At 36.6% G+C, this 121,896-nt stretch overlaps 16 protein-coding genes and 1 pseudogene across 36 annotated transcripts; 11 read left to right on the top strand and 6 right to left on the bottom strand.

Moving 5' to 3' along the window:
• The first annotated feature begins 793 nt into the window (after positions 1–793).
• LOC147551800 (squalene monooxygenase SE1-like) lies at positions 794–5,735 on the top strand. Its single transcript, XM_086670260.1, has 8 exons — positions 794–1,263; positions 2,632–2,743; positions 2,840–3,014; positions 3,398–3,566; positions 3,770–3,988; positions 4,095–4,370; positions 4,590–4,868; positions 5,307–5,735. The coding sequence occupies exons 1-8, from the start codon at positions 1,018–1,020 to the stop codon at positions 5,409–5,411; spliced, it is 1,581 nt and encodes a 526-aa protein (XP_086526386.1). The 5' UTR covers positions 794–1,017; the 3' UTR covers positions 5,412–5,735.
• A 580-nt stretch (positions 5,736–6,315) lies between these two features.
• GA2 (Terpenoid cyclases/Protein prenyltransferases superfamily protein) lies at positions 6,316–15,349 on the bottom strand. 4 transcript variants are annotated; one of them, XR_015237993.1, is made up of 16 exons: positions 14,745–15,302; positions 13,555–13,610; positions 13,160–13,445; positions 12,900–13,080; positions 12,052–12,269; positions 11,843–11,963; positions 11,659–11,756; positions 11,353–11,576; positions 9,975–10,087; positions 9,786–9,884; positions 9,470–9,685; positions 9,039–9,180; positions 8,707–8,952; positions 7,596–7,965; positions 6,975–7,098; positions 6,316–6,851 (listed from the first exon to the last, which is right to left on the bottom strand). XR_015237993.1 is itself a non-coding variant. In XM_086670261.1 (14 exons), the coding sequence occupies exons 1-14, from the start codon at positions 14,836–14,838 to the stop codon at positions 7,651–7,653; spliced, it is 2,409 nt and encodes an 802-aa protein (XP_086526387.1). In that variant the 5' UTR covers positions 14,839–15,349; the 3' UTR covers positions 7,382–7,650. The 4 variants fall into 4 exon arrangements, 2 of the variants coding, with proteins under 2 accessions (XP_086526387.1, XP_086526388.1); XR_015237994.1 differs by having other exon boundaries at positions 13,270–13,445; positions 14,745–14,964; XM_086670261.1 differs by lacking the exons at positions 6,316–6,851; positions 6,975–7,098 and having other exon boundaries at positions 7,382–7,965; positions 14,745–15,349.
• Positions 15,350–18,051: 2,702 nt separating this feature from the next.
• On the bottom strand, positions 18,052–25,310 carry LOC147551802 (uncharacterized). 2 transcript variants are annotated; one of them, XM_086670263.1, is made up of 9 exons: positions 24,826–25,310; positions 24,371–24,524; positions 24,162–24,274; positions 23,667–23,745; positions 23,487–23,515; positions 21,082–21,175; positions 20,030–20,119; positions 19,755–19,932; positions 18,052–19,186 (listed from the first exon to the last, which is right to left on the bottom strand). In XM_086670263.1, the coding sequence occupies exons 2-9, from the start codon at positions 24,512–24,514 to the stop codon at positions 18,750–18,752; spliced, it is 1,164 nt and encodes a 387-aa protein (XP_086526389.1). In that variant the 5' UTR covers positions 24,515–24,524; positions 24,826–25,310; the 3' UTR covers positions 18,052–18,749. The 2 variants fall into 2 exon arrangements, with proteins under 2 accessions (XP_086526389.1, XP_086526390.1); XM_086670264.1 differs by having other exon boundaries at positions 24,627–24,828.
• Positions 25,311–28,121: 2,811 nt separating this feature from the next.
• On the top strand, positions 28,122–30,127 carry LOC147551803 (uncharacterized). Of its 3 annotated transcripts, none has more exons than XM_086670266.1 (5): positions 28,122–28,337; positions 28,403–28,456; positions 28,533–28,584; positions 29,700–29,946; positions 29,988–30,127. In XM_086670266.1, the coding sequence occupies exons 1-4, from the start codon at positions 28,189–28,191 to the stop codon at positions 29,922–29,924; spliced, it is 480 nt and encodes a 159-aa protein (XP_086526392.1). In that variant the 5' UTR covers positions 28,122–28,188; the 3' UTR covers positions 29,925–29,946; positions 29,988–30,127. The 3 variants fall into 3 exon arrangements, 2 of the variants coding, with proteins under 2 accessions (XP_086526392.1, XP_086526391.1); XR_015237995.1 differs by having other exon boundaries at positions 28,149–28,337; positions 29,700–29,974; positions 30,079–30,127; XM_086670265.1 differs by having other exon boundaries at positions 29,700–30,127.
• Positions 30,128–30,638: 511 nt separating this feature from the next.
• Positions 30,639–36,248, top strand: LOC147551804 (uncharacterized). 6 transcript variants are annotated; one of them, XM_086670270.1, is made up of 8 exons: positions 30,639–31,717; positions 32,598–32,650; positions 32,968–33,060; positions 33,165–33,388; positions 34,179–34,245; positions 34,770–34,880; positions 35,173–35,211; positions 36,056–36,248. In XM_086670270.1, the coding sequence occupies exons 1-7, from the start codon at positions 31,267–31,269 to the stop codon at positions 35,194–35,196; spliced, it is 1,023 nt and encodes a 340-aa protein (XP_086526396.1). In that variant the 5' UTR covers positions 30,639–31,266; the 3' UTR covers positions 35,197–35,211; positions 36,056–36,248. The 6 variants fall into 6 exon arrangements, 3 of the variants coding, with proteins under 3 accessions (XP_086526396.1, XP_086526395.1, XP_086526394.1); XM_086670269.1 differs by lacking the exon at positions 36,056–36,248 and adding an exon at positions 35,558–35,782; XM_086670268.1 differs by lacking the exon at positions 36,056–36,248 and having other exon boundaries at positions 35,173–35,366.
• Positions 36,249–37,503: 1,255 nt separating this feature from the next.
• LOC147551805 (KH domain-containing protein) lies at positions 37,504–44,787 on the top strand. 2 transcript variants are annotated; one of them, XM_086670271.1, is made up of 7 exons: positions 37,504–38,200; positions 38,456–38,847; positions 39,338–39,523; positions 39,647–39,748; positions 39,960–40,034; positions 40,148–40,264; positions 43,203–44,787. In XM_086670271.1, the coding sequence occupies exons 1-7, from the start codon at positions 37,942–37,944 to the stop codon at positions 44,514–44,516; spliced, it is 2,445 nt and encodes an 814-aa protein (XP_086526397.1). In that variant the 5' UTR covers positions 37,504–37,941; the 3' UTR covers positions 44,517–44,787. The 2 variants fall into 2 exon arrangements, with proteins under 2 accessions (XP_086526397.1, XP_086526398.1); XM_086670272.1 differs by having other exon boundaries at positions 37,566–38,200; positions 39,960–40,031.
• Positions 44,788–46,257: 1,470 nt separating this feature from the next.
• On the bottom strand, positions 46,258–58,667 carry PFI (tubulin folding cofactor E / Pfifferling (PFI)). Its single transcript, XM_086670273.1, has 16 exons — positions 57,817–58,667; positions 56,401–56,571; positions 56,180–56,226; positions 51,774–51,920; positions 51,621–51,695; positions 51,152–51,261; positions 50,929–51,071; positions 50,729–50,790; positions 49,878–49,985; positions 49,744–49,778; positions 47,979–48,044; positions 47,685–47,776; positions 47,501–47,577; positions 47,318–47,395; positions 46,938–47,042; positions 46,258–46,551 (listed from the first exon to the last, which is right to left on the bottom strand). The coding sequence occupies exons 1-15, from the start codon at positions 58,181–58,183 to the stop codon at positions 46,941–46,943; spliced, it is 1,680 nt and encodes a 559-aa protein (XP_086526399.1). The 5' UTR covers positions 58,184–58,667; the 3' UTR covers positions 46,258–46,551; positions 46,938–46,940.
• Positions 58,668–58,995: 328 nt separating this feature from the next.
• Positions 58,996–64,970, top strand: LOC147551807 (esterase/lipase/thioesterase family protein). Its single transcript, XM_086670275.1, has 13 exons — positions 58,996–59,318; positions 60,023–60,107; positions 60,192–60,262; positions 60,405–60,519; positions 61,488–61,567; positions 61,883–61,967; positions 62,061–62,141; positions 62,696–62,790; positions 63,281–63,331; positions 63,573–63,653; positions 64,205–64,277; positions 64,350–64,427; positions 64,506–64,970. Exons 1-13 carry the CDS (start codon positions 59,194–59,196, stop codon positions 64,533–64,535), a joined length of 1,050 nt encoding a protein of 349 aa, XP_086526401.1. The 5' UTR covers positions 58,996–59,193; the 3' UTR covers positions 64,536–64,970.
• Positions 64,971–65,613: 643 nt separating this feature from the next.
• Positions 65,614–67,157, bottom strand: LOC147551808 (uncharacterized). Its single transcript, XM_086670274.1, has one exon. It carries the CDS (start codon positions 67,009–67,011, stop codon positions 65,791–65,793), a length of 1,221 nt encoding a protein of 406 aa, XP_086526400.1. The 5' UTR covers positions 67,012–67,157; the 3' UTR covers positions 65,614–65,790.
• A 3,904-nt stretch (positions 67,158–71,061) lies between these two features.
• LOC147551809 (alpha/beta-Hydrolases superfamily protein) lies at positions 71,062–77,320 on the top strand. Its single transcript, XM_086670279.1, has 13 exons — positions 71,062–71,583; positions 72,632–72,775; positions 72,919–72,945; positions 73,374–73,464; positions 73,735–73,778; positions 74,295–74,393; positions 74,880–74,937; positions 75,066–75,118; positions 75,251–75,352; positions 75,726–75,791; positions 76,176–76,288; positions 76,429–76,600; positions 77,089–77,320. Exons 1-13 carry the CDS (start codon positions 71,410–71,412, stop codon positions 77,143–77,145), a joined length of 1,200 nt encoding a protein of 399 aa, XP_086526405.1. The 5' UTR covers positions 71,062–71,409; the 3' UTR covers positions 77,146–77,320.
• Positions 77,321–77,374: 54 nt separating this feature from the next.
• LOC147551810 (glucuronoxylan 4-O-methyltransferase 1-like) lies at positions 77,375–78,574 on the bottom strand. The gene has a single exon (XM_086670280.1). It carries the CDS (start codon positions 78,444–78,446, stop codon positions 77,583–77,585), a length of 864 nt encoding a protein of 287 aa, XP_086526406.1. The 5' UTR covers positions 78,447–78,574; the 3' UTR covers positions 77,375–77,582.
• A 2,595-nt stretch (positions 78,575–81,169) lies between these two features.
• LOC147551811 (uncharacterized) lies at positions 81,170–89,794 on the top strand. Of its 2 annotated transcripts, none has more exons than XM_086670277.1 (17): positions 81,170–81,864; positions 81,958–82,001; positions 82,761–82,987; positions 83,226–83,349; positions 84,603–84,676; positions 84,751–84,889; positions 85,037–85,122; positions 85,230–85,383; positions 85,468–85,670; positions 86,368–86,579; positions 86,682–86,777; positions 87,053–87,174; positions 87,274–87,375; positions 87,638–87,747; positions 87,875–87,962; positions 88,353–88,549; positions 89,280–89,794. In XM_086670277.1, exons 4-17 carry the CDS (start codon positions 83,245–83,247, stop codon positions 89,494–89,496), a joined length of 1,905 nt encoding a protein of 634 aa, XP_086526403.1. In that variant the 5' UTR covers positions 81,170–81,864; positions 81,958–82,001; positions 82,761–82,987; positions 83,226–83,244; the 3' UTR covers positions 89,497–89,794. The 2 variants fall into 2 exon arrangements, with proteins under 2 accessions (XP_086526403.1, XP_086526402.1); XM_086670276.1 differs by having other exon boundaries at positions 81,200–81,864; positions 83,207–83,349.
• Positions 89,795–91,225: 1,431 nt separating this feature from the next.
• LOC147551812 (elongation factor 1-gamma 2-like) lies at positions 91,226–100,595 on the top strand (annotated as a pseudogene). Its single transcript, XR_015238000.1, has 8 exons — positions 91,226–91,281; positions 91,511–91,554; positions 98,358–98,507; positions 98,595–98,655; positions 98,733–98,785; positions 98,950–99,048; positions 99,151–99,659; positions 100,088–100,595. The product of XR_015238000.1 is annotated as an elongation factor 1-gamma 2-like (transcript).
• On the top strand, positions 91,508–100,595 carry LOC147551813 (uncharacterized). 4 transcript variants are annotated; one of them, XR_015238002.1, is made up of 10 exons: positions 91,508–91,554; positions 93,872–94,155; positions 95,061–95,179; positions 96,707–96,924; positions 98,358–98,507; positions 98,595–98,655; positions 98,733–98,785; positions 98,950–99,048; positions 99,151–99,659; positions 100,088–100,595. XR_015238002.1 is itself a non-coding variant. In XM_086670281.1 (4 exons), the coding sequence occupies exons 2-4, from the start codon at positions 94,068–94,070 to the stop codon at positions 96,818–96,820; spliced, it is 321 nt and encodes a 106-aa protein (XP_086526407.1). In that variant the 5' UTR covers positions 91,508–91,554; positions 93,872–94,067; the 3' UTR covers positions 96,821–97,370. The 4 variants fall into 4 exon arrangements, 2 of the variants coding, with proteins under 2 accessions (XP_086526407.1, XP_086526408.1); XR_015238003.1 differs by lacking the exon at positions 91,508–91,554 and adding an exon at positions 93,264–93,367; XM_086670281.1 differs by lacking the exons at positions 98,358–98,507; positions 98,595–98,655; positions 98,733–98,785; ... (1 more) ...; positions 99,151–99,659; positions 100,088–100,595 and having other exon boundaries at positions 96,707–97,370.
• Positions 100,596–101,311: 716 nt separating this feature from the next.
• Positions 101,312–105,645, top strand: LOC147551814 (elongation factor 1-gamma 2-like). The gene is made up of 8 exons (XM_086670278.1): positions 101,312–102,024; positions 102,135–102,178; positions 103,267–103,416; positions 103,504–103,564; positions 103,641–103,693; positions 103,857–103,958; positions 104,074–104,584; positions 105,009–105,645. The coding sequence occupies exons 2-8, from the start codon at positions 102,170–102,172 to the stop codon at positions 105,386–105,388; spliced, it is 1,266 nt and encodes a 421-aa protein (XP_086526404.1). The 5' UTR covers positions 101,312–102,024; positions 102,135–102,169; the 3' UTR covers positions 105,389–105,645.
• Positions 105,646–107,341: 1,696 nt separating this feature from the next.
• On the top strand, positions 107,342–109,414 carry LOC147551815 (uncharacterized). Its single transcript, XM_086670289.1, has 2 exons — positions 107,342–107,550; positions 109,037–109,414. The coding sequence occupies exons 1-2, from the start codon at positions 107,472–107,474 to the stop codon at positions 109,276–109,278; spliced, it is 321 nt and encodes a 106-aa protein (XP_086526415.1). The 5' UTR covers positions 107,342–107,471; the 3' UTR covers positions 109,279–109,414.
• A 1,508-nt stretch (positions 109,415–110,922) lies between these two features.
• LOC147551816 (regulator of nonsense transcripts UPF3-like) lies at positions 110,923–121,367 on the bottom strand. Of its 4 annotated transcripts, none has more exons than XR_015238004.1 (13): positions 120,597–121,182; positions 120,079–120,185; positions 118,411–118,506; positions 118,207–118,305; positions 117,986–118,065; positions 116,500–116,613; positions 115,240–115,387; positions 114,091–114,164; positions 113,277–113,994; positions 113,041–113,165; positions 112,886–112,938; positions 111,560–111,650; positions 110,923–111,360 (listed from the first exon to the last, which is right to left on the bottom strand). XR_015238004.1 is itself a non-coding variant. In XM_086670283.1 (12 exons), exons 1-11 carry the CDS (start codon positions 120,734–120,736, stop codon positions 112,900–112,902), a joined length of 1,740 nt encoding a protein of 579 aa, XP_086526409.1. In that variant the 5' UTR covers positions 120,737–121,367; the 3' UTR covers positions 110,923–111,650; positions 112,886–112,899. The 4 variants fall into 4 exon arrangements, 2 of the variants coding, with proteins under 2 accessions (XP_086526409.1, XP_086526410.1); XR_015238005.1 differs by having other exon boundaries at positions 116,500–116,610; positions 120,597–121,144; XM_086670283.1 differs by having other exon boundaries at positions 110,923–111,650; positions 120,597–121,367.
• Between the last annotated feature and the right edge of the window lie 529 nt (positions 121,368–121,896).

Below are 121,896 nucleotides of genomic sequence, written 5' to 3' on the forward strand. Positions count from 1 at the left end.
ACAACCTCTAACTACGGATTTAGTCGGATCTTTGAGATCTATGCTATTACAAGACAAAAATGGTAACAATACATGGTTGGAAGCTACTTATCTTCTTTGGAATTGGTGGAAGATGAGGAACGATTTGATATTTAATCACTCCTCCTTAGACATAACTGGATGTTGGCGAAGAACGAAGGAGTCTCTAAGGTTTGTGATCCCTAACTTATCTCTTAAAGAATCTAATAATCTCTTGCAGGAACAATAATGGTTACCACCTCCTGAGGGCATAATAAAAAATTAATTGTGATGGATCTTTTAGATCAATCATGGTTGGTTCTTGTGCTGCGGTAGCAAGGAACAGCTCAGGCGAGGTAATCGGACAAGAATCTAAACTAACTTCTCCGGCGACTGCTCTTGAAAGCGAACTGTTTGGAATAGAATTAGGTTTAAATTTGGCTAATCGGCTGGAGGAGGAAGAATTTATATTGGAAACCGATTCTAGGGTTTTGGTGGAGCTGCTTACAACCGTGGATCCTTCAATCCCGTGGAGATTATGGACGGCTGTAAACGACCTACGTGTTGCGATCTCAAACCGGCGAGTGGCAATTCTATTCTGTCCACGTGAGAGAAATCAACTTGCACACAACTTAGCCGCTTCTTGGTTTAGTCCTTTGTATAGTCCTTGATGACTGTTTGACCCATAGTAGATAATGTGTTACTAAGTAGTCCTGCTTTTATTTTTTTGAATTCTCGTGGACAACTTTGTAATATTTTTAGTTTATGGTATTTCCGTTCAAAAAAAAAAAAAAAAAATTCGGGTCGAATCAGATTGACTCAAAGTCTTCACACCCCAACAAAAACTGGAGGCCCCAAAGCACCCACCTTCTCTAACCACCACCTCAATTTCGTTTCTAGTATTTCAAAGATAAGAAGGAAAAACCAGAGAAAACAAACAGGGAGGAGGGACAAATTTTAGAGAGAGAGAGAAAGTTGACAATTTTATCGTTGTCGATTCAAATTTTCTCTCTCTAAAAGATGATCCAATACATCTTAGGAGGAACCCTTGCTTCTTTGCTAGGGTTTTTCTTTCTACTTAATGTTGTTGTATATAGAAAGAAGAAGGAAAGAAAGAATGAATCAATTGAGATCTTAGATGGATGTGTAAAAAGATCTATTAATAATGATGATGATTTACGATCTGAGAAGAACGAAAATGATTTTGATGTTATAATTGTTGGAGCTGGTGTTGCTGGTGCTGCTTTAGCTCATACACTTGGGAAGGTTCGAAATGTTCTTTCTTTTCCAGATTCTTTGATTTTGAGAATAGTACATAATTTGATTTTTGCTGTTCTTGCAATTTTCTAGGTTAGAAATTATTTGAGTTAATGTCGTTTTTTGAGTTGTGATGATGAAAGTTTATGAGGGAAGAATCCATTTGAATGATGAAATTGGGGTTTGAACCAGTAATTTGACATAATTGTGGTTAAATTGATGATGATTCTGAGGATCATAAGAATCATTTATCTTTACGATTTTTTTTTAAGTTAGATCTCCCAAACCTTAGCAGTTACCAATATTGTCTCCGCTTTAGACACCCAGCCCGGAGGCAAAAGGCTCCACGAGGTTTTGTTTCTGGCGAAAGGCTCCACGAGCCCACCCAAAAAGCCTCACCTATAGCCCAAGCTCCAGACTCTCTTGTGACGTGGGACCATCAGATATATAGATAAGCATCTTGAAGGTGTTGCTGAAATTTCTTATATTTCTTGCTTAAGAAGAGAATATCCTAATGTTGCTTGTGCTTATAGGAATGTGCAACCATCTCATTTGATTCACATGAGTTAACTTGCAGAAGTTTACTCTTTTCTTACTATTGTCTAGATTTTATTTTATTGGGAATATTAGTTCTGAGAACCTGATTACTTATAGGGATGTATAAGAGAGTAAATCTTTCTTATGGTCTTCACTAATCAATTGCTTAAAAGTAAAAAAAATGTGTTAGTTGGAGAGTTGTGAAGGAATCTAAACCTTGGGAATAATCTTGTGACACAAGTTCTTCATCGTTATGAGTTTGAGGGTTGGGCAAGTTAAGTGCCTCTCCTTTTGCACCATTGCATTTGAGACTAATATTGTGTTATACTGAGATCTAGAGCTCCTTCTATATCTTAAATTATCACCCAGAATCTGTCCATCTCATAATAATTTCTGCAACTTCTTATAAATGTGAAACAATAACAAGAAAGAAGTTTAGTTCAAGAAGTTTGCGTAATATTTGGTTGCTAGTTTCTTGGAGACGTAGTTCTAATATCCTCTATCTGGTTGCGTTGTTCTCATTTCAAATCTAAAATCTATTTTTTTTAACATTTGAATTAATCTTTAAAGAACGAGGGAAAGAATACAAGGTAATTGAAGAGAGATTGTTACGAACAAAGCTACATCATGATCTCCTTCCAATTCAAGATAAAATCCAAAAAAGTAAGCCTACTAGCCCAAGGTAAGTTCCTGGACCAGTGATACAGAAGCCCTAGGACATCCTCAAGAAGTCATTTCTTTCCATCTGTATATGTTATCTTTATGTTTGTATTTCGTAACTCGTTGAATACTAGTTTTAAAGCAAATGGAATCAACTCTTATGTTCTGCAACCAATGCAGGATGGACGAAGAGTCCGTGTTATCGAGAGAGATCTGACAGAGCCTGACAGGATTGTGGGAGAACTGTTACAGCCAGGAGGCTACCTGAAATTGATTGAACTGGGTCTTGAAGGTATGTGTGATAGTCTCAATTGCTTACTACTTGCTTTCTTTTAGTTTCAGTTTGACAAATTTGTTATTAGATAAAGTAAATCTTTTTCTGGTGCAGATTGTGTTGAGAAAATTGATTCCCAAAAAGTGTTAGGATATGCTCTTTTTAAGGATGGGAAAGATACTAGACTGGCTTATCCCTTGGAAAAGTTTCATTCAGATGTGTCAGGGAGGAGCTTTCATAATGGGCGTTTTATTCAACGGATGAGGGAGAAAGCTGCGTCCCTTCCAAAGTATGTAGTTTTTCCCTCAGTAGGACTGGCGTATCTAATTTTCTAATCCCAAAATTATATGTTGTTTGATGTCTCATACACACCAGAGAGTTTATAATATATTCTAACATCGCACGAGGACAAGGATGATACTTCCTCTCTGTTTTTCTCATAACTTCTTGCATATTAGATTGTTGGTGAGAACTCGGTCTAACCTTCTGAAGCTTACTTTTGTGCGTAACTTGGGCAGTACGGTTGTCTTCGCTAACTTCTTGCATATCTTATCTTGTGCTTGCAACATACTTATGAATGTGTCAGATGTTTGCTTCTCTTACAATGGGCAGTACGGTTGTCTCAGATGTATTTCTAATTTGAGCTCCTATAATCTTATTTACCTTATTTAGTGTACGGTTGGAGCAAGGAACTGTTACAACTTTATTAGAAGAAAATGGCGTAATTAGAGGAGTATTGTACAAGAACAAGGCTGGGGAAGAAATAAATGCATATGCTCCTCTTACAATAGTATGTGATGGTTGCTTTTCAAACTTGCGCCGCTCTCTCTGCAGCCCAAAGGTGAAATATTTGCTCAACCTTGTTGATAGAAAATTCTATCTTACATCTAAATTATACGGTTGGTAAAACATCTTTTTTTGGGGAAATTATTGTATACATACTTCCATGTTATTCCAGAAATGAATATTATACACAATAGTACTCCATCATTCCAAAATTTTATGTCCTTACATAACTTTATTGTGCCACTTCATATTCTGCAGGTTGATGTTCCCTCTTGTTTTGTCGGTTTGGTCCTGGAGAACTGTCAACTTCCATACCCAAACCACGGGCATGTTGTTCTTGCAGACCCTTCACCCATATTGTTTTATCCTATCAGTAGTTCTGAGGTTCGCTGTTTGGTTGACGTTCCTGGGGAAAAGGTACCATCTATTGCTAATGGCGATATGGCCAAATATTTGAAGACTGTAGTGGCACCCCAGGTACTTTAGTACTTATACATATGTGTATTAGTTCCTTTCTTTTTCGCAACTTAAAACCTGAACTTAAACCTGGGCTGGTTTAATTTTTTTTCTTCGTTTTCTGCAGATCCCACATCAGATATATGATTCCTTTATTGCTGCAATCGATAAAGGAAGCATTAGAACAATGCCAAACAGAAGCATGCCTGCTGCTCCCCATCCAACTCCAGGAGCTCTATTAATGGGGGATGCATTTAATATGCGTCATCCTTTAACCGGTGGAGGGATGACTGTTGCATTGTCTGATATAGTTGTTCTAAACAATCTTCTTAAGCCTTTGCGCAATCTTAATGATGCATCTGCTTTGTGCAAATATCTCGAATCCTTTTACACATTGCGTAAGGTAATAATATCTTTTCTTATACATGTATTTTGTTCTTTGATGTAAAAAGTAGTCATAGTATTCGGTAAAGATGTAAAAGGCGATGGGATGGCAATGAAGGACTCTAGTTTAGAGCACTTCTGAGTAACCCATAGTAACTATGGTGCTTGCCAATAGTTGTACATTATTTGTTTTCCCTTGTCGATGATTTGCTAATGTATAAAATGGTCGTCTTTGCAGCCTGTGGCATCTACAATAAATACTTTGGCTGGTGCCCTATACAAAGTCTTCAGCGCTTCACCAGATCAAGCAAGGAAAGAGATGCGGCAAGCATGTTTCGATTATTTAAGTCTTGGAGGAATTTGTTCAGCAGGTCCAGTGGCTTTACTATCTGGTCTTAACCCACGTCCGTTAAGCTTAGTTAGCCATTTCTTTGCTGTTGCCATATACGGTGTAGGTCGTTTATTACTCCCATTTCCTTCACCCAAGCGTATCTGGATCGGGTTTAGATTGATATGGGTAAGCCTGCATTTTCTCATTTTAAACTACAGTTACAAACTAGAATCTAATATCTTAAATTGCAATACGGTTAATTAATTTATTGTCTGATCTGATTAAGAAATCAAAGAATGGGATGAAATTTCTTGTGTTTGTTCAGCTACTCAAAAGGAACCCACAACCTAACAGATCTTAGGAAGGAGATGAGACTTAAGAACAAAGGATTACTAGGAAACATAATTCCATCCTAAACCATAAGGGATCTCGACTGACAGACAGACCCAAAGAAAATAGTTTCCTGAAAAGTTTGTTGTTTTCACATTTAGTTACGACATGTTTTCCTTTGTCCAGCCAGATTGTCAACTTAGACGAAATTGTGTTGCAAAATCGAATTAAACGCTATTAAAACATGTCATTATGTGATTTTAATCTTACAAGTTTCTCTTTTTTTTTTTGCAGAGTGCATCAGGTATTATTTTTCCTATTATAAAGGCAGAAGGACTTCGACAGATGTTTTTTCCTGCAACTGTTCCTGCATATTATAGGTCTCCTCCAGTAAAATGAAACAATACAACCAATTCGGAAAGGAATCGAAAACAACAAAATCGCTCTACTGAAAATGATCTTTTGAAGCAAGGTAGTTTGTAACACTAGTAGTCCATTCCTGTGAAGATCAAGCTCAAACCCATGGAAGTTCAGGTCACTGCAGAATATAAGTTTTCAACTGGGTTTCTTTCAATATGTATAAACTGGAATTTTTGTATCTGAATTTCCTGTAATCATGTTTACATCCTAGTTGAAAACTCATTCTTTTTTATGTTTGATTGGTTTGTATTTATGATGACAACAACTGATTTTGGAATCAAAATAATGTTTTCATTTTTCGAATTAGAATCTAACGAGATAAATTTATACATTGAAAATAATGGTTTGTAAGTACTAACCAGTTGGGATTGGCAGATCCATGGGGGGGGGGGGGGGGGGGGGGGGGTCGGTTGGCTCGCGTTTAGGGATAACTCAAGTTGATCCTAAGAAACAGAAACTAATGGGAATCATTTGAAGCCAGCAGAACTCGTGCTTATCGCCAAAATATAAACCTTTTCCTAATGTGGAATTTTTAAGTATCAAAAGATACATTTAAATGCTGTAAAGAGTATGTCGGAGAATGCATAATATGGACACACTTGGTTAGCAGAATATCTGATGTCTGGTCGAGCGAGAGACAAGTAATGTAGACCTCCAACTAATGAACGATACAGTGTATCATTGTCAAAAGGCTTGCCCTCTTGAATTGGCATTTTATTGCAAATTGTACTCGGACTACTTTTGCCGTTTTGCGCTTATGAAACCAACTTACTTAATACTTCAAGTGTTTATCTAGTTTGAGTTCAGGTCAGACAGGATTGAGAGCGACTAATTTCATCCTAAGAAAGTGACGTAGTTAGCCTAAATTAGTCATAGAAAATTGCTCATGAAGACGATCAATCGAATCTGAAATGATATCCTAATCCGAGCCAGTAACATGTACATCACCAACATATAACAAGATTACCGTAATAGAGGTAGTGATTCGATGGATAAATGATATGACTTCAAAGCAACGAAGCCAATCTTACGATGTAAATCTATGAAACCATACCCTAGGCACCTGTTTTAGACCATACAACACCTTATCTAAGTTACAACAATAATAATTAAGATAAACCACATCAGTTAAACCCGACGGCTGAGTCATATAATTGGGTGATCTTCCGACCTGAGGTAGCCATAAGACTGATGACGCTTCGAATTGTCACAGGCTTAGCAACATGCAAAAAAGTTTTGTTGTCATCGGCACCATCTTACTAATTGAAACCTTTCGCTACAAGTCGAGCCTTGAACAATCAATAGTACAATCACTTTGGGTTTGCTTTGAAAATCCAATTGGAACCAATCAGATTCATAGATGGTTGTGTAATGTTCAAGTCTGATTGCGAATTAAAGCATTGAATTCTTCCGCCATTGCTTCACAACATTTCGGGTAAGATTTAGTCAGACTGCAACAACTAGGTTCAACAAGGAATGGAGGTAAAGAAGTATATAATGCATAACCAACTAGATGTTTGCTTGCCATCTAGACTTACATACCTTTGGTTTGATGATTCCATCCTCTGAATGTGTTACAATTGGGTGTAACGAGCCGACCGGTTGCAATCTTCAATGGGCAAAGCCATTGGTGAGTCCATATCGACACTCTGTTCAGCTGACTCAACTGTTTAATGGTGAAACAATAGTATTACCTACTGGATTTGAACATGTAAAAATTGTCAATTTCAAGTCCTCTCATAATTGGTAAGTGATATCTAAGAATATCCAATTTGGAGCATCTTTCATCATTACTTCATTGTTACCTTTTTGAAACTCAAGAAGTGCAAACGGGAAAAGTGTCGCATAAAAATAACATCGCGGGACATGTAAATTCAAGACGTTTTTGGTTCCTAACACTTGTATCCCTTATGGAACTCATGAGTATCCAATACAAACGCAAGGCAGGCTTTTATAATCAAGTTTTCTTTTCATAAAGTAATACTATTCTAGTTATTAAACTAGTCGAACATTACATATATAATTTATCCATGTATCTTAGATAGTAAATATAAACCATAAACCTTAAGAATACAATATATAAAAATATAAATACGACTTACGATTTGACAACATTTCTAAGGAGTACTGAATCAGTATAAAATTTGAAGTTGCGACAGAAACCTGATAATAGAAGGCTTCATGTATCCTTTCTGCAAGTCTTAATACATGAGATCTCTCATTTACTTGAATTGACAAAGGGAGAGCTTATGGGTTCCTCGATGACTGCATTAACAGCATTTACCATCTCTTGCACAGATGTAAACCCATCGCTTTTCATGTAAAATAGGTGAACTACTTTGCTCATCTTCCAAAACAAATCTTTGCAACATCTTGGTATCACACTGTCCTTTAATACTAATCTTAGCAATTCTCTCCTACAGTCGTCGATGATTTCTCTTATCTTTGCCGTGGCCTCTTCTTCAGTATCAACAAAGTTGTCGTGAATCATTAGCAGCGATACAGCATTAAGTTTCCCTTCCTTTCTTTCCCTCTGCAATAGACATGTAAAGATAATGTAAATTATACATGTTCCCAAACTTCAAATTACATAATTACATTATGTATAGTGTATCCTTTTATGTATGACGTGTATTTGAGTATTTCATCTAATGCTCCATTTGCTACTTCATATTCATGAATCGGAAATTTAATTTTCTAATACTTTTGGGAGTAGACTTGGGCACCGAGACATATATCGCGATACTTCATCATTTAGCTCTAACAGCTAATGATACTACAAAATGGCCTCTTTCTGAACGTATAAGAATATTCCATTCTTCGTTGCTGTATCATTTTGGTTTCTATACGGAATTGGGTTTTAAACCTCGACGATGAGCTCATTTTCACAAAACTTCTGAAATTGCTCCCTTTATGGTTTTCTAAAATAATTCACATATATAATAATAAACTTCCAAACCTATCCTTGGTTGAAATTCCTCACAAGTAAAATGAATCGGGCAAGCAGTAAACTCTCCTCCCACCAAAGGGTATACTTTATATTTGACTTGTCCAGGCATTAAAAAGCTCAACCTCTAATTTTAATAGGATTCTATAAGCAACAACTTTCTACTTAAATTTTGCTCCAACTTTTGAGCACCACAAAAATAAATTTATCTTGTAAATTATAACATTATTTGCGTATTAGACTTCCTCGTAGAACTGTCTGTGCATATTAAAATGGAGGAAGTGTACTTGATAAATATGGGAGGAAAATCACTAGAGGACTATGTACCTTGAAACCCTGCATATCATTAAGAAGCCGCCCACATGTGCTCATAAGCTTATAAAGATTATCGTACTCTGGATCTCGAATGGCCTCCTCTGACAGATTAGGACCAACAAAATAAAGAGCTGGGAGAACAATAGGCCCTAAGGCCATTGATACATATGCATTTGTAATATATTCATCCATTGTGGGAACCGATTTGTTAAGCACCCACTCTGCCTCTCTCATCATGGATTTTAGCAAGCTAAGCCACTGTCAAATAAAAGAATGGCTAAATTCAACATATATCAAAAGAGAGATATATAACTGAGGGGGAATTGAAATGTGTTTAAACTCACTATCTCAATTATGTGGTTTGTCACTTGGCGTCCTTGATGTGCAAATGCCTTTTCACCAATCTCGTCTATTGTGTTTTGAAGTGCACGGAATATGATTTCGACATGGTCAGAGCAAAAATCAGCAGTTGAAATTCCATTCCACCTATAAGTCATGAAAGTTTAAAATTGTTAATGTTCCAAATAAATTGCCTAGTCAAAGAATGTGATTTTGCTGATTGATTTATTATGTAGGTCAAAGAAACCGCACAATGTGAGTGGTGGGGATCTGAAGGATCAAACACACCAGTGTATTGATCAATATAGTCCCAACTGCTAGTATGTGGGATTTCTTGACCAAATTGGGGGTGGGTAAACATAATCTAATACCCACAAAGTGAGTTAAAGAAAAAATCCTGAACTGATAAGAATGACAATAAAGAAATGCTGATTACTTCTCAAATAATTCGATAAGATTTACTAGTTCTTCTCTAGAACCTCCAACATCAAAAAAGTCATCGACCACTGTGGTTAGCACGCCATTTTTGGCCCACGTCATGCGAGCCTCAGATAATTCAGGAGAGAAAAGGGTTGCCGCAGCAGAGAAGTAACAATATGTTAGCTTCTGCCTTGCAAATTTTAGCTTGTCTAATCTGTTGTCTTTGACCCACCTGCTCATATGAAAATAGATCATACTTTGTAAATGAAGAAACTGATACTCTAGATTTTTCATTTTCTGGAAAGAAAATATCAATTAATAAAGATAAAGACCTCTCAAGTTGTTGCAGCTCTTTTCTGTGAATCGTTTGACAGAGATCGAAGTCTTCAATAGCCAATTCTAGGAAATCTCTATTGTCAATGTTTAAGGCTCTAAAAACAAAGAAAGAGACGCTAGGATCAAGATATGTATAATTGTGTAAATACTTATATTTTGACACTACTGTCAGTATAGTGGTATACCTATATGAAGTTTTGAGAACCCTTGTGTTATCTACATTGAAGTGTTCCACATGTCTCTTGTTCTCTAAGCGTTCCAAATTACTATAGAAGGGAAACTTAAGGGCGTAATCCACCTGAAAAAATAGAAGTTGTAATGCTTAATAACCATCTGGAAAGAAAGTCTTCGGATGTTTGAAGAAGACCTAACGAAATATAGCATCAAGGAGGAAAAAACAACAATGCCAAAACTTACTAATTATCACGCAAAAGGATTATCAGAAACAAAAACTCATGTAAACTTGCCAAATGCTAAAATATGTAAATGTATTAATTGGAGAGACTCTAAATCTACACAACAAATATCTAATTTCAGTTTTTGTGTAAGACCATATCCGTGAGAAGGTGTGGTTAGCTTCGAACCAAAAAAAAAATAATGATTACTGTTAGTTAGCAACCAAAATGGCTTTACTCATATCAATTAGAACATAATATATGTCACGTCCGATAGTTGATCCTTCAATTATATTAAAGAAATAGACATACAGAGAAGTGGAAGTGCAGCAACCTCAGCTAAATATGAAAACATATTCTCAGACTGAAAAGTATAAGCTTCTACACTCTAGTCCTTATCTAAATCTGAAGACAACTTTGAATTCAGGTCAGGGCAGTGAAATTGTAGGAAACCTGGTAATATAATAATTGATATTTAGTAGTTTAAGCTCAGGAGATAGTGAAGTCCTAAAGAAGAACTGTGAAAAGTTAATGTATGATCTGTGTCTTCTTAGCAGTCCATCTTCAACGTCCAACTTGAGAAGCAGGAAGCTGCTCAATCTTGATTTTTATAGTGAGTATTATCTGTTTGTAGGCGACAAAGAGCAAACGACCAAGATAGTAAGTCATATCAAGATGGAGCATGTGCAGCTAGGTTTAGTATAGGTGCATTTAGGTGCACATGTTTTGGTACAATTTACAAAATTTGTGTTATTTGAATAAATTTGGCCAACTGAATATACAGTAGGAACTAAAAAGTTTGCCTCCTTCTAGGACGAGACATTTAAATGAGAGCAATCCACAACAAGAGGTGCGGTCTACAAATGCAATTGCCCTTCAATTGTGAAAGAGGTTGAGATCGAAGCAACTAGCTAGCCTCATTTGGTACTTCAAAGGTACTAACTTTTTTACTTCAGTGTAAATCGACTTCATAATTATCATAAACCCAATCCATTTATCAGAAAGGAAATGGGTACTGAAAATAATGTTATAGATGTAACAGGGTCGACATGAAAATGTTCTTCACTTTATAAAACGTAAAATATAGATTCATGTGTGCTATCCAAGTAGTAGAACTAGCTAGATTGGATAAAAAACTTGAATTTGCTAACATATTCCAAACAATTACCTCTTTGATGATATCTTCATATTGAGTATCTCGATGTCCCAAACATTTCAATATACCCTGTTTCAGAAAACGACTCGTCCAGAAATGTTGCCTCTTGAGAAATGACTCATGAGGTGATATCGCTACTTCTGAACTGCGGTACAACTCCAAAGTACTACGTAAATTTGGTAAAACACCCCCAGGAGTATCGACCAAATGATCTTCACCAAACTGAGCTAGAGCATCTACAGCATATCCACAATCATATTAATCTGATTGGCGACAAAAGCTTAAACCAAAATGTTCTTGAGACTCCAAAATCTGTACCTGCAGATACGTTGTATCCATGCATACGTAAAATCCGAAATGCTGACGAGCACGTGCTGATGTCTAAAAAGATTTCCTCATCCTTATCTAACCAGCATCTGTTCATTAGCCAATATTATACTTTGTAAAGATTCCACTTATTAACTAGGTAAATATTACAAATTTAAAGTACTTTCCCTTTTACCTGTACATTTTGTCCAATACACTTCTTATTTCATTCCTAAAATGTCGATCAATCCCCAGTCTCTCAAGAGTGTCAACCATATGAAGTTGAATAGATATATCTAGAGGATAAGCTGTTGGAACTGAAAAAAAGCCAACAAGAGAGATATACTTTTAAAAAATAATGTAGATAATGAAATCATCTTAGGCAAAGAAGAGAGAATCAATCACCTGCATTTCCAAACCTTTGTACGAGTGAATGCAGGTAATTAAGGCAGTTAGTGTCTTGAAGCTGAACAAAAGCAGCTGCAGTGGTGGATGGTGAATTAAACAACGACCCGTTCTTCCTCTGATATTTCATGATGCTTTTCCAATCATCAGATGTTCCCCATCCCTCAGCAGTATATGCTAGATAAAGTTTACTCCCTTCACTATTACTTTCAGATACTCTAAAGGAACGTACATGAAAATAAAACAAGACAAGTTAGTCATAGTTAGATGATGAAAATGTAAGGCTTAAGCTGTCACTATGATCAAGAATATATCTAAAAGTTAAATTCATAGATTTAGACTATAAATCTCCGAGGTTTACAATAAGCTGTCACTATGATCAAGAATATATCTAAAAGTTAAATTCATAAATTTAGAATATAAATCTCCGAGGTTTACAATAAGCTGTCACTATGATCAAGAATATATCTAAAAGTTAAATTCATAGATTTAGACTATAAATCTCCGAGGTTTACAACTTAACTTGTGTGTGTGTGTGTTTGCGCGCGCGCGCTATGTTCTTGTGTAATGTAATTGGGCGAACTTGAAGCAAGGTTTACAATAAAATAAAGAAATAAAGCTCAAATTTAATTCTCCTCTATTTCTCAAAGAAAACCAAAAACCGTGAGTCCTCTAAATTTATAGTTCTACAACTGAAGCAATATGTTATAAATTGACTGTGATAAATTAAATAGGGGTTGGCTGTTGCATGTAAACGTATATATTTAGGAGAAGACATCTTGCTTCTCTGTTTAGACTTCTATTCACTAAGGCCAATAAAGTTGTGAAAGAAAGAAAAAAACATAAACCTTTTGAACTCCAAATCTCTTTTTAGAAGCAAAGCATCTATAGCTTCAGGGCTCAAAGGAAGACTTAAGCCCAAACGCGTAGCGTCTTCAATCATACCAGGAAATATGATATCAAACCCTATTGGAGTATGCTGATCCTTATCATCACTCAAAGAAAAGTTAGACCTGATAAACTGAAGGCCTGCAAATATAGAATTTATAGAGAAATGAGGAACAAAACTTGGGATGACAAGCAAATGGCGCAAGAACAGTAGAGTTACCTCTACTAACATGTTCTTCACCAACATTCCATTTTTTTAGCGCAATGATGCATGCTAAGGTGGATGATAGAGCATCTTTTATTATTAAGTTATTGCAATGAGGAAAATACCATGAACCATCAGAAAGTTGATTCTCCAATAACCAAGTAACACACTCGGGGAAACAGGGGAGCTGTGGGGATGTTGGAGAAGGGACCATTGCTACCCAAGCGGTGTCATAGAAAGAGACAGTAAGTTCATTCTTCTCAAACATGTCGCCAATTCTTTCCTTTGGCCCGTTCAGGCACTGTGAATGCAAACAAATCATTCATGCATCTTGTATCTTAGGTATAATAATGAAGCTAAGAACATAAGAGAAAAATACAAATACAAATACAAATAGGGGCTTAAAATACCTGAACACCATGTCTACCTCTTTTTGAGATCTTAAACCGAGGATCCATCGAAATAGCTTAACAAATTAATGAGCAACAAACAAAAACAGTATCAACAAACTAAACACTCAACATAAAGAACAAGACCAGAATGTCTAGTAATAGAAAGATGAAGCATGGAACGAAAAATAAAATAAAGTATATTTTGAGGAGCATGCGAGCCTATTTTCTGAAGCCCATTGTTTTAGAAACCCGTAAAGTTCTCACAGGGAGCCCATGTTACTGCTCCATACGTATTTCTTGAGTGCCTGGTACCATTCCAAGATTTTTACTTGGTGACTTAATATGTATACCTTGATGATTCATGTTCGACGACAACACATTAAAACATAGGGTTATGTACATTTTGTGTGTCTAGTAATTGGTGCAAAAGAATTTCAAATTTGATTGGTGGGGTTGGTCACAGTAGTTTCCCGTGTAAAATTGTTGTGTATCACTCTTCTTAGTTAATTTCTTATCTTCCATATTACTTTTTTCACGACGACAACTCAAGGACATGAGATTTCTAATCAAAGAATCCGGACAAAAGCAAAGAATTTTTCATGCTATCTTCCAAACACTAAAACACAATAATTATTCAGAGAGAACGAAATGAAACTCAGAACTTAGCTAAAGTAAGTCAAATGACCCTTCTTGAATCTAGAAAAGTTACAAATGAACTAAGAAACAAAACTTGATCAGTTTTTTCCAAGTAAATAATGATTATCTTAATCCAATTATGCTCCCCTAAAAATTTATTTTTGCAACTCAATTCTTAACCAAATCATTTCAAAATTTCAACAAAACAAATTGAGGCACAACCTATATTAGCATCAAAAGCGCCCATTAATGCGAAGAAACAAAAACCCAGCATTTTTTTTTCTTCTATTTCAAAATTGATTGATCAACATCTTGAGGGTATTGGGTAGTCATAAATCAGTAAATAAACGACATTTAGAAACCATTTCACGAATAAACTCCTATCTACCCACCAAAATTCTGACTACTAGGCGTCAGCTGGGAGAGAGAGAGAGATCATTCATAAAATTAAGCTAGATGGACGAATAACGGAGAAACCCTTAATCGAAATGGGAAGAAAAGGAATGGGGATTAACAAGATGATTGATAAATAATTAGGAAATGAATAGAAGAGAGAGAAAGGTGAATTGGACCTTGGAGAGACGGAGGAGGAGTCCACCAGAAGCACCATTTGTATTGTTGGAAGGGGAGAATGGAGTGGGGAAGAAGAGAGAGAAACGTTTCCATTAGAATACTACTGTACTACAATTTGATACCAACAGGCACTAGTAGTAGTACTAGCAGCAGCAGAGTGAGGGAGAGTGAAGACGAGAACTAGAAATAGACGTAGTAGTTAGTAGTCATGCATCTGACAGGGAGAGACACAACCAAGGCTGTCTTTATCAATGATTTAAGGGAAGTTACGATTTTATTTTTGGACATGGACTACAATACTCATTACAATGATACATCAAGGTGAGGATGGGTCGACGTTCTGGGAAACAAGAAAACTTTCTGGAAAAGAAGGTGAAAAACCAAAAAATTTCAAACCTGCCGACAGGGACTTCATCATCTTCTATCTCTCTTCGCCGGAATCATAGAAGAGTAGAAAAGAGGGAGAAGAGAGAGAGGAGAAGAGTTAATGGTCGCCAGAATTGGTTTTGGTGGTGTTGCCGGAGTTAATGCTCGTCCGAGTTTATAGCCCAAAAAACGGGTCCTAATAGGAGATATAGTCCTCTATAATCCTATAAAGGGGTTCAAAACCAAAATAATAATATAAATGGATATCTAGTCCATTTGGTCAAATCCCTAGAATACCAAATAAATCATAATTCCTAATCTAACCTTCCTCATATATTATAACTGATTTATCTTCAAAATCCATAAAGATCTTCCATTTTTATCTCCCACATTCTCTCTTCACGTTTCTAAACAAAAAAATATGTATTATAACTGATTTGTCTTCAAAATCCATAAAGATCTTCTTCCATTTTTATCTCCCACATTCCCTCTCCAATCACAAAGAAACGTGATTCATTATTTTCAGTAACCGAAACCTCTTTATTCTCTCTCTCTAAATCTGATTCACATAACAAAACCTCCATTAAACTCAGAAATCTTGTTTCATCTTCATTAGATTGTTTTTCAAAAATTCGTCTTCTAATCCAATACACAAGCTCAGAACTCTATTTCCATTTATATCTCTTCATATCAAGTTTATTTTCAAGATCTACAGTTTCATCTTATTATAAGGTAAGAAACCATCTTTCAAATTTATATTTTCGCTTAACATCTTCTAACATTTATATGATTTTGTTTAGAAATGGTTGTAATCACTTTATCATTGAATCATCATATCATATTTCATTAGATTTAGTTTTCCTATTGATAATAAATCGTTTTAATTATTTTGTTTACAAACCAGATTTTGATCTCTTTCTAAAACCGAAACATCTTTCATTCTTTTTTTCATACAGAAGATTTCAGATTTGTACTTTAGATTTTTGATTTTCTGATATTAGGTTTTTGATTTTCTGACATTTCTTCACATCAGAACTTTGCATCCGTACAATTTTTTATCAAGATATTATTCCGTACGGTTTTTCTTAACAGAATGTACATTATAAGTAATTCGTATTAAATTTTTCATACTTTAAAGTACATTACGCCAATTTCGGCCGTACTACAACTGTATAACAGAATGTAAAATATATGTAATCTGTTAACAGTTATACATACTTTAGCATCCTTATTTAAAAAGAATGTTTAATTACTCATAAAGTACGTATAATTGAGTAATATCTGAAACTGTACATGTAATTTATAGAAAATTACACATATTTGTGTTATATTACAGTGTCAATGTGATTCAAACTAAAATACTATTTATCTCCAACACATGTTGAAGTTTATCAAACATTATGGATAATTTATTCATTGTTTAATGTCGTTTATGATAAATTATAAGTTTTTCTAACTAATGTACATGTTTTTTTTCTTGTAGTAAACCAGCACTGATGGAATTTCCTACAGAATCATCACATAAACTATAGAAGTATAAATTACGATGAAGAAGATTGTTTCTATGATCCTGTTTGGATAACGGAGTCTTATGTGAAGACTTACAAGGAACATATAAGTCCTGCCCCTAACTTTGATGAACCATGTACATTTAATGAAGAGTCAAAAACACTACCATGTTTGATTCGCCGTAGACCTAGAAGACCAAAGATAGTGAGGATCGAGAGCTCGGGCAACATTCCAACGGAGTTTGTTTTTAAGTTACCTAGTCTACTATGTAATTTTCATTTACAATAAAACACAGATTATTGTTCAATAAAATTTCATTTCAGTTGTACAAAGGTTGTGTTATTTACTATACAGTATACATAATTTATGATAAATCACATACTTTGTAACAAAAAACATGATTTCAGATTTACATTTCCTAACATGTTGCCATAATTTATGGTACATAATGGACATGTACGCGTAAAAAACAAGTAATTTATGTCAGAAAATAATCTAAGTATTCAATGGTACATAATGGGCATGTCACACATACATATGATAAATTACGTTGTATACATGAAAAATGATGGTTTCCTCGTCATAAATAACACATAATTTACGAACTTGTTTCATAATTTGTATTCGATGTGTGTTTATGTACGAGTAAAAACGAAAGTTAAGTGAGAGAAAGTTGATATATATGTTTTGAATATTAACTCCCAAATCACGCTAATTGATCTCAGAAAATATTCTCTTTCCACATCTGAAAGTTAAGTGAGAGAAAGTGACATATAGATTTGGTTTCCAAATCTGAAAGGATGAGAGAAAAAATCTGTTTTGGAAAATATCCATTTTCCAAATCTGTTTTGGAAACCCCCAAATCACGTCCAAATCTTGCCTTTCCAGATTCTTTCTGCCCTCAAATTAAAAACCCGTGAAATATGAAGGTGGGACATTGACGGGACTATGTCTTAGAAAGTGAGGGTTTTTATGTCTATATGGTAAAAAGACTGAAAATCCATTTTTTGGGAAGATTGGATCCTAAACCCTTTTTGAACATTATTTCGGACTATATACCCATGGGCTCCGAACTTTTGAGCTTATAGCCCAGAAAACGGACCCTAATATGACATTTAGTCCTCTCTAATCCTATAAAGGGTTTCAAAACTAAAATATTAATGTAAATGGATATCTAAACAAAAATAATTTAATATGACATTAAATTATTGACCTAAACCTAACTAAACTACTCGCTTAAAACTCGACTTATTTCTTTATTTATACCCAAATTCAATAAATCTTGTTTTATAAAGTCTTATAAACACTAGACTTATTTCTTTATCTTCTTTTCTAGTTTCTAACTCTAGAGACCTTTCAACCAAACAAAAGAACTCTTTAGAGAGACAAAGTGTGAGAATAACATTGTCAAGAAAGGCAAAATCAAGCATGTTAAAAAAAGGCAAAATCAAGCATATTAAAAAACAAGAAGTCGTGTTTTGCAATAGCATTACATCCTCCTAGTTCTGATAAATAGAAGTTCAGAAACATAGGAACTGGTTCTGGTGTATACAGTGAACTGGAAGCGGCGTAAAAAAAAATGTAACCAAATGGTATTCGATATTGAAGGTTTTATATTATTTCCTTCTTTACCTTATTCGTCATTCCAAGTCCGAAGGCATAATCACTTTTGTATTGTTTTATTGCATTTCCTAATCTCAGCACTTGACATCCCCACATTGGTTCTTGAGCCTGTACCAAGGTTGTTACATCTTTAGAAGTAGAAGGCAAAAATAGTTCCCAAATAAATCGAAGAAATTGGGAAACCCTGATCTTCATGGGTCATCTGTTAACGTTAATAAACCTCAGTCACAGAAGTTAATGTGCCAAAATACTTCAAAAATGTTGTTGCAGACTACTTGTAGGCGAGAAAGACATTCCGGGATTCATGAAAGAAATACATGATTATAACCTTCTCTGACTTCTCAGGAAAAAGAAGCTATGGAAAGCCAAAATGGTTTTGTGGTTTAAACCTGAACTGGCATATTGTTTTTGAGGAGCCAACACTTGATAATAATTGGTAAGGAAAATAACTGAAACTGGATCACCCTCAGACACCCAAACAACAACAGGCCGAGAAATCCATTAAATTAGAAGAGACTATCCTTTAGGTTACCACCAGTGAGTAGATCGAAGAATGGATCTTTCTCGGAAGTTCTTGTCGCAAGTGAATCAGTAGCTGTCAAGTTATTGAATAATTTGCTGTTATCTGTTGGTGTTGGTGTTAGTGTTGGTTTTCTTATTGAAATAAATGCAACCCTCTTCTTTGATTCTATTTGTAGTTGTTGAGATTTTGAACTTGGCAAGGGGCTTGGTCTAGTGATATTGCTACCACCTGTTCCAGAATTCTTATCAGGTGATGAATGTTCAATGTCTACATCAGCTCTACCCTCTTCATTCTCTGTACTCTTACTGATTTCGATGGGTTTATCAGCAGATGCATCATCACTTTTGTATCCCTTGATAGTGTTTGGTCGTTCTTCGATGGAGTCATCCACTTCCATCTTCTTAGAATCGAACTCGTCAACTACACAAACAACAATTAACCATAACTTGTCAAATTTTATGGAACGAATATATCATACCCAAGTATACTGAAATGCCATATATATGTAAGGTAACAAGATATCAACCACAGTAAGAATGAATATCGACCTGCAAGTATGGCCAAATTTAACTGATAGGAGAAAACTAAGAATCTGGGACATGCAACTAATAGTTTGTTTCAGCTGCCGAATGTAGGAGATGCTTCCACAATAATTGGATAAAAAAATATAAACCAAAACTAAAAGAAGAATATAAAGACGAAAAAGGGTGATATTATATTTCATGGTTATTGTCATCTTGGTCTCCCATAACAGCAAATAAGAGGTTTAACTATCAGTCAGGTAATGGACGAACAAACCTCTACAAACTACAAAAGAGGGGAACCACTGGAAGAACACGACGACCATGGGTATAGCAATGACATGGTGATGTGATTCTTCCTCTTCGATGAAGCGTGTACTGACATACATATAGAATTCAATGTTTATTTAAACAACATACGGGTACATGTATCAGAAAGGTTTGCTGCAAAACCAATTAATCCTCACCTCCAAGGAATGCTTCAATACTTCGATATTCTATCTTTGATGGTCTCAGAGGAAGTTCCTCAACTCCACAATCCCTATCCACAGGCTTGGACTTCTCGAGTAATATAAACTTATCTTTCTCCCAGACACACTCCAAGGTTATAAACTCCTCCTTTGAGGGATAGTATTCCCTAAAGACCTGCACCAGTTCAAAATAAATATCAAAACATGGTTCAAATTCAAACAATGAAGACTAATCGAGGAGAAGGTTCACTTTTAAGACATAGAGTTTGGACCTCAATTCCTCCTCGGCTGAGTTTTACAGAGTGCTCCTTTTGAGAGATTGATGAAACCATGTTGAATACCGAAACAACGTCAAGGAGTATCTGTTAAATATCGAAGTAAAAGTCAAATCTAAGTAAGAAAATAAATACAAAGAAGATGCAAGTATCTTTTAGAGTAACCATGTTGACCAAGCCAGCTAGATATATGTAAAAGATATTGAAATATTGTGTAATGCTTTAGATAAGTCTCATGAGGAAGATAACTGAAGCTGGATCGTGGTCAGACACCCTAATAACCGTAGGCCGAGAAATCCATTAAATTAGAAGAGACTATCTTTTAGGTTACCACCAGTGAGTAGATCGAAGAATGGATCTTTTTCAGAAGTCCTTGTTTTTTTGAAAAGTTTGAATTAATATTATGGGGAAAAGAATGTACAAAAGAATTGGTTGTATCACACGTGAAGATGTTACTTCATGATAGCCTCCCAATTAGAGATAAAGTCTAAGTATGACAGACACTTCGCCCAACTCATGTTTCTACTCCAATGGAAGAGAAGACCAAGGACGTCCTCCACTTCGACCACTAGACTCCTAGGAGAATCATTGAAAATGCCTAAGTTCCTAGCCAGCCAAATGGACCAACATATTGCTACTGGGATCATCACCCACATCTCCCTCCAGAAGTCCTCGTTGCAAGTGAATCAGTGGCTGTCAAGTTCTTGAGTTGTTAGTGTTGGTTTTCTTATTGAAATAAATGCAACCCTCTTCTTCGATTCTATTTGTAGTTGTTGAAATTTTGAACTTGGCAAGGGCCAAAACACATTTATGAAATGGACATATATCAGACATGAATGGGCCAAGATGGAGCTTATATTTGCCATGTCGATCTAGAGTTCGGCTACTGCCACAAGCGTACAACTTGACCACTAAATCCTTTATATATTAAGACAATTTTGATGTTGTGTAAATGAGCAAAATGTCCTTTTATCACTGAAAAAAATGTGAATTAGAAGAGTCATCGTGGCCGTAGAGGCGTAGAAAAAGAACTGTAGAACTACACTTACTTGCTGGACCAAAACTCGAAGACGCGCAAGCAACGCTAAGATTGTAAGAGAAAATCCCATGAAAAATGATCGAGCCAGCAAGGTAGATATCTCACTATAGAATAGTCAAGGACTCAAGAACATCAACAAACTGAATATGCAATATAGACTACAGTCCATGTCAAGATTCTTAGCTAACTGAAAGATTGAAACTATGATTGAAAAGAAGTTAAGATTATTGAGATATTATTCTTTGAAGGTTAATAATACAGTCAGCATAGAAACCCACCAACACCTGTCAAGGTAAACAAAGAAAAACTCAACCTTATGTAGTTGTAACTTGTATGTTTATGACAATTCACCTTTCTATTAACCTTTTCCGCTCACTATATCTGTTACTTCCCAATGTCGTATAGGGATACTCGTATTGTTTCAAATTTACTGAGTAATTATCAGACATTTTCGAATAATTAGTATTTCATCAACCGAAACATCATACACCTAGTGAGTGAAAAAGGAAATTGATATAGATTTGCCAGGCGAGGGCACCGCCTGTCTGCTGCTAAGCCCGCAATGGCGCCAGTCGAGGGCATCGCTATGCCCCGCTGCTCTGCTGCGGCCGGCCCCCGGTCTATGCAAAAGAATCGAGGCCGAACTTAACAGACATCTTTTCCATTTTCGTAGATGGAAGATCCAGTGAATCAATTAAATAAGATGTGGTGCTTGTCCCTCGAAGCGAAGGTCAAGACCAAGATAGTGGGGATTCTGAGTCTGACCGCACTTCCCTCAGGTCGAACCGTTATTGATCTTGGGCTGATGAGAAAAGGGTTGAATTCATGCTTATAGATCGTGGGGGAGAAAGGAGGATGGTTTCAAAGTACATCTAGAAATCGCTATGGCTTCAGTGCTTGGAAAGGGATTCAGGTTAGATACCCAATCTTTGAGTCTATCTCTAGATGGAAACAAGGAAATGGTAATGTAATCAGCTTCTGGCAAGATATCTGGTGCCATAATACTTCTCTAAGGAATGGATTCCCGGCGGTATCCTTCCTCTCTATCAAGGAGGCAAAGGTATCCAAGATGTTCAACTTTGGCAATGACTCTGGGAGAAATCATTTTAAAGAGAAACTTAAACGACTGGGAACATCCAATTCTAACACACCTATTGGATACAACAGAGAGTTTTAAGCCTAGACGGAAGAAGAAGATAGTAGAGTATTGAAAGATGATGATAAAGAGAAACTTTCTCTGTCAAGCAGTGCTACAATAGGATGAAGAGCTCGGATCAACCACAACACGAGACAGTCCAGAAATACATTTGGAACTCAACCATCCCAACCAGAGTCAGCTTCTTAGTCTGGGCAGCTAATTTAAACAAAATTCCAAGAGTGGATATGCTTAAAGGGCGAGGGATGTCTATGCCAAATAGGTGCATTAGGTATTTAGGTGTAAGAAGGAAGAGGAATCAGCATAACATCTTTTCCTTCATTGTGAGGAGGCAAGAGGCTTTTGGAAGATTGGGACTTCTTTATACCTAAGACAAAGATTCAATGGTGTAAGCCTAGAAAGATATCTCATGCTATTACACAACGGCAGAAAAGCAAGAAAGGGTCTCTGGACTATAATCCCATCAGCAATCATAAGGATGATCTTGAAGGACGGAAACGACAATTTTTTTAAGGATTCTAACCCGAACCTGCTTGAAGTGGAGGACATCCTGGCACCATTGTTTCACTGGAGCAGAAACATAATATGGGCAAAGGACAAAACGTACCTAGATTTTGTTTCTAACTGGGAGAATATTATGATGTAACATATAATCAAGTAGTATTGAACACCCTTGTACTCAGTTTTTGTTTCTTGATCCACCTCATTTTGTACAAATCACCAATTTTAATATTAATCCAAAGTTTCAAAATAAAAATCGTGGGGGAGGGGGAATTGGAGAGAAAGGTGGAGCTTCACCAGGCCTTTAGTGCTTCACCAACTCTTGTATTATCATATCAAGAGTTCCGTACCGGACCGTCTCTAGGGTGGTCCAGACGAATAAGGGAACGGGAGGCCAACCACATCATTCATGAAAGCTATGTGACCCATAAGAGAGAGATTTTGTTTTTTCGAATTCTTAAAAAATCATTGAGTTGAGGTCGTAGTAAACTATGTCAAGTAGCTGAGATTGCTCTCAACTTAACACTGCATGGAGCTTGGGTTACAGGGTAAGTATTATCTCATGATTACTGCAGCAAAATCCACTGGGCACATAAGAAGCAGTTGCCCACGGCTTGGCTGGGCCTCAATCTGTTCTATATGAGCACATTCTGAATTTCAGATGCATATAAAGAAGCTTTGAGCGAAACAAGTTTTTAAAGATGCCATTAACTATACATCAAGCATTATAGACATTTCAATCAGAAAACAAAGGATACGTAGCTGCCTTCACCATGGGTTCAACCATCTGCAGATAGTTAAGAGACGATGTTGAGATGAACAAACTCACATAAATATCTATTCTAAATTAAAAGCAGTATCATTTAGCCGTAACTCCATAGATGATTAGGCCAAGTAACCAAGATCCCGAAATGCACAAGGAAATAACAAGAGTCCACCTGTGATAGAAGGCGTGCAACTCCCAAAAGTCGTTCCTGAAAATTATGCTTCTCACCGTTACATTTTCTCCTCTTTAAGCTGAAAGGCAATAAGAAGTGAATAAATACGTTATGCAAATACAAATAGATAAAAACAAGATTTAATTTGGGAACAAGAGAAGATATATAAGTCAAAATGAAGATAAACAGACGTATGCATGTACTGTTAAATTTTATCATTTCGGAGGACAAACACTTACAACAACGATCCAATTTTGAATTCTCTTGCTTTTTTTTTCTCCAAATTTCAGTCGAAATCATTTTTAACGGGTTTGAAAGAAAACTGTAACTGGAATTTTGTGTTGGTTGCATACGAAAAGGAATATTATGGCCATTTTGTTAGAAATAAGTTGACATTCATACCATGTGACCCATGCCTTTTCTTCAGTTTTCCATTAGGGCAAAGGAGATACCATATTTGAGAATAAACAGAAAGATGAAGATAAGTTCAATTACCTTTCCAGAAGATACACTTTTTTATTAGGTGTTTTGCTATCAATAACTTGAAAAAGAAAACTCAAAATCTCCTTTAAGCGAGCAGATACTAGAAGTTTTACATCCCTTCTCACCTGAAAAATCGAAAGAGTTCCAACACAACTAGGTAAACATAACAAGAATTATCGAAATAAATTAAGTATATAGTAAATAACTTAATAAATGATAACCTTCATGAGATATTGAAAGTACGAACATCTCCGATGCTGGTTCTTTCCCTTATAAACAATCCTATCAAGAATTCCTGACTCTGCTTGAATTTGAAGTAGAAGGGATGATAACCGTTCTTCCAAATCCACAATATCTGAACCCATGAAATTAAATCTGCATAATAGAATTTGGCATATAAAATATAAAGTAAAAAAAGGTTTTTTAATAACCCTAAAATGCCTAAGCTTCAACGAGTTGTGTAATTTGTTAAATTACCCAAATCTAGTAACTCTCTTTCACTTGAACAACTTCACAAACACATTGTGTGCACACACGAACAAGCAAACAGAAAACTGAATTCTATGAAAAAAAATTCATAACGATGACAACAGGACGATAAGAGGAATAATACCTAGCAACTATATCAATCATATAAAGTGAAAGTAAACTAAATCCAGCAATGATTTTCACCAACCTTACAGCAAAATCCCTCTAACTTCTTGTTGATTTGTTAGGGATGATAAAGATATCCTGAAAACAATGAGAGGATAAATTGTCGATAGTAGACGGTTAAGAAGATAGAGTTTTCTAAGCCCTAAACTGGTTGATAATGGCGGGAAGACCTGAAGATTTTTCGAGCTAAGAAAATTAGGGTGAAAGTAAGGGCAAGTCCAACGTGGGGGCTCGGGCTCCCAATTTCGAGAGCCCCAGATATTTTCTCAACTCCAACGTCAGGCTCCGAACAAGGCTCCCAAATTCGAATTTTGTGCATGTTAAAGTGCACGTGGGTGGGATTTTGATTTCAATTTTGAACTATAAAACATTAATTCTGAATACAAAATTTAAATTTGATCTTACTCAGTTGAGAAAGAATTTAAAAATGATAAACAAAAACAGTTAGATAAAAGTATTTAGAAACAAATATTTAAAACAAGAAAAAAATCAATTTAAAAAAAAAATAAAATGAAATGAATTAGGGGATTCACCCCAGATATGACCGTTGGGACAGCCCAATGGGCATATTTAGGGTTGGGAGTCTGGGACTACATTGGATTCTCCCTAAAGAGGGCGAAGGCCGAAAGAAGGCCGGTGAAAACCGAACCAGACCAGACCACAAAAAAACCAGACCAAGGAAACGATATCTATAATAGTTGATCTCTTTCTATTGAACTAGTCTTTAGGTCTGGCTCGGTCATTTTTCTGACAAGCCTGTGGGCCTCAAATCGGACCGGATAAAATGCTAGTATATATTATCCATACAATTAATAGGTAACTAAGTGGTACTCTATATTTTATAATGGAATTATTTTTTTATCATTCTTGTTTCGATACACTATTGAGTGAAAGAAAATTAGTTAAATTGTCGCCATTGTTGGATTGTATTCATTCGACCTCTTATGCACATTATTAGCCTCATAATATTTTGATTGTTAATATTTGGTTAAATAAAGTTTAAATTAGGTTTAATCCGAAAAACCGGACCGATTTCTTTTTCAAAGTTTTAATGGCGCCTCCTGATATTGTTACTGGGTGCCTTCTCATCATTGTCTCCCATGTATTCGAGTAACGGTAAAAAGTACCTTTCAAAATAGGCACCCTTTTTTTCGACTTCAAATCGATAGACTCGACTCAAGTCCACCGATTCCAAATTCGATTGGTTCAAACGATTTTCTTTATGTTTCTTCATCTGATCTAACTTTTCCTGCACTCTGAGAAGAGTTGTTTTCATAATTGATAAAGCATCTGCATCATGTTTCTTTTCTTTCTTATCGAAACACTTTTTGCTGCTAAATCTCCTTTCCCAGACATGGTGATCTCAGATTCGAGTGATCGAATATACTGTGATTGAATTCGTTAAACGAAATACTTAAAATTGTTGAAATTAAATTTTATGAATGTTTGGGGACGTTGAAGTGACAACCTCTTCCTCTAGAGCAAAAATGAAGATTTCGGAAAGTAAGTTTTCAGATATCTCCTAGAAAATTGATCATGTAACTCTCTTGAATCTCCTTCTTGTACTAACAATGATTAGAGATGAATTGAAAACCTGCAAAAAATAGAGTGTGAGAGAATTGTGCCACTTTAGGGCAAATTTGATAACCTTGTATATGTATGGCTAGCGGTGGTGAAGCATCGAATGAGATTATGCGGTATCAAAACACCGGCTTAGTAAGAGCCACATGTTATGGGCGTTATGATATAAATATTTAATCGAGTGCATATCTTCTGACACTGTTAGTTCTTCTGACAATAACATTTGTGTATGGAAAGCGAATCTTGAGCTTTGTCTCTCTTAACAAAGCAAGGGTCAATGGCAGAGTTGATTTAGGTTCACCTCTCAGTTTTTCTCGAAGCAGAGCAGATCTCAAGGTGTCGCGCTGACTTTTGCAGCCCCCCTACTTTGTTTTAAGACTCAAGCAGGGCTTATGGGCATAGATGACTCGGATCCACCTCTATTTTTCCTTTGCTAGTGCAGGTTCAAGGTGTCGAAAGACTTATGTCGAACCCCCAACAAGCTTTTTCGATATAGTTGGGCTTAGGTGGTGGAACTCTATTAAAATCACCATCCTGATGGTTTTACCGAGGTTGATCGTGTGAGTGTGGGCACTGGTTAGTGTCCTTGGTCAATCTTTGAGTTGGCTGGTTAATGTTGTTCAATATTTGGCTCACCATATATACATGAGATGTTGAAGATTGAAGTTCTGCTACAGGGAAGATCTCTGTTAGATTTGTCAACTGTTTTGTTTGCTTGCCATTTTGTTCATTTTAGTTTTTGATGTGTTCTATTTTATCGTGTTTGAGATTCATAAGAAACTTAAGAGTTATAACCAGGTGTACTAGATTTAATACACAAAATCAACCAAACTTATTATCTTTTTGGATGGTTAATTCATTTCTACAGTTCTCATAGAAAAAAAAATCATTTTTACACAAAAATGTTACAAAAAATAGTCCTTCATTAATGGAGGTCCCTTGAAAATAATTTTTGAGTTCCTAGTCCAAAAATCTACACTTAAACACACATTTAGTCTACCCTAATACTAATATAGGATTTTAAGTCAAAATAATAATTATAATGGATATTTAGTCCAAATTGACCCATCTCTACAGAAAAAACAAATCTCTATCATTTCTATTTAATCATAATACCCATTTATAACCTTTTATATAAGAAAAAACTCACTTTTGAAAATCAATCCCTAATCTATTTTTTTTCCTCAGATTTCTTTGATTGATTTCAAACTTACTATCTGGTTCGCAACATACACGTTATTTAATATCAATTACGTATATTTCTACAGCAAAACACATTTAGTATAGTGTGTGTCTAGATGTCAAAGTTACAGTGTTATTTCTGTTTATTAATTCTTGTTTTGTTTCATAAAAAACGTGTTATTTATTATTAAAGTTTCATACTTTATTTCATTTTTTATATGTGTCATACATAATACATTATGTATCAACAATTTTTCTTGCAAAAGAGAAAAAGACTAAAATCCTATTTTCTGAGAAGATTGGACCTTAATCCCTTTTTGAATTTTATTTTGGGCCTAAAAGCCATGGACCCTATTGAAAATGGAGATGAAAGAAGATAACAAGTCTAAAGTCTTGGACAAATGGTTAAGTGGAGAGATAGGAAGGGTAATATTGGGAAAAAAATATTAGACTTGCGAGATGTTAGACCGTTAAAAAGGTCATTTTGAATTTACAAACAATTGGGGGCTAAAAGAAAAATTGGTCACAAAGTTGGGGGCGAAAAGGAAAATAGGCACATCCAAGTTTTAGAAGACTTAACACATGAGCGGGTCTCTCACTCTCTCTCCGCTCTCCGGTGGATATGGATATGGAGTCCACCACCACCAGTGCCGCCACAGCTGACGCTTGCACCACCACCAGTGCCTCCACAGCTGCCGTTGCCACGACCGCCAGTGCCGCCACCAGAAGGACTCATGAACGCCTCTTGTTCGACCGCCGTTACGGTTGGGTGTGAGTAGCTTCTATTCTCTCGGTCTTAAAATTTTCATTTTAAACGTCTGAAACACATTACACAGGTACGATGAATGGAAAGAACCTTCAGAAGAAGCCCTAGCTGGTGGAAGAGGAATGTGAGGATATCTTCCTTTCTCCATTCTCTCTATTCTCACTTTTTTCTTTCTTCTTATGCCCTAAATTATTTTTCAGGTTTTGCATTTTGCCTCTCGCAAAGTCTCTAATTAATATGGCTTCTCAATCGGTATGAAACATCAATCTCTTCACATTATTATTCTTGATATTCTTTGAAATTCATTCCTGTCAAAGAACTACTGTTTATAATCTCTAGGTCATCATTTTAGTTTAATTGCACGTTTTCAACTACCAAATAGCCCAATCAAATTGCTCCATATTGAATTATTAGGTCACAAATTTAAGACCCTTTTACCCTAAGCTTCCTTTGTCACGGCCATATTCTTGGAGAAGCGTATGGCGTGACGTGTACTAAGAGGGAGTGCATAGTGCCGCATGGTACGTTAGGATTTGATGTTCCGCAATTCGGCCCGTTTGTTTTGGGAGTATTATGCCGGGTCGACCTAACTTGATCATCTTAATCAATCAATCCTTTCCGACTATTTTGACTGTATTGTCATCTTGATCAAAGAACATCTCTTTCATCTCTCTCTCTCTCTCTCTCTCTCTCTCTGCCTTTATTCACTACTTCCACTCTGAGACATAACTTGTTAATCTAGAGTGTTGAAGTGTCAGCTTTCGATGTCTTCCATAACTTATAAAAATTTCATAAGTTGCTTTCTACTTTCATGTCTGCCGTTATATGTGTTTGTTGGTTTGTGAATCTGAGTTTCTACATTAGGAGATATTCTAACCCGAAAAATACTTCTTTCATTGTTTTCACTTGTTAAACAAATGAAGTAAGCTCTACAATCTTTGGTTATCCTGATATCCAGTAAAAAAAAAGCACTGGAACTTTGAAGGTGGTGCTCAAAATTTCTTGGAGTCGTGTCAATATTATAGAGCTTACCAGTTGTGTATGGTCACTATGATCTGGAACAATCACATGAACATTGCTAAAGTTTGAACTTCAAAATCTTCTTTATCTGGTGTTGTTGTAGAACCACAATTAGTAGGTTTATTTTCATACGAAAATAAGGTGACCTATGTCAATACTTTTCCTAAGCAAGAATTATGGAAGTTTACGATAACAAGTTGATAGGTTAATCCAATAAGAAAAATGGGTTATCACTCGATTCTGAGTACGTTTTCCTATAGTTACAAGATTTGGTAGTTATTTTGGAACTGCAAATATTATATCTTTCTCTTTAGTTTTTAATATTTTTCTCTCTTATTGGATTTTAGATTAATCTTGCAACCTCATCTGCTGTGAATATTCTCGAAAGACCAGAAGAATTCTCACCTCAAGCATTGCAAGCAAATTTAAACAATCAACTTAAAAAATTCACATCTTCCATAAAGCAACCAAATTTGAACTTGTTCATGAAGCCAAGTGCCCATTCTTCGATGCTTTCTTCCAGCGGCTTAGAGCATCATACTCAGGACACGGGTGATTCAGGAAATGGGTAAAACCTTATTTTTGAGTAGTTTAGCTTGTTTCATGATTTCATCTAAGGAATGTAAAGCTGGTAGGCCATGGTTGTTTCTGCTTTGTTTAGATACAATTATCTTCTTAAGCTATTTGTTAATTTGAATCTAAAGTTGAAATGGGTAATGGTCGCAGTGTTACATAAATGGTTGTTATGACATAAATAATGGTATTTTTCTTGGAATAGTTTCTCACACTTACATTTTCTTCTTCATAATATATGTGTATTAGCATTTCTCTGCTAATAAATGAGTATTAACTCCTAAATAATAGTATAGATTGACATAAATGTCTCCGTATTTCCCACATTCCCTTAAAACCTTTCTTTTAATTCTCTCTTAATTACTCTATTGGGTTCTTAATTATCCTCATGCAATGGCTACCCCTTCACAGAAATAAGAAAATTGTCCGGAGTACAAATTTTTGAGTGAAATTTTTTCCTAAAATTTTATGTTTTCCCCAAGCCCTCACCGCTTGCTAATGACCTTTAATATACAATTTTATTTAGACATTTATTTCTCCTCTCCACCGACCATCTATCTCTCTCTATCCTTCGGATCTATCTCTCTCTTTGATATGTCTCTCATCCTTCGGATCTATCTCTCTCTTTGATATGTCTCTCGCTGTCTCTCAGCTCTCTATCAAATCTCTCTCTCTCCTCTCGACTAAAATATGGGTATTTTGTTTATACCCGCATAGACTCAAAGTTGAGACAACTGTGTTTCTTTCACTTTTCTTCTTCTATAAATACCAAACATATCTTCATCATATCAAAGTTTCAATAAAGGAGCAAAGACACGCTACTGCCACATCTAGCACTGGCGTAGAGCGTGTGTGACGTGTCCAGCTCCAAACATGCAGAGCACTTGATACGGCACACCTTAAGGTCCGTCACTAGCGTGGGCGTCCTTGGCAAAAAGTATGCTTCACCACTAAAATATAGGGCTTTGTAGAATTTACCCATTCAATCATCTTAATGCCACCTTAACAGAGAAGTATTAAGTTAACTATGTGTAGAACTTGAACAAAAAAAAAAAAAAAAATTAACTATGTGTATCTATCTAGTTGGGGATTTTGTGCATGTATTGTTTGTGTTTTCCTATCTCCAGGGCCTCTAATACTCTGACGTGGCATAAACCTATTGGTTAAAATTAGAACACGTGGGCGTACGAGGATCTTCCAAAAAATGATCACCCAAAAAACACAGAAGCTAGATTTCCTCCTCTCTCGAAAAATTTGGACCTCCAAATCTTCCAATTCTCACATGGCAGTAGTCTTCTTCCTTCAACACCTCTTATCATACACCTACTGCCACTCCTTAAAATGCACACCTTGAATTCTCTTCTTCTTCCACCTTCTCTTCAACTTCAACAAGGTCCATTTTTTGTCCCTCTTAAACCCACTTCTCTATTCTCTTCCTCCTCCCCTTTTAGATCAAAACCAAAACGTTTTCATTTCTTCAAACCATGTATATCTTCTCTCAGAGAATCCAAAAAACAAACCCTACCCAAAACTTCTAATATCCCACAAAGCTTAAGAAGATTTGGAAGTCCTAAAAAAGATGGAGATGATGATGATAAAGATAATGACAATTCAACAAGTGAAAAACAAAAATCAGTTTCTGATTCTTCTTTTGATAATGGAAATGCTGTTAAAGGTACAATCTTGGCTGGTCTTTTACTTGTTGGTGTTGTTGGAGGATTTGCTACTGTTGGGTATGTCTACAAAGATCAAATTAATACCTTCTTAACTCAGTTTTCAGGTTTTATTGAAGGTAATTTTGCTTAAACCAATTAATATTCAACTTTATGATTCAGTATTTTTTTTAGCTCTCTAGGGTTGGGTTTTTAAGCTTTTATGCATAATTTACCAAGTGGGTAACTCTGATTTGGGGAATTTCTTTGAATTGGTGGCTTGTTTGGTCCCAATTTGATGATCACAAAATTTCACGCCCAACACTCAATATTCAAAACCTAAGTAATAAATTGGAAATTTATGCTGTGAACTTCATTTATGAGGGTAAGCCGTTCGATACCAAGAGAAGTACAATCTTCAAACCTAAAGTTGGTAACATTTGTAGTAAAAGGTTCATGAAGGTGATGACCATGTAAGGATATTATGCCAGCTGAGGTAGTAAGCGATTTGGGGTCATATCATAAAATTGGTTTGATTTCGGTTGCTTTTCCTTTGAATTTTGCTTTGAACTTGGAATTGTGGGTCGTTTGTTGTTGCTCGAAAAGGGTTTGTTTTTACATGTAGTAGGTGGTCTTACTAATACAGATTTGTAGTTGAACAGCTTCTGTTTCATGACTTCCGCGAGTAGGGAAGTCAGCACATAAGTGGCAACAGTTGAGAGGTCTAGGTTAGCATCAGGGTATTGCTTAGTTTATTAAACATATATGTTTTTGCATATAATCCAAATGTCTTGGCTAATGTCTACTTCATTTTCTACAGTTTTTACTGCAATAGATCCATTCTAGTCCATACTGGTTTTGCTAGATGGTCAAGATTCATCTTGGTATTTTGTTATATTCTTTGGGGTTCACGTAGATAGGCCAATCCTTCATTTAAGTATGACCAATTCCTGCATTTTGTTTCGCACGTTGGTTTCTATAGTTAGTTTTGTATCTCATAGAATACAATTCCTTGAACAGGTTATGGCACGGCAGGATACGCCTTGTTTGTAGCTGTTTATGCCGGACTAGAGGTACAAACTTGATACTCTCTCATTTTTCACATTTGGTTTTTTGCTTAAGTTCCCAATATCTCACCTTTTATGTTTTCTGAAATCATAATCTAGATGTTTCAAACATTATATTAGTTTGAGAGTTTATATCATTGGACCATTTTTATACTAATTTTCTTTTTGACCGAATATTTAACTTTATTTATCTATTCGCCAAAGAAAAGTTTCATGATTGTAGAGCCTATAACAATTAGCAGAAGTTTTAATGTGAGATGTCTTAGAATTTATCATCTGCACTTTCTTTCTCTTTGTAGTTATGTTTCATTTTCCTCTCCCAGGTCCTTGCAATTCCAGCCATCCCATTAACAATGTCAGCTGGTCTTCTTTTTGGCAGTTTTACTGGCACTATCCTTGTTTCTATCAGTGGAACGGTAAGATGGTTCCTTACTTCCTGGTCTCTCTCTCTCTCTATATATGTGTGTGTGTGTGTGTGAAAATGAATCTTGGTACTAAGTGGTGTTTTGCCCTTTTGCAGGTGGCAGCAACCATTGCTTTTCTCATTGCCAGATATTTTGCTCGTGAACGAATTCTTAAACTAGTTGAAGGAAACAAGAAATTTCTAGCCATTGACAAAGCAATTGGAGAGAATGGATTCAAAGTGGTGACACTTCTCCGCCTGAGCCCTTTGCTTCCATTCTCTCTTGGGAACTATCTATATGGGTTGACTTCCGTGAAATTTGTACCATATGTCTTGGGCAGGTTTGTTCCTTTCTCATCGAATTTGTCGCTGAAAATGGAAATACTAGGATAGTAAGTTTAAGCTGCTGACAATCTTTTCTTCGTAAACAAGAGGAAGATTAATTCACTATTTCACTTTATGTGATTATGATGTTATTCAAACTATTTGCATGATATACGACATCCATGATTAGTTATAGATGCCTCCAGAAGGGAGTTGATCTATAGTTATCAATGGGTAGGACTTATGAGCACTAGGGATAGTGAATCCAACCCATATCTATTGGAGACCTTCCTTTCCGAATGCACAATTTGACGGTAATTTTGTTTGACGAACTATACAAACGAATAAGTAAAATAATAAGAAATAGTTTTATGACCGTATTGAATACTCTCTCCTTAAGATGTTATTCGTCTGCAATGGTGCTAAACCTGGTTATACATACAATAGTCTCCCATGATAAAATAGTCTTCCTTCTTGAAACGCAGCATTTCAATCTTCAAGAAACTTCAAACCAAATATGTAGAGAACTCTGTGAAATCTTAGAATAGTGAAACCGCACACATGTCTACTATGTTTTACGCTAAATAACTATCTTACAAGTTCAAGCTTTTAGAGAAAATGGTTGTTTAATAATAAATGTTGTTTTGGCGGTTTGGCCCACATATCGACTATTTTGATGGGTACAAGTTTTACAATATGAAGGTCTCGACTCTCGAGGAAGTATCACTACTTCGACACTGATACATAATGTACTAATATTTTTGTTTTAGATCTAATAACAAATTTAACATAATTTGTTGGGTATAGTTGGTTGGGCATGCTTCCAGGAACATGGGCATATGTTAGTGCAGGTGCCTTTGGGCGAGCAATTATTGTAAGTTGGCCTCGTTCTTACCTCATTAACATTAAGCTTATGGATCTTCTGAAACACGAACTCATTATATATATTTGGTAAATTGCCATGGCGAGAGTCGGACAAGCCCTACCACTAAAGCTGGGTTACATTGACATAGAATTATAGTTTATTTAACAAAATCTTTTAAATACTAAACTATGGAGAACTTACCCTGTTATACGAATATCTTCATAATTCTCAGTGATACCCATGCCGACAAGACATGAGTAAAGCATTTCTGTAGTATGGGGTAACAATTATATATCTTGGAAAATATATTTTTGGAAAGAAATGATGTATTTTTGACAATAAAGTTGTACATAAACCATTGTTTTCTACCAATCTCAGTTATTCTGCTTTACTAAATGAGCATTGTTAAGCCAGCACCAGACATCTTGTTATTCTTTAGCTTTTGTTACATCAGGTTTCTGCATATTAAAAATCCATTGCTATCTCTGTTTCTTGGGTATGGACCTTAAGTTTCGGTTGTATTGATTTTTCAGCAAGAAGAATCTGAAGTTGGGTTACCCGGAGGAAATGGCCAATTAGTGACGCTTGGGTTAGGACTCTTGGCTACTGCCTTGGCTGCTGCTTATGTAACACAACTTGCAAAGGTAACAATACCTCTCTCCATTAGAATCTCGTTAGTTATACTTTTTAACTATGAGCGTCAAAAATTTGCCATCGAGAGGACAAAAATGGCATAATCTTAACGGATTTATGGGTGGTGCTGGTAGTGCCTTTTCTTTTCTTCTATAATTCCATGCTTTTACTACTAAAGCTTCATTTGGAGAGAGAAACTCCAATATTTGAAAGGAGGCCTAAATGATGTTGATGATAAGTTTTCGGAGTTTTTTTTTTCCCACTTTGACCCCTATATCTAAAATGATTATGTTTTTATGGCAGGATGCTGTGAAAGATATTGAATAAGATACCCTTATCCAGGTTAGCTTAAACTCTAATCATGTTGATACGAAAATGATTAATTATGGACCCAAATTCAGAACGCGAATCTCTGTCTTGTAAATTGCTGGAAATTGTTTCAAGCCACATTCTAATATAAACTGTTCAAGTGTAATAAAATTGAGTTTGCACCTTCATTGTTTTTCCCAATGTCTGGATAGTCAAGTCCACATTTAACTTGTCCATCCATAAAAAGGCATTCTAAACGAAGGCGGATTCAGTTTGGACTGGTAAGTCTGACCAGAGTGGAAGCCAGATTGCTCTTTATGTTTTTGTGGTCTCCTCTCTCTCCTCTTCGCTCATCTCGCTCTTTTCTCTCCGCTGGCAGCAACACGTTGTTTACCAACAAAAGGTGTCGTTGAAACCCTCTTGGAGTCTTTTCCTTTGCCCCATTGAAGGAGCTGGAGACAATAGAAGGGTTCCCTCTAACTCTCCCAAGGGAGATGAGTGGAGAGGCGAAAGTGCGAGAGAAATGAGAGACTTGTCTAATCTTGTGCACAATTATGTTCAAATCGTACACAATATTATCAATATATGTATGAATTTGTGAAAATTGATAGGGCCCTCTTTTAAAAGCATTCACGAGAATTATATGTCAACCTTAGGGCCCTCTTTTAAAAGCATTCTAGAGAATTATATGTCAACCTTTTTCTCCTCAGTTACTTTCAATTCATCTGCTAGTCTTTGAAGCATTTAGACTAGATGGTTAGACTTTTATACCATCAATTTTATTCATTTTGAATTTGATTCTGCCATCAAATATATTCATTTTTGATCAAATAATCATCGAATATATTATACTATGAAATTGGTTTGGTTGTAACAGACTGAAAGGAAGAGATGGAAAAAAGAATAAATTAAATTGCACGTATCGGAAGTGGAATCATTTGTTACTGAATTTTGGTTATTAAAGATATAAATAATGTAATAAGTTTGTTGGACTTTAGGCCTCTTTCATGTTATTGGGGTTTATGCCTTTTTCATTATTGATTTAACTTAGGCGGTTATCAGTTTTGTCACATCTTCATGATATATCAATGTCTTGTAACGACTAACGTAAATCGTAATCGATTTCTCCAAAAAAAAAAAAAAAAAAAATTAGTACGGTGAACCACAGACTGTCAACCTAAGTATCACTAGTACCACAACTAAACTATCAACCCCACTCGCACCATAATAACTATACTTACACAGCTCTAGCTGGACGGCTACAACACAATGTCACTTGAGCACAATCAGATCACTGTTGCACAACTATAATGGTTGCTGCCTGCTACTATCTCATTGATGCCTTACCTGCAAAACCACTGCCCCTTTCAGAATCTTGACTAATTAATCTCTTACCTCCTCACACGTATATGAATGGTCTGAAAAAAGTTTACTTATGTCAGACTTCTAAACAAGTCTTGAGACCAGAGTTCACTTTCTGAAATGTGTACATCTTCACTACAAAACCACCACCTCCACCATGACGACCACAGATCACCACCATCACAACAAGCCACCACCACCACAACGAGCCAAAGCACTACTACCACAAACTGGCCACCAACACAACACAACACCACAAACCAAGTCGTCAAACCACAACACTACAACCCAAGCCGCCACACCACAACACTACCAACACACACTCCACGACAACCAGCGAAGGAAGGTCTGGAACCCTTACGAAAGATTAGGACTGGGTGCCTACTACGGAGGCACTCATACCGTACTGGGTGTCTGGGTGCTAATAGGCACCCGCCAAGGATCGCAATTGGGAGAATTACTGAAACCCCCGATTTTTGATCATGCGTTTACTGCAACCCCCGACTTTTATTAGTAATTACTGAAACCCCCGATTTCCGTTAGATTTAGCTTTCATATTTTCAATATTACTTTCTTGCCTTCTTACTAAAATCTCCACCTTTTGATAATCTGATTACTGAAACCCCCGATTTTTCTAACCTTTACTAATTGAGATTACTGAAACCCCCGACTTTTGAAATGAGCGGTGCAACCCAATCCATGTTTCACTCTCAATACATAAAGCTTATAAACTTTTGTGTCATTACTGGTTGGAGAAGAAAGACTTTTGATATAAGCACATCGGTATTGTGTTTAAGGCGCCCGCGTTTTCTGATCCCCAACAGGTCCGGTTTTAGTAAATGGCCTTTTGGTCATTTCTCTCTCTCTCTAACAACATCACCCCGTTAAATCTGACGGAAGTGGGACGGAAGTTGGGGGTGTCAGTAATTACTAATAAAAGTCGGGAGTTTCAGTAAACGCGTTATCAAAAGTCGGGGGTTTCAGTAAACGCATTATCAAAAGTTGGGGGTTTCAATAAACGCATTATCAAAAGTCGGGGGTGTCACTAATTCCCATAGCAATTTTGTCGGATGCCTTTAGCCAGCCGTTCATCAAAATTATTATCGAATGGTCATAAACTAAGGTAGACGGTGTACCGGTTGGACTTTATTAACTTTCTCCTTTCTCTATTAAAGGCCTTCCAAGGCCACAAAAACCCTATTTTCACTTTTTGTCTCTCCCCATCCCAACTTCATCATCTTCTTCTTATCATCACTCCCATCACGTTAAACCCTCGCTCAATAAACAATCGCAACCCTAGGGGTCCAGATTATCTGTTTCGCTTAAAAATTAGGGTTAGGGTTTCTTCTCGCAGAGATAAAGTTTGGTTCTTTTGCTTCAAGAAGATCTTCAGAAAGTTCAATGGCTGAAGAAGAGGTAGTAGCAGTAGCAGCAGGAGGAGTAGAAGCAGGAGCAGATGTAAGTCCTGTTCAATTTGATCATAAGAGAAAGCTTGAAGATTTGGAACCTCGTGAAAATGAAGACGAAGTAAATGCAGAACCTCAGGCTGTTCCGACATCCGAAGGCTTTAGCGTTGATCTGAATGCTGATTCGAACGATGTTGATAACTCTGTTCCAGATGCCAAGAGACCTCGTCTCGATGAAGACTCTGATGTTCCTGGTATCCTCTCATTTTAATTATTTGCTGGAATTAGGTCGTGTTTATAGGATTTGAATTTGATTTTGCATGGTAGGGATCTTTGATATAGTATGTGGGGATGTTTAGTGAAACCCTTGATTTATATGGATTGCTGCATGTTCTCTATAAGTTTGTTTAATTGCTTTTACTGTAATCTCAAAAATTTCTAATGTTCATTTTCACTAGCAAATATGGGCACGATGAAAATTAAGTGACTGAAACATTTTGTTAATGAAGCTGCAGAGAATGGTCATCAAGGGGAAAAATTGGATGAGAAACCAGAGGATAAGTTAGATGAGAAATTAGAGGAGGTGTTAGAGGGGAAGACAGAGGAGAAGTTAGACGAGCAGCTAGTGGAGAATCAGAAGGAGCAGGCCGAGAAAGACGATCAGGTTAAGAATGCGGGAAACCTGTCGGAAGCGAATGTTGGTGAGGAAAATGCCGAAAAGCCCTCCGTAGACCATCAAGAGACAGGTCCAGCGGCAGATGGTCAGCAATCTTTAGGAGGCGATTTTCAACAACCCATAGAAGAGGTGCCTGAACAAAGAGGAGATCTTTCTTCTGCACAGCATCAGTCACAATCGGAGGAGGAGACTATGTCCCGTAAGATGGAGGTCCCAAATAATAAGGTGAGTGAAAGGAGAAACATTTTTGAGTTTTTCTTGCATCATGAAGGTTCTCGAGCTTCTAACTTCGGGTGAAACTGTTTTGGTGGAGATGTTCCATCCCGAATTGATTAAAAGTCTGATTCTTGTCTCATTGTCCTGGATGCTTTTTGGCGTTATGCTTGTAGCCTCAGGATGTTTAAAAAATGGTCGAGCTGTACACCTCGAGGCGCTTGTCGCCCCGAGTGGCAGCTGACACTTTCGCCTCCAGCCACACTGTTGTGAGCCATACACTGCTCTTATTTGATTTTAGCACATATTAGCTTTTGAAAGGAGATAGGTAATATCATTGAGTACGAGCACGTATTCACGAATCAATTGGCTGCCTGTATATGCAGCATAGTAGTGGAAGAATCTATGCCTTATTTAACTTAGGTGCCTGTTAGAATTTTTCTCAGGTGCCTCGTTTTGTTCTTTTTTTTTGAGTAATATTGTTATTTTGCCATTTTGGCAGGTTGGTGTTCTTATTGGCAAAGCTGGGGATACAATCAGGTTCTTGCAATATAATTCAGGGGCAAAAATTCAAATCACAAGAGACGCTGAAGCGGATCGATATTCATCGACCAGACCTGTGGAGTTAATTGGAAGTCTAGAAAATATAAACAAGGCCGAGAAATTGATCAAAGATGTCATTGCTGAGGTTATTACTTTTCGATGAACTTCTGTTGATCTCAAAATTATTTGCCACCTTTATGGTGATACTCAGCATAATTCTTGTTATTTTCTATTTATTTATATATGTGTATTAATGGTTTTCTTGCAGGCTGATGCAGGAGGTTCCCCATCCCTTGTTGCTAGGGGTTTTGGTACTGCCCCACCGAGTGGAGCGGCTGAGCAACTTCTGATACAAGTACCAAACGAGAAGGTTAGGTACCCCTCATTGGTATACTGTATATATGTAATATAAATACTAATTTCAGAAATATGTGATGTGTTACTGTCAGTTCAATATATATTAATATATTATATGTATATACACAAACTGTCAAAAGAAAATCGCTTGTAGCTTAAGCAACGCTTATTCAGACATTGATATATGTATATAACTTGAATTTGTTATATCTTGTTATATACAGGTAGGATTGATCATTGGGAAAGGAGGGGATACTATTAAAAACCTGCAGACGAGATCAGGAGCGCGAATCCAGGTAGTTGATATTGTTATAGCATGATGTAGATGTATGTGCAGATGCAAATGGAACATGTTGCTTAATAACACTATCTTGTTGGAGTACTTACGTTATATGTTATATACTTCTTTTAGCTTATACCACAACATCTTCCCGAAGGCGATCAATCAAAAGAAAGAACTGTGAGGGTGTCTGGTGATAAGAAACAGATTGAGGTCGCCAGGGAAATGATAAAAGATGTTATGGATCAGGTGTGTTTCTGAACCTAAGTTCCATTTGTTATACTGATAATCATACTAAACGACTCTAGTCCTCTCTTTCTGTATTATATTACTATCTTTGATGAAGCGTTGGAAGATATTGTCACTATAGTGACCTGCCTGTTGCACATATAACACCCATGCTGTTTCATTTGTATTTGATTGCTTTTTATCATGGTAATTGAGGAAGTATTTGGTTACCTTGCTGATTATTATTATTTTTGAACAGTTGCCTTGCCGATCATACTATTTTAACCATATATATCCTAATCTGGGTTCAGTGTAGTGCAATTAGCTCATGGTTGTGATAGAATATTTATTTACAATCTATATGTGTGTGTGTATATATGTGTGTGTGTGTGGGTGTGTATATATATATATATGAATAGTTACCATGCCAATCAGCCAATGTTTCTCATGGTTGAAATGATATGTTTTAGGGAGGGTTGTTATGTAGATGCTTTAGCTAGTGCCTTCTAGAACAACTATATTGAACTAACTGAACTTCAGTTTATGATCCCAAGTTAGATAAAAAGATTATACTGCCTGCGCTTTATATCTCTTAAGTTTGCTATACCCACTAAGCATGTTCAGATGTTAATTCTCGTCAGGAATTTCTTGTGAGCGAGTGACATGATTCAAATTATGTTTATGTTTATCTGGACATTTACCATTTGTCTGAATTATGAAATCGACTCATTTCGCACCATGTTATTCTTATAGATGCTGTTGACCCTTCTCAGCCTCTTCGTTTTTACCTTCCAAACTTCCTTGATTCATGTGCTTGTATATTTTGGTGGGAATGTGGAATCTGTGTGCTTGATTTGAAAGTTCTAGTTCTGTCCTGTTTAGAGGTTTTGTGTTCCTGCCATTTCACCTTCCTTGGAATAGTTATAATGTTTGGATTTCATCAGTCTTAATTTTATTAAAGGCCTAACACATGAAAAAGAAAACTCGTTTACATGTGAGGAGGTACAGTTTGTGAGATGTCAAATTGACTATTTCTTGATCTTGCATATCTTATGAAGTGGCAACATTGCTTAGATTGTCAATGGGAAGTAGAACTTATTTTCTTCAATTACACTTAATGAGGACTTGTCATGTTGTATGATCCATATGAAGGTCATTTGATGTAATGAGGAAGATCAAACCTCGAGTTTAAGATATGGGTTGCCATGGTTTTTTTTGTATTGAAGGTGCCGATTTAGAATTGGTTGGCTTTCACAATGCAGATTGGGCTTTTGATTTTATGGGGTCAACATTGGTTTCATGGTGTAGCACTAGACAACCATTCTCCACTCTCGTCCACCGAAGAGAGGTATCAGGCATTAAACGTCGCGATTGCAGAATGTTAGTAGTTGGTAAGAGCTTCAAGTCTTGAATTACAAATCCTGATGCATACGGTAATAACACTAGTGCCCACATGTTCAATGCATGATCAATGAGAGATGAGTGTCAAATGATGGGTTTCTAGTGAACTGTTTCAGATGATCTATCCTGAAGAAGTCCCTTTTCTTGATATGCCAAAACATATTAGATGTCATTTAAAAAAAATCAAAATATCCTACTACATCTTCCAGAGCATGCATGGAAGTGTAGCACCTCCTGCTGAAAGATGTTTTTCAAACTAAGATTTGTTTTTGAGTATGTTCTTGTATTATGATCTAATATGACATGCTATGTTGGAGCATATCTCGAAAGATCTAGGATTGCTATTGAAGGTGCATGTAGAATTTTTGACAGCTTTGGTGCATATATGACAGGGTTTCTCTGTGTTCTTGGGATCCAGAAATGCATATTCCTAAATGAACCCCAGAGTCTATAACATGCTAGTATCCCGATGAGTTGGAGTTGTACGATTCCGGAAGTTGCATGAGTTTACGAGATACTCGTTGAGCCTCTGCTCGAGAAATATTTTGATTTATTTATTTGCAATTAGGGGTTTGGTAGGAAATTATTTGGTAACATGTGGATTTGGATTTGGGGTATGCGTGGTTTTAATTTTGCTTAGAATATCTCAGTCCTTGCATTGTAGCTCAAAGAAGGCCTCTTAGTTAAGTACATGCAAAGCTGTATTATTCATGCTTCTTTACTAAATGTTAAGTATCTTTACCCTGAAGTTTGAAATCTAAATTTACGTTACCTTAATATTTGTAAGAATCTATTTGTATTGTTTTCAATGACCACTGCTATAATGGATACATGTGTTATTTGTCAATGCCCAACACTGTTAGAAGAAACTGTATTAAATATTTGATGTGCAGTTTTCATTGTATCTATCTTCTCTGAGACGGAGGGATTTGGCCGTGTTATAAATGTATAACTGCATTTTAGACTTTCATGCTTTACCTTGTTAATCTGTTACTGAATTTCATGGTTCGCTGGAGTTAAATTAAGGAAAAGCCGCTTTTAGTTTAAGAGGAGCCTACTTTTTACCATGAGCTTGTCTGCCATTGTGTGTTGCTTACCGTTGTAGTGTTCTTCATGTCTGCGATCATGTTCCTCAATACAAGATGGTAGTTATACATGATTATGTTCTCCTACGATTTGTTTCAAGAGTTTATCTTGTTATATGATGATATTTCATCTTGTTATATACTGCGTGTTTCATCTTGTTATATGACGTTATTTCAAGATGACTGTTGTTTCTTAGATATCCTTGGAGAAGTGTCAATATCTAATATTCCTGTTTTCATGTATTTGCTTAGTTTTGGATTTAGGGAAGTTTTATAAGGCCTCCCCAATTTTGTTAAAAGGCCTCCCCATGAACCATTTTACTTGCTAAATTATCACTGAGGGGAGGCCTTTTAACAAAAATGAGGGGGCCCTATAAAATCTCCCTTGGATTTATACATACTTGTATGTCATTGTTATGTGATTTACTTATTTGTTTTTCTACTAACTTCCTTTTGCAACCTTTTTTGTTCAGCAACCTGTAAGAGCTTCACCTCTTTCTGGTGGTAACCAACAAGGCTTTCGCCCTCGTGGACCCACCACTGGTCCAGCCCAATGGGGTGGGTCTCGCTCTACCTCGACTCCACGTGGAAGTAGCTATGATTATCCACAACGAGGACCTCCATCTCAGAACCCACATTATCCGCCTCCATCATATGGTGGCTATCCTTCACAACAATCTGGTCCAAGGGGTGGTAACTACAATTCCAGTTGGGATCACCATAGACATCCAGGCACTCAACCACACTCTTCCCAAGGTGGTAGTGGTTATGATTACTATGGCCAAGGCCAAGGAGGAAATCATGTTACAGATCATCCACCATCAGGTCCTGCTTCCAATGCGGGACCAGTTCATGGATCTGGCCCGTCTTCCCAAGGGAACTACTATGGAGGGCACCCACAAGGTGGGCCAGAGTATGGGCCGCCTCCAAGTTATCAACAAACCGCGCCTCCTCAGCAACAGGGTTATGGGCCTGGGTACGAGGACCCTAAATATGCTAATCAGCCTGCTGTATATGGAGGGCATGTCAATTCACAGCCAGGGGGTCCTTATTCTGCACACCAACCAGGTAACCCTCAGCCAGGATACAACCAACAACCATATGGTAACAAGGCCCCGTCTTATGGCATGCCACCTCAGGGTGGACCTGCTTCCCAAACTTATGGAGGTATGATGAGGACTGGTCAACCAGCAGAGATGCCGCCATATCAAGGTGGTCCTACGTATGGGTCAAACATGCCCGCTCAACAAGGATACCCATATGGTGGGCCAACCCAGCAATCGTATCCTCCTTATGGCTCTGCACCAGCTACCGCCAATGATGGGTATAGTCAACCTCTTCCTAATCCAGCTTCTGGTTATCCTCCTCAACAAGGTGCCCATTCTGGTTATGGTCAACAACCAGGTGTTCAGCCAACACCAGGGTATGCCCAAGGTGGTGGTCAGTCAGCTGGTTATGGTCCATATCCATCTGCGCAACCAGGCTATACCGAGCAACCAGTTCCTACTAGTGCAGGTTACGGGTACCAAGGGATTGCAGATCCAGGATACAACAATGCCCCTACATCTGGCTACGGGGCACCTCCAGGTGGTCAGGCGGGTTATGGGCAACCTGTCCCTAATCAAACAGGTTATGAGCAGCCAATACCTCAACCAGGCGGAGCTGCTTACAGTAATGCTCCTGCAGCAGCAGCTGCACCAGTTGCTGGGTATGCGAAAAATGTATCACCACAACCTGCATACCCGCAGCAGTTTGACTCGACACAGATGTATGGCGGTCATCACTGATGAGGTTTTATTGTCGTCTCTTTAGTATGAAAATCAAATATTTTTAGCCGTATAGCTTATTGTATTACCATGGGTAGGCTGGAATATATACTTCTAGATAATTTTACTTAGAGTGAGTGAGCCCACTGGTTTTCAATTTCTAGTTGTAATGGTGAATATGTTGTGTTTTTGGACATCTTAACATTCTGACTATTGGATCTTTTTCCCTATGCAATTTGTATTAGCTTTTCTAGGTTTGAACCTAAAAAATATCTACTTCTTGATACCCAAATTTTACTGGCTGTGTTTTTTTTTTTTACAAGAATGATGATATATGGCTATTGAGAGTCTGGGTTTGATTATTATCTGCATTCTGTAGGTTGAGTTTGTTTCTTGCAGACAACAGTTTTACCAGGTACTCAATCTTTCTCCCAGAGACTTTTGCTTCTTATGCAATCAATGTTGATGAAACGCTTAGTAAGTAAAAAATGTAATCTCTGGAAGATTGTAGAAATGGTTTAAGTGGGGATATTGGCAAGCTTCTCAACTTTATTAATTTGGATGCCATACGATTGATTAAACTTGGGAAAGTTATTCAAGAATGAAACTTGGTTTTTGTCTGGAACACCGACAATGTAGAGGGGATGGGCTTCGATTTTGAGAGCCCTAGAAATTTTAGGAGTTTTTGAATTTTTCACTTTTAATGATTTCTAGATGAGAGGCTTCCGACTCAAACTTAATTTGTTTTTGTAGAATAAAAATTAAAAAGAAAACAAATAGCAAAATATGACGGGGTCGAACTTTTTTTTAGGGGATTCACCCCAATTATAATCTTCGTCCAAAATTTGGATTTGAACCTGTCTGGCATTGGGGTTGTTTTAAGGGGAGAATCCTGATTAAATGGAAAAAGACCCATCTAATTCGGATTTTAGTTGTCTTACGCGAATGGACGTAAAAAATTGCACAAAATAATTTTTAGAGTGATTATTTGTAGGCATTCGAGCTTTTAAGTTATATTTGATTTTGGTTCTAATTTAGAGACAGAAAGCTCTATTGAAAGTCTCATAAAGTTTGCATGATGTTGAGAAGGAAGATGTAGACTGTAGTTAATAGATGAAGCAAAGTGATTGATAATCAACGGCACTCTAGATCCACTTTCATGTGTCACACAGTTCGCAAAAATACGTTAGTAGGTGACACTCGATTACTCGACGTTATCCATTTGGAATGTTCATTTGGCTAAGTATGATCCCCGAATGTATGTAGTGCTTAGGAACATCAACTTTACGAGTCAAGCTTGAATTTAGTATGCATTCATTATCATGGTTTCCCCGTCTCTTGACACCTCTCTCACCCGACTCACTCGCTCAACTCTCTCATCTATTCCTCTTAGCTTAGTTAATCTTTTTTCTCCTTGCTTTATTTCCTTTTGATCAATCAATCAAAAGCCTCCATTATAGATTATTGGCTATGCGCAGATTTCATTGCTCCATAATCAGAGAGGAAACTGAAGAATGTTGTTGGCGTTCACGTCGCGGATCTATTCCACATCCCCTTCTTCACGTCCGCGAGCTACTTTTTAATGCATTGAGTGATATGATGATGCTTCCAAATCTGCTAAAATAGAGAGAGAGAGAGAGAGAGAGAGAGAGATGAAAATAATCTTAGCTACTGTGTTAAATACATAGTGGTCGCATCAGTGCACTGATCAAACTTCTGTCTCCTAAAGTCTGGTTTCAATGGTCTTTCGAACTCTTGAAAGTAATTCATAATCACGTTTTGATTCACTACTTAAAAGTCGAAAAACCCAAAATGACAAGACTTCACGATTCACTAATTAAAAGTCGAAAATTCAAAATGGCAAGACTTAAGACTAACGTAATAGCCTGGAAGCAAGCTATCATATATCATCTAATCTAGTGTTACTACTTCTCAAAATGCACTACTTCTAAAAAAAACCCACTTTCTAGTACTCTGCAAGGAAAAAAATTCGTCGTCGCTGTCAAATTGGGCGCCTCAATTTATGTGGCTCGCCTGATACTCCCTCAGCAAATACCTGCACAAATGCAATGATGCCATTGAGTCCAATATTATACGGAGAAACAGATGGCTACTATGAGTTTATGAAAAAGTTTGTGCAAATTCGAACAGGTTAGTGCCTTGGTGGGTTTCCTGTCATTGGACCAAGGACATGGACTTCTGTCGTAAACTCATCCAGGTAAAGCTTCAAGGGTCGTGGGGTTCATATTGCTTTCAGATGAACCAAATAATTTTTTTTTCATCACAATTGATCATAGAGTACATATTTTGATAAAAACAAAACAGCTTTGAAGTCAGATGTCAAAGGAAAGTTGCAGCAGAAGACACATAATTCTACTTCGAATCCAAAATAGAAAAACACATCCCAATTAAAAAAGCACAGGCTTTGAGATACTCAGATACCTCCTATGTCTCTTCTTCATCCACCAAAATAGTTGCTCCATTACCAACTCCTACCTCCATAAGAGAGCTCATCTCATCGTCAAGCAACAACGGTAACGGAGAACCCTGCATAAAATTATTTAACAGTCAAGCTACAAATTAACCATTTTCTACTAGCCATTATAAGGTAATATGAAGTCCATGTAGACATGACATTCATAGGAAGATCTAATAATAGCCAAATGTTTAGAGTCTTAACGAATATTTATTCTTTTTAATAGATGGAACCATTTTGTACAGAACTTGAGAAAATTGAGGTTAAGGAGGTTCGAGTTTTAAGCACATATAGATCTTTATGTTAAGAGCTAAGACCAGTGATTCCCGTGAACTTTGTTTCTCACCTCTTCCTCGAGAAACAATTTCGGTTTGATTGACTTGAGCTGAAAAAAACTCTCGCATAAAACTTTTAGCTTGCCAACCTGAAAGAAGAGAAAGTAAATATGTATTTCTTTTCATAGAACACAAGCCACGTAAAAAAAAAGGATTAGTTTCAATCTACTGATTAATTGGAAGGTACACGTAACTGTAGTGGTGGCTGGCAACTTCTTTGTTTGAGATTTTTTCTCTCCCATGGAAGCTCCAACACATTTAAGCGTAATAGCTGTAGAATGCAGAAGTAAACTGTGATAAACCAGCCAGCTTTACACTTCCTCCATCTCACCGAAAAAAATAATAATAAGATCAATACACGAATGTTAAGTAACATACAAAGAAGCCCTGAAGCCATTTTTTGAGGACCTGCAGGTCCAGTTGAGCGCTTCTCATCCTCAATTCCATGCTTCTTTTTAAGCTCATTATATCTGCAAATAAATGTTATTAACATCATTTCATCAATATTGGGTCAACCCGGACATTCAGAATAAGCTGTAGCTAGAGATCCATTTACATGTTGAAGACATACCATCTCCATTGATTATTTCAATTTATGGCCTAACATGATACCCGTTTTGCCGGAGGGTACCGTTACTATAAAAAGTAGTGGTTAATCAGCTTTAGTAATACCTGGGATGGAGCTGCTTAATCTCCTCTGGTTTGTCAACCATCTTAGTCATAATGAAGCGGATATACCTGCAAAATTGCTTCTAAATTTAAACATAACTCTATTCCGAGAAATACTTAACAGCGAAAACAAATTTTCCTGTATACTATCTGCTAAACTAGCGCAGCCTATACTGGGACCAAAGAATTTCTTATATGCACCAAATTTTGTTTCACGATCCCTTGGTTAGAATTTGATTCATTTTTAAGTCCCTCTTACAGATTTCCCCATGTTAACAAAACTGTCAAACTAGTCAACATGTTTTTACCGTTATGCCTTTTTTTGGTACAAATACGAAACCCTTTGGTCCCTATGCGGGCGTGCCAAGCTGTATAGCACACCATGTGATGTTACCGATATAACTTTAATCCAGTGTATTGTGACTATTAACAGAATAGACAAATTTACATAAATAAAACAGTATCAATGTTTTTGAATTGCTTCTATTGAGAACTAGTTTTTCGTAACAGATACTACTTCTCCATGATCCTTCGTAAAATTTCTTAGTACTTGGTAGATGTTGGCTGACTGTAAGCTAGTATCTTCTGAAATCACAATTAACTTTTGTTTAGGTATCACTTCATTATATCTACGAATTAAGGTCAGTCTTTTACTCTCCGTCTTAAGTAGGGGTGTACAAAAATAAACCGAACCAATCAAACCAAACCAATCCAAACCGGTCCAGTCGGTTTTCAAACCGAACCAAACAACGAGTGCTTTGGTATGATAGTAGATTTTCAAAAACCAAACTAATTTGGTTTGGTAAGTGGATGTAATTTTTTGGAACCATTAAAACCAAACCGAACCAATCAAATTCAATTAATATACATAATTATATATAAACATAATTTTTCTAGAAAATATCTATCATATCTCTATAGTTTCATACAAATACATATCTTTCATCAAGTTCTGGCCAAAAACAAGAATAACTACTACCCACACAAAACAACAACACTAGTATAATACAATGTTACTAGCTAGTATTAGATCAAAACGGTCACTGTATCATTAATGTTACTAGCTACTATATAATGTTTCGGTCGGTGGCTTGCACATTTCTTAAATGTTTAAAATGTTTTTCGACGTATTATGTGAGTTTGATTGTTTCTTCAGGTTTTTAAGGAGTGTTGTCTTGATTTTATACGTCAATGTATGAAGAAAAATTCGATTCGTCAATTTTCATGGAGAACAAACTGTTTCTATGGATGGTCTGGTATCCAGTAGTATCCAACCCACTCATTGACAGTTTGGTTGGTAACCGAACCAAACCATGAGCGGTTTGGTAATGGTTTGAGAAATCACTGACCAAACCATGAGCGGTTTGGTAACGGATGACACCAAAATACCGAATACCGAACCAACGAACACCCCTAGTCTTAAATCCTACAAGTGCCACGATCTAAATATAAGTAATCAACAGAATGCATGTTCCTATTTTCTTTTCATAATGTTAGTACAAATATCTAGCTATTGATTTCCACTTGAGTCAACCCACAAGTACCCACGAGCTAGTTAAAATTAATACGAAAATATGGCAGACTACAATTTTCCTCTTGGTATTGAGTTCTAACTTCTAAGATACTGACATGCCATCAGAACGGTTATCCTGAAAACTTAAATTGCCACCCACATAGACAAGATGGAACTATTGCCATGCCTCGTACATCTCTAAAATAAAGAATCTAAGGAAATAACTAATTGGACTAACTAAAGAAGGAAACTTACCTAATTTCAGATTCCTTCCGCTCACGAGGGCTTACCTGAAAGAAAGATGAACAAGAGCGTAAAGATTATGATAACCCAGGCGAACATCTTGACAACCAAGATTTAGTAGCTAGGAAAAGATTTTTAATCCCTACCTCACTCCCATTCAGTATTTCCACTTTCGCTAGACGTGCAATCAACATAAACCTAGGGATACCACCTTTACCTGTATCAGCTATTGGATTCTCCGAAAGCCTGATATCCTTCACATAAAATCCACAAAGTACACCACTGACTGAGTACAAAACGAGAAAGGCTTCTAAAATCTGTTGATTTGCAGGCGTATAGTGGCCAGTTTGGAACAGAATGCTTTCTCCATTTGTTCAAATTCACAACTAGTTAAAATTTTGTTATTGTACTCAAAGTTCTCAAACCAATTAGTGATGTAAATCTCACTTTCTATCTTTAAGTTTATTTGTTTTATGACATACTTATTCGAAGAGATAGCAATAAAGGGACGGGGGTTGATTAAGTTACAGGCTCTAAATGCTAGAAAGCACAAGACAATTACATGGTCAACGCATGTAAACATGGACAATAACATGGCAGTCAGACAATGACTAATGCCCCATAAATTTCTCTTTCTTTGAGAACCCCAATGTAATTGGGTGGCATGATCAGTTGCTTGTCCACCACAGAAGGAGAGCTGGACCAATATCAAGCCATGGTCCGTACATATGCATATGTATTTGTAAGATGCACATCTAGAGGGAATCCAGTTTCATGATTAAGATTTAAGAGAACGTTCTATAGATTTTGATAACTATCATATCCGCAACAAACAACACCTGCAAACTATACACTGATAGTAACTCCAGTAAACCTAACATATAAGCACATTATACATGGTAATTGACATAGAACAGAAACTTAGTAATGAATCACTTCAATCTAAGAATAAAATCAAGCAGATTCAGAGTTACAAGAAGCTAAAAGAAGCGCTCACAATCAAGTTAGGGAAACAATTGAGTGAATCCACTGATGCCGTATCTGTAATATTATTACCTCCTGTATTTGTCAAAAAGAAAATGTTAATACCTCATGTAGCATGTCATAAGGTAGCCAAACTACACGAAAAGAGACACAAACTCACGACCGTCCAGAAATATGAGAAGTTGAAAACATCGAGTAACAATCATAAATTACCAATAAGAAGACACTGCAATTTCCCGAAAGGCCTAAAGAAATTCTCCGCAGGCCCAGAATCTGTGTCCAAATCGTGTTTGGGACCATAGCTAGGGTAAAAGATGTGGCTCATGTTGTTCTTGTTCAGATGAAGCTGCTCCAATCTGGATGACCAAAAAATCTCAAATTCGCAAATCTTCTGAACTTCTACATCTATAATTGTAAGAGTTGTCAAGAGATGTACCTTCTTAGCTGCGAAAGCTTCGAAATTTCATCCCACGTAGTAAAGCAATTGTCTTCCAAATTCAAAAGTCGTAGAAAATCAAATCCTTGAACATGGTTGGAGACTTCTGGCTATAGAAAAGGAAAATGCTTCTAATGATTCATGCTGGTAAACTTATAGTATAATGCTTCAAAACAAGAAACCAAAACTCGTTTTAGCTACAACTACTAGTATGTGGAACATAACATTTGAAGTATCGAGTGAGAGTGGTTAGAAACATCGAGCAGGAAGTGCACCTGCAGATAAGCTCTCGGCCCTATTTTATGTGTTTTAGTTCCCCTCACAACCATCTTACTTATGCAAGACCGCAATAATATACATACCGGTGAGTTCCGAACATGTCAATAAGCTACTTCACTTTTTACAAAGTCCAGAAAGGAAGGTCAGTAGGCTATTAGAGAAAGGCTGCCAAAGGTGAATCAGTGCATACCGTTACTGTTTTCAACTTATTTCCCATTAAGTGAAGTTCTTCAACTGATGGGAGTGATTGTTTGAGCACTTCAATCTGACCAAATAGAAAAAAAATCATGAGCTTAAGCTGTCATGTATGTCGTTGAAAAATAAAATCAAGAATGTAAAGTACCTGTGTCCATGAAAGGCCACAATTGTTTAGAACCAACACGCGGATGTTTTTCAATACTGGAAGATCAACTATATCACGAGCCATGTAATTGTGAGTTAGACTGAGGACTTCAAGGGCTGTTAACCCTTCACACATGGTGTGGATATCCTGCCATACATATGCACCTTGGTTACATTATGTTTAATCAGTCTCCACTGTTATCAAATATCAACAGCGGTAGTAGTTCTGAACAAGTTAAGAAAATGTTTCCACTCAACATAATATACTTAATATGTTATAAAAAACAGATTTCACAAAAGTATCGGGTATGAATAATCATAAATGGTTATATTTCTTAACCCTTACATAGATGAAGGAAGTTCACATATTACAAGGAGAATAAAATTGGGCTATTGTGCCAAACATTATTTTGTTGGTAAGGAAAAATCATATATCTTCTTCTTTTGTCGAAACTTTGAATTAAATTATTGAAAAGGGGTTATACAATAGAAGAGAGTTGCGTTACATCATCTTGGCCTCACAACTGTTAACAAAGTCACAGTATGATTTTGTCTTAGCCCAATTTAGATTTCTGCTCCAATAACAACAATCCTTAGATATCTTATACCCCTAGTAAGCTATGTGGGTTTGAGTCTTTGAAGATCTTGTTGTTTCTTTCCTTCAAGGTGTCCCAAATGATGACAATTGGGATCATAGTCCACAACTCTTTCCTCGTCTGCTACTCTTCTTGAGTTTTAGATTCTGCCGTTGCGTAATGATTTGGCCAATTGATTTGGGGATGCACCATTGGTCTTTGATATAGCCGTGAAAAAGTTCCATAGCAACTGCGCCCTCTCACAGCGAAGGAATAGATGTTCAGCTGATTCTTTGCACATAACGCACCCTAACCATTTGGAATTCTCGTGCTTTCAGCATATCCACTGTTTGGACTTTGGATCTTGTTCAGGCTGGCGGCCCACACTGTGAAGCTTGCCCTGGGAGGGATGAGATATTCCATATGTAGGTTTGAGCTTCCCGACTGATCCCATATCATCCTTTTATAGCACTTTTTTACCGTTAGATCGTCTTCCTGTCCTGATTTCCAGACCCTCGTGTCTTTCTCCTCTTCCTTTGGATGGCACCCCTCTAACATCTCCTAAAGCTGCATCAGGATTGGGATTTCCCAGTCATTCAAGTTCCTTCTGGTTAGTATCCTTTGGCTGAAGTTGTATACTTAATAAACTGTTCCTTCCTTCATATTAGAGAGGTGATGATATATGGCTAGGAACCTTGCCTCTAGACCGATAGTATGGCACTAGACATCCTGCCAGAACTGGATAATATTCCCATTGCATAGACGTCATTTAGTGATATTGCTAAAACAATTCTGCCTATGTTAGATGCTTCTCCACATGCCACACCCGTAAGGTAAAAATTATTAACCTCCTTAGTCCATCTGCCTTTATCCTCTCCATACTTCTCAGCGATGATAGTCCTCTAGAGAGTGGCTTTTCTCTTTTGCAGATCTCCAAATCCATTTTGATAACAAAGCGTCATTCATTGACCTTAGATTCTTCACTCCCAAGCCTCCTCCTTTGGCTTTTGGCAAATCAGATTCCAAGCAACCCAGTGTATTCTTTTCAAGTCCTCTTATCGTGTCAAAGAAAATCAAATCTTTTTGTCTATCTGCTTGAGAATGGCATAGATGGATAGATATACAGAGGTAGCGCTGAAGGAACAGCCTCGATCAGGGTTAACTTCTTCGAGATAAGTAGTCGGGAGGGCCTCCATGTTGAATCCAAAACTTATCATGTCTGCTTGGTTTCCTCATTTCTCTGATGATTTCAGCCTATAAAAATATAAGATTTTCTGTAATTTGCCATTAAACCAGAAGCTATAATTTACCTTCAAACCCGAAGCTAGCTCAAATCAAACCAGAATGTCCTTTAATTTCCTGAGTGGTCTTAGATTCTTAGGTCTTCTTCCACAAACAATATAATGTCATCGGTGAATTGTAAGTGGTTGACTGGGGCGCCATTCGGTTTAGCTTTATCCACTCTTTCTGCAGTAGCCAAGAAACAACAGGAATAGCAGGGGGGACAGAGGTCCCCTTGTTTCATACCCCTGGAGTTATGAAATGATCTAGTTGGGTTCCCATTCACCAAGATCGAGAAAACGTTGATGATATGCAACCATAAATCCATGACCTCTACTTGTAGCCAAATCCCATTATCTCCATTGTTTGGAATAAGAAATCTCAACTGACTCCATCATAAGTCTCTTCTAGGTCCTCTTTGATTAGAATCCCTTTCTTCCCTTCCTTCCTTCTTGAACCAATGAGTTCATTTGCAATAAGGACCTCACCCAGTATTTGTCTTCTGCCTTTGAATGCCCCCTGGAACGGGGAGATTAACCTGTCTAGAACTTGCCCCCAGCACCTTCATGATTATCTTATACGGACCTCCCACTAAACTGATCGGTCTGTAATCTGACAAGAGTTCCGCTTTGATCGTCTATTGTTCCTCTTCTTCCATAGGCACTAAAAAAATTTGCGGGAATGAGGTTCCAGATATCCCTTCCTGCCTTAGGTCTTCCGGATGCCCTAAAGCTTCCATTATAGTTCAAAGACTACTTCAGCAAATCCTCAGTGAAGTGGCAAAGTAACTCCATATTTATGCTTCTTTTCGGTGGATAAATAGATGATACTGATTCCTCTCTGCTCTGCATAGATCATACTTATTTACCCTGATAGCGCCTCATTTCTGAGTTGATCTACAGTGGGTAGCTTCTGTAGGCTGGCTGCCGAAATAGTGATGAGGGTGGGCTTCCCTCCTCTGGATTATGTTTCAGCCTTCCTCGCAAATAGCTTCGTGTTGATCTTCTCAATGACAAATACTGGAGAGCCTTCAATCCATAATCCTGCCCCAGAGGTAGATCAAGGTAATTTGATGGGAGTTTGTCCACTTATACATCCAAAGAGGGTGCTGGACTTTAAAATATCAGAAGTGTTTCTACCTTAATGATACTTGTCTTATTGCAGTTCACTCTCAGGCCAAGGCAATTTGGAACCATATTAGTATGTTCCTCGGTTTTGTCAACTGTCGTGGTTCATCGTTCATGAAAAAAAAGTGTCATCCGCAAATTGTAGATGCAACACAGAAGTACCAATTTGTGAAGCCTGGAGAACTGTGATCCATTTCAACCCTTCTGGGTGCCTAAGGCAGTGACTTAAAACCTATGGGTCGCCACCAAGAGAAATACAAGTTGAGATAAGGTTTCCCCTTGCCTAATCCATTTAGAGCACTGAAAGATCAGTATTGGCGTACCATGAACAAGCACCGTGAAAGTTATTGAGTTGATTCAACTATATGTCCAACAGTCCAAGTTTGCCATTTGTAGTTTTCTCCATTACGTGCTAAAAGAAGTCTCAGTTTATTCTCTCGTAAGCTTTCTTCTGATCGACCTTCACCAGCAATCCAAGTTTTCCTAATTTCTGTCGTGAATTGATTAGCTCCTTAACAATTACCACGCCGTTTAGAATTCGTTTGTTAGTCACAACGCAGCTTGGAAAGGAGAGATAATGGTGTCTAAAAACCTTAGCCAACCTACCGCAGAGGATCTTATAGGGGCCACCTACTAGGCTGATCAGCCTGAAATCTGTGAGGGACTTTGCGACTGTCTTCTGCGGTATTAGTACTATAATGGTTTGGCTGAGCCTCCACTCCTTTGTAAATCATGGGACGAAGTGATCCTTGATAATCTCCATTCTCCCATACACTGTTGTAGAAACTGATGGGAGAACCATCAAGTCCTGGTGCCTTGTCCTATGCTTGGCAAATGATTGCTTCTAAACCCTCCTTGTTAGAGCATGGAAATTCCAGAAGTTCAAAGGTTTCTGGAGCAACCGACGGCTGATTTATATTATTGATACCAGACCTCCAAAGCACCGGTTGGGTAAAGAAATGAAAAGGTTCGGAGCAGAGGAATCTGTGGATTGTTACTACATCCTCCGACAATAACTGAAAATAAATTATGGGTTCAAGACTCGTAAAGCATAGTTTCAGTTTTATCATGGACAGATCTTTTTCCATAACAGGTCCAACAGCAAAATTTGTTATAGTTCTCTTGGCTCCTATTTTCTCTGAAGTTCTAGTAAGTCTTAGAATCTAGAGTTCAGCAAACATCTAGCCCAGGAGTTCTTATTTACAAAAACACACAAGTATATTTCCAGAAAACCCTCCTGTAGAAGCCCCCGATTATGCAGGGCGTCATAGATGTATAAGAGTGGCAAAAATCAAACAGGGGAAAATAACCAAGCATATAAACAACTACTGTTAAATAATTTAACTGACTGGGCATATCTCTGACATAAACTTTTGAAAAAATAAAAATCAAGTTGGTTAGTGGCATCTTCAGAGGAAACTTACTTTCCATTCTGAAAGTAAATTTCCAGTCAAATCAAGTTCCTTTAAATCTGCAACGGAAAGTCAGAAACATTATCGATGTTAAAAACCATACATTTTTCAAAACTGTGAAAGAAGCTGAGTTTTGCAAGATATGTTAAACTAAGTACTTCGAAACATTTTCAAGTAGTGACACGATTAAAGATTACAGGGGTGATACAGTATAGTTTAATGCAGCAACTTACTTGGGACTACAGCATTGAGCTGACATGGGGATCCCATTGAGCTAATTCCCAAATAAGAAAGTGATGCACCTGTCAAATCTTCCAGCCGACTAAGCTTCTCTTGAACTTTATTTTTTCCCACAAGTTGTACAGCAACACGCTTATTGCTTGCTGAAAGGACATACATCTCATCTACAAATGAAGAACAAAGTATTTAATATAAATTATCGGTTCTCATGGGTCATCAGATATACCTAACCAAACTACAACGGAACTTTGATAGGAACACCAGAGCAACTTCGGAACTTCTATAGGCATCAAGATTTAAGCTTCTTGGTGTGTGATATCAAGCTTGAAAATGGCCTTTGATCAGTGGGAGGTTATAGCCATTCCAAAGCATGGGAAGCAGGTTTCGAGCTTAACCCCTTGCGCCATAGCGTGGGAATTAGGAAGGAGTGGAACAACACTATCTTCAAAGAGAAAACAATTGGGACAATTGAGATTACAGAGGCTATTCAAAATCTTCTATATAGTTGGAGCGGAGGTGGCAACTGGACATAATTCAAGTCATATTTGGAATCTCTGTATCATAGGAAGCATTGATAGCAACATTGTAAAAAAAATTATAACATCCCGCATATTCCAATGTTGCAATCTCCCTAGAGCACCTTCAAGCTCTAGGGAGCATGTACAGTTCTCTAATTAATATTAATTCAAATTACTCAAAAAAGAAAACTTAAAAATTGCTAAAGTCCACTCAACATTCTTTTTTCTGAAAAGTCCACTCAACATTATAGTTTTGGAGTTTACATTGCACCCCTTAATGTTCTCTAACTTCAAATTCTCGGTAGTATTATTATGAGAAGTAAACAATTCAGGATTCACTCAAATGCATCATCTTCCATAATCCTCTCATTTACCATTCTTTCGTGTCATGGACACAAGAAACCTCATTTCTAGCCTATCAGCTCCTACTTGTTTACACGAGAACTTGGAAAACCACCGTAGAGCTTTATAGGGATTCAACGGAAAAAACTGCAAGGACTTCTTAATAAGTAGACTAGGGAGGGTGCATGCTCAACAACATTATGAAACTTAGCATCTTCTCAGGAGTTATGTTCTGAAGGTAAAATCAATTACGGCTATCTCAGTAAACAGATAGAGCTCGTACAAACTCGTGTCTCATATTTGCATGTTCTTCGTGCAGTTGAACTTCATTGGATCCACCTAAGTAGCTACTTTTCTTATTAAAGGAAACTAAAATGACATACAAACTAGAAAGTTAAAAAAGAAAGGTCATTTTTTCTTGATCAAATGCAGATGAACAAACAGAAACAAGCAAATAACTAGAAAGTTTCAAGGATTAAAATCATGGGTTTTTAGATTAACATAAAATTTAACCATTTGAATCAAGATTTAGAAAGATCTGAGATATACCTTCTTCTTCTTTAGTAGAATCACTTCTATAACGAAGCTCAAGTGCTTCTAAGAATGAAATACCACAGCTCAATTTCTCTGGACGAACAAATGAACCTGATTTTTCACCTTTTGCCTCAAAATAATTCACCCCATTAATGGAACCATTGTGTTTTCCATCATTATCGTCCCAATCAACACCTACCCAAGTTCCTGAATAACCTTCTACAGGTCCAATGTACTTTACTGTTCCGATTCTCCTAGTGTCACCAACAACGTGAACTCTTTGATTGATTCTAAACCCTAGCTTTGATTTCTGGTCTCCATAAATGTGTTCTTTTGCTCCTTTTGATGCTGAAATCGGATGTTGGTCGGAAAAATCTTGCATTTTGACTGATTATATTTCTCCTCCGGGAGATCAACTTTTGTGCTAATCAATTAATGGTCATTTTTCCTTCTCCTCCAATCTCAAATACTACTAATAAATTAGATAAGTTGAACTATGAGATCATCTAGAAACAATCTTAATTTGAACCTAGGCAGACCAATTCTTCAAAACATGTGAAGGGTTTCAATAAGAAAACCTTTAATCAGTTGCAAAAACACCCTAAAATCAATAGAAAACAAAACCCTTACAATCAGTAGCACAAAACCCTACAATCAGTAGAAAAAAAAATCCTAAAATCAATAGAATAAAACCCTAAGTGGTGTAAATATAAATAGCAAAAAGCCTAAAATTAGTTTAAGAAGATCATAATATCTCAAGAAAATCTCAATAGTAGAGAGTTTAGGGAAAAATCAGTAGAAAACTTGGATCTTCCATTGTTTACCTTTCTCCCATACTCACTCTCTCTCTATCTGAAAAGTGGGTGAAAGAGACGTGGACCACGTGGTATGCCATTTTGTATCTGGGCCGTTAATAGATGAACGGCTCAGATTGGGTCAAGATTTCAAACTTGTACTGCCACGTCATTCCGTAAGGAACTTTCGTCATTTTCCTTCGGAACTGTAGCATTTCCGTAATATAAATTGAATGTCTCAAAAATTTACACTTTGAAATGTCTATTATTGAACTCCCGACGTTTGTGGACTTTTAAATGTCCACGAATGTCGAGAGTTAAGGTGATAAACGGGTGGTAGTGGTTCAGGACATTAGAGGATATTTATAAGAGAACATTGAGGGACATTTATAAACAAGAAATTCCCGGATGTTTATGCATAGACAAATGTCTTAGACATTACAAGATATTGAGGTTGTAGATAAAATGTTGGTTGATAGACAAAACTCACTTTTCATCAAGTTTTCCCCTTTCTGACATTCCATGAATTTCATAGTTCACCAGTAAAAACCCTTTTTTTTTTTTGAGCAAAATCAAATCCATATATAATTCAACGTCAATGTCGGATTCAATTTCAAACCTGACATCTCTACCGGAAGAAGTTGCTGAAAAGAATTCAGAAGAAGAACAAGTTCAAAACCTCCCTTCTGCTTTTTCTTCGATTCCAATTCGCCCAGCTACTCAGTAAGACAACTGATCCCCATTTATGATCTCTCATCTTTACCTTCATAATTTTTCAACTTTTGGGTTTAGATCATCATCTTTTTAGATTTCAGTACCAAGACTAGAAGTGAATATGTATAAATTTGACTGTTTTATTTTTGTAATGTTTGTTCATCCTCTAGTAATCTATCAATGCTTGTTTGTCTACTTTCAAGTTTTGTTCACAAAATGATCATGGCATGGATGTAAATCCAATGAGACGAATTGCTTCGCTATCGTGAATGATAAGTTAGGAATTTGATGAGATGGGGTCAAATATCTTTCTTATTTAATCGACACTAGAACAATTTGAAGATAATATGAATGAGATTTTATCGGATCAAGATAAGCAATGTCACGAGAATACATAATTTTTTTTGTGAGATATTACATGTAGAATCAAAGTGTACAATGGGTCTAAACTCTAATGCCGTAAAGCATAGTGAAACATTTTCAAATTCATGCGGCTAGGTGGGTTGGCGCATTTCAAAACCAGCCACCATTAACCTGTTGTGAGCTTGTCTTTAGGTTGTACAAGTAGGCATTCAACTTGTAATTGGATTTCTCCATACAAAATGCACATCGTTAATTTAGTTATGGTGATTATATATTTATTTATTTGATTTATTATTTGTTTTGGTATTCATGGTAATTAACTTATTTTATGTTCTCCAACTGTTGAATAGGACTTCTCTACAAAAGTACGCACCTCTAGAATGGGTAGGCTACTTTGATGAAGAAACCGATGTTAATATTCCAGATTCTGACAATGTGAGTAGAAAGTAATCATTTTATGTCGATCAAATACATATATGTGATAAAGCTAACTCACTCAGCTATTTCTTCTTCGTTTAGGTGTTTCATGTGTATATGGCGGGATCTGAAGGACCGGTTGTCTTTTGTTTGCATGGAGGCGGATATTCAGGGTATACCCTGTCCTTGTTAATATTCACCTTTTCATATCAATGGCTCATTGCACTTTGCATGCTTGGTGAATGTAAAATGCTTTTATTATGCAATCATGAGTATAACATGGTGGCGTTTACTTTGTCTTATTCGTTTGGACAGGCTTTCATTTGCATTGGCAGCAAGAGAAATCAAGGAGAAAGCTCGGGTAGTAGCCATGGACTTGAGGGGACATGGAAAGTCATCCACAAATGATGATCTAGACCTATCTATAGAGGTATGAAGCAAGGAATTAAAAGATGAAAATTCCGGTCAAAAAGACCAAAATTTTCGAATTGTCAAAGTAGGTCCACGAAATGGCACCTGCAACTACGTTGTGCACAATTTCGTCAAAATGATTGGAAATTTTGACCACAATTGCTGGAAATTTCGAAATATTTAAGAAAAACTGAAGGATTTCATGTGTTCCCCTCATATCACCTTTTGATAACTATTCACAGTAAGAACGATAACTTTTGCACATTCAAAATTACCCCCCTACATAACTGCGTAATTGAAGATTACCCCTGAAACTAATTAGAGTCAAGGTAAAAAAAGATTTACGCATCGTTATGGTAATAATCTTGTTATATACAATTGTATCATATTCTACCGCTTCCAGCGATTTGTTAAATTTCCACACTGACCAAAATGTTTCCACTAAATATTTCCATTTTTTGCCGACCGAAACTTACACCGAAACCAAAATTTCATTCTTTGGTATAAAGTATAATACCAAGAATATGGTGTCAGCCTTAAAGATATCCGCTCTAATAAAGCGAATCGTAACCCCAAGGTGGCCTGAAGGTGTAAGCCTTGTGTTAGTTTCAAAATCTAATTAATATTTAACGCATCTTCAAACTCGCGCTTTCAATAACTTTATGAAGTTAAAGCACCTTGAGGACGTAGAAAGAGAATGAGAATTAACAAATAAATAGAGAAAATACACAATAAAACAATAGTTGAGGCGATGTTAAGACATCTGAATCAATGTGTTAAGTGCGAAGCAGTATCGAGGCGAGCCTTAAAGGGTGCCTCTTGTCCCTTGACCAACTTGTTAAACATTGGTCACTAAAATTACGAAGACCAATTTTTTTTTTTTATCGTTGTGCTCATTATTTAAACTTTGTTTCTTGAAACTCTTAAAGTGTCCAAGATATTACCACTCTAGATGAAAGCTTAAACTTCATTACCAACTAATTGCAGACTCTCAGCAATGATGTTTTGGCTGTTCTAAAGGCAATGTATGGAGATTCTCCGCCTGCAATTGTGCTTGTTGGTCATAGGTTTGTGCCCCTTAAGCGTTCTTGTTATATAATTCTTCTTTATTAGTAAGACTAAAAATTTCATGTAAAAGAACAACGAAGACTTAGTCTGTTTTCACCTCAATAGTGCCTTTGAGGTGAAAACATTACTTTAAGTTTCAGCTTTCAATTACTCTGCGAAGGTTTCATGATCAAGAAATTGATGAAAGCATTGTCTCCCTATTTCTACTCTTCTATTGGGCAGAATGAAAGGACGGCCCACGGATCTACATTGTAGATTATTTATAAATGAATTCTATCGATGATTCAAGTTAAATTTCTTGCGTTTTTTTACAGTATGGGTGGTTCAGTTGCAGTCCACGTAGCTGCGAGGAGAGCTATACCTAAATTGGCTGGGCTGGTTGTTGTCGATGTTGTAGAGGTATCCTTTCCAGCCAAACCATGTCAAATATTTATAACAGGACTTCCTACATATTAGCCACGGCTATCATAACGATGAATACTCTCATTTCAGGGAACGGCAATTGCTTCTTTGTTTCATATGCAGAAAATTTTATCAAGCAGAATGCAGCATTTTCCCACCCTTGAAAAAGCGGTACCTGCGCAATAGCTTCAAATTTTTATCTCTTCGTCTAACTTGCTTACATTAGCTGATACCCTATATTGGTTATCCCATGTATAAAAACGTTGTTGTCGATGCGAAACAGCATGAATTTGTTTAGCTGTGCAATGAGGTATAAAATAATTGATGTGAACATGTTGGTAGAAGCTCCAAGGGAGTATTGTACCAGTTCTTATTAAAGGGGGCGTTTATTTCAGTTAAGTAGTTGAGAGCATTTTTTCATTATTTGGTTAGTCCCCCCTTTAGTTAGTATGTAGGTGGTGGCTTTTCTTCTTGTTCCTCTTTTGGTCAGGGATATTCTGTACTACTTTTGTCGTAAAGAGAAGTTCCATGTGAAAGAAATGGAGTGCCTTGTTATCTTCAGTATATACCTTCATTCAGAAATTTTAAGATTCCTGCAGAAAAGTTGAATCGAATATAGTGAATTTCAGCTCCATCTTATAGTTTACATGTTATTCCTTCATGTTCCTGTGGTTCGTACTTTTTATGTGATTTATAAGTATACTTATCCATCAATTTCTGACTAGATTGAATGGAGTGTGAGAGGAGGGTCGTTAAGGAATGTTGAATCCGCTCGGCTATCTATTCCCTCCACGTTAAAATTTGACGACTCAAAGAAATGGTAAGAGTTTGCATATTTGGTACCTATAGGTCAGGTCAGTTGCAAAACAGTGTGTGTATTGTATCTTTACTCGTTTCAGGCCGTTTAGTGATCCTTTTACTATGTATATTTAGTTATTAAAAGAATAATATGAAAGAATCCCTACCACATTTTCAAAAAAAAAATCCCTAACCACACTGCTCCAGCGGTGGCATTACCATCAACACACAGAACAGCACCAGTACAATAACCGCCAATGCCATCAAATATTTATTTTTTTGTCGTAATAATAAAGTTTTCAGGAAGTGGTTGACCGGTTGTTAACATTTATGTAGTCTAATGATTTTTATATAATTATGTATTGCACAAGTATTTCATACGTAAAAATAATTAGAATTTTACAGAGTGTCGCCTACGCTATTTCATGTATCTTGTTGGTTAATCTGTAGTTTCTGTACTTGTATGCTTTTGATAAGCAAAACAAGTTTCTGATTTTGAAGATGTGTTGCAGTTATACTTACCGAACACGGCTAGAAGAGTCAGAACGATATTGGCGAGGTTGGTAAGTAAAATAGTTTCCTGTAATGACTACAAACGTTTTACCAATTTAATGTATTATCATACTCTAATCGTGCTGTTTTGTCGGTCGTCAAAACCCGAACTGGAAAATAGATTCAGTGGTTAAAATCGTTCTGAATACGAAAAAGAAGAAGAAAAAATTATAAATTTAATGTAAAATAGTACACACTAATATCTCGTCACTTTATCTTTTGCTAACTCAACAACATTTTCTTAATATTCAGGTATGAAGGTCTCTCAGATATGTTTTTGTCTTGTCCTGTACCAAAGCTCTTACTTCTAGCAGGAACAGACAGACTAGACAGGTTATTTCATACATAGTTCTAATTATTTGTTTTATCTAATAGTAGTGGACAACTTTAATGGCATTAAATTTGTTGTTTCTTGTTACCATCGTCCGAACGTTAAATATAGGTTCTGTTATGGGTGGCAATTACTTTATCAATAAGTTTGTTAATTCTAAGTCCCTTCCTTTGGTACACGAAATCGACATGTGTAGGGAGTTTCTTCCCAGGCTATTTTGTACTTTATCATCTATGGGCTTATGTTACATTCAATTTTCTCTATCGATGGATGAGTTTCTTTTGTGTAATTTCTCTATCTACCAGAGTAGTAAAGACAATACATTAGCTGAGTTATAACCGTTAACCCCGAAAGAACTCTAGAAGGTTAGAAAAGTAGATAATAGAATAGTAAAAAAAAAAAACAGATATACTATGCATGATTTGTGAACCTCAGGGTTTGAATCTTACTGTTTCACAAAAAAAGCTCTGCTTGATGTTTTCATCATAATAATGCACTCAAATCAGAAGCAACTAGTTCACGGTTTTTTAATTTAACTTTTCAATGTTAACAGATCTCTCACTATTGGTCAGATGCAAGGAAAATTTCAAATGATTGTCGTTCGACACACTGGTCATGCTATACAGGTCCTTCTTCTACCATTTTCCGTACCTTAGACGTTTCTGGGTTTACCCACTTGAGCTTGTTAAATATTGCAGGAAGATGTACCAGATGAGTTTGCTTCTCTTATTCTCAACTTCGTTTCTCGAAATAGAATTGGTCCCAATGGCGTTGAGGTTGGTATTCTAACTTCAACACTGTAGCAAGTACCTGTAATTCACATTTACATGTCTCTGCACTATGATCTTTTGCAGATACCAGGCCTTCGCCGTCCGCAACAGTAGTCACTCTACAATCACTTATACCCAGAAGAGATCAGAGGTTTATAGCTTATAGAGATTTTCATTTAATTCGACTCTGGTATCTTTAGAGGAATTTCAGTTTAGATTTTGGAAACTTCTGGATCATAGAAATAAAAATTGTTCTGTAGTAACTAAAAACAACGCAGTGATGGTAGTTTGACGGGGGTGTTGAGCAACAGAGTGGTGGTGGAAGCGGAAGTGACTAGTGATGGTTATGCTTTAACTGTTGGAGGAGTGGTGGTGATAGATGCTTGAACTGAAAAACAAGTTATTTCAAATATAATTGTACTAATGTATGTCCGTGTTGTTGAACGTGTTTTGTCGAAGTAACTTTTATATAGTTCTCTTTTACTATGTTTTTGTACACTCTTTACTAACTTCCATAATAATGCTTTAATGAATAGCCCATTCTGTAAACCAATTTTTGTGCTTTGGGTATCCCATGATCTAAATGTTATTTACTCTTAAGTTTTTATTCCTTCAGTTTTGGCTCAGAGTTACACCTTTCTTACTTTAGCAGTTTTGCTGCTCACACTATGTTAACACTAGTTTTTGCATTTACCTACAGAAATCAAAGCTTGCCCCCTTGGCACCTTTTTGTTTTCCTGAAAACGTCCATGGAAAGAGTCAGATTAGGGTTTTCAGCTGAAATGTTTCATGATTGTAACTAACACTAATAATTGGAAAGAGTCAGATTACGGTTTTCTCTCATTTTGATATCGTCGAGAACCAGTCCTTAGTCTCTTTTTGTTTTAATATTTTGATATTTTATCACCAAAACCCAATTCCTAAAGAAAACGTGATAGTTCTAAGTTTTAGAATAGGTTTGATTTAGTCTCTGCGGATTGACCCTGGTTTTCCACGATATTACACTTGACGCCCGTGCACTTGCAAGTGTAAACTTTTTGGGACGGTCAAGTTTTTGGCGCCCGTGCACTTGCAGGTGTAGCCCAATTCCTAAAGAAAACGTGATAGTTCTAAGTTTTCGAATATGTTTGACTTAGTGACCCGGTCTTACCGGGATATTACTACTTCAAGACATAAGAGATAGCTGCAGACATACAAGAAATCTTCATCAAATAAAAAAGGAAATGTATTAGAACACAATTACTGAATTTATCCTATGAAAATTTGTCCTTATTAAAATCATCAAAACTAACCTCTTTACATGTAAAATTTACCACAAAACTGGTTTAACAACAAATACCCCTCATCTTTCTTTTCCTGTATAAAAATGTCAGGAAATGTTTTTAAGAGGGAGCATAGGTTGGCCTGGAGCTGGTGGAGAAGCTGGTGGAGATTCAACTTGTAATCTATGAGCCATTTCAGGAGAAAATAGACTGATCTCTTCAAAAACATCGGAATTTGGAATAGCTTCGTCCTTCATCATTGCCCGAAATGAGATCGATCCCCGATTGGTTGAACTATCAGAATTTCTCCCAATACTAATATCTGGACTTGCCTCGTGAAGAATCTGATTGGCGATAAATGTTTCATTTTGATCATCCATGGATGGACTTTGTCCATTCTCGGAATCTCCGAAACCTCTTAGGGCAAAAGAATCTGCAATAGGATAGTAAACGAGCAAGCATATACTCAAACCAGCACAAAATAACAGCAAAAGGAAAGAGGAGAATATAATAGCTTCGAACGAAAAATTCTCTGGAGAGGATAGTACAGAGAAACCAAGCAAGAGAACCCTTAATGGAAAAACCCCAGAGATGATGGATATTAATATGACAGCTCTTCTTCGCAAACCCCTATTAATTGCGGAAGAAACCATTCGCCTACCAAGCAATATCAGATACCCAGTTATAAGAGTGGAAAAGATTCCAAGGAGAATGGTGCTCAATAAAGGGTAAGTGCATAAGGCAATTTTGTGATTATCTTCTGTTTTTGAAGTAGATGTACTGATGAAGTAATGTGGCATTTGCTTCCAACCATAGCTCTTTTCTTTGTTAAAGTTTGGTCCTGTAAAAATAACAACGCATTGAAGAACAAACAAAGGGAGGCAACTGAGAAGAACATAACCTATTGTTTTCAGATTCCAATGCTTGCTTAGAGCCCCTGATTCCCTCTTCTGCAATGATGCGCGAAGAAGAAACACAATGGTTAGGAACAAACATGGTTCTGCAAACCCTAAATTCGAGAGAATGTAATACTTGCATAGATCCTCCTGCCATTTGAAGCTGAGGTTATGTAATACACGTTCACCCCGTTTCAACAAACTTAACCGAACAATTTCTCCGAACCCCCACCAAAACACATAGAGAATTAGAGTGACCCGGATGATCCAAGGTCTATTAAAGTAACATAGCCGAACAAAACCTTGCCTTCTGATATTAATATGGAAGTAGACTGAATACACGATGCAAAGTAGTCCGAAGAGAACCAAGAGAGATAAAAGACATATTGTTACCACACCGAATGCATCGGCAACAAGACTGGTCAGGGGCATTACCCGAATCACAGATTCTACGCATACTCTCTGCTAGCATGGAGACGGGAAGTGTCTCTAGGGAGTAGGGAGACGTCAAAGCTTACTTCTCATAACTATTACAATGAGAAAGAAGCCTCCACATAATTCATATAATCCTCGAGCATATGGAATCACAACAAAGATATAGTAAACAGAACCTTTTCTTTCATCAACTCCATTTAGAGTCGTCTTTTTGTATTCATCCACAAGTTCTAAGATCTTGATCAGCTAAACAAATTCATCTACTTCCACAATTTTCCAAATTGACTAGTTAGATATCAAAGTCTGAAGTAGTCCAAGCTTGGGTATGTCGATTTTTTGTTTAATAATACCTAGAATTAAAATTAGAATCAAAATCAGAAAAATCAAGAAACTAACAATAACAAGAATAATGTATAATCCATAACCCTAACTAACTGTTGTAATTAACTTAAATTATAACAAAAATCACACAAATTTCTAATATTTCAAGATTAATCAAATTCATATTCAACCCTAAAATCTCATTTCTATACACAAAACTCATGAATTTTTCACACACATTCAAGATAAACAAACAATAATATCAAATCTTTAAGTAAAGAAGCAAAAGTACCTGGAAATAGAATTAGTTATATACTACATTATATCATCTGACAGATTTTGTTGTTAAGAATCTGGATCTGTAAAACTCAAATGGAGATAATAGGTTTTGAAGGACAAAAGCGAAACCCTAGAAGTTGAACAGAGCCGTTAAGAGCAGCACAATATGATGAGAGAGAGAGAGAGAGAGTAGAGAGAGAAGTGAGGAAGAGAGAAAAGGTGGGAAGGGGAGAGAGAGGCTTTGGTTGCTGACAGGCTGTCTCCAGTTGTGTTTTCCCTAACCTTTCTGGCTCTCGTTAAATGAAATAGTTAATTTCATTTTGGCCCCTAGAAATGACCAGCTTTCAGAATAGCTCTTTTTTGTAATTTTTTGTTAGTCGAATAGAAATGACCAGCTTTCAGAATAACTCTTTTTTGTAATTTTTTGTTAGTCGACTTTAACGGATGATATTTTCTTTCCATTTCTACCTCCCTTTCAAAAGTATACCCTTTTTGAACTTTTTCTCTTTCTTCGTTTCAGATAGGGTTGTCTGCCAGTGGGCGGAAGACGACCCCATCGTCAGACATCAAAAAGAACTATTATTTATTTTTTTTTCCTCTTCTCCTTCCATTACCACCAGCACCAGTCGACCACCACTTCCATCTCATTCACCATTGTCTCTCTTCTTTGTTCACCATATCTCTCTTTTTTCTACCTCTTTCTTTTTTTATTTCTCTCTTTGTCTTCTCTCTCTATAAACTATCATAACAACGAAGTTCCTCTTTGTATATGACACAACAACAAATATGCCCAATTTTACAGTTGTGTTACTAGTTTTAGGTATGCCCCCTTTTTAATCTTTCACCCACTTTGCTTAATAACGTATTTATTTTGTTAGTATCTAAGGATTCAAAAAACGGTCATCAGCTGACTAGCGTAGATAAGTCAAGAAAAGATCGAAAGTCCAACGGGTCAACCTGTACCAAGGCAACATGACCGTTGAGCCCGAAGAAGTATGTCACTTAAGTCCAAAACCGGGAGGTCGGTAAGATCGTCTTAAGAGCCTCCGACTTGTCTTGCCTAAAATACAACCAGGCGTGTCTTGGGATTTACGAGAAAACTAGGGGGTCCATGTCAACAAGGTCGATATCTTAAGCTCGAAACATCGGAAGGTAAAAGCGTGTCTCTCTTACCGATTTAATCCTGAATCTTATCAAAGATCTCAGTCGATGAAGATCTCGAATGTTTTACCTAACTTGGGTTTCTAGAGTCTCCAAAGGAGGAAACATCTCCTAGACTCAAAAATATATCTATTAAGGTATCTAAAACAGAGGAACTCCTAACACATCTAAGATACGAGATAAACTCAAAAGGAAATCATAAATCTCTTAACTACCGAATAATAGTCTTAATCTCAAACGGTGGATCTCAACCGCCTCATCGTCAAAGTCTATTAACAGTCGGTCCAAAGCAACCTATAAAGGATTTCAAATCACCTCGAAGAAGGCGCGTGGAAATTGGAATACACATTCACAAAGAATTCCAAGATTCATTCAATATTTAGTTCTTTAACTGCAAAGGACAATCTGGTTGTCTTAAACTGTCTTGAGAGTCAGAGAGGTTCCAAACTCTTTGCAGGTTTTCCCCCAGATTTTCGGGGGCGAGAATCGAGGAACAAATCGATCGATCATGACGAAATCGAAGGTTGCCGATTCATATTTCTGACTCATATAAGGTTGACAAATTGTGACATCAACAGTATCGTTACGGGATAGGGATTTTGTTGCTCTATAATTGCAAGAACTATTTGTAGTATTAGAACTATGGTTTCGATATATGAGTTATTTTAGCTATATCTGTATGAAGACGAGAATGAGAATGAGAATGAGTGAGGGAGAAGTAAATAGTTATATCAAAGATAGAGAGAGAGAGGGGGAGTGAGAGAGTGGGGTGAAAGTGGGGTGAGGGAAAGATTGTGAGGTCAAAAGATACGAAGGTGGTCGACTAATAATTGCAGAAAAAAATATTTTTATAACAAAAAAGTTGGTGCCTTCCTCCATCGATCTTAGACCTCAAAAGGACGAGGAAAGAGCTAAAGGACAATGAGAGTATCACGTTTAAAAGGAAATGGTATAAAGGAAAAAATCAATGTTAGAGTTGAGGACGAAAAACTACAAAAAAAAAAGGAGTTATTTCGGAAGTTGTGCAACTTTGGAGTGAGGGGTGGGGATGCAATCAACCATAGCCAAATGTTTGTTTGGCTATTTGAAGAACCTACCAGACATAACTAAGAATGCCGATAGAATGCTTTCGGGTTACCAAATATATTGTTAAATAAATGAGATTATGGTGTAAGTCATTCTACGTAGGCCGAGCCACAACAACCGATTGTTTCCACAATTTAATAATAGTAGTTTTTGTTAGGTGGTTGATTCGGGATATACTTTCAGAGTAGACAGTGTAGACTTTGTCAACCATAGTCGACCTTAATTGATTTGGTGAGAGCAACTCCATTTTCACCTGAAAAAGATAACCTTCTTACAGTTTACTCCCTAATCTTAATTATCTTCACCAATTGTATATATAGATACAAGATAAATTACAAGCATGTTAGTTTTGGTGGTGAAAATGAAATTATCCCCACCAAGTGAACTGAGGTCTAACTCTAGATGGCAAAGTCTATAAGCCTTAGATCTTTAAAGGCTTATAGATTAATGTATCACTACAACCCCTTTGGAGTGCTAGTATTTAATATGTTTATGGTCTGGAATGTGTGTAGAAGTCAAGGGACAACACTTTCATCTCTGTTATGATGTGTTTGCAAGGGCATATAAATCAATCTCATAACAACATAACAGTGGAGGCATGTGTTGCCCTTGATAAGGGATTAGACATTTTTTTCCTACTAACGAATTTGTAGGTTGTCGCCCAAAAGAGTAGACAAAATCTATTAGCTTGGAAGCTTGGCCTACACAATAGTATACCGCGTTATTAACACAACAATACCTTATGAGAGTGTATTGTCAATCCTGCATTAGTGACGTGATGTCTTTTATAAGAGTTAAGTCCCAGTTTCTCAATCACCTATTTTAAAATCATGAGATCCTAAAGTGCCACACCAGATGGTATCCTACTAGCGAGAAGAATGCCCTTCACTACGATCTACGTTAGTCGTTACAAAACATTGATACATCATTAAGATGTGATAAACACGATAACCACATAAGTTAAACCAATAATTAAAGAGGTCTAAAGTCCGACAACAAAAAATCTAAACGTCTGACAACATCTACTTTATTTTGGTGCCTAAATTATATGAGATAAATCTTGGTGATAAACTGCTTCCACCGAAACTCGATCTGACGACTTCATGGGCTTAAGAGGGATGTCCAAGCACTACACCAACGAGTGGTGGACTCCGTTGGAATTTGGATGTAACATTGTCCATAAAAGTATAGGGCTATTTTGGTGAATATAAAAGAAGAAGAAAATTTTGACGGTCGAAGGGAACACCAAAGATTGCCAGTGGGACGCCAAGTGGTGTGGGGTTGTTGTCCCTACGATCTTTGGTGTCTCCGTCTTCCTTCCACCACCACCAGTCCACCACCACCACCACGACAACGACCACCACCCACCTCCATTAAATTAAAACACGCCTAATCAAGAACAAAAGCGGAAACCTCATTCATCTCAAGTTTCATTACTTGACATTTTCTTCTCGATTTCTTCTCCATCCAAATTGTTTCACATTTGATCTTCAAAACTCGAAGAAGTTTCCTTCACGAGTTGAAGTTTTGGTCTTGAAATTTTCTTGTATGATCAAGAATAAAATGGCAGGAGTTTATAGTCATGTGGCTTGTGGATGCTGGAAAACATCAATTACAAATTCAGATAGAGATTTAAAGTCTTCTTCTTCTTCATCGTCAATTCGAGCCATTAATGGACGACAGATAGGTTCAACACATACGAGGGTTTTAAGACCTTTTGAGGTAAAAATAATCATTACTACGAGTTAGATCTTTTCTATGGGCTTATTTGTTTCAGATTCTCGAATTTCTCGTTATGTGAATCTCGAAAATTAGTCAGTGAATTTGGAATCTTATGTTGGTGTTTGGTTCAGGAATCAGGACCACTGTCACATTTTCATAAGAACAGAAGATCTTTTATATATATATATATATATATATATATATATATATATATATGAGTTGAAGAATGGGAAAGATAAGAAATGCAGTTATATCCTCTGAATTATAAAATATCCCTGATTATGTTTTGAATAATATTTGGGTATCTGTAGTCTGTACTTGCAAGTTGAAAAATTTAGATAAAATGCCAACCTTAGTATCCATTTCGGAGTATCTTGTCATCAGAGGTGGTAGCTGTAGTTTGTGGGGATTTTATCGTTCTCGTAACTAACACCGCTGGTTGGGAAAATGTTGTTGATCTACTGATGAACTTTCAATTTTTCTGTTCGGGATTAGTTTTGGTCTGTCTGTACACTTGAATACCCAAAATTTCACCTTTTGACTTTTGATGGGAACCTTAATTTTGAGTAGATTAAATCCTAGTGTACCTTGTATATCATAATTACAAGTAGAGACTCTATTTCACGCATGGAACTGATCCATGACCACTTAAATGAACAAAGAACCCAAAGATTATCATCCTTAACCTTTCCTACTTAGTCTGCATTCAATTGTTATGCCTAAATTGGACAATTTAACCCCCGTCTTGCTTCAAGTATTGTAAGAGATGATGGGTTTGTTTGGATGGTTTGGTCATTTTGAGAGGTTATACGTTTTCTTTCCATTCACTAACTTTACGTAAACCTAATTGATACAAGATTATCTTGTCGAAGGTACTTATGTTGATGGATTAACATGAAAATAAGGCATCAACATTATTAAACAGTCTGGTTTTCTTGCTATTCACTTTGCACCACACTTATTGTTATTTTCGTCTCTAAGGTACATAAGCTGTTGTAAGGTAAGTTACTAGTCTGTGATTCACTCAATATTCTTTCATCGATTTCAGGAAGACATGTTTCATTTCACGAGATTAGCTCTAATCAACTCAAGGAAGGCATCTCATAAACATGTCGAATCAAGTAGCCGTATGGCTTTATTAAGTGAGAGCCTTGTACATCCTGGAGATGTGCTCGATCTTCCTCAAATATTGGTAACAAAAAGTTGCCACTCATTCTTCTTTAATCCAAGTGTTACAAAGATTTATTTCCATGAAAACGTTATGTTGTAGAATAGAGTGATGGCAGACTTTTGGTCTAATGACTAATGGTATTATTTCTTTTCTTTTTTTCACAGGCATACGATCTTGTTCAAGGACCACTAGTAAGTTTGTTATTGTTTCTGAGTTACTTTAATAGATAGGGTCTGGTAAAATAGTTGTACAGCTTTTAACAAAAAAAAGGTAAAATAGTACAGCTTCATTTGCCTTTCCGCTGTATAATATTTGAGATCTAGGTGTCATAGATATGCTCCTGATTAAACTTTATATAACTTATAAGAACCGAGAACTAGCTCAAACATCTGTAAAATATAACTATCAATATAATACATGGATTCAGTGATAAAACCGTATAGGAAATTACAGAGAATTCTCTTTTTCAAATATCAATAATCAATAGTTGGATCACCATGGGAAAAGAAAAATGTAATTTTGATGATTAAAATTATAAATTCCTTTATCGTTCTTTTTTTTTATGTGATTAAGTCAAACGATTTGCTTAACTGCAGTAGCTAGCTAACATTTGTTGTAGGTTAGATGGAGTTCTACGGCAGACAAGTCGAGACCTGATCCACCAACTGCCGTTCTTCTACATGGTATTCTCGGGGGAAGAAAAAATTGGGGTAGGTAGCCTTTGCACAGTTAGTATCATCTTATACAGTGTACAAGAGAATGCACCTGTTTATGCTTTCTCTATACTCTGTATGAGATGATACTATATGTGCTTAACTTTCTACGAAGTAGATTCTTCTATAGTAACCTTTTTTTGTGCTTTCCTTTTCTAGTTCTCTGATTTTCACAAGCTATAATGGTTTTACATTTCGTATAATTAAATTACTCTCTACTTCTTTAGATCATCAGTTCCTCACTACAAATTGTATTGTACTTTGCAGCATCCTTTGCTCGAAGATTAGCCCAAGAATTCCCAACATGGCAGGTATAAATGTACAATAGATCAGTTGAATTCCTTCATCTTTGAAATTTTGTTTGTGGGAACTTTTATCTCGTCATTAAGATCCTAGTTATAATAGATTTCCAGCAGTGATTCTTCTCTAGCTCAGAATATTGAGAGCTCATGCATCTTACTGTTTTTGTTGTTTGACACATCAACTTTACCAGATTGATCTTATTTTGGGAGTAATGGAGAATCACGTTTTAGTTTGGTCAGGATGTATATTGTATCCTTGTTCCTTCATTTTTTTATGTTTTCTCACCTTAGTTGGATTTCCTGTCCTTCTAGGGTGCTTTTCTTGAATGGATCTTGTATAGTCTCTTCTTTTCTAGTATATATTCATTTGGAGTTTCGGAAATAGGGAATTAAATTTGAAACCAATCGGTTATAATGTAGTCTTTAAGTGAAACTGTATGTTCGTTCCATCAGTAACATCCAATGATTAACTTGTCCTCATTTATGAAGGTAAAATTAATGATTTAATCAACTACCTTGATGCAGTTTTTGTTGGTAGATTTGCGTTGTCATGGTGATTCATCATCCATTAAGAAGAGGGGGCCTAATACTGTCGCATCAGCTGCTCTTGATGTCTTAAAGCTAGTATGTAACTGACCAATAGTAGTAATCTTTATTCAGACTTTTGCTCTTTAGGCTTTCTATAAGCCATTTCATGATGTTTATTAACCTTTAAATTAGTAATCATTTCCTGTATTTCATGATGTCTCTGACAGACACGAGTATAAGAATACCTAACACAACAAGAAAACAGTATGGTGTCCGTGTTATATAGCTGAACAACAACCACAATGACCACCACTGCCAGCGGCAAAAATGTCCTCTATTTTGTGTACTGTAGGACGTAAAAAAAATGAAAAAGGAAAACATTAATTCTTACTGCTTTGCAGTCCAACAGACCGATAAACGGATATTTTTCCTCATAGGAACCATGTTTTTAGAGCTTTGTTAGAAATCAGAAATGGTCCAAGAAAAGCCATTGCCAGTAGCTGAAAGATAAATATTGATGAACTTTTTTCACTTATGGTTTAATATGTACCTGACTCATTTCTTCGGTTTTCAATGGAGTAGGTTGGACAACTTAAAGTAACTCCTCGTGTTTTAGTTGGTCACAGCTTTGGAGGGAAAGGTGTGATTTTTTTTCTGCTACTTCTAAATGTCAACACCTTATATTAAGATGATCATAACCCTCACTCTTAAAAATTACGTGTAAGATTTTAAGACTGTAAATTTACTAACATTTTCACTTGTTCGCAGTTGCTTTGAGCATGGTTGAACAAGCTGCAAAACCTCTTGCAAGGCCTGTCAAAGTAAGATAAAACTCTCCCAGATGTTTGGTTTAACTGCAAGTATAATGGATTAATGGCCTCAATTTCTTAGATGAATTGCATTCCGTATCACATTCTAAATGTTATTTCCTCTTGTCCATATCTTTTGTAAAGGTTTGGGTTCTGGATGCTACTCCTGGAAAGGTTCGTCCTGGTGGAGACGGAGAAGACCATCCTGGAGAGCTTATTGCCTTCCTAAGTACATTGCCGAAGCAGGTACTTTTTCTGTTTCCTTCAAGTAGTCGAGGTTTGATCTTAGCACTAAATGGTAGTATACTACTGCACAAGTATACAGTGTTTATCTGGTAACTTCCTCAGATATGCAACACATCATGGATCCACGAACAATATATGGTCGGTATTCAGTGTAAAAGTTAAAGCTTCAACTTTAGCTCCCAATTCCTTGATTTATTGATCGAACTGCATTTCTCAAGTTCTACCTTTAGTTAGATAAAGATCCCTAACCCAATATATTACTCTTTAGTTTCTTGTGGTTAACTTTTTGTGTCATATAATTGATATTCTTTCATTTATGCTGCTCTTCACTTCTCTGTTTTTTATAACTAGTTGTGTGTATCGTTTCGGACAGGTTTCTTCAAAACGTGATATTGTAGCCGCTCTCGTCCAGGAAGGCTTTTCTAGAGATGTAGCTCAGGTATACTACAAGAATCAGCACTTTTAGATTGTTACAGTTACCTTTTTACTTGCTAACATCCTATTTCATTTATTCTGATATTTGTGTAATTACTTCCTCATTTGGTATCAACGCCACTGCTGAGTTAGATTTAGTTGAGCTCTTTGGGCTAGTCTGCTAGAGTACACAGTGATACAGAAACATGTAGGGTCTGACAAGCAACCGATAATGGTGCCTACGGAACATACTATAACTACCTCGCTGGTGAGGTTTGAGGGTTGTTGAGTGATATCTTGGGGAGAAAAGTTTTTTCTCTACAACTACTATTTGATACGTGGATACTTTTCGTGATATCCTAAATTTTCAGAGTAGGTTTCTCATCACTTGTATCCTTGTCTTTATCAGTGGGTGGTAACTAATCTCCGTCAGACTGGTTCTTCATCTTCAAATTTCTCGTGGATCTTTGATCTCAATGGCATTGCTGAGATGTACAAATCATACGAAGAAACAAACTTGTGGTACTGTAATCCTTCCGGCTAGGCCGTTCTTACTCTTTCTTTATCCTGCATTCGAGATCATCCTACATTTTCTTGTTCATAATCTTGAAAGAAGTCGAGTTGAGCTCATGACTGTACTTCTCTTAATACAATCTATACAGGGAATTTGTGGAGAGTGTTCCTCGAGGTGTGCATGTCAATTTCTTAAAAGCTGAAAGAAGCTTGCACAGATGGGCACTTGAAGATCTTCAGAGGATTCATGCTGCTGAGGAGCTCGCTGCAGACGAGGCAGGTGGTGTTCAAATGCATGTGCTTGAAGATGCTGGGCATTGGGTACGTTACCATCTGGTCTACATATAACGTTTCTAGTCTCAATACCAGCCACATTTTCTCTGGTTTATGCTACCAATTTCACATGGTACATGATGACCCTACCTAGACCACCTCAGGCTTCTCCACTTGGCAGGAGCCAAGTCCACCAGTAGGCCTAGCCGACATGTAAGAGAAGGTAACCTATGTCTTAAAAGTTTTTCTAAGCAATGTGAAACAAAGTTAACTAATGACGGCACACAAGCCTTCGGTCGCATTATTCATTCCGTTTCTTATGCCCTGATATTGACCTAATAGATCCATTTTCTCAAGGGGTATGCTGAAAACTGATCCAAGTTTCTGATGCTTAATTACATAATCTGAGCGTTCTTATCCTATAGCTAAACACTTGACCTCCAAAACAGAAATCAGCCATGCTTTCCTAATCAAACATGACAAAACCTTAAATATCTATTAGTAATCTGATGAGCTTTCATACACTAATTTGGCAGGTTCATGCTGATAACCCAGATGGTCTTTTCAGGATTCTTTCCTCTTCATTTCATTAAGAGCCCAAATTTCAAAAACAGCTCTGGGATCTATATGTCTTGTAGAATTGGTACAAATTAATCTTCTCTCTCTCATGTAGTTTGTGTAGCTAGTTCTCCATTCTCTCACTTGCCTATTGATGACACAATGCCAATCCTTTATTTATTTCTTTATAAATTACTCTATTCATGTTCTCATCTCTTCTATAAGGGCATATAGAGCACACGTGAGCACACACATACACACAAGTGATCGAAGAATTATAAAAATATTAATAAAAGAAGGAACTTCCCAAACTAGTACATTATCAAGAAGTTTGAGAAAAGACAATTATAGAAGTGTAGTAAAGGAATAAACAGAAAAGGAACAAAAGAAACATAGAAAATCATAATGTGAAAGAAGAAGAGAACCAAAACCATATCTCAATTGATAAAAGAATCATGTAGCATTTGAGCCTTTATGGGCAAAAAGGCTTTCCTAACTTCTCTCTGTGGCTTGGAATTCTGAAATGCCTTAGCCTCCCTTCTTGTTTCTTCATATACCCATCACATAAAAGAGCCATTGAAAACCTATCCTCCACTACCCTATTCACATCATGAACAAAAACATCTGTCTCGCCTTCTTCTCTATTTCTTGCCATCATTCCTGCAGTATATATTGCACTCATCCTTCCTGGCGCGTCTTCATGATATCCAGTCGGAGCGTCGACCATAATCAAATCCCATTCTCTCTCATAAATCTCTTCTGGCATTCCCTTTAATGCAAGTTGACAAACAGAAGTTCTTGGATCACTTATTGATGTACATTCTTCTCCCTTCCCAACTTCCATTAAATCTTCTGCATATTTCACTTTACTATCATAAACAACATGGTAAGTTTCTAATAATGGAAATTTCTTCTTTATTTGTTCAATCCATAACTTGTCTTCTTCGAGAAACACGGTTCGCCCGCCATGATTCAATGTACTCCACATAAGACTGTCATGGCCTAAACCAAATACCAAAAAGTTGCAAGGAGACTTCTTTTCTAGTATTCTAGAGGTGACTGAAATTTCTTTAAGTGTTTGTTGTGGAGTAATACTTGAAGTTGAGTAATGGATTAGAGCTTCTGCAATTGTGGGTGAGATTTTGTTGCATGATTTTGAATAAGGTGGGCAAGTTGTTATTGATTTTTTCAATGATCGATCGTTTTGTGAACTATAAGACAGGCTCTGTTTAGAGTACCTTGATCTTAAGATGAATATGAGAAGAAAAGCTAGAGAAAACCCAAGAAGTAGATGTTTACGATTGACTTGGTAATGAGATTTCGACGGTCTCCTCATATTCTTTGATCTGTTTTGAGTCTTGTTTTATTGTTCAACCTATAAATGAAAAGGAATAGGAGATGGTGGAGAGAAGATTTGGTGCTCAAGGTGAATATATGTTAGTTTAGAGTGAGAGAGAGTGAGTATTGGAAACTTGAGAATGAAGAAGATAACAAATGTTGTTGGTTGCTGTTTTCTAATATATGCTTATTTTATGAATCTTGAAGTTGCAGCAATAGGGATTTAGATGGTTTGATGAGGACATGAGAACTAAAATGGTTTTTGTTGAAGTTTCTTAAATATACTCTTTTAAGTTGGTAGTTTGGTGGGAATGAAAATAGCTCTATTTCTTTTGACAGTGACTAAATACAGAAATATCATTTGAGTGGATTTTTTTTTTTTTTTTTTTTTTTGAGATAAACCAAAATTTCATAGAATGCAATCCAACACATTACATGGTTTAGAGAGTTTTGACTAGTACGACATGGATTTACTAAAGTAAATAACAACATGAAACTTACAAAAGTAAAGACAACATGAAGGGAAAGGAGTACAATATTACAAAAATAAAATAAATAGATGCTAGAGGTCAGAAATTAAAGATCATAAAGGTCACAAAGGAGACTCTAAAGGTCGTGAACGTTATTATACTAGTGAAGAAGAAAGAACTAAGTAGAGTTGCATGACGGTTGCATCAAGAACACCACCAACCATGGTGATCAAGAAGTTGATACTTCGTGTTTATTGTGACTTCAGATCTCGTAAGTTGGTGATCGAGAAATTGATACTCTGAGGCAAGTTCCTCTTAGTCTCTCTTAAAAAACCGCACAACCATGGCCATCATCTTTAAGCATAGAAGAACCCTTTTAGTGATGTGTTGATTAGCATGAAGAAACTTGATGCTAGAACCACACCTGATCATACCACAACCATCTCCACCTTCATCAAATGAACAAGTCTCGATCTCTTTCGTACTGTACAAACTTGATGCTAGAACCACAAAAACAGTTCCTGCAATTGTCTTAGCAATAATAGGTCCTCGATTAACACGATCCAAACCCATGGTGATCAATTTTCTCAAAGGGATTCTGAACAAAGGGAAGAAAATCAAAGCTATTTTCGAGAATTTGACAGTAAACAATAGATGAATCATCTCTTATCTCTTTTGTTTAACCCTCAAAATTTCTTCGAGTTAGGAACTCTAGAAATCAGATCTCAATAGTTTCAAGTAAGAAAAGCTTGTTAGGTGTGTTCTACTCCAACATGGTAATTCAAGCATCACCAGTGTCTCTCTCAATCTTCTTGTATTCTTGAATCATAATCTGGGGAAGAAAGACAAGGTAATGTACTCAGTAAGAACACATAGATATGTGTTCATAATAAACGGGTAACACATTACTGGTGTCTCCGCCTGAAAATAATTTGTCTCCGGTCATAATATAGGGGAAAAAAGACAACGTACAATAAATACTCGATAGAAACACAAAAATGGGTGTTTACAATAAATGGTAGTGTTGGAATCAGAGCTGATTTTGTTTAAGTCCAACGTTTGGGCGACAAAAATGAAAAATAATGTTGTTTGGATACAAGATGCCCCTCTTTGCATTTATTGTGATTCTTTGTCCACGACTCATGAGTATCCTAATTGGAATAGTCTTATAACTCAAAAGAAAGCTATTTCTCTTTTTTCAAAAGAGAATCAAAGATTCTTATTGTTCTTATATAATTCTCATGTATATGAATGCGTATCCATATTCAGTTTTTTCACGTAAGCAATCTTTTCATTTACCCTCAACATCTTTTAGAATCTGAATATATTAGGGGCATGCGTGAAATTGGATGTCATATAGGCCTTTTTTTTTCGGTGGCCAATACGTGGACAACCAATTTTTTTATATGGACAACTAGAAAAATTTTAAAAATTATATGGACAACAGTTTTTAAGGGGATATCACTCTATTATTTTTCTACTTGTCCTCTAAGAATTAAAGATTTTATTTAAAATCCTCCCTCTTTTCTTCCATAAACCCTAACTTCATTGTATTCCTTCTACATCGCCTACAAATTGTAAAGAGAAATTAGATAAACATTATTGATCATGACACCAAGAACAAAAGAACCCTAGAACCTTGAAACCAAAACTGATTTCATCAAAGAATAACAACAATAAAATCTAAAACTCAATTCATCAAACAATTAAAACCCGTTTTAGATTGGTCTTCATCATCCTCTTCATCAAGAAGAGTGAGAATTGAAGATTGGCTATTCTAGAGAATCAGACGATGATCCATTGAATACACAAATTTGTTTAAGAAAATAATAGATGATGAGATTTCTACTCTCCCAATAACAAACACCACATCACTCTCTTTAGAACTGTTCTCTCTCTAGAAACCTTCTCTCTCTACAAATATGATACCTTGTTCACTCTTATCCCAATTGAAACCGGTTATTAATATTAATAACCTAAAGATGCAACGGATTATGATCCTCCTCCTTCCATTAATATTAATAACCTCTAATGGTTTGATTGGTTGAAAGATCATTTACCTGTTCACTAAGACGAGATGTATTCTGCTTCTACATACTTCAACAATTAGGTTTTTCATTTCTAATTATTGTATTTGTTAAATGGTCCTCAGATCAATTAAAATGAATATTCAAATCTTTATAGAGTTGTCCCTTTCTTAAAAAATATCAACTAAATCAAACATAACACCGACCCGAAAATAGTTGTGCATATAAAAGAATTGGTTGTCCACGTATTGGCCACCTTTTTTTCAGTAGTGGATTTTGTGAACCAAAATCGGTTCTAACTCTCGTTTCTTTTTTACCGACTAATCTCCAATCGATCATTCTACAAACAGTTCTTCAAAATCAATCAATGTACTTAAGTGCACCATAATTAAAACTAACAGATTTCAACCAAAAATCAAAAGAAATACCAAAGAAGAACGCCCTCTTTTAGCCCATTAAAGAATCCTCAACTGATTAAAAGAAAATCAAGAAAACGATCATCGAGATTATTCACTTTTGATTCGTCTAGCGACGAGTTTAGAGAGAGAAAGAGAAGCTCGAGTGATTGTCTCAATTTCTAAGGCTTCAAAGATTTATTGCACGATAAATCAAACCTAGATGGAGGAATGAAGTTTGTGATTTTAAGATTCGGGCGATAGAGAACCGAAGAAAAAGAGGTTAATATGATCGGACTCTTTGAAATTGGTGCACTCAAGCCGGTTTTGGATCAAAATCGGTCGAGTCCTCTTATCTGAGTTGTTTTCTTTTTTCCTTTTTGTGTGAGGAGGCGCCGTTAATAGAAATGAGAGGCGCCGTTAACCTTCCCAACTCTCCCAAACCCTGAAAATCGTCTGCATCGCTCTCTCTCACTGTTGCCAGCAAAACTAGGGTTCTTGAAGAACTTTCAGTTCTTCTGCATGTAAGATTTCTAGGGCTTCAACTTTTCAATTTTGATCGTTTCGTATTATGTTTTACTTTTCGAAATTCCAATCTATGTTCTTCTTTGTATCAGATCTGAAATAAGAATAACCCCAATATCCGGTAGCAATGGCCCTGGTGAGTTTTGCTTGTTCTTCCTCTTATTCTTCTTTAGCTCTTTATTGATTGAATTGTATTTTGAATTCTAGTTCTTAATGAGGTATTTCTTTTTTGGATTTTGTTGTTTCTGGAAGATTGGACTTCAGATCTTCCCTAATTTTGTAGCTTATATTATTTGGTTGCTTGAAATCAAAGGCGCTAGGTTATTTGATCTTATGATCTTGCACTGTGTGTGTCGTCTATTTGTCCCCTAGATTTCTCTAGGGTTTGGTTTATTGGTGTTTTGGTATTGGCTACTTGTAGAGGGAGATTTTGTGATCCGAATATTATGTGAGGAATCCAGACTCCATGAATAGGCCAATTCAACTAAGTTACGAGTTCTCGTCAATCAGACGTTAAAGGCTTCTTGATGCAATTTACTTGTCTCAGAAAATAAATTGAACTTGATTTATAGCAATAGGAACTCTATTATCAGGTGAAAAGTAGTGATTTCATAGTGCAATAGCCCAAATTTTACTGTACATACTTAGAGTCCGATTAATATTTGGTTAGTTAACACTTCATCTTCCTCCATGGTAGTTATAATTTCCGATGATGTCAAATGTCCCTGATGTGCCACTTCAGTTGGGTCTCACACTTTCTTGACAAGAACTTCTAATGATAGTTAGGTCTCTCATTAATTGCACCGATTCCAATGTTTCTATGTTATAAAAAAAACAATTCAAAAGTAGGAGAGGGGTTTTTTTACTAATGAATCGATGTTCAAAATCATTTCAGTTGGAATCCCTTGCTCTTTCCTGGCGATTTCCCGCATTCACTCCTCTTGTTTTGAAACCTAGCGAGGGACTTCTACTTTCTCTCTCTTCCATTTCGCCTCGGAAGAAAAATCGTTCTTCAAGCAAACCCTAGCGAACTCTTCCTTCCACAGAGATTCAAGGAGTTTCAAGTTTCAACAAGATCGTAGATTCAATCTTGTCAATCCTTGAAGATCTGAACTCTTTCAGGTACAACATCTCTTCTGTGTTTCTTTTTCTAGTTGTTTTGATATCTGAATCTATTGATTCATTCATATTCTTGTTTTACTATAGATGAAAGAACTCAATTTGGTCTAAAAGTAGTTTTAGGTTTTGATTGATGTAGTTAGATCGGTTTTGTATCGTAAGAGGTTTAAATGAGTGTTGTGAAATGATTTCTTAGTTCTGATTTTGTTGTTATGATATTAGATAGGGCATTTTAATGCAGATTTAGAGAGTTAGGGAAAATGGCAAAGGTTGCAATGCGTGGAACTTATAGTTTAGGAGGAGGAGATGAGTTGAAAGTTCAAACTGGAATGCCTGTGAAAAGGAAGACGCCATCAGAACTGAGAGTAAGTTTCTGATGCTTTTCTTTAGTCACTCAATAACTTATTTTAATGTTCTTATATGCAAACAACTCCTGCTGCTAATTGCTAACTTAAAGGGTTTTTTCTATGACGGGCCAAAATAGCACGATTATGAGTGTTACGACGAATTTGATAGGGAAGTACAGTGGCAGAAAGAAGGAGAAATAATTAGCTCGTTATTTAGCCTGAATTAGTGAAATGTCAAATTTCATAAAATTGATTCAACAAGCTCTCGAAGGAATTTCGTGAAGGGCCCTATGAGAATTTAGAAGTCCGACGCTTTGAAAGAGCAAGGGATTCCAACTGAAATGATTTTGAACATCGATTCATTAGTAAAAAAACCCTCTCCTACTTTTGAATTGTTTTTTCTATAACATAGAAACATTGGAATCGGTGCAATTAGCGAGAGACCTAACTATCATTAGAAGTTCTTGTCAAGAAAGTGTGAGACCCAACTGAAGTGGAACGATTATTTTTTTTATGTACTATCTATGGATTTTTGGAAAATGTATATAAATTTTATGTGTAAGTGATGTAATAACTCAATAGGATGAATTTAGCACTTGCCCTCTTAATCTTGGTTCTCTATAATCTTATAATTATGTATTTGAAGGCATGGTTTGAAAATTAGGTAGATGCGTGCGTAGCTTTCGAGGCGTGTCTTAAATCCATATTGTCTATTTTCACATTAGGGAAGACAATAAAAATAAATGTATAGACATTGATTAAGTTTATGCAACAATAAGAAGTAGGGAAGTTGATATTTTTGTTGCTTGAACACTTAAGATTTTATGACACTTCTCTTTTCCGAAACAAACTGCCTTGAAGCAAAAATGCTTTTAAACATTCTTTGGCAGAGAGTAGCTCAAATGGTCAAGTGGTCACATGGATGCAACTTTTCCACTTGGATATGCTGAAATTCTTTACTTTTTAATTAGCTGTGAACTTAACCTTCAAATGTTTGCAATGTTGAATAGAAGTAGCTTAAAACAAGAAAGAACATTGTATATTATGTAATAAACTAGTAATTCTATTCGCAGAGAAGCACTATTGGGGCAGCTAATCTAGCTAGAATTTGGGCACTTAGTTTTTTTGTGTACTATTTGTCAACTACAACAGAAAATATGCTCAGTTGTCTTATTCTATTTTTAGAGGCTTTATATGTCTAACATGTTCAACACTGACTTACATAGAGTGAGAGCCCTTTACATCGTTTTTTCGTTTGACGTACATGACAGGGAGAACAATTGAAACGAAAGCATAGTGTAGAGATTGCAGGAGAACCTGCGTCAAATTTGCTTGGGTCTGAAAAGTAAGTATTCTTCTTTTTTTTCTTAGTGAATTTCATATTTATATCCTATTGAATTCCAATGTTACTTTTCTTAGGAACACCAATGGAATGACTCTTGGCCTTAAGAAACTGGAATCATCAAAAACCCCAAAATACATCGATACACGCATGGATGAAGTTTATCTTGTGAGAAAATCTAGCAACATGCTTAAAATGCTTTCTGGAAAAGCTAAGGTTTGTATTTCCCCCAGAAGTTAAATAAACTGTATTCACAAAACATGGTTAGGTTCATCTAAAGATTGATGATCTAATTTTTGTTTAAGTTATTTATTTTTCCTATTCTTATGTTGAAATGCATCTGATATTATTCATTATAAGCAGGAAAAATTTTCAAGCGGGCAGAATAATTTTCTAAAAAATCCCTCAGCTGGACCTGGTTTAGCTGCCAAGACTCTACCTCAACAATGGTATTCCTTTCTGATACGAATGCTATAACTTTCTGAAATTGTCGAGCTCAGTTTTTACTCAGCATTTTGACTCATTTTCTTTGTTTTCGATTCTCCGACTCTGCTAGTCGTGATGATTCAGCAAATTCATATGTGTCCGTCGAAGCAAGTACATTACAGGCCTGCCGAACAACTGACAAATGTACCCAGATTACCTTTCGCACTGTTGCTGAGCTTTCCCGGGGTAACGAGAAGTCATCTGGTCAGCACAATCTTGATATGGTAAAGTATAAAATGCTCAAATTAGTAATAAGACTGCTTAATGAATATCTCCATTTCAGTAATGTCGTTACATGATTTCAATAGAATGCAGTGTTGAAAGGACTGAATGTTCGTGAAGCCCCAAACACTTCCCAATCTGCTCTCGACTCTTTCGAAAAACGTAGTGATCTTCCATTTATATATTCAGGAGAATTTTCCTCCGAGTTCCAATCTCCTGGTCCTAAAACTCCTATTGATCTCACTCTGAAAAGTACAATGCGGTTGGTGTCTTCGTCCTCCATGAATTGGTAAGTGTAAAAGAATTTCTCAACTTCTCATGCTTCCATATCTTAACTTAACCTCAATCTGAAATTGAAGTTTGGCTGTATTTGGTCTTATTGAAGGCTTTAAATATGTAAAAATTGGGTATCTTTATAAACTGAGAAAAGACAGTGAAGACAAAACCATTAATAAGGTTCCCCACTCTTGACCTTGTGAGCAGCTGCAAGTGTCAACTTGAGAAAAAACAGCTCTCCACTTCCATAGAAACGGTTTTCTTCTTTGCCCTCAAAGAGCGAGGTGAGGTGCACTTTCTCGAGGCATAAAAAGAGTGCATACCGGTTTCAGATAAGAAAACTGACTGTGCACTTACATAGGAACAATTCACAACATTTTGTTTAAATTTGTTATACTAATATGAAGCCTCTGTCTAACGAACAAGAGTCTTGGGGATTTTCAAACTCTAGTATGTTCAGAAGTTTCTAGAGTTCGTAAGGTTGGAGCTGATACTATGTTAGGTCGACGTCGTATGACATGCTTAACAACTGGTTTAACAAGGCTTGGTGCATCGTTGTGGTTTACTTGTTTCCTTTACAAGAGTTGTTATAATTTGAGGATATTTATGGTCATAAAACTTCAGTTTCAAAGTTTGCCATTTTTATCTACTGATATTTGTTGAGGTCAGCGACGTCAGCCATTTAACTGCATCTTCTTTGCGATTAACAGGTGTTATAGGTTAACTGCCAGTAGTATGTTCTGTGCTACAGCCCAGTTGATGCCTCAATCTGGTTCCGCGAATAAGAGTTATTGTGACCAATTTGGATCCATCTCCACCAACGACGTATCATTTTCCAAAGCTCTACACTCATGGGTGTTTCCACAATCTTCCCTTCCACCTGTTGTCATATCTGCATTGAACTCGACTTCTTCCCAAGGAGGTCAGTTTGCTAAACCTATAATAGAATGTATATACATAACATACATATATCACACTAAGTGACCTCTATAACTTAACTGATGTTTCTATTGGCACTTAGCAGAAGTGGATTTCTTACAGAAACGGCGACTGGCTTGGGAGGATTCTTTCCGAAGTCTGTACTTCATGCTACGAAAGAGCATGTGCGATATCTTCTATGGTAATTTTTCTACATCGTATTTCAGTAAAATAGTGCTCGATTGACACATTTTTTTCATTGAGATCCTATTGGAGACAGGTCATCTGACTTTCACTTTCAGTCGAGATCTAGAGATGCCCATCCCAATAGAATGTAAATGTTGAATTGTCAGATGACCCTGTATCAAGAAATTTGTGTCAACCTGTCATTCTCCATATCAATATTTGACTGTGCAGCATATGTTCAAACTTTCAGATTTTCATCATAATACGCTAACTTTTTCCCTCCAAATCTAGTGTGTACTTCACAGTTTGTGGTGATGTTCACTGGTGGTTGTTTCTTGGGAAATAAAAAACGCTCTTGCAATGCTTATATATCTCAGTCAACAACAGGCTTACGGTCTTTGCTAAGAGAGCATGTAAGGCTTCTATCTTTTTCGTCGTATAACTGATGCTGCATCATCATTGTTATTTTTCTCTGATGTTTCTTTTTTCGTTGATAATGAACAAAATACTAGGACATTTGTTTCTCTATGCCTCTTTGCCATTCTGAAGTAGAACAAGCTACCATGGAAGATCTTGCCGAACTCTCGGAAATGGTGAAGCATAACCCTGGACAGGTTTATTTCTGCTTCTTACTCTTTTAAGTTTATCTGTTCTTATCCTTGTGGTTGATTCTCATTCCTGCCGGCTTGGGTAAGAGTATCGGAGAAGGAAACATCCCAAGTCGTGTACATCATCAGATCATCTAGCTTATTGGCACGATCGTTGAAGTCTTTCTAAGTCAACTTTTTTGTCAAGTAAATCACTTCGGCAGGATATTTCTTTAGTTTATGCATATAATTATTGCTGTCAAGACTGATGTAGTTCATCAAAGTGCAGACTCGTCGTGTGAACTCCATGTCTGACATGAATAACAATCCTCAATCTTTGCTGGCGTTTGCTGGAAAGAGGAGTGTACATGGACTGTATGATTTTTTGTTAAATTACAGGTAAGTACACATCACAAAATTCTGAATCTATACAGCTATGCTAATATCACTATCATACGATTTTATGACATTGACTGTAATGAGATTTGGACTGGATGTTAACTTCCTTTTATTTTGAATCTGTCAGGTCATTCTTGAGTTTGTTGAACGCTGTTGATGTTCCTGTGCTTTATTCACCTGTTCAATTCCAAAATGCATCTTTCTCTGCTCCAGAGGTGAGTATGGGTTGATTCACGACAAGACAATGCCATTTGCTGATTGTATTTTATCTTTTTCCATAGAGAATCTAATCGTTCTTTTAATCGAAAACAATTAGATTCTTAAAACGCAGTCGACTGTAGACTAAATAATGATGTATTAGTTTGTATGTATAATATATTTATCTTAACATCGGAAGCTAATAAGTTTTATATGGCCATCAAATAGAAGATTAATAAGAAATGCGGGGCCCCAAAAATATAAACTAAAGCCTTTTGAAATGTGGAGCATCAAAGATAGCTCCTTTGGCGACGTATATAAAAAGTGACTTGGTGAAGTGTTTACTGATCTTATACACTTTCCTAATCTTGGTAACAAATTCAAATTCATATTGGTTCCTATTATAGGTGAAGTGCCAAGAACTGAAGAAAGTTGATGCTGTTGTTTCCACTCTAAAAGGATCTTCTCCTAGAGACGGTCCGAGTGAGGACTCAGCCTTGGGAAGTTATTACAGCATTGAGATAAAGGGCGCAATTCTTCCTCCATGGACTATATGTGGGATATGTGCAGCCATGAGCTCCAAAGGAGTGGAATTTGAGGCCAGGTACTAGTAACTTTCTCTTACTAAAAATTTAACACCTCGTTTAAAGTCTTACATAATGTTCGAGTTCACAATGAACTTTTCTCTACTTAAAATCTTAAACATTACCTAGTTAACTCAAATAGTTTGTATTTACCCACTCATCATAGACTCCTAAATTCCTTTTTGGTAGATTAAGGCCAAAAGATCAAAATTGACGATTCAACTGAGTAGATCCTAGACCCAGAGTCCCTAGTTGTTACGTTTGAAACTTAGAGTATAATTGCTGGTATATATTTTTGGGTACATCATATCTATATATATGAAGTTAGGTCAAAGACCAATTTTTTTTTTTTGGGAAGACCAAATTTCATGTTGGTGTTTCATTAAAAAGACATGCCAATATATTTCTAGGGTTGGGCTCTTCTATGTATCCATGCCTGTACAACCCAAATGTATGTAAATTGCTCTTATTTAAGGTAATGATTAAGGAATAGATTTAAAGTCCTAGATCCTTTGAAATACCCAAATTGCAGGGCGGCTATGTTATGTTTGTGGTCATCCAACTCAAAACCAACTGGTAATGAGTGGAGAAGACCTAAACATTACATTCTAGGTTCTTAGATTTCTCCTCGGCTGATCCTGTACGAGTAGAGTTTCTAGTAACAACACACTCAAGCACACCGTTTTCACATTAAGCATAAAATCTCCAACTTGTTTTCTAAACCAGTTTGTCTTTTGGGTGTTATTGCAGTTTTACGGATGAACCTATTTCAATGGGCTTAAATGTTGCATTCGATACACTTTCTCAGAAGATCAATCCTGAATCAGAATCTGATAAAATCATGGATGAGAGTATTCATCCATTTGGTGTTTCAGAAGGTCTTATAGTGCCTAACTTGAAATCTTCATCACTAAAAAGTCTCAAGTATTCAAATGGTTTTTACACAGGTTCTCTTACTCCTATATAAACTTCTATCTATCTTCACCTTTTTGAGGCAAGAAGTGCTCTAACTAATGGCCTAATAAGATCACTTCTGTGTGTGTGAGGGAGAGAGAATGGACAGAATATACTCATGGTGGTTCTTGATGTACTAACTTATAATTGCTGTGTATCTTGTTGACAAATCTATTTGTGGAAGAAATGGTCTCCTTGAGCTTTTGAGGAAATGGGACTAAATGGGCGGAATATTGTATGATAATTAACTAATTTCTCCAACTTCAAGAAAACAAATGGGAAGAAAATAGAATGTCGTCGTTTGTTTTTAATTTTTTATTTACTGCCAAGCTTATTGTTTGTGCATCTTATATTGTTATGTATGGTCATCCCTAGTTCAACAAAAAAAAAAATGTATGGTCATCCCTTTGGAGAAATGACAAAATTGTGTGTAAAAAATTTGTTACCCCATAACCCCCTCCCACCACCACTTTTCAACACTGGTCGTCGGCGAATTGCTGTTGCTCTCTGATGTTTGTAGAAAGAGGAGGAAGAGAGTAAAAAAGGAAAAGCAAATGCATTAGATCTTCAACATTAGCACTCAAACAAAACAAAATCAATTTGGATTAACTAGTTTTTGACAAGTCTTTCGTATATTTTAATACTTCTATTACATGTACAGAAGAAAATTTTCATTAAGATTTAAGTATCCGCTTAAATAAGTACGAATAGTCGACTCTTTAGAGGAGAGTGAGTGGTGCGGTTGATGGCGGTGGTGGTGTGGTGGGAGTTTCAAAATTAATGACACATCTCAATATGAGAAACTCCACTCATTGCCCCATCTCAATTGTTACTTCTCTCTCTCCAAGGAGGAGCCTACTAGGCCGCCCTTCATTCCTGAATGGGTATAGAGCAGCTAAACATGTCCCCGAAAGACACCTACCCAACCCCTGCTAGGCTGCTAAATTAGACCTAAGTTCAGTAAGGGTTGGGTTAAGGCTAAGCCATTGAACGTCAGAGGATTGGGGTCAAACTCTTGAAGTTTGTTGATGAGGACATTCGACATGCCTCATAAGTGATCTGTCACGACTTCTTAACGTGGAGAAACTTATAGTGTTACGTTATAATAGAATGATATGTACAAACTCATACGCCAGTGGCCAAGTCCACAAGATAGGTCAAGAGGGTCTAACGATTTTCTATACTCATAAGAAGAGGTTTTAGGAACCCGACCAACCCGACATAGACTGACATAGTCCTACTAAATTTTGTAATCCACATTTTGAACCCAATGACTTATGGTGAATGAGTATGGCACGTGATATTTTATAACATATTGTTTTTTTTTTTTCCTGTGGTTTAAAATTAAAAATGATAAGTTGGAAGAACTTCCAAGCTTTGTTTATAAAATTGTTCAAAAGCTAGTCAGACTTTCTGGAACTATTATAGGTATCTAACATTTGTAATTTCCAGAATGCCCGAATTGTGCTTGATGATTTTCAAGTTGTACTTCATTCTCCGGATTCTATTGCTCCTGTTGGAGTCCTTCATCCCGTAGCTTTTCATTTGGAACATAAAACGTAGTCAATTTCTTTCAGTTGCAATAATGGAACAGATGATGCCTGGTCAGACGAAATGTGCTCCGTATATGAAGTCCAAGGAGATTCCGTACCAAAACATGAGACCAAGTGCCAACCTGAAAATTTACTTTCCGACCCCGAAGCAATTACAGTGGTTAAGCTTCAAATTTCAAAAACACAGCGGGATGACACGTTTTCCATAGGTTGTTGGATTGATAATTCTTGTGAAACTTCAGAAGGTAAATAGTTATCACCTTGTCGAAAATGGGATTTGAGTAGGGTAAAAACTTACTACTTTAAAACATCTTCTCAACTCAATCTCTCATCCCTGTTGCCAGCAGAACTAGGGCTTCTGCATGTAAGATTTCCATATACTATTTATATTTAGGGCTTCAATTTCTCAATTTGGATCCTTTCGGATTATGTTTTACTTATCGAAATTCCAATCTATGTTCTTCTTTGTATCAGATCTGACATAACAATATCCCCAATATCCGGTAGCAATGGCCCGGGTGAGTTTTGCTTGTTCTTCCTCTTGTTCTTCTTTAGCTCTTTATTGATTGAATTGTATTTTGAATTCTAGTTCTTAATGAGGTATTTCTTTTTGGATTTTGTTGTTTCTGGAAGATTGGACTTTAGATCTTCCCTAATTTTGTAGCTTATATTATTTGGTTGCTTGAAATCAAAGGCGCTAGGTTATTTGATCTTATGATCTTGCACTGTGTGTGTCGTCTATTTGTCGGTCTAGATTTCTCTACGGTTTAGTTTACTGGTGTTTTGGTATTGGCTACTTGTAGTCCAAAGAGAAACCCTAATCCATATAGTGCTTTCTATTCTTTTGATTCTTGCAGTAAAGCATAACTATATATATAACTAAATAAATAAATAAATAAAATGTTCAACTTTTTGAAGTAATGCCTTATAATGAGATAAACAATACATCTTATTGCAAGTCCCATTGTTAGTAATGGTATAAAGTATATAGCTGAGATGTTCATCTGATAAGAGAATTCGATCTCTAGGCTAGATAACATATTACTTCACAATTTAAATTTAACTAAATGCATTGGAAAGAACTGTCCGTGCCCCACAGGCACGGATTACACCCTCTTGTGTGTGTGTGTGTGTATATATATATATAAGAAAGAGAGGGAGAGAGAGAGAGAGAGATGCAACATTTGTGTTTACTTAAAACTAAAGAACACAAAAAACAATGAGAAGAGCTAAGCAAGAAAAAAAAGAAATGGTGAGTTAATGATTGCACAATAAAAAAATTCTTCTCCTTCCCTTTTAGGCTTACTTCCATGAGAGGTGAGTAGTTACTAAATTTGGAGACAACTCACTTGACCTAGTCTTTCATGTTCTTAATGCTTCTTGTTCGTGTCCTTTTTATGCAATGTGTTAGTAAGTTGCTAAAAGAGCAACAAGAAATGTAGAGCTTGTCTTTTCATTCCATGTCGTCAAGGTGACCAAAGAGTTCCTGCCAATGGGTTGAGGCATCTTCTGGAGTTCTGAAAGACCAGATGTGGGTCTTTGCTTTCTCACGGGTTTGTAGAATTTCCTGTCATTAGAAAAGTCGAAACTTTATTACTTCACAAGACTAGATAAGTAATAACAGCTGAAAAACAATGGCGCTTAATCTATCATAAGAGTTATAAACAAGAAAAGGAAAACGATATGAAAGGGAAAGAGATTAAAGTGGTTATAGTTTTTTTCTGGAGCCCGAATCAGCAATATGGTTCTCATCCAAATGATAGACTGCCTCCAGGGTCCAACCTTTTGGTTCTGGTTTTCAGTCTCCCCTAGTCTTCTAATAAGCCTCCCACATACCCTAAACTCGAAAACAGATCAGCTTATCGTTTCTAACCTCACCAAGTCCGTGTCAGCATCCTTCAGAGTCACAGAGATGTCGCATCCATCAGACTAAATGCTTTTCTATTCTTGTTGCAATTTTATTATCTTCAAATTTAAGCTTAAAAAGAGTTCAATCAATGGGCAACTTGAAAAACAACTATCACAGTATGAAGTTCTTGACCCCGTAGAAAGGATCGAACTTCTTCTAAGAATTCAATTGTGATATTTCAAACTCTAAAAGGCTACAAAGACAAGAGAATAGTAAACTGAGTTGGTGTTTGATTTTTAATCATCTGAATTCTGAATATAATTTGTGTGTTGTTGGGTTGCTCGTTTTTATCATTCTAACGGAGTTAGATATTAAAACAAGTTTTAGAGAGGGAAAGTTGGGTGTGAGTTCTTCAGGGCGACTCCGTGAGATATTGTTTTATTGTCTTTGATTCTTAAACGCTTGATCTCCAAAATTTGAAGGTTTGATATCTTCTTGCTCAACTTATGCTCTTCAACTTATTGTATATTTTCATATAAATTTTCAATTTGAAGATTCCAAGTTTTAGTTTTTCAACTTTCTCTCTCTCTAGGATTTATTGTAAAACTTGAAATAGGTTTGTGAATCTATCTAGGTTTTGATTTAAAGATTCAAACCAGACAAATGTTACTTTTAAAACTAAAAAATTCCAAATAGGGTTAGGGTTTATTTTAGTTTCTCTCTATTCCTGAATAGTTTAGTTTCATCGAAATCAGGTTTATTAGTATTGAGTTTATCTTCACTGAAATTAGGTTTATGAGTAAATTCTAAACCCTAACTCTAAGGTCTTGAATACTGAAATTAGGTTCAAAGATAATCAATGAAAATTTTATTTATGTCCTTTTTTTTTTGGTTTCTCAAATTAACTCTTGTTGTATTATATTTCACATATTCTTTTATTTCAGTTGGAACCAAATCGGAAAAATGATATACTTGTGCTTATGTAGATAACTAGATATACGGCAAAAGAGAGGTCGCTCTGCACTCGATAATCTATGGGAAAAATTTGTTAGAAAATTCGAAACTTTAAGCAAAGAGTTTGCACCGGCTAACTTGAAATCTTGGTTCCGCCCCTGTCCTTCTGCTACTCTCTGGTTCGGAGAAAGAGAGAGAGAGAAAGAGGTTTGGAGAGAGGAGGAAGAAATGGATCAAAAGGGAGAAGAAGGAAGCGAAGCAGCTCGCCCTAAACTATCGTGCATGAAATGTTTCGATGCTCTCGGATTTTGCTACTGTAAGTACCGCCACCTCTGCTCAAGAAAATTTTCTTCAGAATTGTTTTCATTCTTATCTTTGGATGAAGCCTTACTACCTTTTATGAAGGTATTAGCCTAATGAATATGATTTTTAACTTAAACCCTAAAATAATGTTGGATCCCCTGGTCAAAATTGTGAATTTGATATGATATGTAACTAATTAAATTTTTGACGGAATCTTTTGCAATTGATGGAATTTAGACTTGTTTAGTGAAAGGGGAAAGGTTTTGATCCTTGAACTGTTCTGGCTCATTGAGTGCAGAAAATATGGCAATTTTGTGCTGAAGGAATGAAAAAGTTTTCTTAAAGGGTTTACTGGTCTTATAAGTAAGTTTTCTTATGGTGTTAGTGTAGTATGTTGACACTTGACAATGTGGTATCTAGTAGGTCATGGTAGAAAAACAATGGTAAGACCATATGAGGTGAATGAGAATGTTCTTAATATAGTGAACCGTAATTTGTCTGTTCAATCAGATGATTGTTTAGTCTCTTACTTAGGTTCTTGATTTATTCGAATTCTCTCAAGACTTGGTTTTTGATTTTGTTGTCTCCTCTGAAATCTATGAGACCCTATAGAAGTGATGAACTTGAAGAAGACTTGTGACTACTCAATTATGGTTTCTTTTCTTATATTTCCGTCGACGTTTCACAAATTAAAGTTCAAGCTTTTTAGCTAAGAGTTCTTGTTTTTACTCTTTATTTCTTAGCAAATTAGTAGTATGTCGTATCAAGTTGTGACTTTTTCGTTGGAACCTCTGGTTTATATTTGTTGCGTGGTATTTGAACTTCATATTTTCGTCTAGTTGCTAGTTGTTCAAGTTCTCTACTTCGTTTACAATTTTTCATGATGTTGCCAGATTAAGAGTGTTTTTCTGTCTGCAGCTCCTGTTTACCAGATGCAGCAATATTACAGGCTTGGAGCTCTTGACAATTGTTCTGAGAAGTGGAGTGCTCTCTTTGATTGTTTAAATCTGAAAACAAAACGCCATGCTGAGGCAGAGGTTGGTTTGTAACCGCATTTTCTTGTTTTGCTGACAATTGTGTTTCTTGTTTCCGAAAATCTTAGTAAATCGTAAAAATAAAATTATTCTCAACATGGCATCAATTGTACTCCGAAGCCACTAAAAGCGTACCCATTGTTAGTAACGATCGTGTAAAATGATTGTCAGTGCGGCTACTGTTGGGTGGTTACTGAGTTACTCAAAACATTTTATATTTCTGTGCTTATGAACTTTTCATTCTTTGCGATAGACTTCGACATTAGGTTAATCCTATATACTTTGTTCGTGAGTTACTAATAAAGACTTCTCAAATGTTAAATAATAGTATCACACTCTTTCTTTCCAAGTAAGACAAGTCGTAACTACACTGAAACTTATTGCATTCAGTTATTGCTTAATCAGTTTGTCCCGCCAAATCCTCTATGAATATCACAAAAAATACCGATTGTGGTTCTTGTATTCAAATGGATGAGTGTGTTAGGTGGGGCGAAAGTTATTATCTGGGAAACTTAGAATATAATGACTAATGTTTTCTGTTTCAGTTAGTGGGTGCCCCAAAAAAGTCGAATTTCGTTTGAAGTTAGATAGTAATTAACGTGACAGCTCTTAGTATACGATATGATGGTTCCTTTCGTGGCTCTGGGATCTATTTTGTTTTTAGGTACTTGAAAAATTATCTAATCTGGTTCCTTCAACGTAGGTGGTGTTTATTTTTTGGAAGGTCTGAGTCTTAGTTTTTTTCATACGTAAATTACTTGTATAGTTTGAGTTCTATAGGCATTTATTTCTCTAGTAAAATCAGATCTTAAATTTCAAATTTAGACTTGTTTTTATAGCTGAAAACACATGCATTGGATACAAAAACTTGTTTTAATATCTAACTCCGTTAGAATGATAAAAATGAGCAACCCAACAACACACAAATTATATTCAGAATTCAGATGATTAAAAATCAAACACCAACTTAGTTTACTGTTCTCTTGTCTTTGTAGCCTTTTAGAGTTTGAAATATCACAATTGAATTCTTAGAAGAAGTTCGATCCTTTCTACGGGGTCAAGAACTTCATACTGTGATAGTTGTTTTTCAAGTTGCCCATTGATTGAACTCTTTTTAAGCTTAAATTTGAAGATAATAAAATTGCAACAAGAATAGAAAAGCATTTAGTCTGATGGATGCGACATCTCTGTGACTCTGAAGGATGCTGACACGGACTTGGTGAGGTTAGAAACGATAAGCTGATCTGTTTTCGAGTTTAGGGTATGTGGGAGGCTTATTAGAAGACTAGGGGAGACTGAAAACCAGAACCAAAAGGTTGGACCCTGGAGGCAGTCTATCATTTGGATGAGAACCATATTGCTGATTCGGGCTCCAGAAAAAAACTATAACCACTTTAATCTCTTTCCCTTTCATATCGTTTTCCTTTTCTTGTTTATAACTCTTATGATAGATTAAGCGCCATTGTTTTTCAGCTGTTATTACTTATCTAGTCTTGTGAAGTAATAAAGTTTCGACTTTTCTAATGACAGGAAATTCTACAAACCCGTGAGAAAGCAAAGACCCACATCTGGTCTTTCAGAACTCCAGAAGATGCCTCAACCCATTGGCAGGAACTCTTTGGTCACCTTGACGACATGGAATGAAAAGACAAGCTCTACATTTCTTGTTGCTCTTTTAGCAACTTACTAACACATTGCATAAAAAGGACACGAACAAGAAGCATTAAGAACATGAAAGACTAGGTCAAGTGAGTTGTCTCCAAATTTAGTAACTACTCACCTCTCATGGAAGTAAGCCTAAAAGGGAAGGAGAAGAATTTTTTTTATTGTGCAATCATTAACTCACCATTTCTTTTTTTTTCTTGCTTAGCTCTTCTCATTGTTTTTTGTGTTCTTTAGTTTTAAGTAAACACAAATGTTGCATCTCTCTCTCTCTCTCTCTCTCCCTCTCTTTCTTATATATATATATACACACACACACACACAAGAGGGTGTAATCCGTGCCTGTGGGGCACGGACAGTTCTTTCCAATGCATTTAGTTAAATTTAAATTGTGAAGTAATATGTTATCTAGCCTAGAGATCGAATTCTCTTATCAGATGAACATCTCAGCTATATACTTTATACCATTACTAACAATGGGACTTGCAATAAGATGTATTGTTTATCTCATTATAAGGCATTACTTCAAAAAGATGAACATTTTATTTATTTAGTTATATATATAGTTATGCTTTACTGCAAGAATCAAAAGAATAGAAAGCACTATACGGATTAGGGTTTCTCTTTGGACTAATCACCTTATAAAGAATATATTGGAAATCCCAATTCTTTATTTTTAATTTGTTAATTAGGGTTACATATTCTTTATAAAGATTAGGGTTTCTCTTTGGACTAATCACCTTATAAAGATTTTGTGATCCGAATATTATGTGAGGAAGCAAGATTCCATGAAAACGCCAATTCAACTAAGTAGGATGTCTCCTCAATCAGACGTTAGAGGCTTCTCAATGCAATTTACTTGTCTCAGAAAATAAATTGAACTTGATTTATCGCAATAGGGACTTTATTATCATAGTTGAAAAGTAGTGATTTCATAGTGCAATAGCCCAAATTTTACTATACATACAGAGTCGGATTGATATTTCATATTTGGTTTGTTAACTCTCACTTCCAATAGTCTAAGATGCCTACTGCAGTAGTTTGAGATACTTACCACCGAGTAATTGCTTTTGAAGTATTCATAAAAACAATTATATGCATGGCGTAGCCAAATTTGAGTGCTCGGAGGTATATCAATTATCAGCCATAGAAGCAAGGGCTTCCATGCAATTTTTGGAAGTAGCAATGTGTGCATAGTGCTTGTAGTTCTCCACATTTGGGAGGCAGATTCTTATAAGCAAAATGCGCACACACACACACACACACACACACACACACACTCATATATATATATATAGGTAGCCTGAGACCTGATATATTATCATGGAAAGATCATGTGTTTTAAAACTTTGCATCTAACAAACGTAAAAGCCTTGTGAGGGGCTATTGTAGTAGTTTTCGTGCATTACATATTTGAATCGATTTTGGGGGGTTCATACTTTTTGGGACGATATCAGTGTTCCTACTGGGGTCATTGTTTACTTGAGGAATGGTCGTGGTGACTTTGTTTGATCTATAGGTCTTGCATGCTACAAATGGCAATAAAAATGCGCATAAGGTGCTCATTGCCGCCGAGTACAGTGGTGTCAAAGTTGAGCTCGTTCAGAACTTCGAGATGGGTGTTTCCAATAAGACTCCTGAGTTTCTTAAGATGAATCCTATGGGCAAGGTACTTTTCTACTCTATTAAGTTTTGTTATCTATCTCTCTTACTTCAATTATTTGTTTTATCTGAAAATCCTTTATATCCTTCGTAGGTTCCTGTTCTGGAAACACCTGAGGGTCCCGTATTTGAGAGTAATGCAATTGCACATTATGGTAGGACAAGTTTTCAGTGTTTTTTCATCCTTAATGATTATTTTGGTACCTATTGAGTTTTCTTTTATTTGTGGCAGTTACTCGCTTGAAGGAAAACAATCCTCTCTATGGGTCATCAACCATTGAATATGTAAGAAGAATGTTAAAAACTATCTGGATAACCCTAAAATAAGTTTGATATTTGAACTTCATATTTTATTCCCTCCTAATTTGCTAGTGAACAGTAAAAGTGTGTATGTTTCAGGATAAATTATGATATTTTCTCATTTTGGTGTTGGTTCTTCTTTTGTACAGGGTCACATTGAACAGTGGATTGATTTTTCAGCATTGATGTCAATCAATATTTCACGTTGGTATTATCCGAGAGTTGGTTATGCCGTATACCTTCCTCCTGTAAGTTAATGTTATTCCTTCAGTCTACTCGCCCCCCTCCCCCTCCTCTCTCTCTCTCTCTCTTAAATCTGATGTGTTTCTCTGTTGTTCAATTGATTTAAGGCTGAAGAAGCTGCAATTCCTGCCCTTAAAAGAGCTCTTGTAGCTTTGAATAGCCACCTATCCACCAATACACCTTGTTGGCCATTCAGTGACTCTTGCTGACATTATCATGGTTACCAACTTGACAACGGGGTTTAGCCGGGTCATGACCAAGAGCTTCACCTCAGAGTTCCCACATGTTGAGAGATACTTCTGGACAATTGTTAATCAACCAAATTTCAAGAAGGTATTGGGTGAAATTAAGCAGGCAGATACTGTTCAACCCATTCAGTCTGTCAAGAAACCTGCTGCTGCTAAGGAGGCATCAAAACCCAAGCCGAAGGATGCACCAAAGAAAGAAGTCAAGGAGGCTCCTAAGCCTAAAGAAGTTGATGTGGAAGAGGAAGAGGCACCAAAGCCCAAAGCTAAGAATCCTCTTGATCTCTTGCCACCAAGCAAGATGGTATTGGATGACTGGAAGAGGCTATACTCAAACACTAAAACCAACTTCCGTGAGGTTGCAATTAAAGGTAATATAATCCTTCGTTCTTAGCACTTTTACACCTGCAAATACCTGTCAGGATCCTGTCTGAGGTGGTGTTTCTTGTTTTTACAAATTTAGATATGAAATCTGATTCTAGTTAAAAATCGACTAGAGTCAAATTCCAAAATGTTTGTTTTCTCTAATTCTCACAAGGGTCTGAATAACTGACTGGCTGATTTTGGCTCAACTGAAGTCAGACTGAACTTAATCTGAATGCAGAGGCCGTTCTTCAAAATAAACGACCACAATCCATGGTCGATAGGAAGAATCTATTTTTTGAAAATTATTATTTGAGACTTGCCTATTTTTAGTAAGATGGATTTTATGCATAAATCTGTTGATCTTGAGGTCTTATACTTAATGATCCAAAGTCTATCTATCTTATAAACTCCTATATGAATTTTACGTTTGCAGGATTTTGGGATATGTATGATGCAGAAGGATATTCTCTATGGTTCTGCGAGTACAAATACAATGAAGAGAACACCGTTTCTTTCGTTACCATGAACAAGGTTGGTGGTTTCCTGCAGAGAATGGACTTGGCCCGTAAGTATGCATTTGGAAAGATGCTTGTGATTGGCACTAACCCACCATACAAGGTAAAGGGATTGTGGCTCTTCCGTGGACAAGAAATTCCTCAGTTTGTGATTGACGAGTGCTACGACATGGAACTATACAACTGGACCTAGGTCGATCTTTCAGACGAAGTCCAAAAGGAACGTGTTAACCAAATGATTGAAGATCAAGAGCCTTTTGAAGGAGAAGCCTTGTTGGACGCTAAATGCTTCAAATGATTTATCATCTTTCGGCTTCCTCTAGTTAAGTCTTGTTTCTAATTTTGAAACCGTAGAGTTCACTTGTTTGTCAGACTTCAATTGAGTTTGTTTAAATTGAGTGGATCGGGTTTTTGCTTTTTTCTCCACCCTCTCTCCATCCACTCCATGCCTTCATCTATCTCTCTAAGTTCTGTCAAAAGGGAAGGCCCCTTCGTTGGAGTACTTCGTGTGGATACGTGGGTATTAAAAGAAGCAATTCCTAGGTCTACTGAACCAGGGTTCTAGAAAAGGGGTCATCCGTTAGCCCATTATGGGGTTTTTGTCGCGGCCACGTCATCAATTTTAAAGTTATAATGGAGGTCAGTCGAAAAATACAAGAAAAATTCCAGCGTTTAAGTGTAGGAAAATCAAAATTTTCTAGGATTCTCCCAGACGAAAGTCGCCGACTGGCTCTTTGCTGACAACACCTGCCAGAATTTCCTTTTCCCTTATGTATTCTCATCTTTTTTTCTCTGTTCTTCCTTTTCCTCGGCTGGAACACAAAGGAGAGAAGAAAATAGAGAGGGAGAAAAGAGAGATAGAGTGAGGGAAGCGAGGAAGGAGAACGGTGTTGAAGACCGAAGTTGGTGGTGGAGCGAAGTTGGTGGTGGAGGTGTCCCTACTACTGGAGTTGATTGTGGTGGTGGTGGGAGGGTAAGAAGGATGAAGAAGAAACTAGAAGAATGTTAAGGATATGTATGTGTGTGTTGGGGGGAAACAAACCCAATTTTTTTTTCCGTTCAAAATTTTGTACTTCAAAAAATTTCTAAGCTTTTCAGAAGCAATGGCGGACTATTAGCCCTTTGTGGGGTTTTTTCTTTTTTCCGTTTATCCTACCCGTTATATTCACCCACCTATTTGATTGATTTTAAGCCTTTAGATTCGTAGGGTTAGCTACAACAGTTAGATTTTAAGAGTAAAATTATGTAATTCTAAAAATCAATTTTCTTAATCTTGCCTTCGTTTCTCTACTTCTCTGGTCTCTCTATCTCCTCCAAAATCTCAATAACTTACAAATAACCCAAGGATCCATAACACACCGATCGCAATCCATGAGAAGAAGAATAGAATGGATCGTAATCTATAAGAAATCTCAATGATTATCTTTTAATTTTGTATTTATTTTGGAAATGTAAAGTGAGAGTTTAGAAAATTGTATTTAGCTACTAATAGTTTTAATTTCGAATATTTTTTTTTATTTGTTCGTTGGTGACCGGTGTCCGACCAAATGATACCCGATTTGTCCGACTATCAAAACGGTCACGGAATGCTATGATTTTGAATTAAACAAAGAAGTAGAAGTGTCTAATTTGTGAGGAGGCGCCGGTAACAGAAATGGGTGCCGCCGTTAACCTTCCAAAAAGTTGAAAAATGGGAACGGTATATCCGCAGATCTACGTCTATATTCTCTCTATATAAAACCCTAAAACTATACGAGACCCAACTCTCCCAAACCCTAAAAATCGTCTGCATCGCTCTCTCTCACTGTTGCCAGCAGAACTAGGGTTCTTGGAAGAACTTTCAGTTCTTCTGCATGTAAGATTTCCATATACTATTTATATTTAGGGCTTCAATTTCTCAATTTGGATCCTTTCGGATTATGTTTTACTTTTCGAAATTCCAATCTATGTTCTTCTTTGTATCAGATCTGACATAACAATATCCCCAATATCCGGTAGCAATGGCCCTGGTGAGTTTTGCTTGTTCTTCCTCTTGTTCTCTTCAGCTCTTTATCGATTGAATTGTATTTTGAATTGTAGTTCTTAATGAGGTATTTCTTTTTTTGGATTTTGTTGTTTCTGGAAGATTAGACTTTAGATCTTCCCTGATTTTTTAGCTTATATTATTTGGTTGATTGAAATCAAAGGCGCTAGGTTATTTGATCTTATGATCTTGCACTGTGTGTCATCTATTTGTCGGTGTAGATTTCTCTAGGGTTTAGGTTACTGGTATTTTGGTATTGGATACTTGTAGAGGGAGATTTTGTGATTCGAATATTATGCGAGGAAGCAAGACTCCATATAAAGGCCAATTCGACTAAGTAGGAGTTCTCCTCAATCAGACGTTAGAAGCTTCTTGATGCAATTTACTTGTCTCAGAAAATAAATTGAACTTGATTATAGCAACCGGGACTCTATTATCATAGTTGAAAAGTTGTGATTTCATTGTGCAATAGCCCAAATTTTACTATACATACATAGAGTCGGATTGATATGTGGTTAGTTAACACTCACTTCAAATAGTCTAAGATGCCTATTGCAGTAGTTTGAGATACTTATTGCATTCCGCCGAATAGGTTCTTGCGAAGTATTGCTAAAAACAATTATACACATGGCTTAGCAAAATTTGTCGTGCTCAGATGTATATCAGACATAGAAATAAGGGCTTTCATGCAATTTTTGTAAGAAGAAATGTGTACAGAAGTATGTATTTTGGGTTTGTTAGATGTTTGATTATGAAAGTGCTTGTAGGGTTCTCCACATTTAGGAGGCAGATTCTTAAGCAAAATGCACACACAAACACACACACACACACACACACATATATAGGTAGCCTAAGACCTGATTTCTTATCATGGCATAATCATGTGTTTTCAAACTTTGCATCTAACAAACATAAAAGTCTTGTGAGGGGCTATTGTAGTAGTTTTCGTTCATTACATACTTGAATCGATTTGGGGGGTTCATAGTTCATACTTTTTGGGACCATATCAGCGTTCCTACTGGGGTCATTGTTTACTTTTGAGGAATGCCCGTGGTGACATTGTTTGATATATAGGTCTTGCATGCAACAAATGGCAATAAAAATGCGCAGAAGGCGCTCATTGCCGCTGAGTACAGTGGTGTCAAAGTTGATCTCGTCCAGAACTTCGAGATGGGTGTTTCCAATAAGACTCCCGAGTTTCTTAAGATGAATCCTATGGGCAAGGTACTTTTGTATTCTATTAAGTTTTGTTATCTATCTGTTTTACTTCAAATATTTGTTTTATCTGAAAATCCTTTATATTCTTTGTAGGTTCCTGTTCTGGAAACACCTGAGGGTTCCGTGTTTGAGAGTAATGCCATTGCACGTTATGGTAAGACAAGTTTTCAGTGTTTTTTCATCCTTAATGATTATTTTGGTGCCTATTAGATTTCTTTTATTTGTGGCAGTTACTCGCTTGAAGGAAAACAATCCTCTCTATGGGTCATCAACCATTGAATATGTAAGAAGAATGTCAAAAACTATCTGGATAACCTAAAATAAGTTTGATATTTGAACTTCATATTTTATTCCCTTCTAATTTGCTATTGAACAGTAAAACTGTTTAGGTTTCAAGATAAATCATGATATTTTCTCATTTTGGCGTTGGTTCTTCTTTTGTACAGGGTCACATTGAACAGTGGATTGATTTTTCAGCATTAGAGATTGACATCAATACTTCACGTTGGTTTTATCCAAGAATTGGTTATGGCGTATACCTTCCTCCTGTAAGTTAATGCCATTCATTCAGTCTACTCCCCCCCCCCCCCCCCCCCCCATCTCTCTCTCTCTCTCTCTCTCTCTCTAATCTGATGTGTTTCTCTATTGTTCAATTGATTTAAGGCTGAAGAAGCTGCAATTGCTGCCCTTAAAAGAGCTCTTGTAGCTTTGAACAGCCACCTATCCAGCAATACCTACCTTGTTGGCCATTCAGTGACTCTTGCTGACATTATCATGGTTACCAACTTGACAACGGGGTTCAGTCGGGTCATGACCAAGAGCTTCACCTCAGAGTTCCCACATGTTGAGAGATACTTCTGGACAATTGTTAATCAACCAAATTTCAAGAAGGTATTGGGTGAAATTAAGCAGGCAGATACTGTTCAACCCATTCAGTCTGTCAAGAAACCTGCTGCTGCTAAAGAGGCATCAAAACCCAAGCCAAAGGATGCACCAAAGAAAGAAGTCAAGGAGGCTCCTAAGCCTAAAGAAGTTGATGTGGAAGAGGAAGAGGCACCAAAGCCCAAAGCTAAGAATCCTCTTGATCTCTTGCCACCAAGCAAGATGGTATTGGATGACTGGAAGAGGCTATACTCGAACACTAAAACCAACTTCCGTGAGGTTGCAATTAAAGGTAATATAATCCTTCGTTCTTAGCACTTTTACACCTGCAAATACCTGTCAGGATCCTGTCTGAGGTGGTGTTTCTTGTTTTTACAAATTTAGATATGAAATCTGATTCTAGTTAAAAATCGACTCGAGTCAAATTCCAAAATGTTTGTTTTTTCTAATTCTCACAAGGGTCTGAATAACTGACTGGCTGATTTTTGCTCAACTGAAGTCAGGCTGAACTTAATCTGAATGCAGGGGCCGTTCTTCAAAATAAACGACCACATGGTCGATAGGAAGAATCTATTTTTTGAAAATTATTATTTGAGACTTGCCTATTTTTAGTAAGATGGGATTTTATGCATAAATCTGTTGATCTTGAAGTCTTATGCTTTATGATCCAAAGTCTATCTATCTTATAAACTCCTATATGAATTTTACGTTTGCAGGATTTTGGGATATGTACGATGCAGAAGGATACTCTCTATGGTTCTGCGAGTACAAATACAATGAAGAGAACACCGTTTCTTTCGTTACCATGAACAAGGTTGGTGGTTTCCTGCAGAGAATGGACTTGGCCCGTAAGTATGCATTTGGAAAGATGCTTGTGATTGGCACTAACCCACCATACAAGGTAAAGGGATTGTGGCTCTTCCGTGGACAAGAAATTCCTCAGTTTGTGATTGACGAGTGCTACGACATGGAACTATACAACTGGACCAAGGTCGATCTTTCAGACGAAGTCCAAAAGGAACGTGTTAACCAAATGATTGAAGATCAAGAGCCTTTTGAAGGAGAAGCCTTGTTGGACGCTAAATGCTTCAAATGATTTATCATCTTTCGGCTTACTCTAGTTAAGTCTTGTTTCTAATTTTGAAACGGTAGAGTTCACTTGTTTGTCAGACTTCAATTGAGTTTGTTTAAATTGAGCGGATCGGGTCTTTGCTTTTAATTTCATTTTAGTTACTGAGATACTTGATACGGTAGTTAGTTGCTATCTTAAATATGGAAACAGGAAGCTGTCACTAGGTGTTTATGGCTGTGGTTGTTGCATTTTTATTGTTGAAATTGATTTTGATTGCACTCTTCTTTGTTTTGGACTCCAGTCATTTAAACAAACTGAGACTTTGAATGAATTTTCTAAAATAGAAAACAAATGATTTGAGATGTGATTGTACTTCATTTAGACTTCAATTGAATTTTCAATTCTGGTATGTTTTATCTCTTTCTCTGTCTCCTTCCCACCTTCTGCCTTTTTCTATCTCTGTAACTCCCATTGACCCCTTTGCTGGATCTGGACCCCCAGATCCAGATGATGCAATTTCTGGATCTAGCAAAGGAAGCATCCTCGGGTAGAATATAGTGGAGAGAAGAAAACAGATAAACTCAGAAAAAAGAGGTAAGAGAGAGACGGGGGAGAGAGAGAGCAAGATAGAGGGGGAGGCCGAGAGAGAGAAAGAGAGTGGAGGATGGTGATGGCAGTCGGAGTTGGTGGTGGAGGTATCACTAGAGTTGATGGTAGAGATGTCGCTGGAGTTGATGGTTGTGGTGGAGGAAAAGAAATTGAAAAAACATTAAAGTGCGTGTGCGATGTATGAAATAAAACCAAAAGTTTTTTTCCGCCAAAAAGTTTGAACCTCTGAAGTTTTCTTGGTTCTACGAAGCGGTAGCCGACTGGTGGCCAAGAAAATTTTGAAGGTTTCAAAATTTCATAGGGTGGGGAAATCAAAATGTTCCGTAAACAGGCTTCTGTGTCGCTGGTCAGCTCAGTGTCGACAACTTCGTATGAATTTTTTTCTCATCTCTTTTTAATATTTCTTCTTTCTTTATCTTACTTCTCCCATTTTTCTCCACCCTCTCTCCATCTACTCTATGCCTTCATCTATCTCTCTAAGTTCCGTCAAAAGGGAAGGCCCCTTCATTGGAGTACTTCGTCTAGATAAGTGGGTTCTAAAAGAAGCAATTCCTGGGTCCACTGAACCAGTGTTCCAGAAAAGGGGTCATCCGTTAGCCCATTATGGGGTTTTTGTAGCGGGCACGTCATCAATTTTAAAGTTATAATGGAGGTCAGTCGGAAAAACAAGAAAAAAAATCTAGCGTTTAAAGTTTCATAGGGTGAAAAATCAAAATTTTCCTAGATTTTCCCAGACGAAAGTCGCCGATTGGCTCTCTGCTGACAACACCCGCCAGAATTTCCTTTTCCCTTATGTGTTCTCATCTTTTTCTCTCTGTTCTTCCTTTTCCTTCGCTGGAACATAGAGAAGAGAAGAAAATAGAGAGGGGGGGAGAAAAGAGAGATAGAGAGAGGTAAGGTGTGGGGGGAGGGGGGGGGGGGGCGAGGAAGGACAACGGTGATGAAGACCGACGTTGGTGGTGGTGTCCCTACTGGAGTTGATTGTGGTGGTGGTGGGAGGGGAAGAAAGATGAAAAAGAAACTAAAAGAACGTTAAGGATATGTATATGTGTGTTGGGAGGAAATAAACCCTACTTTTTTTTTTCCGTTCAAAATTTTGTAGTTCAAAAAATTTCTAAGCTTTTCGGAAGCGATGGTGGACTGACTATTAGCCCTTTGTGGGGTTTTTTTGTTCCGATCTTGACATTTTTTTTTTTTGTTTAAGATTTTGGTAGGCACATCAATATTGATGTTATAACGGAGGAGAGGTCAGTGGGGACAAAGAAAGTGTTGTACGTGTAGGCATTAAACGTAAGGAAGACGCGAAGCAAGTATTTGTGATTAAACAAGAAAGCTTCATCTGGCTGGCTGGGTATCCTCCTAAATTCTTCTTCTTCTTCCTTCCTTGAACAAAAATAGATCGATCGATCGATCACTTCGAGACTCCTCCTCCTCCTCGATTGATGTCCAAACAAATCTAGAGAGAGAAAGAGAAAATAAACTACTACTCCATAAAGACATGACTGAAATTTCATGTCGTCGATCTTCTCCCCGTTACTTACTCTTCTTCTCCTCCCTTTCTCTCCTACTACTCTCAGGTTCTCCCCCCTCTCTCTCTCTCTCTCTCAATTTTTCAGATCTTTATTGTATTCTCATTTCCCTTTTGAAATTTAAACGAAACCCCATCAAAAATTGACCTAGAATTATAGCTTAGGTGTCTTGTGTGTTCAATTGTTGTTTGGTCGAATTGAGAATTTTTGGTTTTGTACGAGTCATTTAATTTTAGGGTTTCTATTACGAATTGGTTAGTTAGGTTGATTTGTTACTAACCAAAGAAATAATTTGTTATACTAGTTGTTTTTTTTGTTTTTTCCAACTGTTGAGGATATTTGTAGTAATTAGGTTTTCCTAAAACATCTGTGTTAGGGGTAACTTCTTTACTATGGTATGCTAATCTTCAACTAGGTTATTATTTGATTGTTTGTTATGGGTTGATTAGTTTATATGCTCTTAGTAATTTTATCATGCAATGGAATAATCAAACGGAAGATGGACGCCGAAAAGTACGAGGCTGGTAGCAGAAATGGTCTATGAGGGAATGTATAAGTGTTTATTAGCTAGATATTAGGAAGAACATATCAGTGCATGGGGAAGCCTTGGAAACTTGAAACGTGAAGACTCGAGAAACGAATTTAGAAAACATGCATAAGAATCCTTTACTTATCTTTGCTTACGTTCCCCAGTTTTAGCGCGTATATCTTCCTCTTGCGTGCTTAGATTATATAGTTTTCTTTCTATCAAGTAGGGTGGGTTTATATAGCAAACCATAAAGTAATGTTTATGCAACGAATGATTCTAAATTTGATTTGTGGGTTTGCAAACCAGTACCCTAAATTTGGCACCGAAACCTTCAGCCTTAATTTTCGTTGTTTACTAGTTAAGACTTCAAGATTTAAGAAGATAGAATGTCTGATAGTACATGTATCTATTGTATATGCATCATAGAAAGTATATGTTTTCTAGAGAACTATTTCAAAATATACTGCATTTGGAAATAGCTCACTGAGGAAGTATATCCCTAGCATATCGTAGACTAACATGGCACTGTATCATGCACCGGTACTTATACCATGTATAAGAGCGATCTACCTGCCAGGTCTCAACAAGTTCGATTCATGCTTTTGTTCATATCAAATATAGAATACATGCCCATCTAATGTCTTAAAGATATGTGCTAGTGTCTTTTAGTTGCTTTAGATTGCTCACAAGTAAGAAGATTCGATATAAGTCCCGACTCTTGAGTAGCTTCAATAGCGCGTGGTTACATTTGAAATCACGATCTGCATCTCTATGTTTGAGTATAAATTAGCTACTAGTATTAGCTTCCTGCATTGTTTTGGCCATTCTAAATATATCAGGAAAAGATAAAAGGTGTGTAAGCACATTCAGGAACACGTCTTTAGATTTTGTACAGAAGCAGGATCTCTATATAACTAACAACGTTAAACTTGCAATGATTTATTTACTTATTTTATTCTTATTTTACTTTTTCTAGATAACCAACATATATCAATTATTTTTCAGGCTTAGCAACTGACCCATCAAGTTCTAAAGATGGATTAAAAGCAGAAAGCCATCCTTCGTCCAGTAATAAAACCGGGCTCAAGGTAGTTATTATATGCCTTGCCCTAGCAGGCGTTGTCGCATTGTCTGTGTTTATATTCAAGATGTGGCAAAAGAAGAAGAGAGAAGAACAACATGCCCGTCTATTAAGGCTTTTTGAAGAGGACGATGAACTCGAACTTGAATTGGGGCTTCGAGATTGAGATATTTTTCTCATTAATTAAATTACTGTAAGTTTTGGTGAGGTATGTTCCAAATGTATGTAGACAACAACTGTTAGTACTTGTGGATTTAGCTCTTTCTTTCCCATATTATATGACCATTTTTTTACCATTAAAATTCGACTTTTCTTTCTTTTTTTGCTTATTAAATGTTATTTTGGAAATTGAATTCTAATCCAGTTTCCCTTTCCCTTTCTTTGGTCATTAGCAATTACATGTTTAAGATAACCTCAACCTCATGTCATCTAGAAATGAAGGTGTTTCTACTGCCTTCTGTCGCCAAAAGACATCTAATCCCCCTCTGAGCTGTTTGATTTGGTTAGTGGATGAAGTTGAACCATAAATAACCAAACACGAATGTAAAATATTGCATATGTATGTATACATATATAAGGGAAACAAAACAACTTCTTTCTCATATCCTTCACCAACTCCGTCACCATCATTATTTTTCTTCCTTCCACCTCCACCATCTTCCTTTATACTTTCTTCTCTGCCTCTCCTCCCTCTCTCCTCTATATCCTCCACCCTTTTGTACTTTCCTCTTCTCTCCGCCTCCTCCAGCCTTTTGTACTTTCCCTAACATAATGAAAACCAGATGAAGGTGACGAAGTGAGAGAATACTTCATTGACGGAACAACTACAAGAACCACTAGACTTCTGAGACTCGAACTTGAGATTGAGAATCCAACTTGAAGAACACATTGGGTCCTATTCGAATATTTGAGTAGCCATTATCGTTGGCAAACTAGATAGTAGAGAGAGTAAAAACTAGATCTTTTGGCAGAGATTGACAATCGAGGTTTCAAGTCACCATGATACTAGACGAAAAGGGTATCTGGAAAAGGAGAATTCCCCCAAACTTGACGGTTTTCTGGTAAAAGATATCTGAAATATAAAAAAATAAACGGTTGGAGAGAGAGAAGAGGAGAGCGAATGAGAGAAAAAAGATAAATGGAAACGGTACTAGTGGAAGGAAGAACAAGAAAGATTAAAAATAGTGACGAAAGATGAGGAAGGAGGTGTCTCTCTCTCAACACTAAGTAGACCAGCATTGGCTCGACCAAGTGGTTAAGATGCATGGTTTAACTTTCTTAAAAAAAAAAAACAAAAGTTGATCAAAATTTTTCAAAGTTTGACTTTGATCTGGACCGTTCACTTAGCATTTTGTCAAGAATCTTGTCAAAGATTCTTTGTACATTTAGCATTTCTTCTTCCCTATCACTATCTCACACTCCATCCTTCCTTCAACCCCTAAAATACCCATCAAAACTCTTGATTTCTAAACCTAATCTCAATTTCAAAACCTCATTTCAAACTCTCAAACTAAGGGCAGTCCTATCTGAAACATCCACTAATGGGTAGGGTAGACCATCTGAACCCTCTGCTAGACCAATTGTAGCTTCACTAATGGAAAAGCTCAATGTGTAAACACTCCTTGCCAATGACCAAGATGTCACCAGATCATAACACTTCAGGTGCACACGTTTTACGAGTCGAAAGGATCTGGGTTGTGCATAAAGAAGATGACAAAAGAAAGCTTCCCTAATCTTCACCAGAAGGCAACACATTTATATCCCAGACATCTAAACAGATAGGTATATTTCAACACAATAAAAACAGATAGGTACTCCAAAACCCAATTAGTATAAACATAGCCTACATGTTTTAACATATTACATGCTATGGCTTTCCCAGTCAAACATAGAAATATATATTGATATCCACATACGATGACGACGATGATGATGACGGGTGTAATGAGAACAGAACAACACTCACACAACTGTTGCCCAGCATTTGTATGTATATTCACAGTTTCAAAACAAAAGTTCAACTAAAACCCAGTAATAATCCTCCTACCCACCTCTCTCCTAGTTGAGTTAGCTCCTGGATTTTCGTCGAGCTCTTCACATGTAATAACGCCCCTCCAGCATCCAATTCATAGCTCCACTGAGTCTTTCTCATTGGTAGAGGGAGAAGCCAGTGAAAATTTGACCATATACATATAATTTTAGCTATCTCTTTTTCTTTCTCATCTTCGTCGTCATCTTTCTGGTCGAGCTATAAGTGTAGAATGTTCTTTAGTCTCAGTATCTTATTCAAGTCAACTGATTCTCAAATGATGTTCCTTTCGCTATATAACTCTTATTATATAACAATGGGGATCATCTATTTGTAATACCAGAGATTGTACGAGGCCCCTGTAATCAAAACCATACATGAATCTTGAAGACTGGAAATTATGGCAATACATCACTACCTGAATGAGACAAGACTCTTTGATTTGCCAAAAATGGTAGAAGAGACAATGCTGCAATTGCCAAAATCAAGTCCCAATTTTGTCTTGAAAGCTGAAAAGTAGAATGAAGAAATGATGGTCAGTTAGGCCAAATGAATCCTGCCGCTCTATCATACTCTATGTGCTCACATTGTAAATGGAATGTAGTCTAACAAATGTTAGTCAGTGAGGAGCAAAGTGGCAAAAACCCTCTAACATAATCTCAATGTGTTCGGATGGAATCCGAACTTGTATACTGAGTACAAAATTTTTTACTGTTGTGCAAATGGCAAGCATATAAATGGTATATAAAAACATAGGAGTATTGGCCGCTCCATGGAATTATAACCAAAATTGAAAATCAAGAGCTAGAACTCATGAAGCCATCCATTCTGATAGCTCGGCCATATACAAAATGGAAAAAAGTAAAAGTTGGAAACAATTATAATGAGAAAAATGACCACAGCTCATTAAAGACCACAAAGTTTATACAATCATAATGATACATTATGCATCATATGAGAAACTTACCGTATCAGTAATAATATTATACCATGAGCCACTCTAAATTTCATACTAACGTGGACAGCATATGATACTCTCCTCATCTTGCCTACCTTGTTGTCCGGGTCAATAGAGAGATTCACAAAAGAATAGCATGTAATATCTACAAGTTTGAACTTCAAGTATCCAAAATAAAATGTATGTTGTTTAACTCAATTTTGTACTAGGTGCGATTCAAGTGTACTCACAGATCCAGGCAAAACTTTTCTTCAGTGGCAAGAAGGATTACCATATGTCTTCAACCACCAACTAGCGAAGACATTCACAACTAATGGGGAAAACAATCACCATATCTAAACCTAATCAGACTTGTGTTCTCATATCTATTTGCATGTGGCAACAACCCTCAGCTGGTGTGTTAAAAACTTTGTTTCTGAACTCAAGGTTAAGGGTTAGAGGAGCTATGGGTACATCCCGCCTTAAGTCTGTGAACTATGCAATGAAAAGACCTACGTCTCAATTTTCATGCAACTCTAATTATGTAAAGCTAAATGAAGATGTGGCGTAAGGGTGGGGCATAAACTTTGTGTTTGTAGAAGAAATCCCCTGTTAAGTACTAGAATGGCAGATTCTGCCCCTCTGGAGGTACTAAATAAATGACTACCACAAGGTTTTGGGCATAAAGATATCCCACTGACCTGTAAAAAGTGGGCCTAACCCCTTGGGATGTGGTAATAAATCTAAGTTTCCTGAATCAGATTCATAGGACAAAACACACTCGAAAAATGTAGGCATCAAGCATACCACTTTAAGATGTACTAAGACCCCGCTCCCGACTTCTGGACCCATACTTGCTTCTGCAGATGCATTAAGGAGGTCAGTGGACTAATAACAATCTGTCAGAATTGACATGTAGAAGTTAACTGGAAATCAACGATATTAGTTGGTAGTAGGTACACCTCATGGGAACCGTAGCTAGTAGCACCTCTCCTGGAAGGCTTTACATCACTTGCACCCACGGAGCCATCCATATCCTTGATTGCATGAGCTGCTGGTCCACGGCGACCAGCATATCTATGAGAACCTGACAAAAATGATTAATGAGTAAGCCGCAAGAAATAGAAATCACAATTCACAAGATAGTTATCCGTTAAGTAGACAATAAATAATAATCTTCATTGATGGAAATACTAACCATTTTCAACAGAAGAGGAATTGCTACGTCCACCTCCAAGGCTTTTAAATTCTCCACTTCTGTTAGTTCGAAGCATGTCAACTTTCAGTTCTGCATTACTTGATGAAAGGTCATAGGCAGATGAATTACCACCACGTCCAGATCGGGAATAGTGAGTTGCTGCATCCCCGTTTCTGGGTCTGCCACTGGGAGCTGACAGTTTGTTATTGGAATCAGTTTCTACTGGATCATCTCCAGGTTTACTGACCCCACGGACGGGTACAGTTCGAGTAACCATTGTTCCTTCTTCCCTAATATCTGACAACGATTCGTCACTTGCATGCGATCCATCTGAACGACGCAGAGTCCAAACACCACGATCAGGTCTATCCTTATTTCTGGTGCGCCTTTCTTGCTTATCGGTGCTAAAACCAAAACTACGGTCATCATTTCCCACAGTCTTGTCATCTATACCCCGTTTTGAATCAAAATCAGAATTATATGTAGCTCGTGAAACACCAGAAGCTGAATATATGTTGGTGGATCGAGGTGGTCGTTTATCCTTGTCAAAATTCGAAGATAGGATTTGTTGTCCAGTTTGTGCATCCTTGTTTGAGAGTATGCTTTTGACCATCCTTCCACTTGACTCACGTCTCTGCGACTGTTTAAAGTTAGATGTACCAACCGAGTTTTTCATCGGAGGAGTGACACTTAATTGTGGAGAAATACCCTCAGAAGCCTGTTATTCACATTATGAAATAAGTGCTACAAAATACAAATATATAATAAAAGATCGGGCCTCAACAAATGAACCCCAAAATATCAAGAACCTTACATGAGTACTTTCTCTCTCTTTCCCTTTCAATAGCAGTATTTTCTTCTTAGTAGGATCAGCTGGCCCAGAAGTACCTGAAATAGCTATATCAGTGCGCATGGCTGCAAACTCTTTAAATGATCATGCTAAAAATTCATGAGAGGAGATGTAATGGATACAATTCAGAAAAATCTGTGGATGATATTTGATAATAACATAGCCAAAATGCCAAATTGAGTTCATAACAACAAATATGCACAATCAATGTCCATTGAAAAAAAAAATTACCAGCAAGCCTCTATGGAAAAGAAGTGCATAATCTTGGTCCAGACAATGTTATGAACATGCGGAACGGACGAAATGATAGTTTAGTCATTTTGGAACAACATATCACCTTGATAAACTCAAGGTTGGTTAAAGAATAGTGGGACTAGAGAGTTAAGTAGTTGGGCAGTTGGGCTCAATCCTGAAGGCATATTTTGGGAGATTCGGAAAGCAGGAAACAACCCAATCTTCACCGAGAACTTTCAACAGCTAAAGCTTCCTCAAGTTTAAAGCAACTATTTACCATTGGACTAGTAGTTTCGTATGGGCAAGGAATCTTACTTTTGTGGACTTCGTTCATAACTGGCAAGTGATTATCTTTATAGTTTTTTTCTCCTTAGAGTTTGAATCAATTTCATTCCCTAAGGCCCTCCTTGTAGGTTCTTTCTCCCTTCAATATATTAATTCAAATTTCAGGAAAAGAAGTCGAGCTCAAAATGAGGCTAGGCTCAGCTGGGGGTGGAGAACCGGTTCTCGTGAAGAGATTTGGCCATGACGCATATATTTCAAATAATTTACAAAAACAACCTATTATCTAGCGTGGTTAGGTGATTAGGTCACCACACCTTGGCCACAGAGTTGTACACTTGCGCCAAGCAAAAAAGAAGCCTTCGTGGTGTTCCAGAGTTCCATAACTCCAAAAAACTCGTAAATCAGAAACATGCAACCCAAAAAATTGTACCCGATCCAAAAACTTGGCATAAGTAACTTTACTTATCTCATGATGGACGCAAATACTAGACAGAGAAATACTCCAGGCAACATGCAGTTATCTATTGAGGGTCCTAACTGAAGGGAAATCCATAAAATTGCTATTAACTGATTAAAATCGAATCCTGGTCATACCAATTTCATCTTGAGCTGTTTCCGTTCCACTTGCAGAAGCCACAGAAATTGACTTATCTGAAAGCTGCTGATTCTCTCGCCTTGGCACTAAGATATAAGTCGGTTTCTCTTTCCCAGTTGAACTTTTTGTGCCGTCTCTTAGAACATACTGCCGATCAAACAAGAAAATTCAATATGAAATGTCACAATTACTATACCTGACTATCAGTTTAAACATAGGAAGGACAAAAACAAATAAAGGTTGAGGGGACTTCAAAGCAAGCAGCATCTGAAAAGATGATAAACAGAAGAAACCATAGTAATATTTTGCAGAAACATGTATAGGATTCTAAGAAGATAATGTCCTAAAGGAAATAAATAGATGAAGGTTTAAAACAACAAAAGCATAAAAAAAGTGTAAAATGACTTTCCAAGCTGGTACAAAGAGGTTTATAGTGAATTACATCAGCTAAGCGTTATTCTTTTTGTGAGTGTAACTTTCTGTCCATTTCCTCCACGGTGACATATATGTTAAAAAATTTACTGTTTGTTTTGCATCCTTTACCCTAATCTCTTTCAGTCTGATATCTTTAATAATGATACCAAATTTATCTCTACATCCAATATATCTAATTATCTACTCATAGTCTCATACATATGAGAATGTTAGTATTCATCAACAAGGCCATGCTCACAAGGCCATGCTCACAAGGCCATGCTCACAAGACCTGCAACACATTCTTGCTCAATTTCAATTCTTAAATCTTAGTAATACAACGGGTAAACCACTTAAACCAAATAAATCAGGAAATGACAACAAAACGTGTAAAACATTTATTATGCTCTATTGCTCTCCTAACTAAGATTGCTAACTTGATATCATCGGTCATCACATCATGCTGCCCGCACAAGAATGCCATTTTAAAGGGGTTAATAAGATAGAACCGAAGTATCAAAAGTAAATAAAAAGCTGTAAAATCCAGATAAAATTGAGTTAACTTGGAAAGTGGAAACAATTCTTGTAACCGAAAGTAACATGTAACTTATCTTACTTTAGGAACTCCATACGAAGTCTATTGAACTTTTAGTCGAAACAAGGAAGAAATCTTGAAAAGCAATAAATGAGGTCAAACCGATAAGAATACAACAAACTTAAAGGAGCAAGGAGAACTTAAAAGAGGAATCAGCAATAAATTCCAAAAGGATGTCAGGTATTTAAATCCACCTCCAGTAAACGACTTAAAAGGAATCAGAAATAATAGCTGAAAGGAACACATGTACCATTGAAGCAGATGCTCTTTTCTTCTCGGCACTTCGCTTACTGGAAGTTGATCTTGAACTACTAGGTGAAGCTCCAACAACTCGTCTGCTAATCTTGCCGTTTGAAGAGGACTTCTGCCATCAATAATAAAATTAATTTCATGACAAACTTCTCATAGAATACAAAAAATGGACACTTTAACGTGCATTGACATATTGTCAACAACGGAAGTCTCTGAGGTACTGGGTACAGATATTCATAAGGTGGACCACCATGTATCCAATTTTTTTTACACACCTCAATGCCATACATAATCACCCAAGGCATGCAAATGCTTTTTTGTTACACAACTCAATGCAATACATATGACTGATGACTGTTTGAATATCTGAGTTTTGCTGATAGTATTAAATATTTACATTACCATCCTGAATCCTGTGAACAAAATAATAGACCTAAAAAAGGATGCTTAATGTCATTCATTTAATATACTATCAACGGTACGAGATATCTGACATTGAAATTGTTTTCCACGTTGAAGGTGAACTTAAAACAAAAAAAGTTACTAAATCAACTTACTGAACCCCGCTACCTGAGCATTTAATTTTGTGTCTCAATTAATCTTTTGCTCGCATATATATATATATATATATACTGCATGCAATATCATATGTAGTATTTCAGTTCCATTGACCATTTCTGGAGGTGAACATATGCTTTACGTACTGTCATTGCAAAACATTTACTCACCCAAATCTCCTGTTTCCTCGTGAAATAAAACTATTTACTCAGAAATGGAAACTGAACCTGCTTATAGTGTCCAGAAATTAACTACCACATTAATAGGCTACTTGTCTTGGGCTACAATTTGACTGCTGTAGATTTGGTGAACATTAACTGCCCAAGATATGCTTAACTAAGCTCTGCTAGTCTTTTTATGTGCAAGTGAAACCATATGGCTGTGAAGTTGGATTCTAGGGTAACTCAGGAGTTACTCGAACACCATTGGTGTACGTGCTTAAACTAGGTATATAAGCTTCGATTTAGCCCCATCTCTTTTTTCCTCTGGCTGAGGTTTTCAAATAGAGAAATAAACAAACCAAGAAGAACAAGGAAAAGCATTGTCGAGGTGTGTGAGTGTCAAGGAAAACTCAACTTTGTTTCAGTCTCGGTTCCAATCAAGACTGAGTCACAATTTCAACAACTCAGCCATACGGACTAGTTTGATAGTTCGTCGCCAATTTGATCTAAAAAATAGTGTAATTATTCACAGACATGTTAAGACTATAAATGTTCAATCTTCAGACAATTTCATGTAAGCTAACAGAAAAAAAGTTTAGTAATTCTTTTTTTTTTGAAAATTAGATTGAATATATAGAAGAAGAGAAAACTATACAGAAAAAAAAATTAGGAGGCAATAAAAATTGACATCACCATTGAAGCATAACTTGGACCTTGAATATTGAAAAAATAACACAATAAAAATATATTTTCAGATCAACACACCTGGGATACACTCTTTGCAGCTCTTTTCTGGCGAATAAATTCCATTAAAGGGGTAACAATGGGAGCCTCCTTCGCTGCACCTAGAGAACCAAAAGAAGAATAAATATGAAACATGAGTAACCCATTTTAAACTTCCTCTGTCGTTTCTTTTCTTGTAGTATAACTACTTGCATGCCATTCTTTAAGTATTCAACTAACGATTCTTTAAGTATTCAACTAACCAGCTCGCTCAGCTTCCCGTCTTTCCAATTGTATCTCTGCACTGGGAAGATACTCAACAGGTTTTGCCAGACGTTCAAGAAATTCCAAATATTCAGGATCTAGACATTTACCAAAAAGTGTGCCAATCAAAAGAAATCAGATAACACATACCGACCAATGTGGACATACCTCTAAAAGATTGACAAATGAAATCATAGGCTTACCTTTATATATGGTCCCCTCACGACCATCTTTTTTGGAGCGCTGCTTCGGAACCCGCTGGGAAGGGGCATATTCGACAATAGTTTTAAATTGAGAACCTGGTAAACGCATCAGTTTGAGCGGCAAACAAAAATGTTAACACAACAACAATCATAATTCAAACTATATGGTTAAAACGCAAACTTTTATGACAAATCGGACTCTTGGAGCTTATGTCAGAGCTCAAAACAACATCAAAAGACCCAGGGCCTGAAAAACATTGGCCATGGAAATCATATGTTGGCATCTTACGTTAACAAGAAAGTATCCCCTCCTTAGTAATATAAAGAAAGATGAAAATTTAACAAGATGTAGACAATTAGGAAACAGCCTATTGGTAACAACTTCCTATCCCTTGTCTCATTTTCATTAATAAAACTTGTATTCTTTGTAGTTTGAGCTTTCAGGAGAAAAAGATATGGTCGGGCAGCTTATGCCCCAGATCTTGACGGTGCCTAAAGCACTAATTATATTTAATTCGGATTAAAAATATATTAAGAACTGCACCAAAAAGAATAAAAGAGACATGTTTCAAAATTTTCATACAACTTCAAGATGTTTGTCATGGCCCAGTATAGAATTCGTATAAGGTATACACTCAAGACAGAAGCGTTTAAATTAAGCTACCCTCATAACACTGACAATTAAGGCATTATCCAAGGGAATCCATTGGTCCTCTAACGTGAACAAAATGGTCTAGCTTTCTAACTTAAACTTCAAAATGGCCCGATTGAAACTTGATTTCCAATGACCAATATATGCCCTTTGTTTAACACAATATCTCTAAACCCAATACACACACACACACACACACACATATATATATATATATACATATACATATAACATCAAGCCTAAAGAAGCTTTCTTGTATATCAATGTACAAGGTGGAAGATTGACTGTCAGCCTGTAAAATGGTTACAACAACCCAAGCTTCAGCACCAGTTTAGATTGAGATCTCACCTTCATAGGTTAAATGCAGAAAAAAGGAAAATGTTTAGTTGCTTTTCTAAGCAACAATTATTCATTCCTTGCTAATGGTAATAAGTAATAACAATCAACCGTATATTTTTACATAAAAGAGAAGAAAATTCTAAAAAGGCTAGAAGGACACAATGATGCAAAGAAAGAGGCAGACACCCCCCACTATTTGAGGTAAACACCTCTTATGCCAAGCAAGAGGCTGTTTGAGTGGTATAAGATAGAGTTTCAAATAGTAGAGGAAAAACTTTTTTGAAGTCTAGCAGTTCTAAACATTTTGACGAAACGCTCGTAAGTATTCATGCTTTAGAATTAACACGGAAACTACTAAACAATTAATTTTGTTTTCTCGTTTTAGAAAAGGAAGGATACTGCACAATAGATTCACAACCATGATACTTGATTTATTGGTGCGAAATGACAATCGTCATAAACTTTCTATCTTTGTCGTTCAAAATTAAGTGCGAAAAACCATTTTGTCAAAGATATGGATCAGCGATAAGTCAACTACCTACCGACACGGTGGCACTTAAGGCACCACAAACGGGAAAAGTACCACTTGAACAAACATTTCCATAAGAAAAGGCCACTAACAAGTAATAACCACTTGTAGTGGTAAGTGACAAAAGATAAAAGGCAAAAAAGGTTACCTTTGTCGTAAACAAAAGTACGCCCATTAAAGAACTCCGCGAACTCGAAAACATCATCTGGCTTCTTAAAATCTAAGTAAGCTCGTGAGTATTGCAGGCGTTTATGGCTGCACAAATCAAAAAGTGTAAGTTGTTGGTCCAATTTGTTCAAAGTTAACCAGTAAAACAAAAATCAGCTTCATCAGATGATCCATGCACTTCATAAGTAATACATGCATGCAATGACATCCCTAGTAAAATAATATAGAGGGAAAACCCCCCTTAGAAATCAACTAACTGAAGCAACTAATCTAAGTACTCAAGAAATACTCCCAACTTGTCCCAAAGTTACGAATTTTAAAACTAAAGATGCTCGATTTGGTTCTCAGATATGCATTTAAAATCTGTATGAAGATAGAATATAATCCAAACAGGAACAAATTATACCAATTGATCAACAAATCATTGAATCAAACCCACTGAACAAAGATAGAGAGAGAGAGAAATTATTGTTAAAGCAGAAACGAAAGCAAAGGAACCTGGTTTTTCCGGGACGAAAGGAGACCCAGTTGTAACGACCAGCGAATCTGCCATCGATTTGTTCAATCAGAGCAGTCTTGGTAAACGCTGGAGGTAAGTGCCGGAGCACAACTTTGGTTCGATCGAATTGATCCTTCATGAGTTACAAACCCTAAATATGAACTGATTGATGAGGTAAAAACTGAATTTTTTTTTGGATAGGTCGGCTAGTGTTTGTTCAATAACTCAACTTTGTGGTGAAATTACATCTTCTTCTCTTTGTAAAATTTGGGGGAAGAGTTTGTGATAAGATTTTAACCCTAATATTAGGGTTAGGTTTGATCTACGGACATGTCAGAACAGTCGCAAATTGGAAGCAATTTCTTATGAAACAACGAGGATGAGTCTCCTTTTCTCTCTCTTCTTACTCTTGGCTAACACTGGGACAAAAGATTTAGGAGTTCTTCTTGTGTGTGAGCACGTATTGAGAAAGCGTATAAGCACATCTGTTTTTCGACAGAAATTTTCTTATGGAACTATCTATACCGAGGAACAAAAAGGTTGGGCAACCAAAAAAAAAATTGGGAATAAGGGTATGTTTGATACGCTTCTAAAGTGGGTAAGAAAATCGATTTCTAACGTTTGATAGAGCCTAAATAGTGTGCAAATAGATTTCTTGTGAGAGAAAAAAGTTGGCAAATAGGCTTAAAAAAGTTCCTACCATAAAGATGAGAAAAGACTTTTCTTACTCAATCTATCTTTCTAGTTCCCGTCTCTTCCTCTCTCTTTCTGGTTCTTCCTCTCTCTCTTTCTAGTTAACCCAACTGGACATATCTCTCTTTCTCTCTCTCTCTTCAAGTATGGGAACCGAATCATCATCTTTCTCTCCCTTCTCTAACTATCAGCAAGAAGAACTCAGCCAGCAATAACCAGAATTTTTTTTGTCATTTAAACAATTCCAAATAATCTCTAGCAGTCAATGATTCTTCATAGGTAGATGTTTTTGCAACTTCGGGATATACCTGTCCATTATCATCTTACTGTATCCGACGAAGATGAGTTCCCGTCACCACTGCACTCCTTGTATTCTTTGGCAGTAAACCTATTATGAAACAATAACTCTCACGTGAAACTCACTGCAACATAATTATCTCTTTTCCTCTCTAATGAAACCCTAGATATATGAAATCCTAGGTTTATGAAATTCACTCTTGATTCATACTCTAGATTTATGGATTATCTTTTATGGATGCGTGAATCGATTTTATCATGAAACTCACTTTGATTTAAATTCAATTGTTTACACACTTATTGTTGTTG

The sequence above is a fragment of the Eschscholzia californica genome, unplaced genomic scaffold (assembly GCF_041429995.1).
Source record: "Eschscholzia californica isolate CP2 unplaced genomic scaffold, dmEscCali1.0.p SCAF_3, whole genome shotgun sequence".
NCBI classification, from domain to species: Eukaryota; Viridiplantae; Streptophyta; class Magnoliopsida; order Ranunculales; family Papaveraceae; genus Eschscholzia; species Eschscholzia californica.

Bases quoted from the DNA above. Each gene is read 5' to 3' on its own strand.
- LOC147551809 (XM_086670279.1), top strand. From the start codon at position 71,410: ATGATCAAGAATAAAATGGCAGGAGTTTATAGTCATGTGGCTTGTGGA. The intron at 74,394-74,879 runs GTATGTAACTGA...TCAATGGAGTAG, and splicing joins CTCTTGATGTCTTAAAGCTA to GTTGGACAACTTAAAGTAAC. The intron at 75,353-75,725 runs GTACTTTTTCTG...CGTTTCGGACAG, and splicing joins TAAGTACATTGCCGAAGCAG to GTTTCTTCAAAACGTGATAT.
- GA2 (XM_086670261.1), bottom strand. From the start codon at position 14,838: ATGGAAACGTTTCTCTCTCTTCTTCCCCACTCCATTCTCCCCTTCCAA. The intron at 12,270-12,899 runs GTTTATGTTTTT...ACGTTCCTTTAG, and splicing joins AGAGATTTGGAGTTCAAAAG to AGTATCTGAAAGTAATAGTG. The intron at 9,686-9,785 runs GTCTTTATCTTT...TCATATGAGCAG, and splicing joins GAGCTGCAACAACTTGAGAG to GTGGGTCAAAGACAACAGAT.
- LOC147551808 (XM_086670274.1), bottom strand. From the start codon at position 67,011: ATGCCCCTGACCAGTCTTGTTGCCGATGCATTCGGTGTGGTAACAATA.
- LOC147551816 (XM_086670283.1), bottom strand. From the start codon at position 120,736: ATGAAGGATCAATTCGATCGAACCAAAGTTGTGCTCCGGCACTTACCT. The intron at 118,306-118,410 runs GTAAGCCTATGA...GTAAATGTCTAG, and splicing joins TGAGGGGACCATATATAAAG to ATCCTGAATATTTGGAATTT. The intron at 112,939-113,040 runs GTGTACCTACTA...ATGCATCTGCAG, and splicing joins CTAGCTACGGTTCCCATGAG to AAGCAAGTATGGGTCCAGAA.
- LOC147551802 (XM_086670263.1), bottom strand. From the start codon at position 24,514: ATGGGTTCAGATATTGTGGATTTGGAAGAACGGTTATCATCCCTTCTA. The intron at 21,176-23,486 runs GTATCCTTTGTT...ACTATTCTATAG, and splicing joins CCCATGGTGAAGGCAGCTAC to TGAGATATCTACCTTGCTGG. The intron at 20,120-21,081 runs GTAAGTGTAGTT...GATATTTAACAG, and splicing joins TTCGAGTTTTGGTCCAGCAA to ATACTCCTTGACGTTGTTTC.
- PFI (XM_086670273.1), bottom strand. From the start codon at position 58,183: ATGCAAGATTTTTCCGACCAACATCCGATTTCAGCATCAAAAGGAGCA. The intron at 51,262-51,620 runs GTATGCACTGAT...CCTTTTCTATAG, and splicing joins ATAAGTTGAAAACAGTAACG to CCAGAAGTCTCCAACCATGT. The intron at 49,986-50,728 runs GTGAGCGCTTCT...TTTTATGTGAAG, and splicing joins ATTGTTTCCCTAACTTGATT to GATATCAGGCTTTCGGAGAA.
- LOC147551810 (XM_086670280.1), bottom strand. From the start codon at position 78,446: ATGAGGAGACCGTCGAAATCTCATTACCAAGTCAATCGTAAACATCTA.
- LOC147551800 (XM_086670260.1), top strand. From the start codon at position 1,018: ATGATCCAATACATCTTAGGAGGAACCCTTGCTTCTTTGCTAGGGTTT. The intron at 3,015-3,397 runs GTATGTAGTTTT...TACCTTATTTAG, and splicing joins AAAGCTGCGTCCCTTCCAAA to TGTACGGTTGGAGCAAGGAA. The intron at 3,989-4,094 runs GTACTTTAGTAC...CGTTTTCTGCAG, and splicing joins AGACTGTAGTGGCACCCCAG to ATCCCACATCAGATATATGA.
- LOC147551803 (XM_086670265.1), top strand. From the start codon at position 28,189: ATGGATATGGAGTCCACCACCACCAGTGCCGCCACAGCTGACGCTTGC. The intron at 28,338-28,402 runs GTGAGTAGCTTC...CACATTACACAG, and splicing joins GACCGCCGTTACGGTTGGGT to GTACGATGAATGGAAAGAAC. The intron at 28,457-28,532 runs GTGAGGATATCT...ATTATTTTTCAG, and splicing joins CTAGCTGGTGGAAGAGGAAT to GTTTTGCATTTTGCCTCTCG.
- LOC147551813 (XM_086670281.1), top strand. From the start codon at position 94,068: ATGGATCAAAAGGGAGAAGAAGGAAGCGAAGCAGCTCGCCCTAAACTA. The intron at 94,156-95,060 runs GTAAGTACCGCC...TTCTGTCTGCAG, and splicing joins TGCTCTCGGATTTTGCTACT to CTCCTGTTTACCAGATGCAG. The intron at 95,180-96,706 runs GTTGGTTTGTAA...TTCTAATGACAG, and splicing joins AACGCCATGCTGAGGCAGAG to GAAATTCTACAAACCCGTGA.
- LOC147551814 (XM_086670278.1), top strand. The intron at 103,417-103,503 runs GTACTTTTGTAT...TATTCTTTGTAG, and splicing joins AGATGAATCCTATGGGCAAG to GTTCCTGTTCTGGAAACACC. The intron at 103,959-104,073 runs GTAAGTTAATGC...AATTGATTTAAG, and splicing joins ATGGCGTATACCTTCCTCCT to GCTGAAGAAGCTGCAATTGC.
- LOC147551804 (XM_086670270.1), top strand. From the start codon at position 31,267: ATGCACACCTTGAATTCTCTTCTTCTTCCACCTTCTCTTCAACTTCAA. The intron at 32,651-32,967 runs GTACAAACTTGA...TTCCTCTCCCAG, and splicing joins CTGTTTATGCCGGACTAGAG to GTCCTTGCAATTCCAGCCAT. The intron at 34,246-34,769 runs GTAAGTTGGCCT...TTGATTTTTCAG, and splicing joins CCTTTGGGCGAGCAATTATT to CAAGAAGAATCTGAAGTTGG.
- LOC147551807 (XM_086670275.1), top strand. From the start codon at position 59,194: ATGTCGGATTCAATTTCAAACCTGACATCTCTACCGGAAGAAGTTGCT. The intron at 61,568-61,882 runs GTTTGTGCCCCT...GTTTTTTTACAG, and splicing joins ATTGTGCTTGTTGGTCATAG to TATGGGTGGTTCAGTTGCAG. The intron at 64,278-64,349 runs GTCCTTCTTCTA...TAAATATTGCAG, and splicing joins ACACTGGTCATGCTATACAG to GAAGATGTACCAGATGAGTT.
- LOC147551811 (XM_086670277.1), top strand. From the start codon at position 83,245: ATGGCAAAGGTTGCAATGCGTGGAACTTATAGTTTAGGAGGAGGAGAT. The intron at 84,890-85,036 runs GTTTGTATTTCC...CATTATAAGCAG, and splicing joins TGCTTTCTGGAAAAGCTAAG to GAAAAATTTTCAAGCGGGCA. The intron at 87,748-87,874 runs GTAAGTACACAT...TGAATCTGTCAG, and splicing joins GATTTTTTGTTAAATTACAG to GTCATTCTTGAGTTTGTTGA.
- LOC147551815 (XM_086670289.1), top strand. From the start codon at position 107,472: ATGACTGAAATTTCATGTCGTCGATCTTCTCCCCGTTACTTACTCTTC. The intron at 107,551-109,036 runs GTTCTCCCCCCT...ATTATTTTTCAG, and splicing joins TTCTCTCCTACTACTCTCAG to GCTTAGCAACTGACCCATCA.
- LOC147551805 (XM_086670271.1), top strand. From the start codon at position 37,942: ATGGCTGAAGAAGAGGTAGTAGCAGTAGCAGCAGGAGGAGTAGAAGCA. The intron at 38,201-38,455 runs GTATCCTCTCAT...TTGTTAATGAAG, and splicing joins TGAAGACTCTGATGTTCCTG to CTGCAGAGAATGGTCATCAA. The intron at 39,524-39,646 runs GTTATTACTTTT...GTTTTCTTGCAG, and splicing joins TCAAAGATGTCATTGCTGAG to GCTGATGCAGGAGGTTCCCC.